A 144,179-nucleotide genomic window follows, 5' to 3' on the forward strand; every position below is an offset into this window, starting at 1 on the left:
ACCTAAATGGCCATAACTCCGGAACGGCTGGACCGATCTGAACCATTTTCAATAGGAAACAATGGGACTATATACCGCATCGAATGAACCATCGGTCGTTGAAATCGGTTGATATTTACTATCTAAAAATGAGGTGACCTTTTTGTACACATACACACACACACACGCACATACGCACACACATACATACACACACACATACACACACAGACATCACCTCAACTCGTCGAGCTGAGTCGATTGGTGTATAAGACTTGACCCCTCCGAGGGCTCTGTAAAATTTTCGTTTTTGGAGTAAACATATAGCCTTTCGGTACACCTTGGTGTACGAGAAAGGCAAAAAACACAAGCTATCATCTTTCGGACCAAACGTACAATTCTCTCAGAAGTTCCATTGATAAGAGTAGGAAATGATCAAATTGAGTTCAAGGGTGTTGTCAAAAACCTGGGTCTACTAATGGACTCACACTTAAATTGGTCTGCTCAAGTCAACGCAGTCTGCACTAAAGTTAACGGTGCCCTACATTCTCTTGTTATACTGAGACATTGTACTCCTCAGCATATTCGGGTTCAATTAGCAAGATCACTCCCAGTACCCCTGTTTGATTACGGTGATATTCTATTTGGCCTAGTCTCAAAAAAGAACTTGAAGAAACTTAACCTTGTTTTCAATGCTGTCACTAGATATGCATACAACCTTAAGAAATATGATCACATATCAAATTACAGAAGTGCTTTGCTGGGGCGTAATCTAACGAATCATCTGAAACTGCGATTGAGTATTCAAACCTATAAAATAATAAATAACCCTCCACCATATCTTCTGAACTTTTTTAATTACGCTCGGTCTACTCGTGCATCCTTACTTGTTGTTCCTAGATGTCTCTCAAATAACTTAAAAGAATCTTTCCGCCATCGTGCGATTAAAATTTGGAATGATTTACCTAGATCTTGCAGGAATGAACTGACATACATTTCATTTAGAAATAGTGTTTATAGTTTCTTTAATTCATGAAATATTCTTTGGCATTAGTATTTAATAGTAACACATGCTTTGAAAATCATTAGGTGATTATTTGTGTTGTTATACTTAAATAAATAAAATAAATAAATAAATAAACAGTTAAACTAGAAAGAATAGCCTATGTTTTTAAGAAGAAAAAATCTCCGAAGAAAAATTCAATAGCTGTAATGCTCTTTTCTATTCTTAGTCACTTAAGCTAATTTAAAGCTCTTTTGTCCACTAGGTCACTACGTAAGCGATTGTAATTTTCAGCTGCACTTACACTTTGTACAGCACCCAACTGTATACTTTTCTACTATATCGAACTAGTTACCTTTGTGCTGCTTTCACTTTTCCACACTGCTCATGGTAGTGCAGAAAGGGAACGATGCTGTTGATGCTTTTAGGCTAGGTAAATAGCAATGTTTCTGCATTGCATACTGTAGTGAAGAAATACGTGCATTTGCAGATACTGTATCTTTTATTCTAGAATAATTTGCAAGTTATATAAATCACAGCCTGCTACAGTTCTGCCATTTTGACGTAAAACATCCGCCTCGATGTGATTCACCAGCTAATGTTCGTTTCCTTATTGCTTTTCATAAAATTCTAACTTGGTGGCATATATATCCCGATGTTGTAATGCTGTCTTTTCCATGAAAGCACGCTTGAGTTGCTTATTGGCACCACAGCATTAACTCCTCTCCTAGACATTGAAGCTCGTGAGTAATGAGCGGTAATGGCAACTCTTCTAGAGTTCCTGTCCGAACATCAGTTTTTGTCGTCGACAATCAGTTTAGTTTTTGTATATATTGGTCCTTCAACAATCCTCTTCAAGTTGGAACTTTATTTTGCGGTTATCTCCTCGCACGACTTCTTTTATTGACTCCGTAACTCCTCTTATATGATGATTAGTTTGAGAGTAATGTACTACCTCCAGATCGCTACGAGGTGTTCTTGTCGACTATTCGGCCTAACGACCCTTTCGGCCTAATGACATTTTCGGCCTAACGGCCTGCTCCCGTTTGGCTCTTATCACTTCAAAGCTTAAATACGGAATCGGATTAGTGAGCAGAGGAGGACCGGAAACTCTACAGACACTCGCACCTGTATATGATACGGTTAGCTTCCGGTTCTTTTCCGAGAAGCCCATTTAAATAGACCATGTTCCAGCTTCCGCCATGGTCTATTTAAATGGGCTTCTCGGAAAAGAACCGGAAGCTAACCGTATCATATACAGGTGCGAGTGTCTGTAGAGTTTCCGGTCCTCCTCTGCTCACTAATCCGATTCCGTATTTAAGCTTTGAAGTGATAAGAGCCGAACGGGAGCAGGCCATACCATTTGAACTCCTAGCACTGCAATCAACAGCTCAGGTAGCCATTCTACTATTGGCAAAAACGCGTCCATCTTATCCGACCAGTATCGAATCGCTTAGTTGAACTAACATAAACAGCACTCCCCTCAGTTGCCCAGATTATCCGGCATGGTGATTACATGTTGCGTGCAAGAAAACCATAGATTGTATGAGACGTGAAGAAAATCATACGTCTTGTTATTCGAAAACTGATGTCAACATGTTTCTACCAATCTACCGTTTGCTATACTGATGTTGGCTAAATTTTACTCTAGAAAATATTTATACTCTCTAGATTATCTTGCAGCCATCAAACCACACACTTGACGTGGTTAGCTTATGATGAAATTTTGAATAACGACATTTCCAACGTCTCATTACCCTCGCTAGGACCCGCGTCAGCGAAAAAGTAGCTTTCTAAAAGCATTCCAAGAAGTCTGTCGCATATCCATGTCAGCACCCATGAGAGAGAGAAAATTTCACTTAACCACCCGTGGAGAGTCGCCCGCTGAGTGAGGATAATAAGTCATATGATGTTTATGATGCGCTTTCACGATGCTGTTACCGCTTTTTATCGCCCGGATTATCACTCAAGAGATATCCCTCATCATAGTGTCGTGGATGCCACTGTATTATTGGCTGTAAGTTTCATTTATTTTCCACTGAGTGCTGAGAAAGAAGAACGTTGTGACATATATTTCATTAGGGTTGGGCTCACCCATGTTCCATTAAAAATTGACAGAGTAGTTCAAATATCAAGTTTTCCGTAGGGTTTGAATATCTAGATGTTCTTCACTGACACAGCACTACTTCCATTATTTCTTCCGCGGCTAACTCATAAGTGAAAATTTGCAGAATTGCGGTTCCGCATGTTAACTCTCGCACACCCATCATCGCATCCACCAGAAATGGAACTTCCTTGAGACATGAGAAGAAAAGCCATCCACGGCACGACTACGACTATGACGGCACAGAACACCGGAAGCATGAGAAAGCTATTAAATTTCTTCTTTATCATCGTCATCATGCCCGACCATCATCATACCACACGGCGGGCGCGCCGGGTCCCTCAAGTCATTCCGGGAGAGATTGCCACGTCGTGACGGCCCCACCGTGCACCAACTCCGAAAAACTGGACGTTGGGAAGGTAGGTACATGTGGCCTTGGGGCTTGAATCCTCTTCCCGAGATGAGCCATTTCAGACTCGGAGCGTATTCAAGGCAGGGTGCCATAAACCACTCCGCACTATTCGCCACAACGTTAATAATCATATCCCTGACGGGTGGTGGTGGTTGGCCACTATTTTCCTCTCTTATGTCAGACTTGATGGAATGGAGAAATGTGGTTCTGGATGGTTACGAAAGTGCACGGAAGTAGCATTAAAAAGACGAGCTTCGGGCATATTTATTCTTTCATTGAGTTTATGGAACTCTAACTCTCTTTCAAGCTGGCGATTCTAGAATTTCACCGGGTTTGTTTAAGAAATCCATCATGACCCACCTGATGTTAAAACTACTAAGAATTTTTAGAATTCGTGAGATAAAAATACCCGTAAATTGAAGTGCATTACAAAGGACGAATAAAGTATTCATGAATTTAAAGATTAAAAGGTTTGATAGCTAGAATCACGGGTAGGTATATGAAGATAAGCCAGTTATCACAAGACGTGTAATGCATCGCTTCTCCCTAGAGTAAACCCTATAATTACATGCTCTGCACCATCAACCCATCATGAAAACCATGAAAATCTGTAAGTAAACATTCAACAAGAATCTAATTGTCACCGGGAATTAGCTCCATTACATGAGATTTCCACCCCTTCCGAATAAGTTGGCCACAAAAACGAATTCCATTCAGCTTGCGGGGATGTGGTAGCAAAAAAAGGGTTGACATTTCCCTTTCCTTCTCAGCAGCAACTAGCATGATTCCGCCGTCATCGTCGTCGCCGGCAGCATCAGCTAGAGGCGTCTCATAGAACACATCCCATTAGGGAGCAATAAATTATAACTGCCCAGTAAGTCCTCTCGGAATCGTAGCAGCATGTGTACAGACCGACCGACTGCCCCCTACGCCCCGTTTCGGTCCGTTCTGCTCACCCTGGCATCCAAGGCATTACAATTTCATCATTTGCGTTATTAATTTTATTCACCCTTCTCCTAGAGATGGTATGGGTGTCTCGATTTCGGTCCCACCAGAAGGTGGCGTCCCTCGTTGTTGACGCAGGGCGGATTGTGACAACAGCTCCAGCAAACACATGTCCTTCTGTCGAAAAGCGAAAAATGTGGACTCACACACCACAAATATTCGCCCACCGCAGCGCCTCCACCGGTTTGTGTTCCACCAACAGAGATTTGGAAATTACTCATTTTGCTTTCATCATCATTATTGTCATCGTCGTCGTCGTCGTCGTCGTCATCATTTTCAAAGTTGCACGCGGTGGGCAAACAAGGCAATGAGTTGAGTTTGTACACGATATATTTCAGATATTGACCAAGCAGGACTTTCAACTGGATTTTTATCTAAAACTCCATCAGAAATTCTACCAGAAACTTTTGATTTTTTTTAAGGAATTTCACCTCGAGTCATCATTCCACTGAGCTCCATTAGGGACTTTACGAAGAATTCGTATAGGTATTCCTATTAGAACTACTGGCGGAACTACTGGTGGGATTCCTCCACGAATTCCTCCAGAAATTCCCAATTAACATTTTTGCTGGATAAGAGCTTAACAGAGCTTTCTTGCGAATACGTTTGTTCCATTAGCTTTTATGCAGCTACTTTGGTCAGTAGGGTTGCTCAAGGAATTCGTCCAGCAATTTCTCCAGAAAATACTCTGGAAAATTATACAGGATTCATTTCAGGATTCCTCTAAGGATTCCTCCAGGAATTCATTCTCTGGGAATTCATTCAAAGAAAAATTTCAGCTGGGAAATACTTCAAAAATTTCGATGGCAATTCTTCTGAGAATTTCTTCAAATATTTTAGTGGGAATTATTCTAGCAATCCCACTGAAGATTCTTCCAGGAATTCCATTGGAGTTTTCTCCAGGAATTCCTGAGTAAAATCCTCTGGGAATTCGTCCAGAAAACCGACAGGGAATTCCACAGGACATTTCACCGGAAATTCCTCAGGATATTTCTCCCGGAATTTCACTGGAAATTCCTCCACGAATCCCAAAGGAATTCCTCCAGAAATTCCTCTGAGAATTCCTCCAGGAATTCCTGTGGAAATCCTTCTGGAGATTTCGTTAGGAATTACTCTGGAAGTTCCATTGAAAATTACTCTGGAAATTCTTCCAGAAACTACTCTGGAAAACCATCCAGGGATTTCTCAGAAATTTTATCCACAGAAATGAGAAATTTCAGATGGGAATTTTTTCAAGAATTTCTCACGCAATTTCTCAGGGTATTTCTTCAGGATCTCCACAGAATATTTCTCCAGTAATTCCCCTGGGAAATGCTCCATGAATTCTGCTGGAAATTCTGGAATTCTACATTGGAAAATCTTCCTGGGATTCCAATAAGAATTTCTCTAGAAATTCCACTAGGAATTCCGCTCTAAATTTATCCTGGACTTTCACTGAGGATTACTCCAGCGAATCACTGGAAATTCTACCAGGAAATCCTATAGGAATTTGTCCAGGAATTCTTCTGTGAATTTCTCCAAGATTTTTCTGAGAATTCTTTTAGAAATTCCTCTTCAAATTCCTTCAGAAATTGCATTGGAAATTCCTCCTGGAATTCCATTAGAAATACTCCAGGAATTCTACTGCAAATTTCTCCAGAAATTCCTCCAGGAATTCCAGTGGAAATTCCTCCAGAAATTGCACTCTAAATTCCTCCAGGATTCCATTGGGAATTCCACCATGAATTTCATTGTGATTTTTTCCAGGAATTCCTCCAGGAATTTCACTAGAACTTTTTTCAGGAATTTCCCAGGAATTCCTCCAGAAATCCCACTGGAAATTATTTCATGAATTCCTCTAAGAGTTTCTCAAACAAAAATCTCTAGAAATTCACCCAGGAATTCCACTGGCAATTCCTCCAAGAATTCCATTGGGAATTTTTGCAGAGTCCCCCAGGAATTCCCCTGGAAAAATTTCACTGAAAATCCCTCTTCGAATTCCTCTAGGATTCAACAGGACATTCCACTGAAACTTACTTCAGCAGTACCACGGAAAGTTCTTCAAGGAAAACCACAGGAACTTCCTTAACGAATTCCACACATTCTTTTCCAGAAATTCCAATAAGAATTACTCTTGGCCAGAGTTTAAAATTGTCATTTTCAATTAGTGAAATCAACGTGGATTTTGAACATTTTTAACTGACGGATCAAAATAAAATTCATTTTGATGAATGATTTTTTTTTCACTTATTCATTCGTTTTTTGTCACTGACAATTTACCACTGAGAAACAAAGCAAGACCGTAACTCCCGATTAAATTTCCAATCACCACAAAACTTGGAATAGTAATTAATTGGAATACTGGCCATCATTACGTCGAATTTTGTGTTTGTTAACAGAAATTGGTTATTTTACGATGTGCAAGAAAATACTCATAACAAAGAAATGAATGAAAAAAGAGAGGCAGTCAGCTGAAAATGACTGTGGCAAAACAAGAATGAAAAAATGTGAATGTCAATTTTCATTTTGATTCTTCGAATTTTTTACACTCTGCTCTTGTTAATCAACTGGGAATTTCTCAAGGAATTGTAATGAAAATTCCTCTAGCAATTTCACTAGGGCTATCACCAAGATATTCATTGGAAATATTATTTTACTGAAATTGGTTCCAGAATTTTTTGCTGGGAATTCCTACAAGAAATTCACAGAGATTTCCTCCAGGAATTAAACTCAGAATTTATTCAGGACCTTCACTGAGAATCTCTCAACGAATTCCATTTTGGAATTCCTCTAGTTATTTCACTGGAAATTCCTCTAAGATTTTTTCTATAAATTCATTCAGGAATTCCTTTGGTAGTTTATTTAGAAATTCAACTGAACGAACCTATTGAAAAAAAAAACTGAATACCTTGAGGGAATCCGATGGGAATTGTATCAAAAATTCCTCTGGATATTCCACTAAAAAATCCTCTAGGAATCCCTTCGGGAACTTCCTTTAGGAAATCCTCCGCAAATTCTTCCGGGAATTTCTAAAGGGATTCTTTCGGGAATCACTACAGGAATTTCTCTGAGAATTCTTCCAGGAATTCCATCAGGAATTCCTCTGAGAATCCCATCAGCACTTGCCCTGGAAATTCGTCCAGAAACTTCTACAGTAATTTCGCTGGGGATTGCTCCTGGAATTCCTCTGGGAACAACTCCTGGAAGTTCTCCTGAAATTTCTCTGGAAATTCCTCCTGGAACTCGTTTGGGAATTTATTCTGGAATTTCTCCTGGAATCCACCTAAACCTGGATTTCCTCTGAGAATTCCTTTTGGAATATCTTTAGGGATTCCTCCTGGAATTTCTCGTGGTAATTTTTCCTGTAATTTTTCTGGGAATTCCTCTATAAATTCCTCCTGGAATTCTTCTGGGAATTGCTCTGGAATTTCCACCGAGAATTCCTCCCGGAATTTCTCTGGAAATACGTCCAGGATTTCCTCTGGGAATTCACCGGGGATTCCTTCCGGAATACCTCTGGAAATTCTTCTGGCAATTCGTCTGGAAAGTCTTCCAGGAATTTCTCTAGGTATTCTTCCAATAATTGATCTGAGAATTACTTTAAGGATTCCTTTAGGAATTATTTTGAGAATTCCTCCAGGAATTTGTTTGGGAATTCCACCACAGATTCTTTTTCGAATTCCTCCAGGAGTACCTCTGGACATTTCTCCAGGAAATCCTCTGGGAAGTCTTCCAGGAATACCTCTGGGAATTCTCCCTGGAAATCCTTTGCAACTTGCCCTGGAAATTCGTCCAGGAATTCATACAGAAATTTCTCTGGGAATTCCTCTGGAAATTGTTTGAAAATTTATTCTGAATTTCTGGGAATTCCTCCTGGGTTTCCTTGGGGAATTCCTTTTGGAATTTCTCCTGGAATTCCTCTGGGATTTTTCCTGGAATACTTCTGGGAATTCCTCTAGAAATTCCTCCAGGAATTCATCTGGGATTTCTACCTAGAATTCTTCTGGGAATTGCTCTGGAATTCCCTCTGGGAATTCCTCCCGGAACTTCCTTGCAAATTGGCCCTGGAATTCTTCTGGAAATTCTTCAAGGAATTCTTCCTGGAATTCCTCCTGGGTTTGCTCTGGGAATTCCTTTTGAAATTTCTTTGGGATTTGCTCCTGGTATTCCTCGTGGACATTTTTCGTGGATTTTTTTTTTTTGGGAATTTCTCAAGGATTTTCTTCTGAAATTTTTCCGGGAATTTTACCTGGAAGGTTTTTGGGAATTGCTCTGAAATTTTCTCTGGGAATTTCTCCCGGAGTTTCTCTGGAAATGCTTCCAGGAATTCCTCTGGAAATTCTTCAAGGAATTTGTCTGGAAATTCTTTTATGAATTTCTCTTGGAATTTTTCCAATAATTATTTTGAAAATTCCTTTAGGAATTCTTTCGAGAATTCCTCCAGAAGTTCTTTTGGAAATTTCTCCAGGAAATCATCTGGGAATTCTTTCTGGAATTACTTTGGAATTCCTCCAGGAATTACCTGTGATTTTTTCCAGAAATTTCACTGAGGATTCTTCTATAACTTCAACTGGGACTCCCTGCATTAATACCACTTGGAATTCCTCCAGGAATTCTGCTAGGAATTTCACTGGGAATTCCTTCTGGAATTCCACTGGAATTTTCTCTAGAAATTGTACTGGGGATTTCTTCAACAATTCCTCCGGGAATTCCTCCAGGAATTTCTACAGAAATTTCTCCTGGAATTGCTACGAGAATTCCTCTGGGAATTCCTCCACTGAGAAGGCCTCCAGAAATGCATCTGGAAATCCCGCAAGTATATTTACTGGGAAATTTGGAGGGATTGTGTGTGCTGTTTACTTGAACTTTTTTTAAGGTATTTAACTGATAATTGTTTCAAAAATTTCACCCAGATCTCCGCCATCTGTCCAAAATGTGACATGTCTAATTTATCCGAGTTCCACATCGCTCACGCGTTACTTCCACCATCATCATCGTTGCTGTTCCGCCGAAACGCCCATTTTTAATACATATTTAATAAAAGTACGGAATCATTGCCGCTCCACCAAGCTTCAGGCGCTGCGCTGCTATCGTTCTCCCCGTTCATTTCTTCATCGTCGCGTAGCTTCCTCTTCCTAACCCCGGTGGTGTTGGTAGAAGCAAAGCTTTCCCAGCTCGTTTCAGATCGTGATCGCATCATCATCCCTGCCCCAACCGAACAGCAAGCAGAATCAGCTTGGGAAAATTGTCTGTGTTTTCCTTTTGAGCGAATTCCCGTATCGGCTCTGTTGTTGGATCCTGGAGTGGAGGAACCCCGCGAAGTAATGCGTGTTATCTCCAACCAAGCGTCTCCTTCATATTTTTGATTGGCATAGCTCTTGGATCGCGTGATTTGCGCTTCATCAGCATCCGCCAGCAGCATCCATCTCCTCGCGAAGGAATGAACGAATGAACGAACGAGCGATGGACTTATCCACCGATGAACCGAATTCATCGCGGTCCGAGAATTTTGACACTAGAGCGGGGCCGTTCCAATCAGAATTGGACGATTCTGATTGGAACAGACCCCGCTCTAGTGTCAAAATTCTCGGACCGCGATGAATTTGGTTCATCGGTGGATAAGTCCATAGACGAATGCACCGATGAACTGAATTCATCGCGGTCCGAGAATTTTGACACTAGAGCGGGGTCGCTTCCAATCAGAAGTGAAAGATTTCCAATCAGAATTGAAGAATTCTGATTGGGAACGACCCCGCTGTAGTGTCAAAATTCTCGGACCGCGATGAATTCAGTTCATCGGTGCACTCGTCTATGAGGGAATTGATTTAGAAAATTTCCTTCCCAGAAAAAGATGCGTGCCGGGGCGAAAATATGTTGCCGCCACACGATGCACGATTACTGCTGCTCCCTGTTTGCATGGGAGAGATGACGACGGACGATGATAACGGTTTCAATCGAGATGCGTGCGTAGCGTATGTTGGCGGTGGTGGCTCGATTGAGCGAAATGTTGTGCTTATGGGTTGATGGGTGCAAACGAGACCGTTTTATCGCCAGAGGAATGTGTCATTCCGATGGGATTCGAATTTTCGTTGATGATTAATCATCGTTCCAGAAAGTATTAGCAGGATGAGATTATTTGGCATTTATGGATAAAAATGGAGAGGAAATTGGCTACTGTATGGAATATTACCATACATACTATAGCATACTTCTATTCATGTATGAGAAGCCAACGCACATAATACGCAACCAAAACCTTCCGAGATTCATTTGAAAATTGTTTGACAGATTTCTTTCGTATTTTGTTATATATGTACCGGGATTGTTTAGGGAATTTCTCTTCTTCTCGAAAATTACTTTAGGAAGTTACTCCAGAATATCCTGAGTGGAGTTAAAAGAATTTCTCTGGAGATAATGTATGAAATTTCTGCAGATTCTTCTGGAAATTACTCCAGATAATATGCTGGAATCGGATATAATTTTTAACGTTCGTTGACAGATTATTTCAAGAATTTTTATACAAATTACTTCCTCCAGAGATTCTTTCGGAAAATCCTCCAAAGATCCTTACAAAACCCTAATTAATCCACCTAGCGGTGATGGTGCCTTTCTCGTGCTTTAAAATATCCTTTCAACAAAACTCGAGCGACATGTTGATGACATTGACATAAATACAAAATGAAGCAAGCAGTTGCTAAATCTACTCAATATGGATACATTTTATATTAGCATAACATCCAATATTCAGAAAATATAAGACAACAATCCAAAACTCAAACCAAACAAGTGTCATGAAGCCGCAAAATTTTGAAACGTCATTTTAGATTTTCCGGTCATCATTTTATGACTCCGGATATCTACCTCAACTAAATTAATCGTCATCTTGAACATTGAGACACCATCTTGGATGTTCTGGTATTCATTTTTGGACTCTGCACCTAAAATTACATAAAATAGTCGCCGTAATAAATTTTGGCATGTCGTTTATGATTTCTGGTTACCAGTTTTGGACGAAGACCGGTATTCTTCCCCATTCAAACTATAGTCATATTGCAGACCTTGTGAAACAGTGCACAGCTTGGGTTTTCTGATTACAAATTTTGAATTCTGGACATATTTTCATACAAAATTTGCCCATAATGCAAGAATTAAAAATCCTATAAAATAGGCACTAACTTAATTACTGGGCCATTATCTCGGACTTTGGACCGCTATCTTGGATACTCTGGTGGACTCCGAACATATTTCCCATACCAAATACACTTATTTTACATAGTTTTATAGCTCAAAATTCCTTAAAACAGCCACCATCTTCTGTTGACGCGATCAAATTCTTATTTTTCCATTCAACGTTGACCCATCCTGCTATAAATTTACACCTTAGGAATATGAAATGGTACGATTTGATGAGATCGCTTTAGTTTTGTCTATATTTTGTTCTCATATATGAGAACTTAGACCTATTCGTCACTGTTGTTCATACCTAATGTTTATCAGGCCATTAAACAAAGCCACGATTTAATTTTTCACATGAACGTTGGTTCTGCTACACAACAGCTAGTCTCTAATGTGATCTAAGGCTATTTTCTTGCTAACCGTTCATTAGATTATCAAAAAATCTGCGATCTGATGTGTCGTATGTATGGGTTTGATTCATTTTTATATTTGGTAATTTCCGGTGGGATAGCCGGATCTGATTCCATGAGTCATGGACCATGACACTACCGGTTGTCCCAATTATGGTCTGAGATTATTTTATTGCTATTTATTCGCCTTTACCTAATCACTGCGATTTGATATATCGCATGAATGGGTTTGCTTCACTTTTACTTCTAACCACTTTCGAAGCCACAGCTGAACCCGCAACACTACCGAGGATCTAATGTGGTCTGACCCTATTTTTCCATCAGGTTGTCGATAAGTCGTGATCAGTCTTGTTAGAGATCACAGTCATTAGAACCTTTTCGTCGATATTCGGCCTCCTTTGTCTCCGACATTCGCAACACAAGCAATCAAACTACTGTTTGACACAAAAATGTCAAACGAATGCACTTCACCACGATAGCGGCTTCGGGAGCCGGTTCGGCTTTTGTTATTCCTGTCTTCTTCCATAATAAGAGCTATGTTGCCCATCTGTGTGCCGTATTCAATGCAGCATGCAAGAATAAACTCATATTAACATTCATAATCGGAATTGGCTGAGAATCTATGCGTAATGCTAGAATTAGACACATGTCATCGTGTCAGATGACATTGATTTGACCCTTTCTTATGTTAATTGATCTTCGTTATACTGCTCGTGTTGTTTGTAGGTAAGAGGTAACGATAGCGCACGACTGTAACAAAGCCGACTGACACCCGACTGCGGCAACGAAATGAAGGTAGTAAGAAGTGTCGAATGTTTACAGGACTGGTCGTGATTTGATGTACCGCATCCATGGGTTTGGTTAAATTTTACATTTTACTACCCGGATCTGATTCCGGGTAACTACCGGCTGAACCAAATATGGTCTAACATTATTGTCTTTTTAACTGCTCATCGGTTAACCAAAAACGCTGCAAATTGAAGGTGTCACATGTAGGGTTTGACAATTTCGACGGGACTCTCGGAACCAATTCCGGAACATTACCAGTTGTTTTTAGTGTGACGTAAGGCTATTTTCTAGCTAACTGTTCATCAGGTTATCGCAAAAGCCACGATTTGATGTGTCACATGCCTGGATTTGGTTTACTTTTACATTTGGCCTCTTCCGGCCACTCAAAATCGATTCCGAAACACTTGCTGGCCGTTCATTAGGTAATCTAAAAAGCCGCTATTTGATGTGACGCATGTACGAATTTGTTTCTTTTTCAGATTTAACCACTTCGGCGGGAACCCCGGAACCGGTTCCGGAACACTACTGGTTCAGATATGGTCTGAAATGATTTTCCTGCTCATTATCCATCAGGTCATCGAAAATGCCGTGGTTTGATGTGCCCCATGCATGGGTTTGGTTCAATTGTATATTTGGCCACTTCCAGCGGGACGCCTAGAACCGGTTTCGGAACACTACCGGTTCAGATATGGTCTGAGACTATTTTCCTGCTTACCGCTCATCAGGATATTGAAAATGCCGTGGTTTGATGTGCACAGCAAAAAAATCTTAAATGTAATGGTCACGTAAACCATAAAGTAATGTAAACTATATTCATGTAATTAAGAATCTAATGTAACATTTCATCATATTTGATGCACATGAATGGGAAAATATGCAATGATTAACATTCTGGTATGTTAAAACGAAATCTATGATGAAGTAGTATCTTTTATGACAGTGAACATAGTATATTGCGAGCCAACTTCATATTCACATAAAATAACTGCGAACATTACATGATCGTAATGTAAAGATATGCCCGTCCAGCTGTACCCGTGACGAGCGAAACAAAACAAACATGGCTCCCGTGTGTGAACCGTTTGCTGCGATGAAGTTTTAGTTTCACAAGATTTTATTAGGAATTTCATCCAAAGGTGAGTTTTTCGGTAGTGAAATGTTCGTAACTGTTTGCAGTAAGTATCATTTCATTCATTTGCAGCCATCAGGAGCCTGGAAGAACAATGTTAAATGTAATGTATCCTACCTTTCAAGAAGATTCAACTCGACGGTGTTTTCACATTTCGGGGTACCGCTGGTGCTGCTGTAGAACGGAACATCATGAAAAATAGTATGTGCATTAACAATTGTAATCTATATATATAAAAATGCAGTGGTATACGTGGGACCGCGCATAACTTGCGAACGGAAGGACCGATTTTCGTCGTCTTAGTTTTGTTCTGTTAATTTTCACCCAAGGAAGGTTTATGAGACCTAAAACATGGACAAATTGAGAGTTTTCGAAAATCGATTTTGTATACCTCTTTCACCGGGGACTTGGGCTTGGCTAGAAACTTGAAACGTCAAACGCAGTAGGCAAGACAAAGTTTGCCGGGTACAGCTAGTTAGTTATGAAAATAAAAACATCGATGTTCAATTTGATCACCCGCCAATTGTTGTTTTTTTTTTCATAATAATAGTGACATTTGTTTTCCTCCTGCAGTGCCAGTACAAAAGTTTACGTTGTTGGATACGAATTTTACATGACATAAAAAAATATAATGTCATGTAAAAGCACATCATTTATCACGCTCCAATTATGTGCATGATATATAATGTAATAGTACATTTATTTTTCGAACTGTGTGTCGAATGCATGGGTTTGGTTTACTTGTATATTTGGCCACTTCCAGTGGGACGCCTAGAACCGGTTCAGATATGGTTTGAGATGATTTTCCTGCTCATTATCCATCAGGTCATCGAAAATGCCGTGGTTTGATGTGCCCCATGCATGGGTTTGGTTCAATTGTATATTTGGCCACTTCCAGCGGGACGACTAAAACCGGTTCCGGAACACTACCGGTTCAGATATGGTCTGAGATGGTTTTCCTGCTCATTGCCCATCACGTCATCAAAAATGCCGTGGTTTGATGTGACGCATGCATGGGTTTGGTTCAATTGTATTTTTGACCACTTCCAGTGAAACGCCTTGAACCGGTTCCGGAACACTACCGGTTCAGAAATGGTCTGAGATGATTTTCCTGCTTACTGCTCATCAGGTTTTCCAAAATACCGTGGTTTGATGTGTCTCATGCATGGGTTTGGTTTACTTTAATATTTGCCACTTCCGGCGGGACACCCGGAACCGGTTCCGGACCACTACCAGTTCAGATATGGTCTTAGACTATTTTTCTGCTTACCGCTCATCAAGTTATCGAAAAACCGTGGTTTGATGTGTCGCATGCATAGGTTTGATGCATTTTCATATCTGGTCCCTTCCTGGGGTACCGTTCCGGAACACCTAAATGGCCATATCTCCGGAACGGCTGAACCGATCCGAGCCATTTTCAATAGGAAAGAATGGGACCAGATTCCGCGTCGAATGAACCGTCGGTCATTGAAATCGGATGAGGTTTACTGCCAAAAAGTGATGTGACCTTTTTGTACACATACACACATACACACGCACACACATACATACACACACACATACATACACACAGACATCATCTCAACTCGTCGAGCTGAGTCGATTGGTATATAAGACTTGGCCCTCCGGGGGTTCTATCAAGATTTCTTTTTTGGAGTGAACATATAGCCTTTCGGTACACCTTTGTGTACGAGAAAGGCAAAACTGATCCACACATTTTTTCCGGAATTTTGCCTCAAATTTCTTAGTTAATTCCTCCAGAGATTATGTTGAGAATTCCTTCCTATATTCCAACTAAAGTTAACTAAGAGACTCATTTGGGATTTCTTTGAAGGATTTTTCTGAAAATGCAAAAAATATTTGAACGTTGCTCTAAAAATGTCTTCGTTCATGCCTTAAGAGATTCTATCAGAGACTAATTTAAGAATTGATCCAAGAACTTCTTCTAGAGCTTGAAAGAGATATTGTTCTGTTTCTCCGGAAATTCCTTCAGAAATGTAGCCACAGATTAATGGAAGATTTACTCCATAGATTCCTTCGTTCGTTTTTCTAGATAATTTTCAAGGATTTTTCCTGGTCTTCCTATGCAAACTTTCCTATGATTATTTCGATACTTCGTCCACAACTTCCTTCGGGATCTTTCCCACTAATTCCTTCGTTTATTTCTTCAAAGATTTTTTAAAGAATTATTACAAATAATCAACCGACATTTTACTCAAGGATTTCTTGGAATTTCCTCCAATAGTTTTTGGGAATTCTTCTAGATTTTTTTTTGAGAATTTCTCAACTGATTTCTTTAAAATTGTATCAACATAATTATTCTGCGCACCACCGTACCACCACCATAGCAGACGGAATCACAAATCCCACGCCCTGATTGGCGGACGGTGAAAAAGCGCCAAAAACTATCTGTAATCAACAACGTATGGTATCGACGGCCGCCTCGGTATAATCTGGAGCGACTGAAGCAACCGGATGTCACCACTGCGTACGCGCAGAAATTCGAGGAAGCGTTACCGGACGAGGACGAGCTCAATGAAGCTCCTATCGTGGACTGCTGGAATACGAAAAAGGCAGCCATCAACAACACAGCGGAGACCAACATTGGGTATGTGGAACGGAGCCGATGGAATGATTGGTTCGACGATGAGTGTAGATAGATTTTGGAAGTAAAGAACGCAGCGAGGGCGGTGATGCTACAACACGGGATCCGCCAGAACGTGGAGCGATATAAAAGAACGCGGAGACAGCAGACTCGTCTCTTCCGGGAGAAAAAGCGCCGCTTGGAAGAAGCGAATGTGAACAAATGGAATTGCTGTGCCGGTCACAAGAAACACGAAACTTCTACCAGAAGCTCAACGCATCCCGCAAAGGCTTCGTGCCGCGAGCCGAAATGTGTAGAGATAAGGACGGGATCATCTTGACTGGCCGAACAGCTACCGCAGAAGTGAAGGTAAGGGATCATTTGCGCCATCTACAAGAAAGATGACAAGTTGAAGTGCGAGAGCTTCCGAGCGATTACAATTATGAATGCCGCCTACCAAGTGTTATCCCAGATCATCTTCCGTCGTCCAAATTGAAGATTTCTTCGTTAATATCTCAAGGGATTCTTATGAAAATTTCTCCAGATATTCTTAAGGAAATTCCACCAGAGATTTTTCGGGAATTACTTCAGAAATTCATTTGAGAATCGCTGTATAGCTTTCTTAAATAGTTTTCCAAATAATTTCTTTGATAATTTCTTCAGAAATGTTTCCGACAATTTATTGAAAGATTTATAGTAGAATTTCTCTTGGAATTTTTTCCAGAAATTGTTTTGTAAACTCTACAAAAGATTATTTCGGGAATTATTTTGAAGGTTATTTCAAAAATAAATGCACTCGTGTTCAGGGGCGTTTAGAGGCGATTCAGAAAGATTTTGGAGGGATTTCATAAAATATTTAAGAGCATTAGAATGCCCCTAAAACACACTCAACTCCCCAATAAACTTTCTGAGACCACCTGAAACATCACTGAAAACACTCCGAATCCCCTTGGGACCATTAAAATGTCTCTAAGGTCTTCCGAGACCCTTGAAGCACCCAATGTACTTATAATGTTTCCCTGAAATGCCTCTAAACTCAAACGCGAGTGCTTTAAATGTACCTGAAAACCATCTGAAACCCTTCGAAACTCCGGTAACACCCCAAAGACCTCATGAAACGCCTTTGAAAACTCCTTGAAATTCCCTTAAATGCTCTTGAAACCCTGAAACGTCATCTGATAGCCTCAAAAACGCCTCTGAAATCTCATTGAGACCCCATAGAACTTCCACGTGACAGCTTCTGGGTCTCTTGAGACCTCCTGGACACCTCCTTAAATCCTCTGAAACTTCCAGAAATGACCCTGAAATGCCTCTGAAGCTTCTTGTGCCTCCTGAGTTTTCCTGAAACGACCCTTAAACCACATATCAATCGTATACGATATATGCTGGTGATAAGTTAGCTGAGAGTCCATTTCAGCGCCTAGATCTTTAATATGGTTCACTCGCTCTATAGTGAAGCCAAGCATGCTGTAGATAGAGGGCCCATATAGCCGAGGCGGTAAACGCACGGGTATTCAGCATGACAATGCTGAGGGTGACGGGTTCGATTCCCGGTCGGTCCAGGATCTTTTCGTAAAGGAAATTACCTTGACTTCCTTGAGCATAGAGTATCTTCGTGCCTGATCCACACGATATACACATGCAAAATAGTCATTGCCAGAGGAAGCTCTCAGTTAAAAACTGTGGAAGTGCTCATTCAACACTAAGCTGAGAAGCAGGCTTTGTCCCAATGAGGACGTTACGCCAAGAAGAGAGAGAGAGCTGTAGTCGAGGATAATCGGCGTTTTAAGTTGAGAAAACGTGATGACGGAGCATTTTGAAGGATTGACAATCATTCGGTTCAACGAGCACCAATTGGTGAAAAGTTCAATCTGCTGCTGAAGAGACCCCGGGAATGTCCCTGAAACCTCCTGAAGCTTCATAAAACACCCTCATGATACTCCCTTGAAGACCTTATGATACTCCTTCCCTGAAGTGGTCTTGAAATATCTTTGAAAACCCCAAAAAACTCCTGAAAATCCCCGAAGTGCTCTAAAACACCCGTTTCAGTGTGTTTTTAAAAGTTTCAGGAGGGGGGAGGGGGGTTCAGAGGGTTTTTAGGTCAGTTTCATGGGGTATTAGAGGAGTTACAGAAGCGTTCAAAGTTTTTCAAGGCGTTTCAAGAGTTTTTCAAGCCATTCAGTGGGTTTCAGAGTTGTTATAGCAAGCTCAAGGGACTTCCATGTTGATTTCATGTAGGTCTCAAAGAGTTTCTAGAAGCAGATCGATTCCATAAAGAGTTAAGGGGTTTTCAGAAGTTTTTCAAGACGTTTCAAGGCTTTTCAGTTCATTTCAAGGCGTTTCAAAAGGATTTCGGGCGGTTTTAGGGATCTTCTTTGGCTCACAGGTCAATCCCATTGAGATCTCAAGGACTTCATAAGTATTTAAAGGAATTTCCTAGCGTGCACTCTTAGAAAAAATCATGTAAATTTAAGTTCACTTGGATGCACATAAAAGGAGCGGCCCGTTTGACACAAATTTACGCCTTCTATCACAAATAAAGTCGAGCTAGCAATCGCTAGAGCCGAAGCGAGAGATAAAACATATGTAAGTAAAATAATAAACTGGATTCGAACTCTGGTCCGATAGTTGGTACTGTACCTCTCGGCTGTATCACCGAGTTGCGAAACAAATGATAAATGTTAAATTGTTTCTACCTATCTGGTCAGATAGATTTGTATTTGATTAATGTACTTGATAGACGATGAAAAATCGAGATTTTTTCACTATCCAACTGGTTTTATCTGAAACAAAAAAAAAAACACATTCAGCCAAACTGAACTATAAACCATTTTCTAATGTTTTTGATCACCCAGAGTGAACTGAGTGCGAAGTACCAAGAAATAAAATGTGATTATATCAGTGATTCCAAATAATTTACATGTATTCTTCATTTCTGATGGTTAATGAAGGCTTGTAAGTTAAATGTGTGCGGAAAGTTTCAAATAATCTCCGCTGTTATTTATTTGTGAGTAGTTGAACTTTAAGCTTAATTATCTCGGAAATATCTTATTGGCGCTTAGTTCGGTTTAGCAGAACCCCGGCCATATCTTCTTCTTTTTTATAGCTCTACGTCCCAACTGGGACTTGGCCTGCTTCTCTTCAGCTTAGTGTTCTTTGAGCACTTCCACAGTTTAATTGAAGGGCTTCCTTTGCCTGCCATTGCATGAATTTGTTTATTGGGAGGCAAGTACAATGATACACTATGCCCAGGGAGTCGAGAATTTTTTCCGACCGGAACGGGAATCGAACCCACCTTCTCCGGATTGGCGATCCAACGCCTTAAACACTAGGCTAACTGGAGACAGCATTGGTTAATATATCTAACGAATGTTTTATATTGTTTCTTTTCTTCTTGTGATTACATTTTATCTGAGCCTGTTCTTTAGCTTAGTGCCTTACAAGCACTTCCACAGTTATTAACTGAGAGCTTACGTTGTCGCATTCAACAAACGTTCCATGTACCGCTTCGTTGTCAAAATATCCTCATCGATTGAAGTCCATTGACCATATTGTCAAATTTTCACCCACCGCCAACTGCAAGCAACACGCCACCACCCACCCCTAATGCGTCACGCTACCCCTCCCCTTTCAAGATAACAGCATTTGACTTTCCGTCAAAATTTCTCCCGTCGCGTCGTTGCTCTGCCATCAGATTTCATCACCCGCGAGGGTTGAAACTAAGTGCAGAAATCAATTCTGAATAGAAAAACATAAATAAATTGCTTTGCACTCATTTTGCACCCTCCATCCCTTGGTCCATCCACCCGCGCCCGTCGCCAGTACAGCAGCATCCCATTTACGGTGAAAGTCTTCTCTGCCTGGAGCAGCAGATTGCTTCGGGCTCGCGACGCGACGTGCGAACAAGGAGGGTGCGTTTTTGACAGTCCATTAAGCACGTGCATTCATTCCCAGGCCAGTGCATTTAATTGAAAAGAATGAACGGGACCCATCATCGGGAAAGCTGGGACCATCGGCTGGGCTGTATCTGAGAAGTTGTCGACGGCGTTTCAGGGTCTCAGTAGAATAAATGCAGCCGTGTCAACGGCAAATGTTTGGCTAATTCACAAGATCGTAGAGGTTACTCAACATATCAGAGCGTTATTGAGAAAAGGAAAGCTACATTCTTAGCCAATCGAATTACCACTGCAAAACGTGGTTCTGTTCAAAACCAACCAGGATCTTGTCGATTACGAGGTGTAACAGTAGCGGCGATAGTATATATCTTTGTATCATTTAATACAGCGACGACCTGGATGAAATCGGATAAGACACCGTTGTGCAGTCCGGCACAGAATCCTGCTTGAAAACCAAAGTTTGTACGGGGAACTATAGGGGTCTTCGATTTACGGTCGGACCAGAAACTTTTCGTGAAGGAAATTTGCCTAACTTCCAAAAGCTTAGAGTTTCTTCGTGCCGTGCCATGTAAAATGGTCATTGACAGAGGAAGCTCTCAGTTGATAACTGGAAAGTACTCATAAAACATTAGGCTGAGAAGCAAGCTTTATCCCAGTTGGGACGTTACGCCAAGAATCGGTGTAATCTGGAGTGACAGAATCAACCCGATGTTGCCATCGCATACGCGTAGAGGCAGCGTTGCCCGACTAGGGCGAGTTCAGCCAAGTCCCTCTCGAGCATTGCTGGAGTGCCATAAAAGCATCAATAACGCAGCTTAGACCAACTTTGAGTAAAATGAACGGAGTTGAAGAAACTATTGATTCAACGTTGAGTGTAGAGAGATATTAGAAGAGAAAAATGCAGCGAGGGCGCTCATACTGCAGCACGGGCCTCGGCAGAACGTGGAACGATACAAAAGAACGCGGAAATAGCAGACCCGCTACATCCGGGAGAAAAACCGCCGCCTGGAAGAAGCAAAGTGAAAACACATGGATTTGCATTGCCGTTCGCAAGAAATTTTTAGATTCTTCTACAAATCATGCCTGGATTTCCTTCTAGAATCCTTCCGGGAATTCCTTCTGTGAGTTGTCTAGGAAGTTTCTCAGAATCTCTTCTGGAATTCCTTTAGGAATTGCTTTTGAAATTCATCAAATAATTTCAAACAAGATCTTTTTAGATATTTTTTTCAGTATATTTTCAAATGAATTGTTTCTGGAATTTTATGTATTTCACGCCAGGATTTGTGTCGGAGTTTTTCCAATAATGGCATCTTGGATTTCGGCAACATTATTTTCCTGGGGTTCCTGCACGAATTTGATGTGGGATTATACTATTATATTGTTTAAGTATTTTTTTCTGATTATGAAACATTAAATAATAAAATGAAAAAAAAAATATTGATAAACTCAAAACGAGCAACGATATGCATGTAATGGATATTGTGTAAAATGCACAGCAGGCAACAACGATCATTAATCATCCAATTTTTCGGCAAACACACAATACCCACCACAGGAAAACTTGTCCCCATTGTTATCCTCACAAACGTTGCTACAATTATAATGATAAATGATCGGCAATAGAAACCCCCCCGCTTCCCGGCGCTGTGAGTTCAAAACCAATAATTTAATTGATTGTGATCGGTCACAGTTTGCTGGATAAAACTGCACTGCTAGCTGTTCTGCTCTTTTCAGCAAAATGGTATCATCACAATGGACGGCGATAAAAGCAGTGAACCGTTTCAGAGACAACAATCACGATGACTCGCAATAACAATTGACTGCTGGGTGTTGCTGCTACCACTACCGCTACTAGCAACTACAACCACACAAGGCACCCCCTATACTGACTGCCACGCTGGCTCAATAGCGGCACGTTTACTTTGCACTTCCAACCAACATCGGACGGACGATCAACATCCAGAAGCAGAAGCATGTTACTACACTGTCTATTAGTTGTACAACGGTTACAGGCCACCAACGAACGAACGCCAGCTAGCTAGGTAGGTAGCACCAAATCCTCGAAAGGTGCCAAAAAGGCGACGAACTAGACGGTGGTGGCGGTCATGATGTAGCAAATTGTTGCACCCTCGCATTTTGCTGCACCACCATCGACCGTGGAGCGATATGGAATGGATGCCAGTCAGTCAGTAGCCGGAAGATGTTTAATCCCAAATGGTGGCTTTCTTTTTGAGAAACCTGGAGATTCCGGACGACGGTAGTACCTACAGCAGGGGTCGTTGGTGGGAAATTGCGAAATGCAGTGCACGTTTCGCTAGCAATTCGACGTAGATTCGCCTGGCATCATTGTGTCATTGCTGGGAAATGACATTAGTGTCATCGTTGATATTGTCATGAGCTCCTCGAGCTTTGCTGAAAGCAGTCAGTCAACTGAGTCGCTGGACACATCGCTATATGAATTTAACGATAACAGATGAAGAGTTATTTGATAAAGGGCGAACACGATGAAATTGCCACACAGAAAATATTGTATAACTTTTGATTGCGTTCGTCAAAATAGCTAATTTTTTGACCATGAATAGTATATTATGTGTAGCTAATACCATAAAATTTTCATAAAAATCGGTTGAGTATTAGCGCATATATTGTCGATATCATAAAATGAGATTTTAGAAAATTTGTGCACCCATTTAACAAAAATTACTTAGGCTATAACTTTTTTGTTACCTCATTAAAACGTTTGAAAATTTCACTCGATATTCTTAACATAGTATCAATTAAGTGGTAAAAATTTGATCGAAATCGGTTCAGTACTTTTTCTAGTAAATATCCAAAGCTCAAATCGCTTCAAGGTAAATTTTAGGTACTTTTTGACCATTTTTAGTTCCGCGTGCAATATTTTGACTGTAGAACTGATAACACTGTCCCGATTTTTATAAAACTTTGACAGTGTAAAATTGTTGTGTTAAGCTGTTTACAGTGAAAATTTCAGCCATTTTTGTTGAGTACTTTCAAAGTAAGAGCAGTTTGAATTTCACTATACCAAAAACCACATCTGCTTATTGTGACATAGTGCGACATATATGGCTATAACTTTTTAACGGTATGATCAAATTGAATGAAATTTTGACAAATTTCTTCTACATACGTACTTTACGTACATTAAAACTTTCATTGAAATCGGTTCAGTATTTTTGGCGCCATCGTTGATACGGCAAAAAAGTGATATTTTCCAAAATGTTTGTTTGCTCAAGATTCTCAAGTGGCAATTTCCTTGTTTCAACGATATCTCCGCCAATACTCAACCGATTTTAATGAAAATTTTATGGTATTAGCTACACATAATATTCATGGTTAAAAAATTTTGGTGAACGCAATCAAAAGTTATACAATATTTTCTGTGTGGCAATTTCATCGTGTTCGCCCTTTAACCTTCCTTAGTCCCTAAAAAAAAGTTATTGCTGTGTGCATTCGAAATGCAAATATCAAATGCGGGAACACCAAATGCGGTAAGATTTTCTAACAAGTAACCCGATGTCAGCGGGAGCTTTTGAATCCTTGGTTGGCGTTGGTTTTGGCTATGGTTGCTAAGTTGCCTTTGGTACCACTGTGTTACCGCGTTTGAAGCGCATTTGGGCACCGTTTGCATCCTGAATGCACATAGCAATACAAATAAGACCCTGGGGTCATTTTTGACCCCAAACTTTGAACGGCTCTCAAAAATCAGTGGCTGGGCCGATTTTGATTTTCTTTGGCCCAAATGAAAGCCACACATGTCTAGTTTTCAAAACCCCCGGAGAGTTCCGGATTTGGTCACTGTGGCCACCGGGAACCTGCTTCAACTGAAAAATGCCGCTTTAGAGACCCTAACTTTGGCAAGCTATAACTTTGCAACCGAACAAGTAATCAGGACCGTTCAAAAATCGTTGGAAAGGTATTCACGTGGACTTTGATTGGAGACATTAATATTGACTAATTCTTAAGAACCGGTTCCGGAAATCCGGAACATCCGGAAAGTAATGTTTTTCACGATAATGTGCTAGAAACCACATTCATATTATTTACAGGATAGAAGTTTTTGCATCAAACTTCTTTAGGCCATAATACAATCTGTCGAGAACTATTTCTGTATGTTCCTGGTTATGTCCCGTCCTTCTGGAACCGGTTCCAGGGATCCCACAAGATGGCCAACGAGTTGACTGTAACGAAATTGAACGGTTTTCCGCGCTAAACACATCTGCGTTGGTTAAGTCATGATGAAATCTCAATAATTTTACATGCTCCATATTGTTGTGATATGTAAAAATATTGTTGGACATTGTGGTCTTATGTGGCCACCGGAGTGACCACCGGAGAAACCCGTATTGAGGGACTTCCATGTTTTTGCAACAAAGATAGGCATTCGACGGCTCTAACTTCATGATTTTTCATGGCCATGTGGCTTCTAGCATTGAAAAGAAGAATTAACTATTCTGGTCTGTTTTGGCCACCGGAGTGACCACCGGAGAAACCCGTATTGAGGGAGTTTCATGTTTTTGCAACAAAGATAGGCATTCGACGGTTCTAACTTCATAATTTTTCATGGCCATGTGGGTTCTGGCATTGAAAAGAAAAATTGACCATTCTGGCCTGTTTTGGCCACCGGAGTGACCACCGGAGAAACCCGTATTGAAGGAGTTTCATGTTTTTGCAACAAAGGTAGGCATTCGACGGTTCTTACTTCATGATTTTCCATGGCCATGTGGCTTCTGGCATTGAAAAGAAGAATTGACCACAATGGTCTGTTTTGGCCACCGGAGTGACCACCGGAGAAACTCGTATTGAGGGAGTTTCATGTTTTTGCAACAAAGATAGGCATTCGAAGGCTCTAACTTCATGATTTTTCATGGACATGTTGCTTCTGGTATTAAATAGAACAATTGAATATTCTGGTTCGCTTTGGCCACCGGAGTGACCACCGGTGAAATTCGTATTGATGGAGTTTCATGTTTTTGCAACAAATATAGGCATTCGACGGCTCTAACTTCATGATTTTTCATGGCCATGTGGCTTCTGGCATTAAAAAGAAGAATTGGCCATTCTGGTCCGTTTTGGCACTGGCTCGATCCACGGCGACGGCGACGACGACGACGACGAAGTGATGATGAAGAATAAATTAACGACAGTTTGGTTTGAGGGAGATCACGCAAAGTAGTTGGAACGAAACTAGGATAATGATCGAGCATATGATGATGAGGATCAACAACGGGGCGCAAGACATTTTTAGGGGTTACAATCGTGATGTTGTCAGAGGCGTAGCTGGATGTTCATCATACGTTATTTATTTATCGGCGCAAATATTGTGTATACGACAGTTGTGCAAATTTTACTATACTGTTGTTGAAAGCTTTATTGAATTAAGGCTCTGATTCATTTGATGGACTTTGTGGTTTAATGTTTAATGTTCCTGATTACTCCTGGGCACTGGGTTTTATCCCTGGCCCTGGCCAGTCTGTTTCAACTTATTTTATAACTTTGTATATACAGTCGAGACTCTTATAAGATCACATGTCGGGGGGCGCAATAGGAATCCGCTTAATAGGAGACTAAGAGCTTATGAGTTTTCGGCCTTTTGGGGGTATGGCCTATTATCTCGGGTGTGTTAAGAGTTAGCACAATGCAGGGGATACTCAAAATAACTGGGACAGGTGAAATTTTCACTTTTCAAAAAATGTTCAACTCGCAGTAACTTTTTGGAAAGGGCATCAAATATTCTCAAATTTTTACTGTAAGTTTATCAACTAGTTGTGTATCAGTGTTTCAAATTTGGAAAAGATCGGGCTTTTCTTCACGAAGATATAAAGATTCTTGAAAAGGGTATAATTATTCGATAGCCAACTTTGAGCTTTTATATCTCCGGATTCAATGTACTGGTTGCAATGAAATTTTGACCATTCATGACTTATATGATGAACTCTTAAAAACGTTTAACTTAACTTTAAATTTTTAACAAGAGAAAAAGTTATAACGATTTCATTCATTTCACGATTTTTTAGTAAATTCACCAATTTCTAATATGCATCCCATTACTTTCTCAATTTATTAGCGGCTATGTTGTAACTTTCCTTCAAAACACATTTATATGTAAGTCATTTAGAGGGAAATTAATTGAACTATAATTTACATCTTGAATTTTAAAACGATGTTGAAGTTTTGGATAATTTGGTGTTTTATTAGAAAAATAATCTAATCGTTATAATTTTCTTCCGTGTTAAAAATTTTAAGTTAAGTCAAAGGTTTTTCATAGCTCATTATAGAAGTCACGAATGGTCAAAATTTCATTGCATTCGGTTCATTGAATCCGGAGATATAAAAGCTCAAAGTTGGCTATCGGATAATTTTACCTTTTTCTAGAATCTTTATAACTCCGTGGAAAATGGTCCGATGTTCTCCAAAATTGGACTACTGATACACAACTAGTTGATGAACTTACAGTAAAAAATTGAGAATATTTGATGCACTTTTCGAAAAGTTACAGCGAGTTGAACATTTTTTGAAAAGTGAAAATTTTACCTGTCTCAGTTATTTTGAGTAACCCCTGTACTTTCTTCGGCAAAGTTTTAGGGCTTGATAAGATCTACTATTTAGAACTTTGGTTCATAGGATTAGTTGGCAACTTGGCCGCTAGAGGGACCATCAACAGTTTGATGCTAAATTACACTACAGAAACCATGTCAAGCAAACGTTACGATATGCGACAGCTCAAGACCCTGATAATTTGGAAGGATAGTGTCTTCGGAAAAGTTGTTGGGTACGCCAATAACTTACTGACGATGAGTTGCGAAGTTCAAAATTCCTCCACTGGGTGGCGCTAGTGAATATGCAAATTTTAGAAATTTCATAGCTCAGATTCCTGATAACTTACGAAGTTGGTGTCTTCAGCAAAGTTGATCAGAATGAAATAAACTTACATAAAAATAAACACATGTTTCACAATTCTTCCACTAGGCGGCGCTAGTGAACATGCAAATTTGAGAGCACTTATAGCTCAGAATCCCGATAACTTAGAAAGTTGATGTCTTCGGCAAAGTTGAGCAGTATGACATAAACTTACATAAAAATAAACACATGTTTCAAAATTCTGCCACTAGGTGGCGTTTACCGGTTTTTTCGTCTTTTTCCGACTTTTTTGGAGTTTTTCGGCTTGGCAAAACTAGTGTCGCTCCCCCCGATAACTTATTAAGTTGGTGTCTTTGGAAAAGTTTATCAGTATGACATAAACTTTCATAACAATAAACACTTGTTTCGCAATTCTGCCACTAGGCGGCGCTAGTGAACATGCAAATTTTAGAAAACGCATAGCTCAGAATCCTGATAACTTAGAAAGATGGTGTTTTCGGCAAAGTTGATCAGTATGACATAAACTTACATAAAAATAAACACTTGTTTCAAAATTCTGCCACTAGGCGGCCTTAACCGGTTTTTTTCGACTTTTTTTGAAGTTTTTCGGCTCAGCAAAACTAGTGTCGCTCCCCCCGATAACTAAGAAGTTGGTGTCTTCAGCAAAATTGACCAGTATGACATAGACTTACATAAAAGGGAAACCTTGTTTCGCAATTCTGCCATTAGGTGGCGCTAGTGAACTTGCAAATTTTAGAAATTGTATAGCTGAGAATCCTAATAACTTAGGAAGATGGTGTCTTCGGCAAAGTTGATCAGTATGACATAGACTTGCACAAAATGGGACACTTGTGTCCGAATTCTGCCTCTACGTGGCACCAGTAAACACGCAAATTTTAAAAATCTCATAGCTCAGAATTCTGCAATCTTGGAGAGACTGTATTCTTCATTGATGAGATACTTGATTTGAAATTCTGCCCCTGGGCAGCATGCACATTTTATTAAGTGTATACCTTGATGTCAGTCGGACTCGAAAGGAATTCTCCGTGGAACTTTTAAGAGTATGCCAGTAAACTACTAGACGAATTAATTTAATTAAATAAATTAAAGAATTGCGAAATGTTCATAAAACTCACTAAATGGATAATACATATTTGTGACTGAATTCCACGATTGCAGAACTTGATAATTCCCTAATTCAAGTGAAACATTGTTTGTCTTCCTCAAGAAAGCCCTTCTCCTACCAACTAAGACAACTTTTCATTCTGAAAAAGCTGACTTCACGTAAGTATAAGAAAATAGAGCCAGCAAGAAAGGAGAAAGCATATCAAGTACTAACAAATAATGTGGACATATCTAAAAAGATAATGAAAAGAAACGATGTGATTTTCAAGAACAGTGAACATAGACGACCAAAACGTTAAGTGGTGTTAACCAAAATATACGATGAAAGGTTTGTTTGTGAACCGAAGTAAAACTATCCTCAATTCTTGAACTAACTATATTACCATTGACAGTGCAGTATCAGACTACAAGCATCGCAGTATATTTTAACATGAATTGCCTCTACTACAGAATAACCTTGTTGAACAATAAGAATAACAACTGAGCATAAAGATAATATGTCGCGTATCGAAGCATGAAAATTGAGCCGTCGAAAGACTGCTTCTGGTGATAAATCTAGATAATATGAGCGTTTAAAAATAAACATAGGAGTTCCCTAGTATGTGTTTCTCCAGGTGGTCACTCCGATGGCCAAAGCAGACCAGAATAGTCAAAATAGTACACAATCGTGAAGTTATAGCCGTCGAATGTCCATCTTTGTTGCAAAAACATGGAAGCAGTGCCTAAAAAATTCAGCCTAATGAAGTTCACTCAGTGCGAAAACGAACACAAATAAATGAATGCGGTCTCCCACCAACATGACGCCGAGAATGACTTTGAATGTCAGTGGGTGGTTGAAATTCAGCAGACCCCGAGGTAATGAATTTTTCATCGCTTGAACTTCACAGAGTGGTACACGGGTTGTCGATACGATAATCAAAACAAAAACAAATCTACGACGCAGGAGCCACTGGGCGTCGATAAGGATGACTGTAATTTGACAAATTAAGACACTACATGGAAGTCCCTCAATGCGATTTTTTCCGGTGGTCACTCCGGTGGCCAAAACAGACTATTGTGGTCAATTCTTCTTTTCAATGCCAGAAGCCACATGGCCATGAAAAATCATGAAGTTAGAGCCGTCGAATGCCTATCTTTGTTGCAAAAACATGAAACTCCCTCAATACGGATTTCTCCGGTGGTCACTCCGGTAGCCAAAACAGACCAGAATGGTCAATTCTTCAATTTAATGCCAGAAGCCACATGGCTATGGAAAAACATGAAGTTAGAGCCGTCGAATGCCTATCTTTGTTGCAAAAACATGGAAGTCCCTCAATACGAATTTCTCCGGTGGTCACACCGGTGGCCAAAACAGACTATTGTGGTCAATTCTTCTTTTCAATGCCAGAAGCCACATGGCCATGAAAAATCGTGAAGTTAGAGCCGTCGAATGCCTACCTTTGATGCAAAAACATAAAACTCCCTCAATACGGGTTTCTCCGGTGGACACTCCGGTGGCCAAAACAGACCAGAATGGTCAATTCTTCTATTTAATGCCAGAAGCCACATGGCCATGAAAAATCATGAAGTTAGAGCCGTCGAATGCCTATCTTTGTTGCAAAAACATGGAAGTCCCTCAATACGGGTTTCTCCGGTGGTCACTCCGGTTGCCACATAAGACCACAATGTCCAGCAATATTTTTAAATATCACAACAATATGGAGCATGTAAAATTATTGAGATTTCATCATGACTTAACCAACGCAGATGTGTTTAGCGCGGAAAACCGTTCAATTTCGTTACAGTCAACTCGTTGGCCATCTTGTGGGATCCCTGGAACCGGTTCCAGAAGGACGGGACATAACCAGAAACATACAGAAATAGTTCTCGACAGATTGTGTTATGGCCTAAAGAAGTTTGATGCAAAAACTTCTATCCTGTAAATAATATGAATGTGCTTTCTAGCACATTATCGTGAAAAACATTACTTTCCGGATATTCCGGATTTCCGGAACCGGTTCTTAAGAATTAGTCAATATTAATGTCTTTAATCAAAGTCCACGTGAATACCTTTCCAACGATTCTTGAACAGTCCTGATTACTTGTTCGGTTGCAAAGTTATAGCTTGCCAAAGTTAGGGTCTCTAAAGCGGCATTTTTCAGTTGAAGCAGGTTCCCGGTGGCCACAGTGACCAAATCCGGAACTCTCCGGGGGTTTTGAAAACTAGACATGTGTGGCTTTCATTTGGGCCAAAGAAAATCAAAATCGGCCCAGCCACTGATTTTTGAGAGCCGTTCAAAGTTTGGGGTCAAAAATGACCCCAGGGTCTTATTTGTAACTTTTTTTATGGGAGCTCCCCTAGGGGTCGTCAAATGTTTTGGATGAATGGAAATGAAAGTTTTCCACAAAAAAATAATTGTCTGAAAATTTCAGATTGCTAGGCCTTCCTAAACAAAAGCTATAGCGAATTGAAATTCGGAAAAGGTCAAAAAAGACCCCAAGACCTTACTAAGGTTAATATCTACCTTCCCAATGCATTACGTCCGAAAAAGCTCGCTGACGTAGTGTATGTATGGGGTCAAAAATTACCCTACCCGAGCAGGAGAAAACAGCTGAAGAATAATTAACTCAGGTATGGAAAACCGAATACCTACAACCTGAATGAGGTATTAAGTAGCCCTGCATAAGAGGTAAAATACCTAAAATAATAACTGGTGTGTATTCTGTGCATAACACGTGAATAATGACATCAGGTATGGCAATACCTAAATAATAATCGGAGATTTTTCCATACAAATATCGATCTTCCATAATTGAATAATACCTCAAGCAGTCCTCAACACCAAACCAATAACTCGTTGAGGTTTTTCATCAATACCTACAAAATACCAAAATAAGTTATTTTCAATACCTGGATAACCGACCAATACCTTGTCTTGGTATGATACCTGACTTTGGTATGCTCCAGTTATGTGGCAGTTATTCATTCCTGCTCGGGTAATGCACAAGGAGGGTTAATGTATGCAAACTTCAGATACTGTATAAGATATAAACAATAATGTCACTACTCAGACAACCAGGAATCGCATAAGGATGCACGCTGTACATCGTAGTCAATATCGGATATATGTACGGCTGAGGGACAATTTTCATCGCATATGATGTTATTTTGTGAACTTACTGCGATGTATCTGGTAAAATCATATAAGAGTGCAAATTAACTTCAATAATGCATGACTACATCGTAGTAGACGACATTCCGATGTTTTGTTGCGACGAACTTTGCTGATTCGCAAAAGCGTTCGAGTGAACTCACAAAGTGTCAATTGAATTCGCATAATTGCGTACTGCGATGTTTATACGACTTCGCTTGGTGCTTCTCTTATTATGTCAGTTTAACTCGCATTGGTGTACAAACTAAATTGCGTAAAAGTGAAAATAAACTCGTTCAAATGTACATACAAACTCGCATAAGCTAGAATCGTTAACGTTGGCATATTGCGATGTAATATGTGATAACAATGAAAGAGGTGCTGTTGGAGTGCCAAAAAGCTAAAAGAAAGTGAAGTCATCATTATGGTTACACAATAAGTTACAAAGTCATCATTTTTGTTTTGTTGACCTTATAATTAACAATGGGTGCTAACAAGAGAGGAGTAGTGGTAACTGTGCGGGAAATCATGCTACATCATTTTGATTTCAAAAGAGCCTGCCGAACACGTACAGCAAAGTCCAAATTAAGTCGTAGCACTCGCGCTCAGACTGGGTACCAACTCTAGTACTGCATTTGGTTCCCGGTACCCAAGTTTGACATTTGGATGAATACCTCATTTTTATAGAACTTGTTCTTCAGTAAACTATGACAACCAAAGTAGATATCAACACTGAATGCAACATGTCAAACTCTTGCGTTGTCTGAACTCTCTAAAGACTCTCATGCTGTAATCTGAGCTCCCTGGTGCTGTTTACAAGGGACAACTAGTTTGAGCTTCAGAGGATCAGCTCTCGAGGTCCAGCTCCCAATACGGTTTTCGTCCACGAATAAGAAATGCAAACGCGCGGGATTACTTTTTCTCATTAATTTATTAATAAACATACTTAAAGTGTGTTCGTGTAGTTTTTTTTTTCTAATTAACATATTACATATTAACTTTTGCTAATTCTACACTATTGTGTAGAGTGTTTGGCCGGCCGGCAACGCTTGGATCAAGCAAGATCGGGGCCCCGTCCGGACGATGGGGTCTATAGTGAGGTCTGGCGACGTTGGAGATCGGAGCGGTGGTATCGTCAGGCTGGTGAATGGAGCGACGGGGTGGTAGGTCGGTGAAGCATATCTCATTGGTTTCGCAGCGAGCGATATGATACACTCGTTACATTTTTTGGCCTAGGGGTTCGAATTGGACGACGAACTTTTCGACTGAGGACGCTCTCATAATTGACGACGACGAGAACTCGTTACCAAAGTTACACAACGAGGGCTGATGAAGGATGCTTCCAATTTTTAAACAATTACTTCCGTTTCCTAAAATAAAATTGGTAAATATTGAATTGATTGCAGAAAATTATCACTCAAAACGTTACCCACCAGAATCTGATTTTTTCTTGTTTATATTTGTTTAAACAGTAGTTACTCATAGCAACGATTTGCAGAAGAGCGCAAGGTAACATTATACGCAGGAATTATATTTTTTTGATCTAGTACTTCATGAACCCCAAAATTTCACACCAATGTATGGGAGTTGAACAACTTTATTTGGACTTTGCGTACAGCGCACGGAAACCAAGTGCATTCCAACAAGCACTGAGGTGAGTTAGAATGTCATAACATTTAATCAGTGTGTTTCATAAGTAGTGTTTGGTGCTAAGTGTGAAGTGCGGCTCGATAATCCAAAGATTATTAGTTCGATACTTAGGTGTCAAGATTTTTTTATTTTGAATATTTTAAGTCACATAAGGTGCTTTATTACGTCGCAATAGACGAAGTGGCTTAAATTCCCCAACAGGGGAGAAAAAAAAAGGTGAAACGAGACGCCGTGTTATTTTGCCTATCTTGCCTCTCTTTCTAACAATTTGCCTCGCGATTTTGAAGATGGTAATCTCGAGCTCTATCGCACTGAAGATGCTGAAAAACAATCAGCATATGCACTGCAAGGGAGCATACACAATGATAGGTTTTTGTTGTAAAATATAAAGTAGAACCTGAGATTACCATCTTAGTAGCAACAGAGCAATGGCAGATATTTCCTTGACCGTCCTGTTCGCCCTTAAAGACTAGCCTTGATAGCTGTGACGGCATCATAACTCTACACACTAACTTACTCAGCCATTTTTTTTTACGGAATTAAAACAGCTGCACGTTCGGCGATCGGTTCGGTAATCAAAACGAATGCTGAACACTCGGTAGTCAAGAAATTTTCTCGAACTGTCAAAAAGTACCGAGTAGTTTGTAAACGTGTGACGACCGTTCAGTACTTCTTTGAGGTTCATTCAGCAACGACGTAGCTTGATATTCCAGTAATGCTTTAACAGAATTTCTCATGAAAAACATGTTTTAAACACTTTTATATCGTTATTTTATTCATTTTTCTGTTTTTGAGACAAAATTTCAAAATGTTACCGGTTGTTTTTGTGCCGTTCAAGAATAGTTAGTTCACTATTGATGGATCCTGTTGATGTTGACGCTACAATGATCATCGTTGAGAAATCTGTGCAAAAGAAGATAAGCAATACCTATATAATTTCCAGACAATTATTGAAAACTTCAAAAACAAAACCAACTCACCTTTTAACTTCCTTTTTGATAGTATTAAAACCTGCGGAGAAACTTAATCGGCAGTTTCGACGACGTTCCGAGCTCAAGATCACTCGATGATAACAAATGGCGGACTATCAATGGAATCATTTTACTAGTGACAGATGATTTACAATTTGCTCAGTAAAACCTAGCGGAACGTTTGGCAGAAAATTGATGAACGTTCAGCATGAAAAAGCATGAATGCCGACTGTTCAGCAATATTTCACCGAAAATTTTGGCAGTTCTTCTTCACTGAACACTTCGGTATGTCGGTAATATCTGAATACAGTAAATTAATTTGAAAAAATGTGGCAGTTCCTCAAATAATGTTGCTGCACACTTACCGTGTTCGGTAAATTTTGACGAAAATGGAACAGCTGAATACAGCAATAATGGATTGTTTACCTTTTGCACCTGTTTTTGACAGTTGGTGTACTAAAGTTCAGTAAAATTGATTACCGAAACTACCGAAATAGTTCTGCTGTTCTATTTTCGTCAAAAAAGTACCGAACAGGCAATTCTGGATTGAGTGTGTGTTGTCGTCAAAAGTAAGGTTTGCACAGCAACTTAATATCATTGACGAAGTTATCTGCAACAAAAAGTACCGAACATCGAGTATGGGATTGGGTGTGCAGACACTTTAAAAAGAACAATGGGTGAAGACGGGAAACGAATCGAGAATTAACCAGATATTTGGTAATAAACATTTCATCAGTGTTACGTCTATTTCTCTCTGACATGACAGATATCACAGACAACAAGATGTAGCACTTGCAATTTCCATGCCGTATACCTTAACACCATGATTACTTAGATAGTTGATGCATTTGGCAAAGCTGTTAGGCTAGCCAAGGTCTTTCTGGTGATGGGCTGTTTGATTCAAAATTCCACCGCTAGGTAGCGTTGACGATAAAACATATTTTATATTCCATGTATTTCAAGATTCTGATCACTTAGAAAGTTGGTTTCGTCGGCAATGTTGTTTGGTTTAATAAGGATTTCCACTTGACTAGCCGATTGGTTCGAGATTTTGCCAGGAGACGGTGCTTGTTGCAAATTACCAGAAGCATGCAACTTTAACTTGTTATCTCGAAAATATTCAGTAAACTGTAACTTTTTATAGTGTTGGGAAATTTCTCAAATTTCAACGGATAGTTGCACAACTAGTTAGCTGTAAGAAGAAGATCATCGTCGTGAGTGCGTTGTACGATAATGGTCTTCTATTAATTTCACTTTTTATTCAATTTCTGTCGTTGTTTACTTGGAATTCTATCCTATTCACCGTTTCTGTCGTCACTTTCGTGACTTTCTGCTACTTTGAGTAAGTCAGTGCACCGAAAAATGTCAAAATAAGTTAATTAGGATAAAGTCATTCGGTGATTATAGGATTCGACTGTTGGTTTTTGCTAGAGAATTTCGGCTTGCAGTCTGATAAATTGCGTTGATTAATTGTTCATAATTGCCGACGTTTCGGTCTGGCTATTGGACCATCTTCAGGGCCTAAATATTTTATTAAAATTGACACAAATTAACATTAAACACATAAAATTACATTACACAAACTCACACGATATGCTAATCAACAAGTTACACAATTTTGTACAAGTTTAAAACTGTCGGGTTGAAACGGGTCACCATACGGCGTATGCATAAAAGAGATTCAGCAAAGAGGATGCTTTGGAATTTTTTTGCAAAGTAATTGTTGAGAAACTTCCAATGAAATGAATTTGAGGAGAATTTCCCGTTCACATTAATAAAAACTAAAAAAAAAGAATTTCCCGTTGATTTTCTGAAAGGATTTACGAAAGAATGGCTGGGAGAAACTGCCGTCTGGATTCTTAGAGGAATTCCCATGAGAACACCTGTAGTCCTTTCTTTACGAATATATAAATATGCATATAGATTGTTGTAAATATTTTGGGGAACCTGACTGTATTTGTAAAATAGTTTGTAGAAGAATTCTCCAATAAAAAGCTGCAAGGACTCCTGGAAGATTTTTTCAAAGAAACTCCTAGAAGTTCCAGAAAAAATTGAGCATGAGCATGAGCATTGGTGACCGTACACTTCGTAGTTGCTACTCCGTGATTGACCAAAGCTTGCGGAATTGTACAGAGACCCAACAGAAGCGGCTTGGGATTTGCACAAACTTCTCAATGTACACGTTCCGAGAGCTCTAATTTAATTGGGTCAATAACAACGCCGGCCACGTCCTTACGGCCAATTACGGTCAACCGGGGAAGGGAAGGAATGTTTGGTTTGACAACCGTTGCTACTAGATATTGTATATACTACTGTGCCCTCCACAGTTGTCACGGGAAGCAGTTTTTGTTGGTAGGATGGGATGGATAGTTACATAGATCAGGATTCACTTTGGTAAGCGATGTGATCCACGCAACTGTGAGAATAAACAAAACACATATACAAGCGATTGCGGCACCTCGCAATTTAGAAGAATGGTGAGACCCTGAAGATTCAGAATAGAAATTTGGAGGAAGTGTTATGTAACGAGAGAGATCTTGCGTTATCTCGCAATTTGGAGAAATGGTGAATCATTGTGCATTGTTACTTGCTTCTATTATCACGAAATCGAGATATCCAACCAAAATTTTGAGCACGACGGACCGTACCAAACTAAAAGAAAAATATTGAAACATAATATAGGAACAAGAGGTATGTTGAACCGTGGTACTTCTAGGCTACTCTATCAGCTACAACTTTGCCGAAGACTTCATTCAAATCGCATGCTTCATTAATTATCTACCGATTTTTAGGCAGGATCATAATCTTTACTCATGATGGTTAAACTATTCGATGGGCATCACTGCATGTTGCAGTGGAACATAGTAGCCATTATTTTAGTGTGCTATCTTTGGCGCCATATGCAGCAATGTTGCCTGGGAAGCTGGAGAATTAATTTTAAAGTTTCTCCGGTTGGATAAAAATCGATATCTAATAAATGAGGCGTCCGATTTGAATGCGGTCTTCGGTGAAGAAGTAAGTTCGGTGAAGTTGCAGATTATAGACCAGCCTAGGAGTATCCGGGATCCTCTAACGCTCAAGGGTACTTGGGTACTTGAAATGCTATAGTCGATTGAATGAAAAACAACATTTTCCCATAGTACATCCCATAGAAACTTCGAAGGGCTTGTGCAGTCCCAATTGTCAACTAAATGAGCTCAAATTTTGGGAGAATGCATAGAAACTGGATACGAATCGAATAAGCGGTGTGGAGTAAAAACTTTTTTTTAACCACCTTTGTGAGCATGCATGATAACAAAAAGAACGGAAACAATTGGAGCTTAAATCGGAATAGGATGAACATGGGGACATAGGGCACTGCATGAAATTGTCTCCTTCTCGTTCACTCTTACAGAAATTTTGTGAACAACAAGGCCAAGAAACTTCAAAATCCCATACAAAATTATAACAATGCAGTGCCCTATAAGCTGACGAAGGGTGCACATTCCCTAAATATCTGCTTCAACATACCATAGTGTTCAATAAGTGTAGTGTGTGCCGTTGTTTTTGTTCTACGATATGTTTCAATGAAAATTTCTTCCTGAATGAATCTCTAAGTTCAAGCTCCGTAAACGTCCCATAAAAACCATTGAAGCCATTAAACCGATTGATCCACTCAAGCCGGCAATGCACATTAGTATGGGATACGCTTGTATGGGAAAAATGAATCCTCGCTCCAGTCGACTTTTTAGATCCCATTTAGGTCCCATATGAACTATACAAAATTTCAGCGCAATCGGTGAAACTATAATTTAGCGCAAGCGGTTCAAAGTTTTCATAGGATTTACTATGGGAAAAGTTAAACTTTCAAACAAAAAATCCTAGAGGTCACCCTTTGTCTCCTTAATTCAAATCGATCAATGCTTCTTGTAGAAAAATCATTTTTGAAACTTTCCTTCGAAGACCGCAAAACGATTGGATGCTTGCGGAAAAAGTTATTGATTTATTACCGATTAGTGATACAACGAACGGCTTTTTGTTTTGTTTTATCAGCAGCACTGCTGCTGCCGTTGTTGCATGGGGTGGCGGGAGGCATCACCACCCCCAGAAACAACAGCAGCCAAGGCGGCAGCTACAGTGCTGCTAATAAAACAAAATAAAAAGCCGTTCGTTGGATCACTAATCGGTAATAAACCAATAACTTTTTCCACAGACATCCAATCGTTTTGCGGTCTTCGAAGGAAAGTTTCATAAATGATTTTTCTACATGAAACATTGATCGATTTGAATTAAGAAGACAAGGGACGACCTCTGGGATTTTTTATCTGAAAGTGTAACTTTTCCCATGGTAAATCCTATGAAAACTTTGAACCGCTTGCGCTAAATTATAGTTTCACCGATTGCGCTGAAATTTTGCACAGTTCATATGGGACCTAAATGGAATCAAAAAAGTCGACTGGAGCGAGAATTTGATATTTGTCCCATACTAATGCACATTTCGAGTTTAAAACAAGCAAATATCCACTTCATCCCGAGCCACTCAATCTTGGTCAGGTCAGCAGACGTCTTTAAACCAGTGCATCGTCGGGATGATTGTGATGAATACCTTTGGTCATGGCATGAGTGTGTGTGTTTGTGCGAGTGTTTCTGCCATGCCATACACCGTTCAGTTCGGTCCATTGAAATGAGAGTGTTTGACAAACAGCATCAGTTGCAGCGAAAGCAGGCAGCAGCAGGATCATCATCCAGTAGCCCTTCCAAGGGTGCAAAAGCACTAGTTAACGTTCTCTTGTTTGCATATCATCATCGGCATACACTCTTCGGCATGTAGAGCAACATCGCATCGTCCATTCATCCATCCATCCATCTTTCGTAACCCCTGAAGACTCGACCAGCTAGCCGTCTCGAGCCTGGCTGAGTACCTCCATCACTTGAGTTTGCGAGATAGATGGCGGGAGAGAACGAGCAGGCGGCCTCAAGAATGTCCCCATAATGCGCCCCGACCATTGCTTAGCTGGATATGTGGCATGGGAACGCTTTCATGTTCCGGTCTTTCTCGCATCCATCCAGTCTGTGTCTCACTCCGAGATGAATGTGCGGTGGATGGTTGACATAAAGACCTCGTCACGATACGCTCGCTTGAGTAAGCCATCGTCGCCAAAGTCATCAAACCGCTCTCCCCGCCGCCATCCGAGCCGCGTGGCGCAACCTCGTTTCGACGTCGCGTCGGCCCAGCCCAGTGTGATAGATACCGCCGCCACCGCCATCATCGTCATAACCGACAACGTCATATCATCATCATGACCCGACCCCCAAAGCGACACACTCCGAGCTGCCCCGAGCGAAGGGGTATAACTACGAACAGCTCAGATAAAACCATCGATAATTAAACTCGCACATGGTTTTTCAGGAGCGTCTTTATATGACTTTAGCGGGTTTCAGGGGATACTCCCGGGGTCTCATGGTAATTTAGGAGATTATCAGAGAAATTTGAGTGATCTAAATGGTTTGAAAAAATTATTGGGATCTCAGGAGAATTTTGGAGGGCCTAGAAGGTTTCGAGGTTTCGGAGAGATTTGAGAGGATTTTGAGATGCGTTTCAGGGGGTCTCAGCAAGTTCAATGAGGTTTCAGTGGCCTCCAAGAAGTTCCGGGGAATATCATAACGTCTTAAGTGATTTCAGGGTATCTCAGAAGTTTTTCAGGAATTCCAGGGCCTCTTCCGGGATTTCATGGGTCTCTAAAGGGTTTAGAGACCCATGAAACCCCGGAATGTTTCAGGAAGTCTTTTGGGGTTTTAAAGGTGTGTAAGGATGTGTCACGAGGCCTTAAGAAGTCCTAGAGAGAAATAAAAAGTTTTCAAACTGTTTCAGGTGGCTTCAAGGGGTTTCAAGGGGTTTCCGAGGGTTCAAAAGGTTCCAATGTATTTCAGGAGATCTCCAGGAATTTAATGGGGTCTCAGAAGTTTCAATCTGTTTCAAGGAGTCTTACTAGGCTTCAGGGGGTCTCAAAGTTTCAATGGGTATTCAGAAAAATATCAGGAAGTCTCAAGGGCTTCATGTGGCTTCATGGTGTTTCCAGGGGTCTCAACAGGGTTCATGGAGTCATTGAGGCTTTGGTAGGTTTTCTTATGACGCTCTGGAGATCCCTATTCGCTTTGAATCTCTCTGTTCAGAAAACTACTTTTCGGAACGAAACGGAGGCTAAAACACTAGGCAAGTTTCTTTTTCACTATGCTTTATTTCACTTTACACTTTGCACTGTACGATTTTATACGCGCGACGGTTGAAAATAAACTAAACTTGGAATGCGCACTCGGCGCATATTTATAGTGCGCCGCACGTTCTAGAAAAGTCGCGCGCAGCGCTTTCTAGAATGGTCGCGAACTCGCAGTACCTTTCTGGAGCGATGATGATGATGATGACAATAATGACGATCTACCTAATTCACTCTCGGATAGTCGGGCGCAGTCGGGTTGGTCACTCATTCGAGGTGTGGTGAGCTCCGTCGCTCACTGGAACTCACTCTGTCAGGCATGGCACTCACATAACTGCTGCTGGTGCGCGATGCGGCTGCTGTTGCTGATGTTATTGCTGTTACTGCTGCTGCTGTTATGACCCACTCTGAGTGGGCAACTCGAATGTTTTGAGCCATTCAATCGTGCATTGCATGTGCTGTGCGGGTTTTCTGCACGGAAGTGAAATCCCTCTGTTTCTTTCTGAACATACCGCCGGCCTTGAAGGCTCGCCTTCAAAAATCCGTGTTTATGCTGAAGATGGTTCCCTATAAGCGGCCTTTTGGTACGCTGATTAGTCTGCACCTCTGCATGTTTCGAATTATCACCGTTGTTTCTCTGTGGAGGCTTCGACGACACTGAATCCAAAATTAATCGACGATCGAGTTGACGATGTTGCTTTTTTCCATTTCGAACGTTTGTGCAGATCACAGCTGTAGCCGAAATAGCTTGCAGGCGCCCATCGTGCTGCAAGCTTGGGCGATGCAGAAGTGTGTTGTGCTTCTCACCGCAGAACTTACATCCTCCAGAATGACATCCAACAGCTTGATGTTTGGAGGACAGACAGTTGAAACATAACTTCATTTTTCTAACTTCCCTTTTCCTGGCTGCAGGACTCATAGTGATGAATTCATTACACTTCCACAAGGGATGGTACCTACTACTGTGACAAATTCGACAACCTGTTGATATCGTTGCAGCAAATGACTGTTGTGTGTAATGAACGGACTTGCTGGGTCTTCCTTTTTCTGCCTCTAATGCTTCCAATGTGTGACACCTTTTGTTGATAAACGTAACTATCTCTTCGAAAGTTGGCGTCTCGTTTTCTTGAGTCTGGTTTTCCCTATCGCGACGTGACGACTCATCAAGTTTACTGGCAAACAGGTACACAAGAACTGTATTCCATTGATCGGTGGGTTCACCCATCTGCTTCAGCAGATTGACATTTCTTTGGCACTCAGTCAGTAATCGACGCAACTCTTTAGGGGACTCTCCTGTAATCTGTCTCATGTTGAACAACTCGCGCAATTGTTTCTGCTTGGTTGCTCGCCGATTTTCGAATTGCTCTTTCAACAAATCCCACGCAATACGATAGTTAGCATCAGTAATATCCATCGCATCCAGTACACATGCTGCACTCTCTTTGAGAGATGATTTTAGATACAGCAGCTTCTGTACATTGGATAGTTGCGTGTTCCTATCGATGAGTGCCTCGAACGCATCACGAAACGAAGGCCAGTTCGTATAATCTCCACTGAATGAAGGCAACTCCAACGTCGGCAGTTGCACAGCTATTGATTATTGAGGAATGGGCAGCTGGTTTTGAAGCTGAACAGGTAGCAGCGGTTACTCGATGTTACGACAAGCAAATGATGCTCCTTGTCTCTGCATTTTTCTGAGGACTGAACGCAGAGCAACCCTTGCGTTGATGCATCGCTCCTCAAATGCAGCTCGCTTTTCTTCCTCCTCTTCAGCGTCGATGTCTTCACTTGAGTCGATGTTGTTCTGCACAGTGCTGTACTCTGCCCAACACTGGTCGATGATCTCTAGCCGCGCTTGAATATGGTCTTCAGTCAGGCCGGACTTGGAAGCGATATCTCGGATGAATACCTCGATCCGTGTCAATCGTCCCAGAATCACTCCACGCATTCGCTTAAGGTCTGATGCCATGCCGAAAGTTGTGATGAACCGTCGTTCAAACTGAAATTGATCCTGTATAAACACTGCTGTGCCGCCGGTCGGTGACGTCGTTGAATTCCTCAGCTGCTTGTGTCTGACTGGAACATCGGACGACTGATACGCACCGAATGCACTGACTCACACTGTAGCTGCGATGCTACCGAAATACTCGATGGACGATGAAATAGTCGACTGATCGAGGCCAACAGTACCGCTGACTGCGACGGATACTGCTACCGTGGTCTTGCGACTATTACTTTCGCGCACACTAACACGACCCGCGACGTGACTACTTACTTCGACCGTACACGAACACGAGACGCAAAACTTGCCGGTAGCCTTCGGATTTACTAGATCTGCAGGATCCGGTTCGAAGGACCAAATGTTCAGAAAACTACTTTTCGGAACGAAACGGAGGCTAAAACACTAGGCAAGTTTCTTTTTCACTATGCTTTATTTCACTTTACACTTTGCACTGTACAATTTTATACGCGCGACGGTTGAAAATAAACTGAACTCGGAATGCGCACTCGGCGCATATTTATAGTGCGCCGCACGTTCTAGAAAAGTCGCGCGCAGCGCTTTCTAGAATGGTCGCGAACTCGCAGTACCTTTCTGGAGCGATGATGATAATGATGACAATGATGACGGTCTACCTAATTCACTCTCGGATAGTCGGGCGCAGTCGGGTTGGTCACTCATTCGAGGTGTGGTGAGCTCCGTCGCTCACTGGAACTCACTCTGTCAGGCATGGCACTCACATAACTGCTGCTGGTGCGCGATGCGGCTGCTGTTGCTGATGTTATTGCTGTTACTGCTGCTGCTGTTATGACCCACTCTGAGTGGGCAACTCGAATGTTTTGAGCCATTCAATCGTGCATTGCATGTGCTGTGCGGGTTTTCTGCACGGAAGTGAAATCCCTCTGTTTCTTTCTGAACACTCTCCTTAGGAGTCTTTACTATCGTGTGCAGCATAGTTATTCCAAGTTCTATGGAAAATCCCTGGTAACATGGGACAACGAGTTTCTATTTTTTTTCTTGGTTCTGGATAATTCCATTCAGATAAAATCTGACCTCAGTTCAGCAATGTGTTGATTTGGACCGTTCACTATTTTATAGAACTACGATCGCATCCCTGGCTTCGGGTCCACCGAACGTGTATGGGGCGCCTCGAACATCGGGTGCATGCGTTTTTGAGTAGCTCCGTTTCATACATAATAAATCCATTCTCATTAAAAGATGACTGTACACAATTTTTCCGACTCATTCCCCGCCCGACGCGCTCAGAGGAAGGAATTTCCATACCATCAGCACCTCCTGCCATCCACCGCCAGCCCAACAACTTGGCTTTTGTTTGATAAATGTACGTTCCTTGTATATTTTCCACCCTACTCGCGTGAGCTTGGGCCCGAGTGAAAAGTGGGTTCGGAGAGGTCGGAGGAACTTTCTAACGACACTTGGTGACACCGACGACGACGACGATGGCGGGTTCCAGAGGGAATCAATTGAAATGTTCTAAGCATGACGGACGGACGGGACGAACCCCTCTTACACACGCGCTAGTTAGCAGTATTATGATTATGAAAATGATGGAAAAGATGGTTTGGAAGCACGTGGTGACAGTGCCGGTGCAGCGATGACAAAATTTCATGTAGCCGCCAGCTATGAGTAGGAACGAAAATGTGTCAGGCAATATGTATATATAAAGTAACCGGCCGAAGCCGAAGAGTGCCGCACAATGATTGTCACTTGTGATAAAGCTATTATTAATAACCTTCAGCGATGGGAAATTCCCTTTGAGAAAATAGCTTATTGCCTCTGTTCCGGGGGATTAATCAAAGTTGGGTCTGGGAAGTACAACACAGTGAGGCATGGGTGGTATACAGGGTGTTAGGTTCGTGAGTGCAAACTTTTTAAAGAATGACAGAGGACCATAAGGGGGCATCCATTTAGTACGTCACGCAAAATTTGGGAATTTTAGACCCCGCCCCTCCCCCCTTCGTACAGGTTTTTCGTATAGCTAATGCATTACTTGTCACACTTTCCTGAAACCCCCCTCCCCCCTAAGAGTGTGGCGTACTTAATGGATGCCCCCTAAATGGTTAATAAAATTGTTCTACGCATATGTTCAAATCTCAACCGTTACGTAGTTATTGAACTTCCCATGTTTTTGACTCTTATTGCCTTTACTGGCTATAACTTGAAAATGGTCAAACTTATCGCAATTTTTTTACCCTTATTCGAAAGATTATTGAATTTTCTATCAAATGGCATCTTTGAATCGATTGGTTTTGTTAAATAACTAAGTTTTCTCAAGCAAATAGCTCAAAATAGTGTGTTTTAATTTGTTTTTGTCAAATATCATTGAAAAATGCGTGATTAATTAAAATTCTTTCTTAGGCAAAGTTGTGGCCCCTGTTCCACTCTACAATTCGTTCCTTGACACCAAACTTCTAGCTCTTATCGTTTTCTTGCAATTTCGATTTAAACCATTAGAAACCTGAGAGTCGAAACTTTTCAAAACACTAAATTAGGTGTACATTGACCATAACAATGACATATCGATTAAAACGTTAAGTAAGCGACCGGAATAATTACTAATTAAAAAATCCAACTAAATTGTCATTAAATACTACATTAACACAACTTGAAAGAATAACCTAGAAATAAAAGAAGGAAAAATTTCCTAGAGAAATGTTAGTGGCTGAAATCTATAACATCACTTTAATGTTTCTCTCAATGAGCGACAACAGAAGCTTATCAAATAGGTTTGCCTCATAAGTGAGACACACCAGCTGGTAACTTGGTCTACTAAAACTATTGATCATTCGACCATTTGTCCCATGCGACCTTTTGTCCTAAAACCGGTGGTACTGCCCTGGATCGCTGTTATAAGGGTTGCATCCTTCCTGTCCGTCCGTTACCAAAGCACAAAGATTTGGGACTAATTTCTGACTCTTAGACAAGATTGACGCAATCCTCCACTGGTCGAAAGCTGTCCTCTCCACGTCTTTGTGGCAGTTGAGGCATGGAAAAGGAAGATACTTTATGGATCAAAAGGTCTGAGCCAGTAAAAAGAGAGAAAGGAAGATTAGTTGGACACCTATGAAAATACATAGGGACCTCTACATTCTTTCAGGCCAGGGCGTCACGGGTATTTGGGTGTTAGGTGTTCGATTTCAAATCTGAAATAGAAAAGGAAAATTGTAGATTTATCTGAATATGAAATGGTACACACTTATTTCTGAATTGCCTGTTCGGTACTTTTTTGACGAGGTTATAACAGCAGTACGATCTCGGTAGTTTCGGTAATCGATTTTACTGAGGTTCAGTAAAACAACTGTCAAAATCGTATGGAAAAGGAAAACAATGCATTTTTGCTGAACGAGCTCGGTGCTCAGCAGTTTTAATCTCGTCAAAAAATTACCGAACTCGGTAATAAAAATTAAGTGTGTAGATTTACCTGATTTCTCCTGAAATAAAACGTTTATAAGTAGTAAGTAAACAATAAAACAGAACGCAAAAATAGAGCCAATGAAATACGCAATCACATCGTTAGGCCAAAAATGTTGTTTGGTTGAAATGGTCACCGTTCCGGCATATGTTTGGTCGTAAGAAGGTCGAGTGGCCGAAAAATATTATTACAGTTTCTTACCGATTTTGGCAACACCCGATTTTGGCAACAAAAAATTTTGACCAAAAATTTTTACCGAAAAATCGTTTGTATTTGTAAATGTATTTATATTTTAGCCTTATTCTTCATCAAAAAATCAAAATGCATTAAATTTTTCAAAATCAATAATTTTACAAATCATGACGCAATTTATGAACGCCACCTACAGGGATCGATTTATATCTTGTGAGTAGTCCAAATTTAAAATATAAGCCAAATTAACGCATAAAAGTTGAAAATAATCCACAAAAAATTACCGATTTTGGCAACACCCCAATTTGGCAACATAAAATTCACCTCGTGTTGCCAAAATCGGTAAGAAACTGTATATCAAATTGTTTATTTGACCGAATAGGTCATTACGCGGAATATGTAATATGGCCGACTAAGTCATTAGGTTGAACAAGCAGTTAGGCCGAAGAGCTCGTTACATCTTAATTGGTCATTACGCCAAATTGGTCATTAGGCCGAATAAGGCATTGAACCGTAAAGATCATTAGGACGCAAAGACCACACAAAGGTCATTAAGTATGCGGAATGGTTTATTAGGCTGAACAGGTCATAAGGCCAAACAGGTTACCTTTTCTGCCTAATGATCTATTCGGGCTAACGGCCTATTTGGCCTTATGACTTATTCGGCCTTATGACCTATTCGGCCTTATTACTTTTTTGGCCAAATGACCTTTTCGGCCTAACGACTTTTTTGGTTTAAGGACCTTATCGGCCTATTGCATCATAACTGCACTCTACATTGTCGAATAGAGCTCTTCATAACAACCCCACCCTACCCGGGAAGACGAAAATATCTTAATCATATATCAAATCGAAGACTTTTTGCTGTCATAGCTCGATGTGATTTTGATGAATTTCAAAATTCTAATGAATATCGCACGAATAGCTCAAAGCGATATGATATCTGTTTTTGTTCTTGTCGAAAAAAGCTGAAAATTTCTACATAAGAACAAGTTCAGCTCTTCTGCACGAAACGAAACACATACGCGAATTCCGAAAAAGCTACCGATCGATAGAATTTGTGATGAAAACAGAACAATACATAGGCAGTCGGATGCCTGAAACATTTGCCAGTCTTGGTAAGGTGGTATGAACTACCAACCAAGCCGATCTGTTTAAAAGCACAGGTCGCACGGCAGAAGTTTCACGCATTCGGTGTATTCGTTCAATACATGGCCTACTTGCCTAATTTCACCTTCTATAAAATTTTCACATTTGTTCGCTACCTAGCGAATTCTATCATATCTATCATTTCATTATACACTTTGATCTCTACTCCCTTATACTATGAATAGAAAAAGACCGATATAGCCACAACATCATCAAGTTAATTATAGAATACGGTCGATAAATCAGAATATGATACACCCATAGAGATGGCTCAATGTTAGTGAAATGCCTTGTGCCCCTTTCTGTGGAAATGAAGAACCGCATGCTCTTATTCCCATGTTATTTACAACAGCGAGCGACAGTTGAGTGGTAAGCATCGCCGCCTGTGAATCCTAATGTCGTAGGTTCAATGCTGGATGCTGCCATTTTTTTTATTTTTTTTTCTAGAAAAAATGACAAATCTTGTTTGCTATTGTTTTGATCTTGCAATATCTTAACGAGCTATTATTGAGTAGTTCACTATATTAGATTTTGCTATTATTTCTGTTCTTTTACTTCTTATATCAATCAAACCAATATCAGTTTTTGCTCTTCAATAATTCAATCAATCATAACTGAATATGCTAATCATCAGATTTTTCACCTACTCGGGTACTAAGCCAAATAGCTTTTCCTTAACGTCTATGGGGATAGTTTGGGTGCCCTGTATCTTCTCAAGTAGACGTTAAACTAACATGCCTACCCTTTCGTAACGATTGTAAGGACGTGGTCAGGTATACAATGTGATGCTTGATTCGATCAACTCTAACACGTAGAAAAAATGTTAATCTCAAACGTTTCTTAGCGACACTATATGTTAGATTTTTCAAAACATATGAAGCTGAGCATTGTAAAGCCACCCACGATATGTACAATCGCCTAAGTATGCTACACACTTAGAAAATATAACCGAATTCGGTTCAATTTTCAACCGAGTGTTATTGGTTTTTCACAAGAAACCGAGAAACTCAGTTCAAAACATGTTTTCTGGCGCGATGTTTTGAAAATGAACCGAATTTTCGGTAAAAGTAGAACAACATTGATCGATTGTCATGGTTTTTGAACCGATGAGTACGGTAAAGCAATCATATTTTCGAGTTCGGTAAACGAAAACCGAGAAAACTCGGTAATATGCTCAGATTTGTCAAACGTCAGTGGGGTGAACTTCACGCCGGATTTTTTAACCGAAAACTCGGTTCTGTACTACAAACAGTCGGACATATTTTTTCTGAGCTAACGTGCGTAAGGTGACTTTTTCCATTCAGAAGAGTAAGTTTACTGGTGAGTAGCTAAATAAAAATAACTTGTAAAGAAATTTTATGAAAACAATATTCATTAAATATACTTTCAGCCTGCGGCTGATCAGCCGAAAACCTATGGAGGACTGATCAACTGTCGTTGGGATTGTCATGTAGCGGTCAAATTTTGCTCCTGCTGCTTCACCCTGTGGAATTTTATACGGTATCTTGCGACACAACAAAATAGAACAGCGAAGTTTTAAACTTCGAAGATTCCCTCCAAAAAGTTATTGACATTGTTTAAAGTGAATTTTTGATAATGTAATAAAGCACACAATTACTTAATCTGGTGGTATTTTTAATTTTATTCCCAAACATTTTTAAAACGGTTGAAATGCTGATATGTAGTAGTAAAAAGAAGAAGAAACCATTTATTTAACATTTCAGTCGGTTTGTTTGACAGCTTTCGGTTACATTATTTTAAACCGTATTTCGGTATATCGTCTTTGGACTACCGAGTTTTATCGGTATGTTTAACAGATCTATGTCAAATGAAGTCAACCGGATGCTCGGTTGTTATTGTTTGAACCGAGCGGGTAACCGAGCGTTCAGCAGATAAAAACTCGGTTAAAATTCAACCGAGTTCGGTACAATTTTTTAAGTGTGTATGTTTTGCTATGCTATGCCAATGACCTATTCGGCCTAACGCACATTTCGGCACAATGACCTATTCGGCCCAACGACCTGTTGGACCTAATTAACTATTCGGTTGAATGACGTTTGCGACTTAACAACCTTTGCGGCCTAATGACTTGTTCGGCCAATTGACCTATCCGACTTAATGACCTTTAGGACGATGTCCGGTCATTTGGCCGAATGCCGTTTGGTCGAATGCCGTTGGGCGAACGCCATTTGGCCGAATGCCATCTGACCGAAAGGGTCGTTTGGCCGAATGCCGTTTGGCCGAATCATGATCAAAAGAATTCAGAGGAAGTTTTTGACATTCTAACTGCCAATATGATTATCAGAAGTATTTCCTTCTTTGAATCATTGGCTGTTCTTTCGAGTTATACTGAGACGGGGAGCAGTGGTATGGTCCCTTGATTTCATCATTCATTTTTCGGCCAAACGACATTCGGCCTAATGGCATTCGGCCAAATGGCATTCGGCCAAATGACATTCGGCCAAATGGCATTTGGCAAAATGGCGTTCGGCCAAATGACCCGGAACCATGCTGTGAGTTTACTTAAATGGATTCAACTTGAATGGAGGATTGAGTGTACTTCCAAGGGTAACGGCTAACCTTCCCATCGCCAACATTAACATCGGGTTCTTCGAGTAGAATCGTTTGTCGTCTTCGGTAACAATACGTCGCATTTATGGATGAATATTTGCAATTGCGTCACATGCGGACAGTCATCCTTGGGTCGTATCTGATCCGAAAACGATCCCCATTGATTTGCTGAAATTACGGAAGGCAGAGTATGCGCTGATGCAGGGATGGGAACACTCACTTGCAAAGATTTACACTCACTTGCTGTTTTCTCAGCTCAGAAGCGTGCAATCAAGAAACGATCTATGGACGACTTTTGTCATATGGTTTTGTCTCAAACTTTGTCGAATAGAGTAGGGGTCGCTCACGAATCCCAAAGTCGTGACAAAGCTGTGAAAGCGACTCTCCACGAGGTGAGTGTAAATTACATTCACCTCGTGGAGAGTTGCTTTCACGGCTCACTCACGAATTCGGTATGCGTGTGCGACCCCTACTCTATTCGGAAAACTTTTAGACAAAATCACAAGGCAAATTCAATACATCGTTTCTTGATTGCACGCTTCTGAGCTGAGAAAACTGCAAGTGAGTGTAACTCTTTGCAAGTGAGTGTTCCCATCCTTGACGGACGGTGCATTAATAGGTAATTCCGGAGGAAATTCGAGCCGTCCGGCAGAAGGAACCAGTCAATACAAGGTATCATCCCTACATTTGTGAAAATGGCAACCTTAGAGTCGGCGGGCGAGGACGAGCCAGAAGACACCAAGCACCATATGATTCTCCCATCTAGGCACCCTTTAACCAGGATGGTTTTCGAGCATCACCATCTTCGTTTACTCCACGCCGGTCCACAGCTTCTGTTGGGAACATTTCGGCAACGTAACTGGCCTCTAGGAGGAAGGAATGTTGCAAGGCAGGTCGTGCATCAATGCTTCACGTGTTTCAGGTCGAAACCAAGGTAAATACGACAGCTCATGAAAGAGCTACCATCATCTCGGCTTTCGATCTCCCGTCTGTTTTCCAAAGCCGGCGTTTATTACTTTGGCCCAGTCCATCTACGATCAGCACTACGTAGAGCTGCTGTGAAACTGGAACGGTACGAATTGGTCGTTGAAACTCGAAATCAACTGCAGGAGCTGCTCCATCTTTGAAGGAGTTCTGAGCATCAGCAAGACCTCGCTATATTATGTGCCACTGAGGATATTACTTGGCATTTCAACCCTCCCGGCTCCCCGCATTCCGGAGCATTGTGGGAAGCTGCAGTGCGTTCAGCAAAACACCATATACTCCGCGTTGTTGGTGCAAACCCGGTGAATCAGTAGGATGTCTTCACGTTAATAGTTCAAGTAGAAGGCTGTTTAAACTCCAGGCCGCTGATTCAAATGTCAAAGGACCCCAATGACCTTGAACCGCTTACCCCCGCATACTTCGTGGTTGGCAGTTCTTCACGATCATTCCCAGAATGGGACCTGTGAATGACACCTACAAATCGTTTGAATTAGAGCCTACAAAATCCTACAAAATCGTTGGAGAATTGAAACAAGCGGTCAAGAATGTTCGCCTGTTATCTATTCCATAATTGAAGACCAGTGAAGCAATGCTTTCTGGCTAGATCAGTGGTGCTCAGGCTGGAGGATACCGTGGGCCAAATTTGCAATTCGGGATCGACCTGCGGGCCGCATAAAACATCGATGCACAAAAACAACAAATAGAACAATTCTAAAGTATATTTATTAAAAATCTGAACTGTTTAAAACTTGTGTAAGGGTCAAACTTTATAATCTATTGCCCTTCTTGGAGTTCAATTTAGATTCATAGGTTTGGTTGTAAAAAAAAGTTTGAGCTTTAATTTGAAATTCAAACAAACAATTTAGAAGTTGCCCTTAGAATTGCCTTGAAGCCACTTCAAGAACTTGTCAAACAGCTTTTACAAGAATTTCTTTTGAATCGCTCCAAAAAGGTTTGCTGAATTTTCTCCTGAAATTTCTTGTGGAGTTGCTCCAGAAGGTTTTCGAGAAATTTCTTGAAGATTCTTTTAGTTTTTCTAGCATGTTCTTGGAACACCTCCAAGAACTCCTCTCAGATTTGCCTTTGGAACTGTCCTGAAGTTACTTCAGGAATTCCTCATTAATCGTTTCTAAGAATTTCTCCTAGGATATCTTCCGGATTTTTCCGAAAATTTTCCAGGAATTTCTTGAAGATTTTAGTAAATTCTTTCCATAAGTCTCTTTTAAAGTTTATGAAATACTTCATCATTAAATTTCTTCAAAAATTATATTTGAAGCTAAGTTGCTTCAAATTTCCTCAGGCGATCTAGGCATCTTTTGTGTCTTGATGCAACTTTCATTTGATTCGTGCCACTTATAAATAACTGTAAGCTGGCTTCGTGACTTAGCTGAAATGCTGAAATATTTCGGAGTTGCGATTGCGGATCTTACCAGAACGGATTGTTCTTTTTGTTTATTTATCATTTAATTTGTGTTCAACACTGTGAAAATTGATCAGCAATTTTTTTGTGTTTGATTTCTTGATAAATTTAACAAGTTATTTCAAATAATCGTTCAAAAAATTCGATTCGTCTTAAAGTACTTGAAGGGCCGCATGTGGCCCGCGGACCGCAGGATGAGCACCACTGGGCTAGATCATCTTAGAAGGACATTTGGCTTGGCGGTTGAAGACGGTCCCCAATCCTACACTACCCTAGCCTCCCGTTCATGTGTATGGCTGATGAGCAGATTTCTCCTAACGTTGTATAGGGAACAAAAAATAAGAAATTATAGATAGTCTTTTCTGAATACATTTCAACACTATATTTAGTCAGGTGTGATGTCGAAAATTATACTGCATTGAAATGAACTCAATCATATCATATCAAATAAACTTAGACGAACGATGGCTATCATTCGCGGCTCAAATATGTCAGCTATAGGAACAAGCTGCTTCCGTACCAAATATATTTTTCATCCGTAAGTTAATCTACACTGGATCCGCCCGAGAGACGTGTTCTGAAAATGAATTGTTGATGACAAGTCTCGACTCCGGACGTCAAAAGCACCGATCACTATACTATAGATAGCGTACCAGGGAAAGCTTTTAAAAATATTATATTAAAGATTCATATTCCGTAGAGTAAGAGCGCACTGCTGAACTGGCTGGGCTCTGTTATTCGCTGAATTGCAGAAGCGCAACGGATGATTTTCGAACAAAACAAACAATACGGCGTGAATTATTTTTTTATGTTCCACACTCATATGCCATTATCAACGGTTGCTTTCCGCGAACTGGCATATTAGATTTCGCAACGAAATAGTCTTCGTTGGAATGCTTCAGTCAGTTCCGGTTGCCGTCCAAGCCATCTCCAAATTTTAAAGTATTTAGATTTGTATCATATCTATGTATATGTGTTTTAACCGGCGAAAAACTCAATGCAGCATGGCGCACGCTTCCAAATTTGACACTGCCCAGCAAGTGTACCAAGTCATGCCCAGCAAGCAACATCAACGAATCCTCCCGTGCATCCTCAGTGTACCTGAAACACAACCCCATCACGGTGTGTTTCGCGTGTCACCACCGAAGCTAAATTTCCATTCACTCGCTCGGAAACCCGTTAGAGCTAATAAAATTTAATTAGTACTTAATCCCGACTAATGCCAAACAAACAATTGCTCTCGCGGCTTCATGCTGTTGCTTGGCTGTCTGTAACGACGACGACGCCGCAGCCGCCGGGACTATTCGAGCTTTGGCTGTGTGAGCTTTTGGAGTCGGCAAGTTGGGGAAAGTGCCATCCCCCGGAGCGAGCACTCTCGGTCTGCAGATTATAGGACGGACGTTGTTGAAAGGGATTTCAATATTCATGGCAGGTGCGCACCACGTGTTTTCTCTGTATAGCTGTGATGAGTCGAAAATGCTGAAAACTGGCAATTCTCCGAATGGTGGAAAGTGACCTTTCGCGCTACTATCACTGATGGTCTGAAAGCAATTTGTGCTTTTTGGAGTCCATTCAGTGGAAGCGGGAATGTCTTATCTCCTCCTAGTAGCCATTAGAGTGCGCGTGTTGACATTTTACCAGTCAGCGTAAATCGATGCCAACACTTACCTACCTATCTAGTTCGAACCATGACTGGAATCTTGGTCTGGAGATTGCGTTTTAGGTCCTTTGGGATTTACAGCGATTGCGTGTGTCGGAGCTTGATTCCAATGGGGCTCGTCGTCGTAGAACTGTAACAGATATATTATTTTGATTCGACGCATGAGTCATTAAAATACAGAAAGTTCAGAAAATTCTCATCAGTAGTCTAGTTACTGGTTACTATTCTATTCTGTGCTTAAGTTGCTATGAGGATCAACCCTTTTATCAGTATAATTGATGTTATTTCCATGAGATTGTTCACTTAATTTTCTGATAAGAGATTGAGACAAATATAATCTATCTTATTTGATTTGATAAAACGAAATATTTTGCATTTTTCAACAGCTTAGAAATTGATTGACAAATTGATTTCTTCAAAAAGCCATTCTCATGCTTAATGTTTTGCAGTTATTAGTAGTAATGCATCTTTTGCTGCATTTATGCAGGGCTTTGATGTGGTGGAAAACCTTCAAGGCCGCATGGATTCGTCTTAAAATCTACCAAGATCACTTTCAAAAAACTCCTTCAGCGGTTTCTTTAGGAATACTTCCAGGATTTCTTTCTGAAAAACTTTTCCAGCGCTTACTTCAAATCTGCCTTAACTTATTTCTAAGAAATTTTCTTTAAAATGTCTTTGGAAAGTTTTGGTTTCTTTAAAATTCCACCGGGAATTACTTCAGAAATTCTTCTTGGGATTTGTTAAAAAAGTCTTCGAAAATTTCTCCAGGAAATCTTTTAAATAAAATCTTTCAGAGACTTCTTCAGGAGTTCGTACAAGTATTTCTATAGGAAGTCCACCAGTGATTTGTTCAAAAATTACTTAACAGATTTTAATGAAAATTTCTGCAGGAATTTGTCCCGAAATTTCTTTGTGCAATCATCCATAAAATACTGCAAGGCTTTCACCAGAGATTCTTGCATTATTACTTTTGGTGATTCCAACCGGAATTCCTTCAGGATTCCCTCTAGATATTCCTCCATGCATTTCCCCAGAAATTTCTCCGACATTTCTTCTAAGGATAACTCTATGAATTCCTCCACGAATTCTTCGAGAAATGTATTCCTTTGCATTTCGTCACCAACAAGATGTTTCACCACAAAGTGCTAGAGATATTCCTCCAGGGATTCCTTCAAAAATTTACCTGGAATTTCTTCAAATACTTCACCAGAGATTCATTCAAATGTACTTCGTGATATATTTACTTGTATTCTCAAGAAAATTTTTACAGAAATTCATTCAGAGCTTTTCTTTTCAGAAATGCCTGTTTAAACTCGGATTTTTTTTCCGAATTTTAGGAATTTCTTCACATTTATTCAAAAGTATTTCCATTGAGTTTTTTTTTTCAAAAATATCTCTAACGTTAAAAAAAATCAGCAGGGGTTCCCACTTCGTGGCTCTTCCAAGACTTCCTACGGATTTTTTTTTGAAAGTGTTTCTTCGGTTTCGTCAGAAAAAAATTCTGCGATTTCATCAGGGGCTCCCGCAAGCATTGTTTCAGATATTCCTCCAGCATTTATTTTGCGTTAACATTCCAAAAAATGTACAAACAATTGCTGAAACGATACTTGAAAGAATTCTTCCGGGAGGAATCCATCAAAACTATGCCTTCTGGAGAGGTTTTTGGACAAAAAATCCTAGAAAATATTTGAAGTTAGCTCTGTATCAATTTTGGGATAGAGTATCTCTGAAGGTATTTTATTTATTCCAAGGAAAATTTTTTGAGAAATTTCTGAAGACATCCCTAAGTGATTCCTGAAGATATCTGCAGATGAATTGCATAACTGCAGATATCATTTAAAAAATGTGTACAGAAATTGCGGGCGAATTCCTAAGGAAATTCATCAAAAAAAATTCTGATAGTTTTTTGAATTCATGGAGATTCTTCTGAAGGATTCTCAATAGCAAAATCTAAAAAAAAAAAAAATGAGAGAAGTAGTACACAAAAAGCTTCAAAATACTACCTGGAGAAATTGCTGTAGGAAATCCAGCAGAAACTAAACATAAATCCTGGAGGAATTTTTCGGAAAACCACCGAAACGAATTCTGGAAAAAAATACTTTTAAAGGGATTTTCGGATAATACCAAGAAGAGCTGAAAAACCATTTGCAAATATTCATAGAAGAATTTATTGACGATTTTTATGAAAGCATCAGAAAATGAGTTCCTATTTCTGGCACGAATTTTGAAAACAATCTGTAGAGAAATCTTCAAAGCATTATCGAAAAAAATCTGAAAGGATCCTGTTGTATCTCGCATCGTGCGTGGAGCAAACGCTGACTATTGTCACATCCAACAGCGTTCCATTCAACCGCGCTGCGCATTGTTAGGTTCAACTCGTCAGCCCGACGACGCGGTGGGCACCGTATGTGCAACATCCAGCGCACAGCAGTGCGCGCGGTATCAATAGATTGAATTGTAATTTGTTCTTTCCGTACTGTGTGTTGCCTATAAAAGGCAACCGTGTGTAATGTAGATAGGTATAAGTTCCATCAGTCAAGCCAATCATCGTTATGAGGATCCAAACACCATCCAACTCAATCGCAGTAAAATCAATCCATCCATCCACACGACGACGACGACGATCAACCTCTGCACGCACATCCAACCAACCGAGTGATCGTGTGTGCTTTCCTACCTACTTGCGAGCGCATCAACGCAACTGAAGCCAACCCGATCGTACCTGAAAGAACGAGTGCGTATCGATCGTACAGCAGCAGCCGACTCCGAGCAATGCGAATATAAAAACATTCGTTTTGGCCGGGAGTATGTTGGATCTCGCTCCAACGTCGTCGGCCGGCGTCATCACAGGCAGCTTCCAACCGACCCAAGCTGCGAAGCGTGTGAGGAACAGCCCATTCATCCAGTTCAGTTGTTCTTCGTCGTCGCCTGGAGTCCCCCCCCCTTCCTACCACACAACGTAGCCCTGACCCTAGACGAAACAGATACCTTAAGAAAGGTCTGAATAAATCGTAAACAATCCCTGCTGGAGGAACTTCTGCAGCCTTAACCCTAAAATGGATACCTTCATGGCCTCAGTATCGTCACCTCGCTGAGTGTGTTCCATCAAAGACGAGCTCTGAAAGGCGCCTGGGGTCCAATGGACCCCAGGTATCCCTTTTAGGGTTAAATGAGGTCCAAAAGAATTTATTGAGAATTTCATGTGTGTATTGCGGAATGAATACTTGAGTAAATATCTGATGTAGGACGAATCTCTGAAGAAATTCCAACAATCATTTCTACAATAGTTTCTTGAAAAATTTCTGAATTTTCATTAGGAAACCTAATAGGAATTTCTCAAAAAAAAAAACTTATATTTATCTATATGTACCAATAAAAAAATCTCCTAGAATGGCATCGTTTGATGAAATCTTTGGAGAAATTCATAGACGAAGTGCTTTAGAAATTTCTAGAAAAAAAAACTCTTGAAGGAAATTCTGATTTGGGAGAAATGTCATCAAAATGTTTGAATCGCACAAGTTTTTATAGTGAACCTTGAAGTGATTTCCTAAAGAATCAGTGATGGAACCTCCAGAGGATTCCCTTTAGGACCCGCGGACCAGATTTAGAATGAATATGTTGAGAAATTTGTTGATTTTCCGGTGCTAGTCATTTTTACGGCTGGCTCGCAGGGCCTGACACCAACTCACTAACCCAGGGAGCTGGGCTTACCTTCCCGGAAGCTACGGGTTCTGCATTGGCATTTCCTCCAACTACAGTGCTTAATAGCTAGGCTCAAGCGTCAGTCTTCGCACCAACGCACCACCTGTTCATCGACTTCAAAGCGGCATACGACAGTATGGACCGCACAGAGCTATGGAAAATCATGGACGAGAACAGCTTTCCCGGGAAGCTTACCAGACTGATAAGAGCAACGATGGACGGTGTGCAGAACAGCGTAAGGATTTCGGGTGAACTATCCAGTTCATTCGAATCTCGACGGGTACTACGACAAGGTGATGGACTTTCCTGCCTACTATTCAACATCGCCCTGGAAGGTGTTATGCGACGAGCCGGGCTCAACAGCCGGGGTACGATCTTCACGAAATCCAGCCAATTTGTCTGTTTTGCGGATGACATGGATATTATTGCTAGAACATTTGGAACGGTGGCAGAGCTGTACACCAGCCTGAAACGTGAAGCAGCAAAGGTCGGACTGGTGGTGAATGCGGCTAAGACAAAGTACATGCTGGTAGGTGGGACTGAGCGAGACAGGACAAGCCTTGGTAGCAATGTTACGATAGACGGGGATACTTTCGAGGTGGTAGAAGAATTCGTCTACCTCGGTTCCTTGCTAACGGCTAACAATAACGTGAGCCGTGAAATACGAAAGCGCATCATCAGTGGAAGTTGTGCCTACTTTGGGCTCCAGAAGAAACTGCGGTCAAAAAAGATTCACCCCGCACCAAAAGCACCATGTACAAGACGCTAATAAGACCAGTGGTTCTCTACGGACACGAGACATGGACGATGCTCGAGGAGGACCTGCAAGCACTCGGAGTTTTCGAGCGACGGGTGCTAAGGACGATCTTCGGCGGCGTACAGGAGAACGGTGTGTGGCGGAGAAGGATGAACCACGAGCTCGCTGCACTCTACGGCGAACCCAGCATCCAGAAAGTGGCCAAAGCCGGAAGGATACGATGGGCAGGGCATGTTGCAAGAATACCGGACAACAACCCTGCAAAGCTGGTGTTTGCTAACCATCCGGTTGGTACAAGAAGGCGTGGAGCGCAGAGAGCACGATGGGCGGACCAGGTGGAGCGTGATCTGGCGAATGTTGGGCGTGACCGACGTTGGAGAGCTGCAGCTGCAAATCGAGTATTATGGCGGCGAATTGTTGATTCAGTATTATCATGAATTTGATGTTAACTAAATAAATGAAATGATGTTGAGAAATTTCTTCAGAAACTCCTTAAGAACACTCAAGCATTCAAGCAACATTTCTGGAGGATTTCTCCAAAGAATTTCTGGATTCCTTTACAAGTTTTCAAAGAAGTACATAGGTGAGAATGCATTCTAAAGGGATACCTGGAGGAATTTCTCGCTGAAATCATTCTAGAAAATCGCCCCTGGAAAAAAAGTGGATAAACCCTGGAAAACAATCCTTAAGGAATCTCTAGTGGTGTCCCAGGGGGCGTCCATAAATAGCTTTTTAAAGTGATTTTTAATACCCCCTCGCCCCTCGTAGCATTTCGTCACAAATTTCGATACCTCCCCCCTCTAAATGACGTAGCTTGTTAAACAACACCCCCCCCCCCCCCCAAAATATCATTTCAAAAAGCAAGTTACGAAAGAAAACCAGAAACTTAGTTCTGATTTCAATTATTTGTAACTTGTATGTTTAACGAATATTATAAAAAAAAACAACAATTGTAAGAAAACATTGCCGACTGTGGAGCGGATCTGGTGTGATAGTTAAAGCACGTAACTATCACGCCGAGAACCTGGGATCGATGCTCCCAATACAGTTCAATACCATATTAGCCTAGGAGCTCTTTCGAAGATATTAGTTTGCTCACTAATAAATCTGTTCAGACTATAAATTTGGTTTCATTTGAATAAAATTCGATATGACATTTGAAGGACCCTGTAGGAGTTTCTTCTAAAATTTTTTCAGCAGTTCATTCTGGAATTCCTCAAGGAGTTTCTTTTCCGGATTCCCATTTTTTGAGAATCCCTCCCTTTTTAATTCCTTCAACACTTCCTTCTAGGATTTCTCCAAGAATTTCCTTTAGGATTCCATCTGAGATTTCCTCCTTTTTGTATTCCTTCAGGGGCTCCTTCAGAGATCCCTCCAACAACTCCTTCCGGAGTCCTTCTTAGATTCCACCAAAAGTTCCTTTTGGGATTTCTCCGGGAGTTTTTTTTTTTCGAGATTTTCTTAAAGTTTATCCATGGTTTGCTTCGGGAGTTCTTCAAGGTTTTCTACCCCTCTGTTCCACCATTAGTTTCTTCGGAAATCTCTTCAGGAATTTTAACCATAATTCATTTTGAGATTCCATCAGAACTTCTTTCTGGGTTTCCTAAAGAAGTCCCTTTCGGGATTCTACCAGGAGTTCCTTCTTGGTTTCCATCAGGAATTCACTCAGATATTCATTCCGAGATCTCTGCAGGAAACCCCCATACATTCTTTCAAAATTTCTCCAGGATTTGCTTCTGGGATTCCTCCAGGAGTTCTTTTTCAGATTCCTTCAGGAATTCCTTCCAAGATTCATCTGGGACTTTCTTCTGGGATTCCTCGAGGATTTCCTTCTAGGATTTATCCAGGTTTTTTTTTTCAAAACTCCTCCAGGAACTTTTTTCGGCATCCATCCATTCACTCCTTCTGGAATTCCTCCAGGATTGTCTTTCTTAGATTTAACTAGGAGTTCTATCTGGATATCTTCCGGGATTCCCCAAAAGTTATTTTCGAGATTCCTTCAGAAATTCCTTCCGGGATTCCTTCAATAATTTCTTCCGTGTTTTCTTCAGAAATTGACCCAGGAGCTTCTTATGAGACTCTGCAATTAGCTGCTTCTGAGATTCTTCCAGGAGTTAATTCAAGATTTCTCCAAAAAATCCATCTAGAATTGCTCCAGGAACTCCTCAGGGGATTTCTTTTGGAATTTCTCTATTGTTTCCTTTGAAGATTCCTCCAGGAGTTTTTTCTGAAATTCTTCTGGAAGTTCCTTGGGGTATTCCATTTGAGATTCCTTCAAATCCTTTTAGGATGTTTTAGAAGCTTTTTCTGGGATTCCTAGTAGAAATTCCTATGAAAATGTTATCCTTCTCCTGTTGGGGAAACCTATGAAGAACACCATAAGAAATTCTTTATAAAGCTGCTAGAGAAGCTCCTTAAGAAATTGTTGGAGAAATTCTTCAAGAAAGCCAAGTAGAAACTATATAAGGAACTCCTAGAATAATGCCATAATGCCAAAAACAACCCCCTCCTTAGATTGGAACCCAGCAGGACATCGCAGCAGAGGCAGACCCAAAGGCTGATGCTGGCGCAGCCTCAACAACGAAATCGCCAATTCTTCGCCACCATTCTCCTGCAATCAACCGAAGATAGTCCACAATATGGCAATTGAACTAAAAAGCATAGATATGTATTTCCAGGATATTTCTGATAGATCACCCCATGGCATACATTTTTTTAATTGCTACTACTCATTGACAAGACAAAATTTACAAACAGTGAGCTGAGCTATGATATTAAGATTGTTATGCACCAAAACAATTTATACTGCATTGAAATCACAGCACATGAACGTATATAATTCGCATGACACCAGAGTCTTGTTCGCTCCAAGATCTGAATCGGAAATCTCAAGCACTTCCTTTCCGCACTCAAACCACAAAACGATCCTCATTTTTTTCATCTCGGTACGTAGTTTCCAACCAAACAAAAGGTGGATCTGTTTTGGTTCGCTTGATTGCCAATGTGAGCAGCAAAGTAGATGTTTTCATCCTGAGCTAGCAAACAATTCAATCTCGTTCCCGTTTTCGTCGACCAACAACAACAGACCAGTACCTACCGTCTGTCCTGGATTACGCTATATCTTGAGGTTGTATTTTACAATTTTTTACGACAACCCGACTTAAGTCTCCGGTGTCAAACAAAAACTTTAATTATTGGGAGAATCATTGCTTTCTGGTGCGCTGTGCAAACCAATCGAAATCGGATAACCCACCAGGAGAACAAGCCCATCAGGTAGGACCGAGCCGAGACCATGTGTTCATCTTGTGTTGTCCCTGCTCCTGCTGCCGCGCCGTGTGGCTGCTGCTGTGGGAGCTGATGGCCATTGTTTGAGCTTGTGGGACTTGTGTGTTTATGCCAAACAAAAACACCTCTTTGTGGCCCCTTTTCTGTCCGTGCCGGGATGTTCTTCGGAAAAAGGATTAATCCTGATGACAATCGGGACTCTTGTTTGCTTGCTACCCCTTTTTTTGTCGTCGCTCTCCGTGTGTAGGATCCTCGTGTGTCGTCGTCTTGAGAACCCGAATCGGTTAGTAAACTAGGGAAAGGTGCGCCGGAACGGCTCTTCGTATTGTCATTGGTTTGGTTGCTTTGCTCAACGGATTCCCCGAAGGAAGAAGCTACTACTTAGAACAATACGATTGATGACCAGAGGCGTAACTAGATACCAGAGGGGCAGGATTAACTATTAAGCAAGACGACGCTGATGGTGTCTAGGTTTGATTCCCGGTCGGACCTCTACTATATCCCAGAGGAAAAAAAGAAGTGCCACCTTTTAACCTGCCCACACTGCTTACACCACCGATGGAAAACGCAAAAAAGATTGGATTGGAACTAAATTCTTTTTCAATAAATGACTACCCGAACCATCCACACCCGGTGTCCTCCCTGCTCCCTGAATCACTCGGATGGGTTCAACTTTCGAAACAATGAATTCTGCCGACTTGGGTAGGAACGGATTAGGACCCCTAGTTGAACTGTTGTTGTGTGTCACTGTCATCTCCGGTTCGGTCCGAATCTAACTAGGTCGCCTTAACTTTAATGGAAAATTCAATCCTGGCCCAGAATTACCGGCGATGATTACATTCGGGGAAGGACTGTTTTCGACACGCACACACACACACAAACGCCCATACCCAAGGAAAGGATACACCTGGATCAACGAACGAGAATTGCAATTTTGTTCGACATGTTCTCGATTGGTTTCCATTGTGTTAGGGTTCATTCACAAATGTCATAACGCCAAAATTGGCCTTTATTGACACCCACCCACCCCCTCGTTACACTGTTTGTATGGAGAAAAAATATTTTTGTTCGAGCTGTAACACCATGAAGGACACCCACCCACCCCCTCCAGCGTTATGACATTTGTGAACAAGCCCTTATCGATTGTGGTGCTGATGGTGGTGGTGGTGATGATGCTGCTGCCTTCTGTGTTTGCCGTAAAAGTCTGTAATAACAACTTTGTTCGGTAGAAACTTGTCAAAGTATGTTGGTTCATCGAATTAAGTTGTACCATCAACTCGGATGGTTCTGTATCATGGCTCTGAAGGTAGGTGAAAGCCATTGACAAGGTACGCAGTTGGATTATGATTATGAGCTCGGATTTGGGCTTCTGGGCTAGATTGGAAACTGGATTACCGGGCTTTCGAAGTAGGTGAAGTGTGATAACCGTGCTGTGAAGGTGAAACTCTAATCAGATGACTCGATTAGTGCAGTTTGCGTGCAGTACAAAGATGGAATTTGGATAAAATTTCCCGGAAATTTATTCAATTAAATTAGGATTAAAATTATTTTTGATTGAAATACTGATATAGTTACTCTGAGGAGCCATTTTTTTCCTTCTAAACCATAGGTGGATAATCTGCAAACAGACACTCTAACATCAAGGATAGGATAGTGTGGGGCTGACGCCGTCTTGTACTACAATAGAAAAAGCCAGGACTACTCTCTCCTCGTACCCACTAAAACACATTCCTATGGTCGGCAAACCCTACGTCTCTCCGCAACCACCAAGAAGGTGTTGCTTCTGAGAGGAGCTAGTGCACATCGCACCCTCAAGGTTAGCTGCGTAGCCTGCAGCAACGAACATCGATGACTCGCTCGGAAGAGTCCATCACGATAACATGCTGGCGCTTAGCCAGTTTCCCGAGTGGTCCTCACCACTCCCTTTGTCCTTGGAAGGCGGGCAGGGTCAACCCCGCCCACGCACAACTGCTTGGCAGACATCAACAACTGATGCACACGTGCAACCCGATCTAACCTGCCCGTAAGGAAGGGTATCACTACCCTTCAGGGCTTATCAGATGCCCCCGTAGGTTGCAGACAGCAGGATCTCCACCTACCCCGGCCCTTACTGGGGACCCCGTTCCAACCGCGGGCTCGGATCCAACTCAGTAGACCGATGCCACGACAGTACTGCTACCGGGACTTCCTCTCCGCGGCCACTTAATCGTTGTAAGGGTCATTCTCGACCGCAGGGCACCGGTATGACCTACGAAGCTGACTTCGAACCCATGGACCTCTTGTACCACATCTGAACTAGCCATTCTCCGAGTCCACGCGCCACCTCTTCTGTAGCTCCCAGACAATATGGATGATAGCCGTTGAAACGGCGTTCCAGCCCAACTCATCCCTACACGTCCTCTGGACCAAATTGTCCGGAGTTGTGTCCTCCCCGCATGTGGCAAGCATGCGGTCACGCATTGTGCGAAAACTTGGGCACACGAACAAAACGTGTTCCGCCGTTTCCTCTAAACCATTGCGCACTGGGCATTCGGGAGAATCCGCATGCCCGAAACGGTGAAGATACTGTCGGAAGCAACCAGGTGGAATGTAACTTCCCCATGGCACCTATTAATCCAACTATCTACCCTCGGTATCAACCTATGGGTCCACTTTCCTTTGATGGAACTGTCCCACGCGCGCTGCCAATTGACCATAGCAGCCATTGTGGTGAGCCAGCTCCAGTTTCCTGGACCGCATCCACGCCTCCATAAGTCCACAACCTTGATCGAGTGGTCGGTTCACCTCCTCGATCGTTTCACCGTAGACTTCGAGCGACATGTCGTCGGCAAATCCGACAATCTCCCCCCCCCCCCCACTGGTTACTCTAACCTCAACACCTCGTCGTACATGACATTCCATAACACCGGACCCAGGATGGAACTTTGCGGGACTCCTGAGGTTATGTGAAAGCACTTCCGACCCACCTCTGTATCGTAAACTAGTACTCGATTCTGAAAGTAGCTTTCGAGAATCTTGTACAGGTACCCCGGTATCACCAGACGCAAGAGCGCATCGGCAACAGCAGACCAGCTGGCGCTATTAAACACATTCCTTACATCCAGAGTCACTACCGCACAGAAACGAATTCCCCTCCTCTTAGGCTCGAGTGCTTTCTCGGCGGTTTTTGTAACCGACAAGATAGCGTCTACGGTGAACGTCCCCTTTCGGAAGCCGTACTGGATATTCGAAAGACCATTTTCGCCCTCGGTGAAGCTCAACTTTCTATTGAGGATGATATTTTCGAGCACCTTCCCCGCCGTGTCTATCAAGCATATTGGCACAGACAAACAGACGTAATACCTTGAACGATTTTCATGGAAATCCATCGCCCAGTTCACACTATCATCACCTGGTGGAAAAGTTGCACGAATCACTGTGTTGTGCAATATCGCCAACAGAAGACGCTCGTGTGAAACGTCAAACGCATAGAAAAACGATGCGCGCGCCTCTGGTTGTGAAAGCCACAACTACCCAAGCAACACACATGTTATATAAGAGTAACGACAGCGCATGTTTTGGTTTTATAGAAGTAAATTCGATGTTATTTCAACATTGTGTTAGAATTACGTAAAATAAACTCCTATACAACCAGAACTTGCGCTGTCGTAACTGTTATATAACATGTGTGTTGCTTGGGCATGAAAATTAAAAATGTTCTTTGAAAGCGTAGTCGATGGAAATTTCGCAAATATTACGTCTGTTTGTCTGTGATATTGGTCTATATGCCGACGGGTCTCTGGGTGATTTCCCCGCCTTTGGCAATAGTACCAGGCTCTGCCTCTTCCAAGCTTCTGGGAAAACTCCCTCGTCCAGGCATTTCTGCATAGCAGACCTGAACATCTCGGGAGGCTCTGCAATAGCTACTTTTAAAGCTATAGGTTCGGAACTCCGTCGGGACCTGGGACCTTACCTACGCTAATGGACTTTGCAAGTTGACCCTCTCCTCATCGCCAGCCCCAGTCCCCGGCTGTCCTACGAAAGGAGGCCAAGGACTAGGATCATGACGCGGAAAAAGCCCCTCGATGATCCCCTCCAACATCTCTGGAGCAGAGTTGCTCTCTGTCACTATCAATGGTACATAGGTTAACCGCCGATTTTATAGGCTGACTGCGATCCAAGTCAGCGTGTGCTGTGTTGAGTCACCGTCACTTTTCTTTTCCCATCACAACTGGACTGATTGCGATGGCGGGTAGATATCACTGATAGGCCATCTACGAAAAACGCTTAAAAATCAAAATAAACACTTAAAGTGATTAAATTTGAATATATGGTACAGAATAATAAATTTTGTATGTTGGTCATTAAACGTTTTGAGTTTTGGATAAAATCGCAAAAATATCAGTTCAGTTGCTATGATAGTGCTCTGGAGTATGGGTCAGTATCAAGTCGTTGCCGGTCACTATCGTTTTGATATTGATCGGCCCACAGTGATAGTGACGATGGTGCAAAATCAGTAGTCAACTGACATGACTGATATTTGTCAGCTCTGGTCGGTCCACCAGTAAGCCGGTGGCCTCCCATTTCTAGGGTGGACTCGCCTAGGCACGTGAGAGCACCGCTGCCAGCTCGTCGCCAGGAGGAGCCGTGAGGAGCCAAACTTATATGAAACGATAAGAACACCTTTGAAATATTTACCACATAAGCATTGAATCGAAATATTAAACATAAATACACTGACTGTACATGTGAGAAATGATTGACTATCAGATTTTTAATCAATGCCGTTGAGACATTTTTAAAGAACTAAAAAGAGTTGCTTCGGCTAACATCTTCTTTTTCTTGGCGTTACGTCCCAACTGGGAACGTCCGGGACTACCTAGAAGACATTGTTTCGGAAAGGGGCTATCGCACATCGCGCCCTCTAAATTAGCTGCGTAGCCTTCCAGCAATGAACATTATGACGCAATCATTGGCGTAGCTAGGGGGGTTCCAGGAGTACCTGGCACCCCCTAGAACAAATTTGCCACCCCTAGATTTTTTTCTTGGCCGACACCCAAAATTTAAAACTTAGCACAATAATTCTAACATTTATTAATTACACATTTCAACAAAACTTAAGCACACCCAGAATTACTTGTATACTTGTTGTACGATTTGGCGTTTGGGATATTGGTAAGAACAATCAACAGACTTCTCTATGGATTTCTCCAGAAAAACCTCTATCTATTCATACAGTGATTTCTCTAGGCTTCCTTATGGATTCCTACCAATTTGTCTTTCAATAAACTTCCCTTAGGTAGGATCCAGTCCTGATGGGGTTTTACATACTAGAAATTTCTGCAGAGATTGGTCCAAAAATTTCTCCTAGGATTTCGTTGGAAATTCTTACTTTGATACTTCTAGGAATTCTTTTAGGTTTTCCTCTAAAAATTTCAATTGGGATTCCTTCAGGAATTCCTGGCGGGATTATTCAAGACAATCTTCCTGGGAACCCTTCAAAAGTTTCTCCGGTGATTCTTTCAGGAATTCCTTCAGAGATTTTATTCAGAGATTCTTCCAGAAATTTCTTATGGAATTCCTCCAGGAGCTTATACAGGGGATGGCCAAAATGTTTGGGATAGGCAGCTTTTTTTCTCCCACAAAAAAATTCAACATGCTGTAACTTTTCATAGAGTGCATAAAAAAATCTCAAATTTGGGCTCCAGAAATTTCTCCTGCGATTCCATCAGTGATTTCTCTAGTATACTTCAACCGACTCTTTCAAGGAGAACTGTAGGTAATCCTCCAGGCATTTGTTAGAGGAACTACTTTTAGGATACCCCCGGCATTCCTGATTCTAGGATTTCTCTAAGAGCTTTCTCCTGGCTTTTTTGCTGGGATCTTTCCAGGCAAACTTCCTAGAATTCTTGCAGAAATTCCTTTGATTGTTATAACACGGATTTCTCCAAGGACTCATCCAGGACTCGTTCAGAGATTTTATCCAAAGATTCTTCCTGAGATTCCTTCTGAAATTCCTCCTGCGATTCATTCAGGGCCTTCGTTATAAAATCTTCCAAAATACCTTTACCGGTTCTTGGAGGGACTTCACTAGGTATACCAAGGATGATTTTATTTTATTGGATTCTCCCAGGCATTTTCTGTATAGTTTCCTCCAGCAATTCCTCCTAGGATTTATGCTGAGATTTCTACAATGATACATCACAGAATCCTTCTAATAATACCTTCTGAGATTTTTCCTGTGATTTCTTCAGAAGCTCTCCAGTGATTCCTCCATGAATTTTTATTCAAGATATTATATCCAAGAATTCTCTCATAAGCTACTCATGCTCTTACTCCTGGAATTTCAGCTGGATTTTTCAAGCTGTTCCTGCTGTGGTTATTCCATCAATTCCTCCTAGGACTCCTCCAAAAATTCTTACTGAAATACCTACCGGAATTCTTCTAGAGATTCTTCTAAGAATTTCTCCAGAAATTCTTCCAAAACCTTACTGGGATTATTCAAGACCATCTTTATAGGAGCCTTGCCTTCAGTGTTTCCTTCTGGAAATCCTAAAGGATTTATTTCCTGGGATTTCTCCAAATATTTATCATTAGACTTCTCCAGGAAGCCCTCTTGACATTCATCCAGGAACTCCTCCTGGGATTCCAGTAGCGATTCCTGGTGCCTCTAATGTTTCAGCAATGCTTCCTAGGTCTCCTCCAGAAATTCTGATTGTGATATCTGCAGGAACTTCTCTAGGGATTTCTTCTGGCATTCTTGCTGGGATTCTTCTAGGCAATTTTAATTGGATACTTTCAGAAACGCCTTTGATTCGTCCAGGGTTTTTTCTAAGACTCATCCAGGAGATCCTCTAAAGTGTTTATTCATGAATTACTCTAGAAATTTATCATGATATTACTCCTGGAGCTCCTCTAGGCCTTCTTCAAGGAATTTCAGCTGAAGAAATCCCAATATAAATCTTTAGAGGATTCCTTAAACGAATTTCGGGAATAGCTGGAATTTCCAGAGAAATCCTAGGAGGTATTACTAGAAAAATCTCTAGTGAAATTCAACAGGAATGTACGGGAAAAACTTGTAATTAATTAGAAGGCACAGAATATTGCTAATTGACAAATTTAGAGATGGGTGGGATTCGAACCCACGATTCCGTGTTCGCTAGACCGCAGTATGGCAATTTCTTTGCGAGTTCCTTCAGCGTGATTTTTTTTTAATTTCTGCGGTAGTTTCATTGGAATTTAATTTATTTAATTTCTTTGGATTTTTTTATATTTTCAATGGCTATTCTTCTAAAATTATTTTATCAATTTTTTTCAGTTGTTTTTTTTTTAATTTCTCTGGCAATTTTATCGTGATTACTTTTGCAATTCTTTATGATTTGATTCTATTTATATCTATTGCTTCCGAAAATTGCTGAAGTGGAAATTCAGAAATTCTAAACTGGACTTGCTTGAAGAAATCCTATGAAATTCACGGAAAACTTCCTGACAAATTCCCAAAGAAATTACTGAAAAAAATTCCATCAAAATTACCTTAGAACATTCAAAGTAGTTTCAAAGGAATTCATATTAGAATTACCAGTAAAATTCCTGAAGTAAATATTTAGGCTTTTTGTTTTAATTGGCTAAATCCAATCTCAAAATAAATTGCCTAAATATATTCTATAAAAAAATTTCACAAACATTAACGAAAATAATTTCGAAAAAATTTTCAAAAAAAAATCCGAAATCATCAAAGGAATTCTTGAATAAAATTTTGAAATAATTCTAAAAGTAATTGTCGTAGTATCACCGTGACATAATTTTGAAAGAACCACCAAAGATTTTTTAAAATAAATTCTCGAAGGAAATCTTTATGAAATTTGCCAAATCAATTTCCAAAGGAATAACCAAGTTCCCAAAGTAATAATCGAGGTTTTCCAATATTGCTGATAAAATTCCCAAATAAATTTTCAATGCAAGTAATATCGGAATTGCCGAAGGTTCTAAAACTATCTGCAGCAGGAATTTCTTAAACTTAAATATTTTTTTATCTGTATAACGAGATTTTTAGCCGTAGGCTAGTTCATCTCAGGACCCACGCTTTACTTCCCTTCCTACTCACATTTTGCGAGTTTGTCGGGAGTGGGATTCGATCCCAGGTCCTCGGCGTGATAGTCAAGTGTTCTAACCATCACACCAGGTCCGCTTTACTTCTTAAATAATTACTGAAGAAATCTAGAACAATTGTTCTAAAGAATGTTCATTAAAATTATAGATGCGGTTTATAGAAGAATTTCTTTGTTTTCGAAGGAATTGGCGAAGGCATACCGAATAGTATACATAATTAAAGTCCAAAAATCGAGGAAAATTCTAAAAAAAGTAAAATGATTTGCCGAAGACATTTCAAAAAAAAAAAATTGTGAGGAAGTTCTCAGAGTCATTGTCGAATGAAATACCAAAGGCTTTACTAAAAGAACTTTAAAAATTAAATATCAATGGAGTGGCTGACATTAACAAAACAATGCTTGAAAGAATACTAATTGGCGAAAGAACTCCCGAGAAAACATTTCAGGAGATTTGCCAATGAAATAAAACCCAAATAAACTCGTAATGGAATTTATGAAGAAATTTTCGAAGATGTTGCCGATAAAATTTTCAAAAGATCCGTGAAAGGTGTTTAGTATCAATTTCTAAACATATAATCAAATAAATTCTTAAAGAAATTGCCAAAGGGGATCCAATGATATTACCGAAGAAATTTGCCAAATCCAAAGGAATTACTACAGAACAAGTCTTAATTGAAATAGTTTGCAAAACAATTTCCAAAATACAAATTACATGTATTACACGCAATCAAGTTATCAATTTTCCAAACCTCACATCAGTACAACGGTTTGGATTTTCGAAAAAAAAACTGTTCTTTAAAATATAGCGCGTTTAAATTTCCGTTGTATTTTTTTTTTCTGAGACGCAGTACATCATTATACTAAGAAATTGAGGGTGAATCGGTGTTTCCTTTTACAAAAAGAAGCAAAATAACCCAGAAGCCACTGAAACTGGCACTCTCTAGGAAAAAATCCTAGATACGCCAATGGACGTAATCCTTTAGTAGGACACCAAGGTATTGTGCTGGCGCATTGCCAGCTTCTCGGGTTGCTTTACTGCTTTCCTTGTTCTCGGACAAGGACTGATACCCCGTGCACCATGATTTGATCTTCTAAAGACTATGGCCCAGTCATCTAGCAGAGAAGTACTTGTCGAAATGTGAGCTTCACCTGCTCCGGACCTTGGACTCGGATCTAACCCAGATTACCAACGCCTCGACCGCAACACTACCAGGATGTTCTGCGCGCGGCCACTTTTTCACTATAAGGGCCGAGTTTGATCTGCGTAGCCTACTTCGAACCCTTGGACCGTCTCTCGATTAACACCTGAACTAGCCACTGCTCGAGTCCACGCGCCACTTCCTCTGTAGCTCGTTTTTAACCCTTCAGCGCGGGCGCTGTTGTAAAAAGTACAACACTGCCAAAAAACCTCGCTTTTCGTATACAGCGCGAGCGCGGTGCAGTTTCGGTTGTTTGATGGCGCGCGTCCTGGAAGGTTAAACTTACCTCACCGGTCAGACTTAAGCCTGAGTGTATCGGGGCAGCAGGGATTACAGTCACAGGGTACGACACCCCCCCCCACCCCTCACTTGCGAGTCAGTCACGTAGTCGCTGGCTGAGAATATGACTACTAACCCCAATTCAAGGTGTCATGTGACCCGTGCCGATGAATTTGTGATCGAGGGGGTGAAAAAGATGCTCGATCTTTAACGGAGCCTGTGGGGTATTTGGGCACCCCCCACAGTATTTCGTCTCTTACCGCGTTAATGCAGGGCTCTGACATGGTGGGTCTCTTTTCCCGTGCTACTCGTGGGATTAAGCATGAAAAACTCAAGTAAAAACAAAATCAACTAGGAGGAAGTGGTAGTGGCGAGACTAACCCTTCCGCAAGAAGTGGGTCGACGAGGTCTCCGTTGAGGAGAAGCGAGGAGGTAAGAGCGGGAAGCTGCGCACGCAACTTCAGCGTGGGATCTCCGATCCATTTCCCGGCTAGCCTGCCAGTGCCAGTGGAGGTATTGGATGGAGCGTGGTTGATGAGGGTCATCAACCAAAAAAGAGAAGGACTACCTGCGATCGAGGTGGCTAAGCCAGCAGCTTGGCAAGATCATCAACTTTGAGTTCACGAAGTTTATCATAAGTAAGGACCTGAAAACGGGCCTGTTGTGAGTCGATGGACGATGCCAAGCAGAATCACGTGAAACTCTTGAAGACTGCAGCAGCGGCGGAACCTGTGAATGTAAAGGTTACGGACTGTATCGGAAATTAACTATAAACGTTCACAATTGCCTGAAAAATAATCTGTTCGAAATAAGCATAACTTTATTTTTGGAGATACTATATAAATCTCTTAAATAAAGAATGGCAGTTCTGATTTTCAAAAAATAATCATTTAACTTGGACTTCTATCTCAAAGATTGCGCAAATGTTTTTAAAATTTTGGACACCTCCTAAAAATTTAAAATTGCCAAAACTGTGGGAAAATATTCTTTTTTTTTCTCTTATTTTTGGGCAAATATATTCTTTTCCAGAATGCTCATGATATAGGAAAATTATTTTTATCAAGAAAAATTCCCTCCGCAGTTTAGGGCAATTCTTAAAAATGAAAAAAAGGCCATTTTTCGAGGAACACTTTTTTATGCGTCTTCAAAGAACGATTACGCAAATAAAAAAAAAATTAGGTTGAAAATTTGTATTTTTTTTCGATTGGGTATGTATTTAAATCTATTGAAGAGGTAGTTCTACCAGAGAACGGAATTTTATAACCTCTAAAGATATTTAAAACAGAGCGTCAAAGTTCGACCAAAAAGTAGGTGTTCCTTTGGGATAGACCATATTCTTAATGTTGGAGGTTTTTCTATCCAAAATAAGAATTTTAAAAGTCGGTTTTGAGTGATATATTATGTGTACATAACTGCTAGTAATAATCATTATTTTCCAGATTTTTCCCCGTACAAATTTTTTTCGCTACAAATGTTTGAAACTTTGAAAAAAATTAAAATAAAAACTGTTTGTACAGATTGTTATTTTGTGTGGTATACTCATAGACCCATATTTTCAATAATACTAAACATTTTCCAAATTTCTTCAAGCTATTCTAAACTTAACTATATTGTGAAGATTTCATAGAAGAACCGGAATGAAAAGACCAACCGTGCGTCGAGATAGAGCATTTTGAATGTTTATAGTTAATTTCCGATACAGTCCTTACGAAGTCTACCCCGACGGAGGCCTTCGCTTTCGCAGGAAGTCCAAAAGGTGTGACGGAAGCGACAACTCGTGATAAGCACTCGCAGAACCGGGTGAAGCAACCGTCAGATGAGGAGCTGTCTGGTGGTGCCCGCAAGGCTAGGAAGTTACAAGTCCCGAAGGTCGGCAGTAATGCCGGCAAGTCGGACCCCAGCCAGGCGTCCCGGAAAGCTGGGAAGTGTGGGCCTGAAGTGGCGCGCCCTTCCCGGGAGGAAGGGAACAGGGGGTTGCAAGCGTTGTTAGGCCCTCAGCAACCACAGAGTAGGGTGAACGAAGGGAAGGACCCCCTTGAACGAAAGTCGAGCGGAAGAGGAAGAAGATAAAGTCACAGGTCGAGGAGAACAGGGAAGCCAAACCAAGATGGCGTAAAAGAGTAGGTGTCAAGCTCGAGAAAGGCGACGCGCTCGTCATGAAGACCGAATAGTTTAAGTACTTGGACGTCTTGAAGGCGATGCGGGGCGACGCCAAGCTCGTGAATATGGGAGCCAACGTGCGCAGTATCAAACGTACTCGTACGGATGAGGTGATCCTGGAGCTGAAGCATGGAGCGCAAGGGTGCCGCCTACAAAAGTTTGGCGGAAGAGGTCCTTGGCGAAGGGGTAGAGGTGAGGGCTTTTACTCAAGAGGCAAATCTGAAGGTGAAAAGCTTAGACGATGTCATCGAAGTGGAAGAGCTCGTCGCAGCACTGCGGCAACAGTGAGACGTGCAGGTGGCCACCGCAGTCGTTAGGCTACGGAAGAGGATGGCAGGGACACATGTAGTCTTGGTTCAACTACCTGTGACGGACGTAAAAAAGTCCGTTAAAGTAGGGAGGATCAAGGTAGACTAGTGCATATGTCATCTGTTATTCCACGAGCCACCGGAGGTTTATTTGAGGTGTCTGGAACCTGACAAGAGCAAGTTGTATGAGAGATGCACCGAAGGCCAAGAAGGCCAGTAAGAACTCTGAATAAGCTCGCTGGACGTGTTAGGCTCCTGGGTGAACTGTAGAATGTCGGCGTGAATTGGGCACGTGAGTTGTGAACTGTCAATATCAGACAATGGCTAAATGTAAAACCGCTGTGATGATAACATTTGCATTCAGCCTATATGTATCATTATCATTAAGGCACAAAGCTGCACGAGCCCATCCATTTGTCTGATCTGTACCGGGAGATCCGTGAACAACAGGTACCCAACGGGTATTCCAAAATGCCCGGTCTTCAAGAAAGCCGCAGTGAACAAATCACAGTGCAGGTAACGCAGTTGAATCTGAATCACTGTGACGCAACTCAGCAACTGCTTTGCGAGGCGGTTTCTGAGTGGGGGACGGATATGGCCATCATAGCATAGCCATACCGAGTATCCGGCGGCAACAGCAATTGGGTCGCGGATGGGTCCAGGAAAATGGCTGCGAAATGGGCGACAGGTTAATACTCCGTCCAGGAGTTATTTTATACCACCTATGAGGGCTTCGTGGTCGCCAAAGTAAACAAGGTTTTCTTCTGTAGCTGTTATGCGCCTGGTTGCCGATCGAGCAGTTCACGCTGATGCTGGACTGTTTGGTGGTAACAGCAGGGGACTTTAATGCCCGGGCCGTGAAATGGGGAAACCGTTTCACGAACTAGCGGGTCAGATCCTGCTAGAGACACTGGCCATACTGGACGTCGACCTGATTAATGTCGGTACCAAGAGTACCTTTAAGCGGAACGGTGCGGTGTCGATTATTGACCTTACTTTTTGTAGTCCTGGCCTTACAAGTAGTTCGAACTGCAGAGTAGACGATAGGTAAATTCACAGCGATCACCTGGCGGCTCGCTACAGTATCGACCACAACAACAGCAGGTAACGGGTAGAGGAAGAGACGGCTAGGCCAAGGCCAATCCCTCGCAGGTTGAAGACATCACACTTCAACGAAGGGTATCTGGGGAGGCGCTTCGCCGTGAGCGAAACCTACCTGATTTAGACGGCGACGGGCTGGTAGCGGTGCTCTCGCGTGCGTGCGTTGCGACCTTGCCTAAGCGGGTCCACCCTAGAAATGGGAGGCCATCGGCTTACAGGTGAACTCAAGGGATTGCGCACCTGCGCCGCGCCTGCCTACGGGCTAGACGGCAGATGCAGTGAGCACGATCTGAAGAAGAGCGAATTGAACGCCGCGCTGAAGACCGAGCTAAGGGCAAGCAAAAAGACTTGCTTTGAGGTTCTCGGTCAGAGCTCAAATGCGATGAGGTGGATCGATGCCTACAGGGTCGTGATGGCCAAAACGAGAGATGTAATGGCTCCTATAGAGCAAACTCTAGAGATGTTGGAAGGGATCAGCGAGGGACTTTTTTTCAGGACAGTCGGGCAAAAATATGATTCCATCCAAAAAAACCTGTTGTTCTATTGTGTTAACTCAAACAACCATTTCAAAAATATCTCATCATGTTGGTTTCGTCAAAAGTGTACCATTCTACTGGTTCCCAGCACTGTTTATGCAAGCCGACAGGGTACATCCGTGTGAACTGTGATTTATTCTTGTTGCTTGCTGTATTTCACTTAAAATTCGTCACCCAAACGAGTACACCCCCATGGCTGGCCGTGTTTTAAAACAGCAAACATACATATCTTAACTAGTTAGGGTAAATGCTTCGGTTTCGAGATTCATCTGTATTTCCCAAAACCACGACTTCTCGTTAATACTTTTTATTGTTGTGAACAAGGTTGTGAATAAATTTCGTCGAGCTAAAATGAGCAAGTTTATCTCAATAATTTGGCAATTTTTACTTTGTATCTGCTACAGGTCAACAGAAGGTACATTTCCTCTAAAAGCTACGACATAACCAAACCCAATGCACTGTTTGTTCATTGTTGGAGAATCAACTTTCCTCACCCCGCTTCATGCATACTTTGGCCACCTTGCCCAACCCCCCAAACCCCAATTGAAGCAATAGATTTATGCGCCAGAAAATGTGTGCGAGCATGTTATGTAGGATGTAGTTTTATTGTTGTTGTCGTTACTCACCACCACGCTGGCTGGCTGTTTCCGCTTCTAGCACGATGATGACTTTCCAACAACATGCCCTTTTCCGAAAACCGCGGCGGGTGGTGCCTACTTCTGTTGGTTTATATTCGGGTTGCATCAAGCAAATGCAGATTATTTTCGGTGCTTCGTTCCTTTTGTTTATGTCGGCAGTAGTGCGGTAAAATTTCGAATCAGAGCGTGAAGGTTTATGAAATTAAAATATTCTAGTTTAAAAACTGAATAAAATATGGCACATGCAAATGACAGTTTTGCCCTAACCGGCTTTACCTTAAAAGCAGCAAAAATGTGGAGAAGAAAGTGGTTAGCATAAATCAATACAAAATAAACATTTGTCGCTTGACACACAGTGTAAGAAGATATTGTGAACTGAGATATTGTGTACACGAGTATGAGTCGACAACCTCGGAAGAGCGTCCAAAAAGCTCTGCTTTTCTTAAGTTCCTACCTCATACTTGTCGTCGATGACATTGACCACCTGCTGAAAGTTACATGCTGTTATTACTGTTGTTCTACTTACGTGAATTTTTTTGAAGAGGTGCCTTCCGAGCTTCTGTTCACCAAGGAGTCATAAACTACGTTTTGCCAAACGTAGCTCCCAGGTTGATGATTTTGGTCGAAGTGTACTTGTACACATAAATTCTCGCCTCTTTCCACGAAGGGCACACCAAATTTTGCATTCTTGTCCAAGCCGGGAAACTCAACGGATGGTTGTTACATGTTGGAAGCTGATTGGTGTCGAGCAGTATGCGTTCTCTGATGGATTCCACGTTAAACTTACCAGTACGACATCTTTTCGCCTCTGGTTCTCCTTCTTCTGGTCCACTTTCGCTGGTGGTCAATAGTTCCAGTCGATCAGCTACTGGACGGTGATGGGTTATTACGTGGCGCTTGAAGTTTCCGGCGTTGAAGATGTCTTGGAATGCTGGCACTTCCTTTCGGAATCCGGATCGGCATTGCAGAGGTATTTTTTGGGTTTCCCTGCTGCATCGTTTGTTATCACTACAATATTTAAAACTCTATCACTAGCGCGGCACCGCGACACACTTCGATCCTTCTCACTACAATATTTGAAACTCTATCTTTGATGAAACCCTTAGTTTTCCGATTCATGTCGCACAGTTTATTTCACAACATTCGCACTAGTGGTTATGTTTGACTCAGATGTAAACATTTTTGACAGCGATGAACCCTGCGAATGATAAAGGTGAATGAACAAAGGGAGTCGATGGGATGGAATGAACATCTAACCCCTGTGTAATGTTTTCACTCACTTTCTTGCACCAGTGACATCAACTATGAGTTGTAGCACTGGAACCTAAAGAGTTGATGGATTTTGATAGCCGATAAGCAGATATTGAGCGCTCATCACGATAAAGTTTTGCATCCCTGCTATTTAGTATGCGCCGGGAGCACCATTTGGTCGCACAATCAAGCAATTAACTACGCCGATGGAACGCAACTAGGGTATACATAGTACATATCCATGTTGCCCTTTACAGACATGTAACGGACTGTCAGATTACATTACGGCTTACTACAGAAATGTTTAGCATTAGCATTAAGCAAGTCGCACAAATTCGTAGGTGGTACAGTCCTAGACCGCTGTTTTGAGTTGCCTTCTTCCCGTCCGAACCAAAGCATAAAGATGGCATGGCAAATTTTAGACACCTGCTTCGTCGTCACTCGCCCAGGAATGTCGAAGTGTGAAGTTAGAGTGTATCCTGGTAGCTTTCGCTTGCTCGCAATAAATCCAAAGCACACGGAATACACTATCAGGATAAATGCCCAGAGAAATACCGGAAGGAGTCCTAGCAGGAATGTCGAGGTTATTTTCAGAAGAAAGTCCCAGAGAAATCCCACAAAGGATCCAGAGGAAACCTCGGGAACAGACCCTGAAAGAGTCTCAAGAGGAGTCTCTTAGGTAGTCCTGAAGGGATTTCTTAAACAATCCCAAAGGAATCCCTAGAGAAACCTAGGAGGGAATTGCTAGAGGGCTACATAAAGAAACGGAAGGATTGCTTAACGACTGGATATTGTAGCTAGAGAAACGTTATGTTTTCCGGCCTTGGCAGTCTTTCAGAGCAGCAAGAACAATATTGCTTCAATTTCCGACGGTTTCGGTAATGTATTTTACCATTTTCAAGGAATCTATAAGAATGATCGAATAATTTCTCGTTACCTTTTTTTTCAGCCCACCCTGTTACTTACAGAAGTTTTATTCTCTTGTACGGAACGGTAGTGCTCTACATTGGGTTGTCCATTCAATTTGAAATGGCGCTCGCTTCGGCTATGGATATAGTGTGATATTTTTTTTTTTTTTTTACTTATTCGTTTATTTGGAAGGCTCGGGCGCCACTTGGGCATAACAGAGCCGAAATCATCTTTACATTTTTTTTATGTTGATTTTACATGTTGTTTTTTAAATTTATACTGACTTAATACTAGGTTAGTTTTGGGAGCCGAAGTACTCGCGGCTGTTTCGAGGTTAGGGATAACAAATATATAAAGTTGGAAAGGAGGGAATTAAGGGACTTATACTAAATTACTTGCTATCTTATACTAAAAACCTTGATGGGACCGACTGTCCTAATCTGTAACGGGACTAAACAGAAAGGGCTTTATCGGAAGACAACGACAAGAAGAGGACAAACGGAAAGGGGGGCAACGAAAGACAGGGAGCGAACAACAAAACCAAATTTCGGGCAACGAAAACAAGGAACGTACGAGATCAAATTCTGACATCAACACGTTTCAAAAACTGGTAAATAAGATCCATGTACTCCAAATCAAGGCCTGCCAACACTTCTCTAACGGGTTTCTGTTGTTTTCCTCGGACCCGGAGAGTTTCATACAGCTCAGATCTGACTTCACGATGCTCATCGCATCCCCACACGACATGTTCGATATCCTGGTAAGCCACGCCGCAGACACAGAGATTGCTTTCCGAGAGCCCAATACGGAAGGTATGTGCGTTTAACCAAGCCCGTGCACAAGGGGGTGGTTTTGGGGGTTAAACCCCCTCCATTACCGACGCTTCATACACTAGGCGCCCCTCCGCCTTTTGCCGAAATTGGGAAAAACCCCTCCCTTGGCGCCACTTCTGTGCACGGGCCTGCGTTTAACAAATAGTGGTTGGACATCAGCCGACACATTACACGAATGAAATCGCGGCCTAAATCCAACCCTTTGAACCATGGCTTCTTCGATACCTGCGGAATGATGGAGTGCAACCATCTACCCATCTCTCCATCTCTCCATTTGTGTTGCCAGCTGATCAAGGTCTCCTGACGGGCTAATGCAAAAAATTCGTCGAAGGCAATTTGACGCTCGTAAATATCGCCTTCGCTAGCGCCTACCTTAGCCAGAGAGTCCGCTTTCTCATTACCCGGAATTGATCAATGTGAAGGGACCCAAGCTATGGTGATGGTGTATGAGCGTTTGGACAAAGCACTCAAGACTTGGCGAATTCCATTCAGGAAGTACGCTGAGTGCTTCATCAGTTTCATTGACCGAACAGCCTCCAGAGAACTTAGACTGTCGGTAAAAATGAAGTAGTGCTCAGGTGGGAGAGTGCGAATGTACTCTAAGGTGTAGTATATAGCCGCTAGCTCAGCAATGTATACCGAGCATGGCTTTTGAAGCATGAAGGTGGCGCTATGAAATTCGTTGTAGACACCGAAACCAGTCGAATCATCGGTTTTCGAACCATCTGTGAAGAACTGTCTGTCCCCGCTAACATGCCCGAACTTACTTGCAAAAATTTGTGGAATACACACGGAACGAAAAGATTCTGGTATTCCGGTGATCTCATCCTTCATGGACAGATCAAAATCCACAGAGGAACTGTCGAAGTCTGAGAAGTTATCACGATTGGTGTTAACCGGAGATGGGCTTACCTCCAACGTCATGTACCAGTAGTACACACTCATAAAACGAGTTTGAGGGTTCTGTGCAAGCAGCTTTTCGAAGTTTTCAATGACCAATGGATTCACAACCTCGCATCGGATGAGGAACCGGAACGATAACTCCGCAAAGCGGTCTGTCAGAGGCTGTACACCAGCGAGTACCTCTAAACTCATAGTGTGAGTTGAGTTCATGCAACCTAACGCGATCCGAAGACAACGGTACTGAACCCGTTGAAGCTTCAGCAAGTGTGTTTTCGCCGCGGATTGAAAACAGAAGCTACCGTATTCTAAAACCGACAGAATGGTTGTTTGGTACAGCCTGATCAGATCTTCCGGGTGTGCTCCCCACCATGTTCCGGTAATAGTTCGCATAAAATTGATTCGCTTTTGGCATTTTTGTATCAGATACACAATGTGCTTCCCCCAGGTGCATTTAGAGTCGAACCAGAGACCAAGATATTGAGAAGACATGCTATGAGTGATTGTCTTACCCATCAGAACGAGCGGAAGCTTAGCCGGTTTGTGTTTTTTAGAAAAGACAACCATCTCAGTTTTCTCCGGAGAGAACTCGATACCCAGCTTGAGAGCCCAAGTGGACAAATTGTCCAAAGTATCCTGTAATGGTCCTTGCAGATCAACTGCTATTGATCCCGTCACAGAAACAACACAGTCATCCGCAAGCTGTCTTAACGTGCAATTTTCCATGAGACAATCATCTATGTCTCTGACATAAAAATTGTAAAGAAGGGGGCTTAGACATGAACCCTGGGGGAGACCCATGTAACTAATTCGTGAAACTGTCAAGTCACCATGAGCAAACCTCATCTGCTTCTCAAACAGCAAATTATACAAAAAGTTGTTTAAAATTGGTGAAAGGCCACTTTCGTGGAGTTTGTCGGAAAGAACATCGACACAAACTGAATCAAAAGCCCCCTTAATATCCAAAAACACTGAGCCCATTTGCTGTTTTTGAGCAAAGGCAAGCTGAATTTCTGAAGAAAGTAACGCAAGACAGTCGTTCGTTCCTTTGCCTCTGCGGAAACCAAATTGTGTATCTGACAACATGCCCTTCGATTCAACCCATTTGTCCAGTCGAAAGAGAATCATCTTCTCCAACAACTTCCGTAGGCAAGACAACATCGCGATTGGACGGTACGAGTTATGATCCGACGCGGGCTTCCCTGGTTTTTGAATAGCTATCACTCTCACTTGCCTCCAATCATCCGGAACGATGTTGTTATCCAGGAACTGATTGAACAAGTTCAACAAGCGCCTCTTAGCGACGTCGGGGAGGTTTTTAAGCAAGTTGAACTTGATGCGATCCATCCCTGGAGCAGAATTGTTACATGAAAGGAGAGCAAGTGAGAATTCCACCATCGAAAACGGTCTATCCATGTCATCCCTATCTTCGGAAACGTTACGAATTATTCGCTCCACGGGTACGGAATCTGGACAAACTTTTTTTGCGAACTTGAGAATCCACCGGGGAGAGCTTTCCCTATCCTCGTTAACCGACGACGCGTTACGCATTCTTCTCCCGACGTTCCAAAGAGTTTTCATCGAAGTCTCGCGCGACAAGCCCTCGACGAAGCGACGCCAATAACCGCTTTTCTTCGCCTTGATCAAGTTCTTAAACTTGCGTTCAAGGGAAGCGTACCGCTCAAAGTTTTCGACCGTACCGCGTTTACGAAACTCTTTAAACGCCGCGGATTTCTCGCGATAGATTTCTGTACACTCACTGTCCCACCATGGATTGGGGGGTTTCCTACGAACCGACGGACCTGGTACTGGCCGACGTTGTGCCTGAAGCGCGCTACCGATGATCAGTTCTGAGAGAAACTGATACTCTTCCCGCGGTGGAAGGACTTCTACAGATTGCACACCGTCGATGATTGCTTCCGCGTACTTCCCCCAGTCAATGTGTTTCGTGAGGTCATAGGTGATGTCAATAGATGGAGGCTGCTGTGGGCCATTGGAAATAGAAACAACGATCGGCAGATGATCACTACCATGGGGATCCTGGATAACCCTCCATGTGCACTCCAGCGATAGTGAGCTCGAACAGATTGAGAGGTCTAATCGGCTGTCTCTGGGACTGCCATCTTTAGCTGGAGGTGCCACTCGCGTAACTTCCCCAGTGTTCAAAATTGTCATGTTGAAGTCGTCGCAGAGGTCATATATCAAAGATGAACGGCTATCATCGTACAGTTCCCCCCAGCCTGTACCATGGGAGTTAAAATCTCCCATCAGCAGCCGTGGCTCAGGCATAACCGAGCAGATGTGAGCGAGATCTCTGCGAGATATCGCAGTTCTCGGTGGAAGATAAATGGAGGCGAAACTTAGGCTTCTTCCCCGGATAGTCACTGCACATGCGACGGCTTCAATGCCTGTCATCGGGTGTATATCGACTCTATAAAATGAGTGCTGCTTTTTGATCCCTAAAAGCACCCCTCCATATGAGTCGGATCGATCAAGGCGGATGATATTGAAATCGGTAAAAGGTAGGGTCACATCAGGTGTCAGCCATGTTTCGGAGAGCGCAAAAACATCGCATTGTAAATTGCTAAGTAAAAATTTAAAAACGCCTAATTTCGGTACTACACTACGACAGTTCCAGTGTAGCACAGAAATCATATCTTCGACCTCGGTGGTTAAATTAGCCATCGAAAGATACGATTGTCGCAAGAAGAGGCATTTTAGAAGCCAGCTGCTTCAAAAGAGGGGACACACAAGGAAGAAGTCCTTTAATAATGTTCTTCACTGAGTCGGGAGCATTGAAGAAGTTCAGAATGATGTCTACGATGCCAGACAGCGTAAACATCGGAGCACCAAGGGGTTGTTCCTGGTTCTCTGAATGCTGTCCCTCTGGCTGAGAAGTCGAAAAAATTGGAACATCTGGGATTTTTGATGTTCCTGGGAGCGAAGGAAAGTCCCGTTCATCTTGGATTTTGAATCCAGGAGGTGAACGTTTGGTGCCTTTCTTAACACTCCTAGAATTTGTCACGGTGGGTTGGGGGTCACTGCTAGGCAGATTCCGAGGTTTTTTGGTTGGTCTCTGGAGCCTCATCCGTTTCCTCGTTTCACCTTTGAAAACAAAGGGAACCCCGTCTCCAACCTCAGAGTCAGAGCCCTGATCATCGAGAGACAAAGACGAGTAGATGTTGCGTGATTCAACGACCGGAGCAGCTTTCTTCAGCATCTCGGCGTAGCTTCGCCTTGAACGCTGCTGCAACGACCGTTTTTGATGTTGCTTTTGCTGTATGTACTTCGGGCAGACATTGAGATCATGTGGACGGTCACTGCCACAATAAACACACTTGGGCGGCGTTTTACACGCACCGTCCACATGTCTCTCCCCGCATGTTGCACAGCGAGGTTTGTTGCCGCAGTACTGGGCAGTGTGGCCCAGCTGCTTGCAATTGGTGCAGTTCATAACCTTTGGTACATACAGCCGCACAGGTAGCCGAAGTTTGCCAATCACCAGCAGGTCTGGTAATGCTGATCCGGAGAAGGTCACACAAAACTCATCCGATGGTGTGTAAACCTTTTTCTCGCCCTCCTGGCAGACCGAATGCAGTTGCCGGCAGTCCAGTATCTGGACAGGAGGAAGAGAAGGGTTCTTGAAGCGACCACAGCCTTGCATGATCGTTTCGCAGGTCAAAGATCCCTCGGCGACCTTCCCCGAGATCTCGACCTGATGACTTGGAATGTAAACGAAATATTCAAGTGTGAAGAGCTCATAGGCCACAATCTCATTAGCCTGCTTTCGGTCACCAACCGAAACCCGAAGCTTTCCTGTACCAACCATGTCAATGGCGATAACAGAAGAAAACCGCTTTGTCAAGTCCTTGCTAATCTGAACGATGTTCAAACGTTTGCCTTTGGGTCGGAAGAAAACAACATATGGCCCGCCAAAGTCGGGAGGGTAGGCCTTGAGGCGGGGGGACGTCGAAACAGATTTACTGTTGGTGTCCATTGCAGAAGCGTCAGGGTGAAGGGAGACAAAGGGATTAGCATTTACATCGCCATGTTGGCTCGAGCAATCCGATGCCAATAATGTAGCTTCGTTAATGCGGTACGACGTACCCCCGCCATCTTCATCATCGCCCATTGTGGTAGCTAACTACCACCACGGGGCACTCAAAAATTAACACTATCACGGGGGCGAGGAATAATCGAAAAACAAGGGACAAAAATAACGCTACAGGAAAAGTGAGAAAAAAATGCTTATATACCAAATTAAATCTAATCAAAGAGTCAGTGGAGAGGGGGAACAACGAAGGGTAACTTTATGTACTTATCTTTGTGCACTCTGTATAGCCACAGGCTCGACGACGACAGCGATCGGATCGCCCGCACTGGGAAGAGGCGAGCTGCTGCTGAGCGCCCGTCACGCTCTCTGCTCTTCTCTCGGTGGGCTGCTGCTGTCGACGACGATGAGCTTGGGTACTCACTGGAAGAACCCGATCACGGCCGCGCGAGCGGCGTGGTATGCGGGGGGTGCTGCACTGCTGTGCTCGATAATCGGTCAATCCGCCACGTGATACAATAAAAACGTGAAATTTTCTCAAACTAACTGAACTTTTGCGGCAAAAATAGTGGCCTAGCCAACCGCACTCGTCCCACTAGGGATAACCACTTAAACACTTGATCACTCGGAAAACTAGCGCTTTGGAAATTAGCTACCGAACTGGGAATATCTGAAGACAAACCGGACGAACGAAAAGTTGCGACTGTCTCACACGAACGCTCGCCAAAGAGTCAACAGTGTGATATTTCTATCTTACATTTTTAGTTACATTTGTTTACTCACTCGTTTTCGTGTTTTGTTGACATTCCTTACTTCTTGTAATATCCCTGCGTAAATCGCATGTGGCCCTTCTGTGTCTGTCCTTCTATTTATACATTACCGAAACCGTCGGAAATTGAAGCAATATTGTTCTTGCTGCTTTGAAAGACTGCCAAGGCCGGAAAACATAACGTTTCTCTAGTTACATAAAGAAAGTTCGAAAGAATTAATGAAGAAATCATTAAAACCATTAGTAAGGGCGATGGCGCAGGATGGCACTGGTTTCCCAAATGGAAGAGAATGTGCCTTTGGAGCCAGCCTACTGATACATGAACCCCTAAAACGGTCTTATAACAGTTCCCCGAAAACCATCTCCCCGAAAACCAATACCCCGGTACCGGTACCCCGAATTTCAACACCCCGAATGACATCACCCCAAATAGCCCATTCCCCCGAATAGCCAATTTCCCCGAATAGATGATTAGCCCGAAAAAATATTTTCCAATAGTGTTCTTAAAAAACTGATAGGGTAAGTGTACCAATTATGGCTATAGTACCAATTATTCGCCATAGTTGATTTTCACTTTTTAACGATGTAAATCTGCAATAAAAAAAATGTCAACAACAGATCACGTTCCCAAAAGATGGTTGCACTCATTTAAACTCCACATTTTGCTCAAATTATGGTAGAAATAAATCCATTTCCCTAAAGTTTCGGCTTCCTTGCACCCTTTTTCGCCATAGTGTACCAATTATGGCTAATCCCATAAGAAATACATGCAAATAGTGCGAAGAAGAACCGAAGTTAAAAAATGTAGCCATAACTGGTACAAGGTTCCTATCATTGGCACACGCTGTAATAAATATTAAAAGTAGTTTTGGCTCCGTTTCTATATTTTTCCTGTAAAGTATGAAAACTAAGCTATCTTTTAACATATTGATGACATTCGTTGGTCTTCTCGTTATTATTGTACAAATGGTTTTCCTTAGGTAGTGCTATAATTGGTACAGGTGTCCTATCTGTAAAAAAATCAACCTAATTTTTATCAGAAATTTTGCCTTCTTTTGTTGATCGGCTATTCTTTCTAGACTTAGGCGTTAATAATGAGATTATGATGTGGAGCAAATGCATTTAATAAAGATTTTTCCTTCTTTTATCGTAGGTTTTTCTTTTGTCTTATACTGTTACAGTGATTAGTAGTTTAGCTCATCAGTTTTAGGGCGAGTTGTACACAGTTCATCAGTCCTTGGAACAAAGTGGAAAGATTTGTCATAGACAGTTTGAATTGGATAGTGGCGATAGAGGAGCAGTACTCTATATAACTCGCCTAATCATTTCACAGTACTGCTTTTTCTATTTTTTCAAGATGAGCTATTTCTTTATACCCTCATTATTCCCAGACAAAAGAATAGCAGTTGAACAAAAGAAGGAAAAATATCTGACTATCGTACCCCGATGAAATTAATGCGCCTTATATATCAGTATTTTTGAAGAATTTTGCATCAAAATAAATAAATAGTATTCATCTTATTTGCCCACAAAAACTTAAACATGCTTTATTTTTCTCAAGAATTTATCAAGTTTATACATACATATCACAAATTATTGAAACATAATAGAATATTTGATAAATATTTAATAATTTAGAAATAAAATTAAATGGCACTCTGTGACATGGCATGATGCATGTTTTGAGATATGATTAAGAAATGGCTTGATATTGTTTTTGTGGATAATTTTGTTGTGGTTGTTGTTGGTTCTCATGTTTGGTTTGGTATTTGAACGGTTTGATATCTGTCACGATTTGGAAAGACAACAAATATCAAGTATCAAATAATTATCACAGTTTATACATTGAAGCAGCTCAAAGAGCATTATGCCCGGTAAATATAGATATCATATAGATAATCATATATTTTGTGGTAAGGCGCCATCCACAAATTACGTAACGCTCTAGGGGGAGGTGGGGGGAGTATGGCCAAACGTTACGGCCCATACAAAAATTTTCGGGTTTTCATACAAAAAAGCGTTACGGAGGGGGGTCGAAAAATTTCGATTTTACCGTTACGTAATATATGGATGCTGCCTAACATATATTTCTGTAATTTTTTTTTATAAAGGTATTCATAAATAAGATTCTGTTTCGAGTATATTTTTTACGTAGGTAATAAAAACCGATTCTACATTTCTATGATCGGTAGTGTATCATGTCCCTGTTCAAAAAAATGAATTAGGTTTATGCAGTGCTGAAAAATTCATTTCGTCATATCTAAATTCAATCACCTACAGCTCATTTTAGAAGCTGAACCTGAGAATATGGTATATGAAAAACTTATTCGGCTAGACCAGTTCTGCAAGAAAGTCACGGAAAAACCGCTATTTTTCGAATATTTAAGGTAAATGTCACGGACTACCTTCGAAAAATGCCAATGATATTCACGGTGAATATCATTTGGCATTTTTCAAAGGTAGTCCCTGACATTTACCCTAAATATTCGAAAAATAGCGGGTTTTCCGTGACTTTCTTGCAGAACTGGTCTAGCCGCACAAGTTTTTCATATACCATATTCTCAGGTTCAGCTTCTAAAATGAGCTGTAGGTGGTTGAATTTAGATATGACGAAACGAATTTTTCAGCACTGGGTTTATGTTACACATGTTTTCTATCATACTGCAAAAAAAACAAAATTCGACTAATTATAAACATACGAAACATACTATGTTTTGTCTAAACATGATTGAAACAAGTCTTAAACAAGAAACTGCAAATGTTACTCTAATATGACATATAGAACATACTGAACTTCTAAATAGAAGATCACTGTGCATAAGTTTTAGGTATCACGAAAACGACATATCCATGGCATAAAATGTTTCGAGAAACTTCATAACAATTGCTTTAGGACAAAGGACAAAGCAAAATATTTTGCTATTTCGGATTATGTTTTCGGTGTTACTTAGGCGGTCTAGCTAATACGGAGTCGCGGGTTCGAATCCCACCAGATCGCAATTTTTTTCACCAATTTCATATCTCAATTTGTCAATTACCAATATTTCGTGCCTTCCAATTACAAGTTTTTCCAGTACCTAAAGGAAGACCGTCAGAAATACCCGAAGAAATCACGAAAGAAATACTAAAGGAATCCCGGGAGAAATTTCGGAAGAATCCTGGAGGAATTTCTGATGGAATATCGGTAATATTGCATGAAAGAACTCTTATGGAATCCCGGGACCAGCCAATGAAAATCCCCTAAAGGTTTCTCGGAAGTAATCAATAAAGGAGCCAAAAAGAATCCTCGAAAAAAAACCTGAATGAATATCTGAAGGTATCTTCAAAGAAAACTTGGGAGAAATCAATAGAAATCGCGAGAAGAAACCCTGAAAAAAGTCCAGGATTAGTACCTAGCAAAATCCCGGGAGAAAAGCCAGAAAGAATTTCAGATGCAGCCTCGGGAATGATCCATAAAGTAATCCTGGAAGAAATCCCTAAATAGACCACAGAAATAACCGGCGAAGGATTCCTAGGGAGACATATCTGTTAGACAGCCGAAAATTTCCCTCAAGGAGTCCCAAGAGGATTCAATGAATGAATTTTGGGAGGAATTTCCAACAAAATTTCAGAAAAACTCCTAAAGTAATCCCTAAAGAAATCGCAGGAGAAATTCCTAAACGAAACTCGGAAACAATCAATGAAAAAAAAACGGGAAGAATGCCAAGGAAAAACATTGTAAAATACCAAATAGGAAAGAATACCTGAAAGAATGCCAGAAGGAATCCAAGGAGAAATCAATGAAGGAATCTCACAAGGATTTCAATAATAAATTCCTAAAGGAATCCCGGTAAGCATCATTAATAAAATCCTTTATAAATATCGACAACATTTTTTAGAGAAAATCTAGAAAAGTCGAAGAAGGAATCCCATGGAAATGCCTGAAGGAATTCTTGGAGGAACCCCTGAAAAAAAATCTGAAGAACCTCTAAAAGAATAACGTGAGAAATTCCTGGAGGATTGCTTAGATGAATTCTTGAAGGCATTTCATGACGAATTCTGAGTGGAATACCGGGAGGAATTCCACGGAATTCAAGGAAAAATAATGGGATTAATCCCAACAGGATTCTGTGGAGAAATTACAAAATGGAACCTGGTAGGGATCCTAGAAGGAGTCCGCGGAGAATTATAGGGAGAAATGGCTGAACATTTCAATAGATAAATCCGTGTAGGTGGCCTTGTATGTACACCAAGATATCCGTGATATAGGTTACATCATATACGGAAATTTATAAGAAATCAATAAATGAAAACCTTTCCAAAACATAAACTTTGATCATTTCATAGGACCTCTACAGCCCTAGCTGTAAAAGCGTAGGTATTCAGCTTAAAATCAAATCAATTATACTACCTACTTCGTTGAATACACCAACTTCAAACTTTAAACCATAATTAGAACATTTTAACTTTTGAAGTGTGACTCATAAACCACGGCCGTTCCTCGGCGAATATAGGTTAACGAAAAACTGCAGAGATCATGTCACTGTTCTTTGTGACGTTCCCAAAATGTGATACAATTTTTATCTCAGCTTATCATCTACAACGTTTATCGCTTCTGCAATTTGGACATTAAACATTGAACCCCCACAAACAAAACTTTTCCCTCGCCAGTTCAAGCACAGATGATGAAGCAAACAGCTTGTCCGAACCTTCACTCGAAAAACAACCACCGCGGGCGCATCCTGCACACAAAAATAAACTCCTCCCCGGGGTGCAAAGAGATGGTCGCCTGACTGATTGCACAAAAGTTCATCCATTGCATTGCACCACCTCGCACGGTAGCGGCCAACAAGAGGAGGGTGTCGACGAATGAATGACCACCACCACCGCCCGCCCGTGCCACAGACATACCCTATCCGTGTTTTCGCGCGAACTCGAGCGAGCGCGTCAGCAGGGTCCTAATGATTCAAACGCGAATTTGATCAGCCAACCATTTCGCAATAAACGAGTTTGTTATATTTTTTCCTCCTCTATTCGCTATCAGGACAAAGGAGCTTTCACGCGGCGAAAACCGACGAATAAAACTGTAGTTCGCTCCTTGTTTAATGTGCAGTCAGTCACGACGCGACGCTGCGCAACGAGAAAAGTGCAGTTCTAACAAGGAAACTTTCAATGCTTTCGCAACTAAATTAATTTAAAGTTTAAATCTCAAGTGTTTCAAGCTGGATGCATTTGTCAACTGCGAAGTACAAAATGGTTTCATTATTTGCACTGGAAGATGTGGTTGCCTTCAATGCAATAGGAGCAATTGGAGGAACATCGGTTAAGAGTCCACTTGTTTTCTGTGTGAGATTTGATCTGGTAGTTGATCGTCCGACCGAGCGCACACAGGTCGGTACACACACGACGAGTTTCCCTCAGATTAATTGCAATTATTTATCATCCCCCAAGCTCATCTACAGACAGAGCGATAAGAGACACACCGAAAGCAATTTCAAACTCTGCCCGCCTGCAATGAACTGTGGCTGTAGTCAACTGACGGGCCACTAGTGCCACTCGATTACTCGCTCCGTACGAGTAAATTTGCGCTTGATTCACCCGAAACTGACTTTCTGCCATTAGATGACATACTGGATTTTCATAAATAAATTGCTATGAAATATGAAGCGAGTTTGTACGAGATAGGGACCCATCCGAGAAGGACGGATAAACCGTTTATTTTTGGGCTCCGCTCCGACAGCTAACTCGTACCAGATTCTTCCACGCTGGTGGGCGTCATGTTGTTTTGGAGTTTTTGACTTTCGATGTAAACTAGAACAAACCTTGTTTTAGGAGCAATCGTCTATGTGTATATTAGGGTACTGGTTCCCTTATTAAGCATGTGGCTCCCATTTTCATCCTACTAAAAACAAAGGAATGAAGCGCTGTTTGTTTTGTTTCTTATTTTTGTATTTTTTGTTAGAAGTGAGCACGCATAAACACAAAAGAACGGAATAAATCGCTTGTTCTCGGATAGGATGAAAATGGGAGCGTGAGATTACTCATGGCACTCGTACCCTATTTTGATTTTGATGCACAGGCGTGGGTATTCTAATTTGAAGTTAAATTTTTGCGACTAAATGGTCGTTTTGTATTTCTCGGTCAACAAAGTTGTGGGCTGCAAAATGACGAGTCGATAAGGAACGTCTAACAAAGCTCTGGTCCTCACAAGTTCCTACCTCACGCTTCCATGGGTCTATCGATGACAAAGACCGCCAGCTAAGAATTGTGTGCTTAGCTGGTGGTGTAGCCTAGGTACTCTGTTGTCCTTCTGACTTCAACCTGATTGAGGAGTCCATTCGCTAAGAAACTGTGGATCAAACAGCGTCCTTCTCGTTCATTTATTATGAAAAAGCTTTCAATCGCCTCAATCGCGAAAAGATGTAGGCAGCCTTTAGGTGCAAGGTTGTTTCTGAAAAAATCATCGGCCTTGTTGAATCACGACACGAAGCATTTTTGTGCAGAGTTCTGCATAACGGTTTCTTGTACGATCCCATCCAGGTCGTTGCTGGAGTAAGGCAAGGATATCACCGCTACTGTTCCTCATCGTAATCGACGAGATACTAGTAGGTGCGATTGACCATGTGCGGTGCAGGCCGCAACAGATTACCGGAAAGTTCTTATCATGGAGCGGATCGATGGAGCACTGAAAATTCCTTGGTGCTCCAACAACGACTGTTCGGTGAGCACATTCTGGAACACAAGACTGTCCGTGTGCAGTCAAATCGGTATCCACAATCGATTACCACTGGTGAGGTCGAGTTGTGGAGCAGCATGAATGAACGGCGATAATGCTCGCGATTTGCTCGGTAGAGCGGTAGACAGTATCAGCAGGCAGGCAAGCAGCATCACTTACTTATATACTACAAAATGCAGTAATGAGAACAGAATTCATCAATCCTTCCCTTGGATCGATCGGCTCTGCACATCAACAACAGTTCATGGAGGACCGATTTTGCACCTGCGAAATTTGTGCCATGATCGGAATGCATTTCTTCAACTAAGCCTCTGCGGTGGAGAGCAGCTAGTTCCTCCAGGAATTCCTCAGGGATTCCTCCAGGGATTCCTCAGGGATTCCTCCAGGAATTCCTCCAGGAATTCCTCATGGATTCCTATAGGGATTCTTCCAGGGATTCCTCCAGGAATTCCTCCAGGAATTCCTCAGCAATTCCACCAGGAATTTCTAGAGCATTCCTCCGGGAACTCCTCAGGGATTCCTCCAGGAATTCCTCAGGGATTCCTCCAGGAATTCCTGCGGGATTCCTCTAGGATTACCTCCGGGATTCCTCCAGGAATTCCTCAGTGATTATTCCAGGAACTCTTAAGGGATTCGTCCAGGAATTCTTCAGGGATTTCTATGGAAATTTCTATAGGAATTCCTCCAGAAATGTTTATAGGAATACCTCCAAGAATATCTATAGATGTTCCTCCAGGAAGTTATATAAGAGTTCCTCCAGGAACTTATATGGGGATTCCTCCAGGAATATCCAAACGGAAGTCCTCCATTGATTCCTCTGGGCTTCCCTCCGGAATTCCTCAGAGATTCCTCCAGAAATTTTTCTAAGAAGTACTCCAGGAATTTCTCAGGGATTGGTCAGGGAATTCCTCAGGGACTCCTTAAGGAATTCCTTAGGCATTTATCCAAAAGATTTCCTCAGGGATTCCTCAGGGATTCCTTAAGAAATTTCTATAGGAATTCCTCCAGAAATTTTTATAGAAGTTCATCGTGGAATTTCTATAAGAATTCCTCCAGTGATGCCTCTAGAAATATGAAAACGAAGGTCCTCCAAGAATTCCTCAGCGATTTCTGGAGGAATCCCTGACGGAATTCCTGGAGAAATTCGTGGAAGAATTCCTGGAAAAATTTCTGGATAAATCTATGGAGGAATTCCTGAAGGTCTCTTCGGAGGAGTTCTTGGAGGAATCTCTGAAAGAATTTTTGGCGGAATTCCTGGAGAAATCCCTGTGGGAATCCCAGCAGCAATTCCTAGAGGAATTTCTTGAGGAAGAAATGGACGTCCCTAGAGAAATCTGGAGGAACTCCTGGAGAAATCCATGAAGAATTGCTGGAAGAATCCATGGAGAAATCTCTGGGATATCCGGGAGGGCTTCCTTTTGGACATTCTTGGAGAAATCCCTGGAACAATCCCTATTAAAATTCCTTGAGTAATTCATATAGCAATCCCAGAAGGAATTCCTATTGAAGTCCCTGAGGAATTCCTGGAGGAATATTTTAATAATTCATGGTGGAATTTCTGGTGGAATTCCTGGAGGATTTTTTGGAAGCATCCCTGGAGAAATTCTTATAGGATTCTGAAGAAACCTCTGGAGGAATGCTTGGATTACGTCCGTACAGATATTGCTGTAGGAATGCCAAGACAAATGGACGAATCCCTGGAGGAATTCCTGGAGAAATCTCTAGGGAAATCCCTGGTGAAATTCCTGGAGGAATTCCTTGAGAAAATAATGGAGATTTCAGATGGTGAAAATCCTGAAGGAATTCCTGGTGGAACCCCTGGAGAAATCTCTGACGGAATTCCTAGAGGAATTTCTTGAGAAAACAATTTTGGTTCCTGGAGAAAGCTCTGAAAAGTTCCTGGAGGAATTCCTGGAGGAGTTTCTAGAGGCAAGTATAGAATTAGCCTAAGTTAAAATACACGTAAATAAAAATTAAAAAAAAAAAGTTCTTGCAGGAATTTCTGAAGATGTTGGATATTCCTCGAGGAACTCCTACATAAATTTCAGGAGGAATTCCTGTAAAAGTTACTGGAGGAATCCCTGAGGAATTCCTGGAAGAATCTCTGAGGTATTCCTGGAGAAATCTCTTGAAGAATTTCTGGAGGAATCTCTGGTGAAATTCCTGGAGAAATCTCTAGGGAAATCCCTTGTGAAATTCCTGGAGGAATTCCTTGAGAAACCAATGGGGAAGCCAGAAGAAATTCCTGGAAGAATCCCTGAAGGAATTCCTGGAGGTATCCCTGGAAAAATCTCTGACGGCATTCCTGGAGAAATTTCTTGAGAAACCAATGGAGGTTCCTGGAGAAAGCTCTGAAAAGTTCCTGGAGGAATTCATGGAGGAGTTTCTTTAGGCAAGTGTAGAATTAGTCTTAGTAAAATACACGTAAATAAAAATTAAAAAAAAAAAAGTTCATGCAGGTATTGCTGAAGATGTTGGATGTTCCTGGAGGAATTCCTGTGAAAATTCCTGGAGGAAACCCTGAGGAATTCCTGGAGGAATCCCTGAGGAATTCCTGGAGGAATCTCTGAGGAACTCCTGGAGGAATCCCTGAGGAACTCCTGGAGGAATTTTTGGTGGGGTTCATTGAAGAACCAATGGAGAAATCTCTGCAGACCACTAAGAAACCAATGCGGGCATCTCTGGAGGAATTTCTGGTGGATTTTCTGGAAGAATCCCAGGAGGAACTTATGGAGGAATTCTTTAAGTAACCAATGGAGGTTCTTGGGTCAATGGAGGAATTCCTGGAGAAACTTCTAGATGAATCTCTAGATGAATTCTCCTAGATAAATCTCTGGAAGAATTTCAGGAGGTATTCTTGGAGGAATCCCTGGAGAAATTCCTGCAGGAATCACTAGAGGAATCCCTGGAGGAATTGTAGGAGAAATCCTTGGAGAAATCTAGAGGAATTCTTGGTGGATTATCCAAGAGGAATCCCTGGAGGATATCTTGGAGAAATTTCTGAAGAAATCCCAGGAGGAATTTTTGAAGAAATCTCTGGAAGAGTTCCTGACGGAACTCTTGAAGGAATTCCTAGTGAAATTTCTGGATAAATTCATGTAAAATTCCAGTCGGAATCTCTGGAGGAATTCCTTGAGGAACCGATGGAAGTTCTTGGATAAATCTCTGGAGGAATTCCTGGAGGAACTCCTAGAGGGTTTCCTGGTATAATTCCTGGAGAAAATCCTAGAGGAACTATTGGAGAAATTCTTGAATGAATTTCAGGAGGAAGAAATTCCTGGAGGAAGGAATTCCTGGAGAAATTCATGGAGGAATTCCTGAAGAAACTCCTGGAGGAATTCTTGATGGAATTCCTGGAGATGTTCGTGGTGGAATTACTGGAGACATTCCTGAAGTTATTCTTGGAGAAATCCCTGAAGTTATTCCTGGAGGAATTTCTAGACGAATTGCTGGAGTAATCCTGGGAGGAGTTCTCGAAAGAATCCCCGGATAATCCCAGAGAATTTCGTGAGGACTTGTTCTAAGAGTTCCTGCAAAAAAATCATCAGTAGTTCCTTCGGAAATTTGATCTAAGAATCCCTCCGAAATTCCTGTAGGAGTACCTCCAGGAATTCCTCTAGGAGTTCCTCCGGGTATTCTTCTATGGAATTTCCTGTGACATTCGCAGAGCTAACCACAGGTATTTCCAGAGGAACTTCTGGGTTAACTTCCAATACAACTCTACAGACATTTCTGAACGCACTATTTCCTGAGGAACTGTTCGAAGAATTCTTTAAAGAATTCCTAGAAGAAAATCCCAGAGGAACTCTTACAGAGATTCTTGAAGAAACTCCTGGAAGAACTCAAGAAAGTCACGTATTAGTTCCTACAAGAATTCCCGGAGGAACTCATAGCCGAGTTCTTGGATGAACTCCTAGAGGAATTCCTTGGAGAATTTCTTCCCGCAGAAAACTACTGGAGAAAAATTCCCACAGGAACTGCTAGAAGAATTCCAGGAGAAACTCAAAAAAAAATTCCCAGAGGAACTTCTAGACAAAATTCTTGAAGAATCTCTTTGAACAATTATCGGTAGAACTTCTAGAGGATTTTTTTGGAATAACTCTTAGTGGAATTCCTGGAGAATTTCCTATCGAAATTTCAGCCTGAACCCGTAAAGGAGTTTGCTGAGGAACTACTTGAGAAATTTCCGAAGGAACTACTTGATAAATTTCCGGAGAAACTATTTGAGAAATTTCCGGAGGAACTCCTGGAGGATTTCCTGAGACATCTCCCAGAGGCATTCCCGAGGAAACCCCAAGAAGAATTCCCGGAGAATCCCCGAGATGATTTCCCGAAGGAACTCCTAGAGGAACTCCTGAAGGAACTACTGGAGGAATTCTTGCACGAACACTTATAAGAATTCCGGAATGAACTCCTACAGGAATTCGTGGAAAAAAATCCTATAAAATTCCTGAAAGAGTTCATTAAGGAGTTCTTGGAGAAACTCTTAAATAAATTCCTGGAGGGACTTCTACAGGATTTCTTAAAGCTAATAATTGAGGAATTCCTGGAAGGACTCATGGAGCAATTTCCGGATGAAGTTCTAGAGGAATTCTAGCACGAACTCCTAGAGGAATTTTTTGAATAACTCCTGGTTGAATTCCCGATAAACACCTGGGGAACTCCGAAAAGAATTCAAGGAGAAATCTTGGAGGCATTCTAGTGGAAATTCTGGAGAAATTCTAGGAAAATCCGGGGGGAATTCCAGGGCAAGTCCAGGAGGAGTTCCAAGGGAAATCCTGCAGGAATTCTAGGTGAACTGCTAGAGGAATTCTCGGGAACTTCCTGAGAGATTTCCCAGGATTTCCTCGAAAAATTCTCGGGGACTCTTGGAGGAATTCCAGGGGAAATCCTGGAGGAAGTCCTGGACAACATCTGGAACAAATCCTGGGGAACTCCCGAAGAATTCCAGGGGAATTTCTGGAGGAATTCCATTGGATCTCCGTGACGAATTCCTGAGAACGTTCTAGAGAAATGTCCGGGGAACTCCAGAAGAAATTCTATGGAGAACTCCTGGAGGGAAATTTCTGGAGGAATTTCCGGGAGATCCTGAAGGAAATCCTGGGAAACTTTTGGGAAAATTTTCGATAAACTTCTGGTGGAATTTCCGGCAAGCTCCTAGAAAAAGTCTAGGGGAAATCCTGGGGGAATTTCCGGAGAACTCATGCGGAACTTTCGAGAAACTCCAGTAATTTCAGGGGGTACCCTAGACAAATTCCTGGAAAAAATCCTGGAGGAATTCCAGGGGAAACTCTCGAGGGATTCCAGGAGAAATCTTGGGGGAATTCCAGGAGAAATTTTGTAGGAATTCCAGGGGAAATCTTGTAGTAATTCCAGGGAAAATCATGGAGAAATTTCTGGGAAAATCTTGGAGAAATTCCAGGGGAAACTCTGGAAGAATTCCAGAGAAACTCCTGGAAGAATTCCAGGAGAACTCCTGAAGGAATTCCAAGGAAAATCCTGGAGGAATTGCAAGGGAAATCCTGGAGGAACTCCAAGGGAAATCATGGAGGAATCCCGAGCAGAAGAAAATAACAAGTGAATAACATATCAAGGTATTTATCTTAAATACTACCATACTGTTAGCTGATATCGCATCAGTGCGCCGTACGTCTAGACCTTAATCCACGATGAGTGAAACGCTAGAAAAGAGGCTCTCGCTACCACGCGATGAGTACCATAACAGATGAAAATATTAGTTGATAAGAAGATAAGATCGAGGAAAAGCCAACTGGATTCTATTAAAGGCAGTACCTTTGTTGCTTGATATCAATAATTTAATAGTAAAATTCTACTGCAAATTACGTTAAGTTTAGTTGTTTAAATTTCATACAGTGCAAGTGCATGAGATTCATTTGAGGTAAGCGTAAACTTCTAAAACTTATCCACTTAAACTAAATTACCGTTCTTATAAATAGGCAATCATTTACGTGCAAAACAAACGGGAGCTATTCTTTCTTCCATATCACCGGTAAGAAGACACATTATAAAGTAAATAGAATATATTCTGATTGTTGATATTCCCGAGCAGGAGAAAATAGCTGAAGAATAACAAACTCAGGTATGGAAAACCGAATACCTACAACCTGAATGAGGTATTAAGAAGCCCTGCATAAGAGGTAAAATACCTAAAATAATAACTGATGTGTTTCCTGTGCATAACACGCGAATAATTACTTCAGGTATGGTAATACCTAAATAATAATCGGTGATTTTTCCATACAAATAGTGATTTTTCCATAATTGAATAATACCTCAATCAGTCCTCAAAACCAAAATAATGACTCGTTGAGGTATTCTATCAATACCTACAAAATACCAAAATAAGTTATTTTCAATACCTGGACAACCGAACAATACCTGGTTTTGGTATGATACCTGACTTTGGTATGCTCCAGTTGTGTGTCAGTTATTCATTCCTGCTCGGGTTGTGATAGACTGTATCCTATGCCAAAACGGTCTTAGAACGGCGAATATCGGCGCGCTACCATAACTGAACTTAAGAACCGGTGAGAAAATATGAAATGTAGTTTCTTTATATGTTCATTTATCTACCTCCTAAACTATATCATAGCTACGACTACCAGGCCAAACATCCGCTCATCGCTTGCCTACGAATTGCACGAAAGGAACTAAACGTGAGTAGAAGTGATAGTATTCAGCCATAATCAATGAACTTCTTTGAGCAAACACACTACGGTCCTATGAATTTGTACAGGGGTTTCCAAAACCATCTACACGTTGCATGAAAAACAACAATGTAAATTGTAGGATATATTACTAATTGATGCAACATGTATTCAATGTTATTTTTAGGAAAATTATATTCTCCCTGTTATCATCGGATCACGAGTATTCATTCATTCCGTGTCGGAGAATCACAATTTCGGAAGTTCCGTTGAATAAAAATTCAACACATACCTTGACATGCCCTTCATTAGGTGGTAATGAGAGGCAAAATAACAAAAATGAATACCAAAGTTTTGTATAAGTAACACCTAGAAAATAACAAGTCTTGATATTTCAATAATAAGTGCATACCTAAAATTTCAAGTGCTCTATTTGTTATTCCAAAGTTATTGAATAACAAACTAATAACATTTCTTATTATTAAATGTTTCATTTGTTCGATGACTTCATGATGTAATAGCATATCTTGTTCTTCGGTTATGTTCACTGGTAAAACAACAAATACTACATCAATACCAAACTCTGCTCTGTTATTGTGATGTTCTCATAACATTTCGTAGAATAACGCAGCAACAACCATTTTAGGTATTAGAGCACATGTTGCTCTTCGCAAGGTATTTGTAAGGTATGCCCTTCTGCTCGGGATTCTAGGTGAACTCCAACAGGAATTCTCGGGAATTTCTTGTAAGAATTCTCAGGAATTTTCTGGAAAAATTCCCAGGATTTTCCTGGAAGAATTCTCCGGGAACTCCTGGGGGAATTTCCGGGGAACTTGTTCAGGGATTACCGAGAAACTCCTAGAGGAATTCCAGGGAAATCCTGGAGGGGTTCCAGAGGAAAACCTGGATGAATTCCCGGAAAACTCTTGGAATATTTCCCGTGGAAGTCTTACCTTAATGCCCGGGGAACTCCAGAAGGAATTTCATGGGAAACTCCTGGAGGAATGCCCGAGGAACTCTTGGAGGTATTCTCGGGTAGTTTCTGAACGAATTTCCGGGATATCCTAGGGAACTTCTGGGGGAATTCCCGACAATCTCCTGGTGAAGTTCAGGGGAAATCCTCAAATAATTCCTAGGGAACTTCTCGAGGAATTCTCCATCAGCTCCTTAAGGAATTCCCAAGAAACTCCCAGCGGAATTCCTGGGGAACTTCAAGGTGAAATCCCGATAAACTCCTGGGGATTCCCAGAGAAACTTCGATAGGAATTCTAGGGGAAATCCTGGAGACATTCCCGGAGAACTCCTGCAAGAATTGGAGGACCCCTTGAGGGATTCTCCATCAACTCCATGAAGAACTCCTACAAGAATTCCATGGGAAACTCCTGAGGAACTTCGGAATTCTCCCTGGAGGATTCTCGGGAAATTCCAAAAGGAATTCCTGGGGAACTCCTGGAAGAATACCGTAGAGAACACCTGGATGAATTCCATGGGGAACTCCTGAAAGAATTTCATGGGAAACTCCAAGTGCTATTCCCGTGGAACTACTGGAGAAATTGATAAAAAGAAACTTCCTTCCAGAGAAAATTCCAAAGATATCTCGATAAAATCATAAAAAAAAACTATAGAAACAAACCACGCTGGCGTGGAAACTCTTGCAGATATTTTCGTGCTACCTTTGAAGAAATTTCGGGAGTATATCAGGCTGCTCCGCCATTGGTCACCGTCGAGTTTTCGACCGGAAAGTGTTGCATTGCGACTTCGAGAAGGTGAATGTACCACGAGCTGCACGTGTGCAATAGGTCAATCATGTAGAGGACTATTTGCGGACCGGACCCTTTGGGGGGATTTTCCAGGGGGATTCCCGAAGGACAACTTGGATGGTTGCTTGCAAGAATTTTTTAATTTATCTAGAAATTTCTACACGAATATGTTTATTCATTATAAAAACAATCACGATTCACCTAAAATGTACCATGGTTTTCACCAGCAGGTTCTGCGCTTACCGTATCGGCTATATGGGACCATTCGTACACGCTACAACTATTCAGCACTTAAATGTGTAAGACCTACTCATAAGTGCATAATTTCCAGACCACACAAAAATGTGTAGCAGTTACACATTCTCAAAAAAACAGCTCGTACACTCTTCTAGATGCGAAATGTTGATTTTTTTTTGTTTTCCAAGGTCACTAGTAATCCTACCTAGATTGGCGTACAAAAATTTTTGCGATTTTAACAATTTTGTGGACACTGGAGCTGATTTTGTAAATGTGCAAGGGTTACACATTTTTGGTGTAGTCTGGAAATTATGCACTTTAGTGCTGAGCGGCGTTAGCGTGTATACGTAAGCACATCCATCATTAAATTGTCCTGGACAGTATGAAACGGGGCATTGCATCCAGGATCCTTCAGCTTTTTAGTTGCTCAAAATAGTTGAGGGTGGCAATTCTACGCCAAGGCAGGCCCCAGGTAACGATCCTGTGGATTGCCTGTCGCCAGATGGTTGACTTGTTACTTGGGACATGTAGTGCACTTGCACAACAACTATATAATACATACCAGCCAACTCAATACGCCAAGATAATAAATCCGCTCCTTTGCATGCCGTTCGGGAACCGGGAAAGCATGTATTGCCTGACGACAGAAGCAGAGCAGAGTGGGGGTGTAGATGTGCGTTCCGGCTCCCAAGTGACCGAACCAGCTGAAGTTTCCAAGCTATTGAGCACCACAATCAGTTTTTTTTTATTATGTCGCGTTCAAGAACGCGAATCTTTTAAATATGCTCCACTTCTCACTCCGAATAAATTAAAATCGCGGGCATTTTCTTCACCGGAACAACCGACGACCGAGCAAACAACGACAAAAAACAACAACAAAACACAAACGTCAAAAAATAGAACGGGCTGATTCTATTCTCGTTCCAAATCGTGTGCGAAATGGAACAAGGCGTAGAACAGCTCCCTTTTATTTAGACCGGGACTGTTCGAAAAGTGAATTTGGAACGCCCCGGTGGAGATCTAAAGTATCGATTTGGTCTATTCAAATGTCAGAATTTGGAATAGAACCCGACCGCTGAAAACGACCTTAGTGAGGTATTAGCACCAGCACAGAAAAAGTTGATAAATAAATGACACTCAATGTTGACCTGCAATCACTAGCCGATGATAAATCATACTGCGGTCATCAATTTGCAACGCAAAAATATTATCCAAATTTATCAAATAAATGTTATTCCAATTAATGATGGCCACAAATTTGTTCTATCGTACATATAGGCACAGATTTATCACTCTCCCCCAACAAACCGTATCCCCCCGGATTCCAGTCCAACTAGTCCAATTCCCTGGTGGCCGATTTTTCCGCAACCGCCGAGATTGCAATGAAAAATATCGTCCAATTCCTGTCGGCAAATATTTGCCCCTGTATGGGTGTGTGACTGCGTGCAATCAAGTTTTGGATGGCCTGAATTGCGCAGATAGCGAGCCAAACTAATGTTTGCGCCCTCGTTGGGAAGCGATCATTCGGCAACCAACCATCTAAAACCTTCCCCGAAAACAGCCAGCAACAATCAAAACGAGCGTGAAAGATGGATTAGTTTCATTTCGCAAAGCACGGCAACGGAAACTGCACAAGCCTCACTAGATAACAACACCCCCTTTCACGCGAAGCACATTCGGCCGGAACTAGCATCAGGAGTTCATGCGTTCGTCATCGTCGTTCGTTCGTTGTTGGGTGTAAAATGTTGACAACATCTCTTCAAATTGTCTTCACATTCGTCATCGTCAGTTTTATTATCTTTGCGATAGAATATTTTTTCCCTGATTCCCGGCGGCAACGATTCCGTTGTCATGATTTTTTCCACGGCGGATGTTGTCGCCTGCCGCCCGGGCCCGAGATGAGATTTATTTTATATTTCCAGGCTCATCCCGTCAAATGTACATGGGTACACAGCAGCAGCAGCAGCAGCAGCAGCAGCTCAGCTAGAACAATAAGGCGTCGGTTGTTACGACATGCATGGAATCGAGCACGTTTTCTTTATTTCGCAATGTCACTTGCCTCTGGGCTGGCTGTCGGTTGGGCGGAAGACAACCGAAGGTTTGAGGATGCATGAAGCAGGGCTGGACTTAAATTTTGCTCAATTTTGGTACTGATGTGACATGGGATACAAAGGGATTTAAAGTCTTAATTCCAAAGGAGTTTCACCAGAGATCTTCTGCAGATTTTTCCTCCATTTCGCGAACTTCGCTGAAGATTGGTTCAATAATTCTAATTGAAATTATTCAAACTATTTCTGCAAAAAAATCTTCCAGTTATCCATATGGGAAATTTACTAGAGATTCCTTCAACATGCTCAACAAAACTCCTATAGGAGTTCATCCATTCCCCGATATCCCTATATGTAATAGTTTCCCTTATTATTGTCTGTCTGTCTGTCTGTCTGTCTGTCTGTCTGTCTGTCTGTCTGTCTGTCTGTCTGTCTGTCTGTCTGTCTGTCTGTCTGTCTGTCTGTCTGTCTGTCTGTCTGTCTGTCTGTCTGTCTGTCTGTCTGTCTGTCTGTCTGTCTGTCTGTCTGTCTGTCTGTCTGTCTGTCTGTCTGTCTGTCTGTCTGTCTGTCTGTCTGTCTGTCTGTCTGTCTGTCTGTCTGTCTGTCTGTCTGTCTGTCTGTCTGTCTGTCTGTCTGTCTGTCTGTCTGTCTGTCTGTCTGTCTGTCTGTCTGTCTGTCTGTCTGTCTGTCTGTCTGTCTGTCTGTCTGTCTGTCTGTCTGTCTGTCTGTCTGTCTGTCTGTCTGTCTGTCTGTCTGTCTGTCTGTCTGTCTGTCTGTCTGTCTGTCTGTCTGTCTGTCTGTCTGTCTGTCTGTCTGTCTGTCTGTCTGTCTGTCTGTCTGTCTGTCTGTCTGTCTGTCTGTCTGTCTGTCTGTCTGTCTGTCTGTCTGTCTGTCTGTCTGTCTGTCTGTCTGTCTGTCTGTCTGTCTGTCTGTCTGTCTGTCTGTCTGTCTGTCTGTCTGTCTGTCTGTCTGTCTGTCTGTCTGTCTGTCTGTCTGTCTGTCTGTCTGTCTGTCTGTCTGTCTGTCTGTCTGTCTGTCTGTCTGTCTGTCTGTCTGTCTGTCTGTCTGTCTGTCTGTCTGTCTGTCTGTCTGTCTGTCTGTCTGTCTGTCTGTCTGTCTGTCTGTCTGTCTGTCTGTCTGTCTGTCTGTCTGTCTGTCTGTCTGTCTGTCTGTCTGTCTGTCTGTCTGTCTGTCTGTCTGTCTGTCTGTCTGTCTGTCTGTCTGTCTGTCTGTCTGTCTGTCTGTCTGTCTGTCTGTCTGTCTGTCTGTCTGTCTGTCTGTCTGTCTGTCTGTCTGTCTGTCTGTCTGTCTGTCTGTCTGTCTGTCTGTCTGTCTGTCTGTCTGTCTGTCTGTCTGTCTGTCTGTCTGTCTGTCTGTCTGTCTGTCTGTCTGTCTGTCTGTCTGTCTGTCTGTCTGTCTGTCTGTCTGTCTGTCTGTCTGTCTGTCTGTCTGTCTGTCTGTCTGTCTGTCTGTCTGTCTGTCTGTCTGTCTGTCTGTCTGTCTGTCTGTCTGTCTGTCTGTCTGTCTGTCTGTCTGTCTGTCTGTCTGTCTGTCTGTCTGTCTGTCTGTCTGTCTGTCTGTCTGTCTGTCTGTCTGTCTGTCTGTCTGTCTGTCTGTCTGTCTGTCTGTCTGTCTGTCTGTCTGTCTGTCTGTCTGTCTGTCTGTCTGTCTGTCTGTCTGTCTGTCTGTCTGTCTGTCTGTCTGTCTGTCTGTCTGTCTGTCTGTCTGTCTGTCTGTCTGTCTGTCTGTCTGTCTGTCTGTCTGTCTGTCTGTCTGTCTGTCTGTCTGTCTGTCTGTCTGTCTGTCTGTCTGTCTGTCTGTCTGTCTGTCTGTCTGTCTGTCTGTCTGTCTGTCTGTCTGTCTGTCTGTCTGTCTGTCTGTCTGTCTGTCTGTCTGTCTGTCTGTCTGTCTGTCTGTCTGTCTGTCTGTCTGTCTGTCTGTCTGTCTGTCTGTCTGTCTGTCTGTCTGTCTGTCTGTCTGTCTGTCTGTCTGTCTGTCTGTCTGTCTGTCTGTCTGTCTGTCTGTCTGTCTGTCTGTCTGTCTGTCTGTCTGTCTGTCTGTCTGTCTGTCTGTCTGTCTGTCTGTCTGTCTGTCTGTCTGTCTGTCTGTCTGTCTGTCTGTCTGTCTGTCTGTCTGTCTGTCTGTCTGTCTGTCTGTCTGTCTGTCTGTCTGTCTGTCTGTCTGTCTGTCTGTCTGTCTGTCTGTCTGTCTGTCTGTCTGTCTGTCTGTCTGTCTGTCTGTCTGTCTGTCTGTCTGTCTGTCTGTCTGTCTGTCTGTCTGTCTGTCTGTCTGTCTGTCTGTCTGTCTGTCTGTCTGTCTGTCTGTCTGTCTGTCTGTCTGTCTGTCTGTCTGTCTGTCTGTCTGTCTGTCTGTCTGTCTGTCTGTCTGTCTGTCTGTCTGTCTGTCTGTCTGTCTGTCTGTCTGTCTGTCTGTCTGTCTGTCTGTCTGTCTGTCTGTCTGTCTGTCTGTCTGTCTGTCTGTCTGTCTGTCTGTCTGTCTGTCTGTCTGTCTGTCTGTCTGTCTGTCTGTCTGTCTGTCTGTCTGTCTGTCTGTCTGTCTGTCTGTCTGTCTGTCTGTCTGTCTGTCTGTCTGTCTGTCTGTCTGTCTGTCTGTCTGTCTGTCTGTCTGTCTGTCTGTCTGTCTGTCTGTCTGTCTGTCTGTCTGTCTGTCTGTCTGTCTGTCTGTCTGTCTGTCTGTCTGTCTGTCTGTCTGTCTGTCTGTCTGTCTGTCTGTCTGTCTGTCTGTCTGTCTGTCTGTCTGTCTGTCTGTCTGTCTGTCTGTCTGTCTGTCTGTCTGTCTGTCTGTCTGTCTGTCTGTCTGTCTGTCTGTCTGTCTGTCTGTCTGTCTGTCTGTCTGTCTGTCTGTCTGTCTGTCTGTCTGTCTGTCTGTCTGTCTGTCTGTCTGTCTGTCTGTCTGTCTGTCTGTCTGTCTGTCTGTCTGTCTGTCTGTCTGTCTGTCTGTCAGTCTGGAGAAATATTGTTGATTCAGTTTATTCTTTAATTTGATGTAATACTAAATAAATGAAAATCGGATTTGGGGATTTTTCAGGATTTCCTCAAGAACTTTTTCAGCAATTTCTTCAGTACATCCTCTTGCATTTGTTCTTAGAAACTCCATCGGGGACTTCTTCACGATTTTTTCATGGGATTCCTCTATGGATTCTCCTGGGAATTCTTCAAGGGTTTCCTCTGAGAATTCTCTCAGGGATTTCTTCGAGAATTCCTGTAGGTAATCCTCCTGGAATTCGCCTACAGATTTTTGCAGGAATTTTCTGAAGATTCCTCCAGTAATTTATCCAAGGAGAATTCCTCTAAATTTTATAGGGATTCATCACAGAATTTATGAAGGAGTTAAAGCAGAAATTCCTCTTCCCTGCATTCCTTCACGCATTCCTACAGGAATTACTCCAGGGATATCTTAAGAGAATCCTCTTGGAATTTCCCCAAGCATTCGTCCAGGAATTATTTCAGGCACTTTTCTAGGAATTCCTCCAGGATGTTATACGGGAATTCTTCTTGTAATTCCTTCAGGAGTTCCTCCAGAAATTAGGCCAGAAATTCCACCAGGAGTTCTTCCAGGAATTCCTCTTGAAAGTCCTCCTGAATTTCCTCCAGCAAATCTTTCAGGAATTTCTCCAGGAGTTCCTCCAGAGATTCCCCCAGGAATTCCGCTAGGCATTCCTCCATGAATTTGAAATTCCTCCAGGAATTTCTATTCTAGGCATTCCTTTACGCATTCTTCCGAGATTTCCTTCAGGCATTTCTTAAGCCTGGAGCACATAGCGTCCGTTCCGTCGAGGTTTGCGTTTTTTTGAAAGTTTTCCCATAGGAAATGTGTCAAACTACTGTCACGCACACGCAAACGTATGCATTGTGTGGGGCACTTTAATTCTCGGGAAATATCTCCAAGCATTTGTCCAAAAGTTATTCCTGATATTTCTCCAGGAATTCCTCCAGGAATTTTTCCAGAAATTCGGCTATAATTCCTCCAAGAATTCTTCCAGGAATCCCCCCTGCAATTCCTCTAGAAAGTCCTCCTGAATTACCTCCAGCAACTCTTCCAGAGATTCCATCAGCAAGTCCTCTAGGCGTTCCTTCAAGTATTCCACTAGGAATCAGAAATTTCTTCAGGATTTCTTCGGAGAATTTTTCAGGAATTTCTCATCCAGGCATTTCTTCACGCATTCCTCTTGGATTTCCTCCAGGCATTTCTTAAAATCTTCCATAAATATCTTCAAGCATTCGTCCAGGAATTATTCCAAGTATTTCACCAGGAATTGCTCCAGGATTTTGTCCAGGACTTTGGCCAGAAATTCCTTCAGGAATTCTTATAGGGATCACTTCAAGAATTCCTCCAGAAAGTCCTCCTGAATTTCATCCAGGAACTTTTCCAGGGATTACTCCGAAAATTTCCCTAGAAATTCCTCCAGGAATTTCTCCAGGAATTACTGCAAGAATAACGTCAGAAATTCTGCCCGAATTTTCTTCATGAATTTCGGGACAAATTTCAAAATCAATACTGTCAAAATTGTCAGCTTTGCCAACGATCATATATATCAAAGGTATAACACATATATCTCTAATTTTGACGAAGATGCCACATACATTTTTCAGCAGCGCACAGCTGGGCGGCTCAGATTGTGCAATGAATCCTGAATACCACCCTCACCGGATTCTTTCTTCTATTAGTTGCCGAGGGTGACGAGTTGCTACTTCCGTTTTGTTCATTCCTCACTCTCCTCCCTTTATTCCATCTTTATCTAGTCGGTCCACGATGAATCACCGAGTGCTTCCTGTGCCACGATGCTATGCTTGATTTTTTGCCTTTCTCGTACAACAAAGTTGTACCGAAAGGCTATCATTTCGATTGTGCGATATTTGCCAGAAAACCATTCGCCAGAATGCCATTGGCCAGAAAGACATTTGCCAGAAAATACCATTTCCCAGAAAACCGTTTGCCAGAAAGAACCATTTCCCAGAAAACCATTTGCCAGAATGTACCATTCCCCAGAAAGTACCATTTCCCAGAAATTTTCCATAGTTCTCAATCCAGAAGTGTTCCCAATCTAATGATAATTTAAAAAATTCTTATTGAAAAATAAATCGTGTATTTTATTTGTTTGGGATCGATTAGCCCACAATAACGATTGTAAAAATGTAATTTTTTTTTTCAAATTTATTATATGCGAAAGTTAAATAAATTACCGGAACTGATGTAAGAGCAAACAAGAAATGATTTTAGAGTAACTTTTAAAGAAAAGCCTATAGTTTGAAGAAGGGCAAATCACTGTGAAACAAAACAATGATGTGAACTTAGACCTTTCAAACTTCACAATACATTAAATCATCGATGTTATTCAAATATTTCATTGCGCACAACAGCTTATTTTTTCAATTAGAACATTTCCACAAATTTGTCTTGTGGACAAGTTGATCATGATGTGGATCCAATTGATCAAATTTTATTTTGGCGGAATTTGAGCAGTACTCATTAAAGATTTTCCTTTCTTCAACACATAGAATGTTCTTCCCAGCTTTTACTGATATGAAATATTTGGTTTTACTTATATTTTTCAAAGATTCCCTGCTTTCAATTGAAAGTAATTTTTTAAGCTTATTTTTGACAATAACAATAACATTAAAGAGATCATGTTTGTGCCAAACTGCAAAATTACCCGGAATTGTTGATCACTTCTTTTAAATATAGGAACAATAAACGGGTTTAAGATCTGTTATTTTTTTTTTCAATAATTAAACTATTAGTCCCGCAATACCAATATTGCTTTATGGTTCTAACATAATCAACAATTTATGCCAAAAACTAGTCTTACAATGAAATTAGAAAGAACATCCTGTGTTTAGAAGAAGGAAAAATTCACTATTTGAACTAGCCAAGTAACCACGGTGCTGAAGCCTTATTGCATGCAGATATACGGTGTATTTAGAACAATCATTACTTTACATGAACATTTAAGGTTGATTTAAAGTGGAAATGGCAATTATGCGACTGAACTAAGATTATAACAGTGTTATATTAATTTGATTCTATAATTGACCATATCCACTTCAAATCAACCTTAAGGTTGCTTGTAAAGTAATGATTGCTCTAAATACATCGTATATCTGCACGTAAAAAGGCCATGGTTACTTGGGGAGAGAATAGTTTAATTGTAGAAAAATAGTGTTTTGCTTCGAAACCGTTGATGTTCAACTAGTGAATTTTGCTTTCTTTTAAACATAGGCTGTTCTTCTTAGTTAGTAAGACTAGATTTTGACATTATTTGTTGATTGTGGTAAAACAATACTGAAATAATAATATTGTAGAAGTATCAGCTAGTTATTGGAAAACCGAACAAATTTAAGAAACCGTCCCGATTCCTGTTCCATAATCACTGAATAGCGATTCGTGATCATTATTCTATCCATTGACCAATCGGCCTAATGTACTTCGGTCAGCTGTATTTTCACCATACCAGATGTTTGTAGACCTATGCACTTATAGTCTGTTTTACGGAACGACAACAGTGTTGATATTGATATTCACACTCACGGGCTTGGACGCGACCTCCTATCAAATTTTCATTCATGAAATGAGTGATCAGCTGATCCAAAACGTCTCGTAATATGGCTCATAGCCTAGTTACATCGAAGTCTCGCGCTTAGTATTATACAGGCGTATCTGTAATGATCGATTTCTCTTCATCGATTTTCTCTTTGCTTAAAAACTATCGGTGAATCATTTCCAGTAGTTTTTGTTGTTCTAGCCCTAGTCGTCCTTTATCGAAACAAACCAAGAGATCATCCTAGCAGTGAACATATCAAATTATTGTAAAAGATTGAAACTGACGATATTTTTTATGTTAATGGACTGAAATTAATTCTTAGAAAATAGAGAAAATTTCTATTTGCCCGAAAGTACCATTTGCCAGAATGTACAATCCCCAGAATTTAATATTTAATATTAAATTCTGGGGATTGGTACATTCTGGCAAATGGTACTTTCGGGCAAATAGTATTCTGGCAAATGGTACACTCTGGCAAATGGTTTTCTGGCGTTTGTCATTCTGGCGAATGGTTTTCTGGCGAACGGTTTTCTGGCAAATATCGCACAATCATCATTTCACTCCAAAAATCAATTTTTGATAGAAAGCTCAGATTATCAAGTCTTATATATCAATCGACACAGCTCGACGAACTGAGCAAATGTCCGTCCGTATGTGTGTGTGTATGTGTGTGTGTATGTGTGTGTGTATGTGTGTGTGTATGTGTGTGTGTATGTGTGTGCTAATAATAGATCAAAGAAATGAGCCTAAGTTTTTCCTAGTAAATGTCAATTGATTGTGCCGCAACAAGTTTCATTCGATAGGCAATAGGTTGTAGTTGAACGCTATTGAATTTGGTTTGGATATTTCAAGCCATTTCAAAGATATTTAAAAAACTTTGCGAACTTCCACAAATAAATATTTTTAATTCCCACGTTCCCATTTTCGAAGCCTAGACACGAACGCTTCTTGGACACCCTAAAATAATTTACCTGAGTTGTGAATTTAACTCATATTATTTTTGATTGACAAAGTTGTAACAAAAACCATTTTCTGCTATAGCCCAACAGTAGATGTAGTAAATTTAAGTTGCATATTCAACGGAGTGGTTTTGAAGTTATATTTCAAGCTCGAAAAGTAGTGAATTGTACACCTTTTGATGTAGCATTTTTTAAGCGTGTGCGTTGTAAGGTAAGGTAAAGGAGCGACCATAAATTACGTGACATTTTGGGGGATATCTGCAAAATGTGATAATTCCGACACATGTTTTAGAGAAACAATGCAAAAAGTTTGACTGCAAAAAAAGGGGGTTGAAAATAGACAATTTTTAGTAACGTAATTTGAGGACGTCCCAAACATATTAGTATATTTCCTGGGTCTTGTGCTGCATACATCTCGGCGATTAACTTACCGCTTACCGGGTTCTAATTAGTACACGTTACACACGAATAAACAAATTACCAAAAAAATGTGCCAAAATCTTAAAAACAAACAACCTAGTAAGGTATGAAAGCCCTACTTGTTTTTGCGTTTTTTGGTATTTCTGCCTTTCTCGTACAACAAAGTTGTACCGAAAGGCTATCATTTCATTCCAAATATCATTTTTTGATTGAAAGCTCAGATTATCACGTCTCATATATCAATCGACACAGCTCGACGAACTGAGCAAATGTCCGTCCGCATGTGTGTATAAGTGTGCTAATAATGCTAAGTAAAGAAATGAGCTTATGTTTTTCCTAGTAAATGTCAATCGATTGAGCCGCAACATGTTTTATTTGATAGGGAATAGGTTGTAGTTGAACGCTATTGAATTTGGTTTGGATATTTCAAGCCATTCCAGAGATATTTGAAAAAGTTTGTGAGGTACCACAAAATAAATGCTTCTCATTCCCACGTTCCCATTATCCAAGTCTAGACACGAACGCTTATCGAGGACCCTAAAATAATTCATCTGAGCTGTGAATTTAACTTGATTGTTTTAGGTTGACAAAGTTGTAGCGAAAACCATTTTCTACTGTAGCCCAACAGTAGATGTAGTAAATTTAAGTTGCATATTCAACGGAGTGGTTTTGAAGATCTATTTTAAGCTCGAAAAGTAGTGAATTATTGTACACCTTTTGATGTAGCATTTTTTAAGCGTGTGCGTTGTAACAGGTAAAGGAGCGATCATAAATCACGTCAGTATGTGCAAAATGTGATAATCCCGATACATGTTTTGGAGATACAATGCAAAAAGTTTGATTGCAAGGGAAAAAGGGGTTGAAATAGGACAATTTTTATGTAACGTAATTTGAGAACGTCCCAAACACATTAGTACATTCAATGGGTCGTGTGCTGCATACATCTCGGCGACTAACTTACCGCTTACCTGGTTCTAGTTAGTACACCAAGAAAAAGATCTACTCAGTGGCTGAGATAATTTTACTCAGAAATCGAAAAATCGATTATTTTTCTTACTCGTTTCAGCTGAAAGTGGGACAACCCGTTGCCAATGAGTTGTCCCACCATTAATGGAAACTGAGCAAGAAAACAAAGGATTTTTCGATTTCTGAGTGAGACCAACTCAGAAACTGAGTAAAATTTTTGGCAAGTTTACACGTTACGTATAGTACACATATTAATGTAACATTTTTAAGCGTGTGCTTCGCTAAGGCAAGGGAACAATCGTGAATCACGACACGCTTTAAGAGGTACTCACAAAGTGTAATAATCCATGCACACATTTTGGAGATGAAAATGTTAAAATGTTGACGTAGAGGGAGAAAAGTGATTTAAAATGGAAAATTTCAATGTGACGTAATCTATAAACGTCTCGAACATATTAATATATTTAATGGTTCGTGTGTTGCATACATCTTGGCGATTAACTTACCTACCACTTAACGAATAAATGTACATTTGTCAGGTTCTAATTATCACCTACCGAGGAAAATTTCTACTCAGTCACTGGGTTGAACTTACTCAGAAATAGTTTTGTTTTCCTACACTGAATAACGGCTTGCGGTTGAAATTACTATGAGCCATTTTACGAAGTGACAACAATGTTGATGTTGATATCGATTTTCACGGGTTTGGACGCTATCTCCTGCCAAAATTTCATTCATAAAAACGGCTCGTGAAATGGACTATTCTGCAGGATCATTTTAAATATATACATCGCCACTAAATTTGTGCAGACTGAGTTTCGCTTCAATTCAACAGATAAATACTGTCAATTTTATAATTGACCCAATTTACAACTAACCCTTTACACTGAAATTAGTTTTGTTGTGAAAACTAACTGAAAGACGGCTTGCGGTAATGACCAGCATAAAAATGATTCCAATTTACCATGGCAAAAAAGTTGATCATCGTCCAACAAACGCTTGTTGTCTGCGTTTTGTTCCCTCTCATATGAACCCAGTTGCCAACAGATTTTTTGATTAGCGGGGTAACATTGATTGGCTTGACCGACCTCATGAAATGTTCATGGATCATTTCCAGTATGCTTCATTTTAAGTTTTTTACACTTTTCATAAGTCTTATTTTATGAAGTTTGTCATAATCAACACAATGAATTTTCATGAGGTACCGTAAACTGGGGTCAAATTGATCAGCGGAATGAAATTGATCATTCGGGTACTACATTATAATTTCATACTAGGAACTGTTAAGCGTCGTAATGATCTTAAACTTTTTACGTCATCTGGTTCGTAGATGTCTAGAGATGAGTGTAAACTTTTATTTTTTTAGAAAAAAGTTTGTTTTGCCTTATTTTTTTTAGGAATTTGCAATGTATTTCTCATTTGGCTGTGGTCATTGCTACTAAACAATCGATTGCCAATAGAACTTTTCGTAAATTCTATGTTTTAACATTTTTGTGGAGCCTTGGTTGGGAAGTTATGTAGCTAATCAGAACATTAAATAATTAAAAAAAAGTTTGTTTTATGATGAAATAGTCATTTATTGTTATAGAAATCACTTACTTCAAATTAAATTGCCTACCTTTAGGCGTTAAAGGGTAAATTTCAAAATTTAATTTTGCATTTAAGTATTAAATTAATTAGTTGTAAGATTTTAAACGCGTTATTCGGTTTTAGAAGAGCAAAATTAAGCGAAGAAGGATATTTTCCTTTCCAACCGATGCTTAATTGTATACTGATCAATTTCGCCCCAAAGTGGCATTTCAATTTTTTTGATTTTTAGAGCTATTTAACTTAAAGTTTAAATTTTTGAACAAAATTCTGTCACATGGTTCCATGGAGATCCACTAGGTACTGGTTTTACAGAAATTCTTTGAATTGTGAAATATTTGAATTGTCACTGATGCTATCCGCAAAAGTTGTTTTAAGGTGATCAATTTGACCCCGGATTACTATTCTTATGGCTTCCATAATATTTAGATATAACAAAAGTTCATAAGGTGTTTTGATGAATTTCGTTAGTTTATTCGCTGGGTGTACTAAATCGATATCCCTGATTTCGACTATGCTGTCCAAAGTCATACAAATTATGTGCTTTTTTGTCACTGTAGTATTAAAACCGTCTAAACTAATAACGCCTTAAGGTAGGCAAACTTTTAGGGAATTGAAAACCTTCTTTTAATAAATCGTATATTTCATCATTCCCAGTTACGGACTACGGTCGCGTCGTGTACTGAGTACACGCACCATGAAAAAAAAAACACATTTGTGGTACACAGCGTGAGCGTGGTGTCGCTGAGGGTGACTGAAGACGCGACTGTTCGAGGGTTAAGAAGGATCACTTTCGTAGTGTGCCGCGCTTGTTGATGAGAGTGAAAATTTTCGCTCCCGTCATTTATTTTTAGGTTAATTTTTCATCAAATTTTTCATTTTCCTCAATATTGAATGTTTTTGATTACTGTATAAAAAGGACCAAAAATTTTGTTTTGGGACTGAATCACCTTCCTCAGCGTCATGCTCAAACTACTATTCTTATATAAGATGATGGTAACGATTTTCGAGCTTTCGAATATGGATGGGATAGTTCATTTTTTCAAAATTGATTCATTAAGTTACGCTCATAGCACAATTATGGGTTAGGTACCTACTCAAGAAGCAATCTTTTCATAATCGATTTTCATACAGAAACAACACTAACTTTATTTTACATTCTTATCATTGAAACTCCTTTTTATTGTTTTATATAAAAATCTGCTTGTAAAACTCACTTTAAGTGATGAAAATTACTAAAAAGTTGATGAATAATGAAAACTACATTAATGGGCCAAAATTGGCTGTGTAACAATTATGGGTCAACTTGTTGTCTATTATTTATTTAGTTACTCAAGTTTTGTCTATTTTGTTAATGAATGATCACTTATTCTCGTTAGATCAACTATAGTAGAATCTAAAGCTGGTTTAAAATCTCTTAACGAAGCGTGTTTTCATGATTTGAAATCAATTTTTCAAAATTGGGACCAAATCTTCATCCACCCACACCACCGATAAACGCCTAAAAGTATGCAATGTCTATGACGCAGAACTTTCAATTACACTGGGGACTACGAAGGTTGATGAGCCGGGAAACACTCTTTGTTCCTACGGGGTTTCTTATGGGAGTATGAGTGAAAAAAAAGCAAAAAATCTTCCCTCCTTCACTTTCTCACAGAAAACCGCAAACAAAATCATCACCTTCGTAGTCCCCAATATACAGTGACCCCACACCGATGAATAAACTTAATTGTGTACACTATTTATAAATCACCATGTTGATCAAATGAGTGATCCATAAACTGTGGTCATTTTTGCCGATTCATAAATTGTGGGGTTTCTGTATGCTACACAAACAGTCACCCATAATTGCGTGATTTTCACGCAACAATAATGAGTTACTTAAATTTTGTCTGAAATTAGCTTTAATTAGCTGCAATCACATTAGTTTCCACATTAGGAACGCAAATTTTACCTTTGTTCTGGTGGCGATACCATTTCGAACCATTTTCAAACTAAAGATCACTTTTACAGAGCTTACGAAAGCAGCGCACGCACTTTCCTTTATTAACAATCGAAGCGTTACTTTGACAGATGGTTTTGCACCGAACAAAAGTTTTTGAAAATATGTATGTTATTATTGAAAATACTGTCACATGGGAAAATATTAGGAAAATTTGCTGAAAAACTATCAAAGATACCCCATTTTATTGTAAATTTTTGGTACACCCTTAAAAAATCTAATTGCTATAACTATTACAAGTTCAAGCTTCTATGTTGCAGGAGCTAGAGAACGTATTCTACGAGAAAGGCACTATCACCGCTAGGTGGATTAATCTGGGTTTTTCATACACATTTCAGTTTATCTATTGAAACGCATGCAATAAAATTCCAAACAACTGAGATGGCACTTGTCATTTTCCTATCAAAATAAATTGTAATAAATTTCCTCCTCCTCATCCCGCGGAACCACCCCGTGTCGCTCTCCCACCCGTTTCCAGCTGTGATTGTTGAATAAGGCGTCTCCGCACTCACGGCAAAAAGACAACTATCCGAGCGAGAAATCACAGTAGGACGCCACACTTTCCGAAGCCCATCCACGAGGCGACAACGACGACGACGACATCAGCCAGTTTACTTCCAGCAGCAATGAGTGAGGTACACGTGTGGCTGCTGAGGGGCAGAGGAAAACGATTTCCTCGAAGGAAACAAGACAGACACTTTTCCTCTCGTTGGAACATTTTTCTGTGGCGTTGAAATCTTTCAGGTCTGCCACACTGGAAGAAAATCTCTTCGTGTTTTTGCAAAAAAAAACATATGAAGCTCATAGCCAAAGTTCAATATTGTAAAACCCTCTGCATCTCGATGAGTGTCACAGGAAAACAGTGAAACCTTCCCTCAAATTTCAGTTGAACCGATTGACCATATCTAAAAATATCTACTCAATACTTACCGAAACATCTTAATGAATAATTTCTCCGTGTACGCAACCGTTAGGGTGGTATCCAACCGAAGGGGGCATGTATTTGACTTAATCTATCAAAAACATATAAACATGAAGAACGAAAAGAAAGTTGGTTTCATCCGTCCAAGGGCGTCGTCGTCATCCTTTCCACAGAGTAATCGGAGCTTGATTGAGGTTGGTGTGTTTGCGTGTCATGTGGCGTAGCGCGCGCAAGCAGCAGCAGCAGCACTACATGCACTTGGACTGTGGACGCCTGACTGTTGTGTGGGGTTGCCTGTGATATGGGAGAAATTTCGGTGAAATTGAAGGAATGTTGGCAATTTTCGAAGCTACCGGAGTTGAGCTGGATGGATGTTCGTGACGGGTGGCGGACAGACACAAGGGGATTTCTGCACGGTAACCGATTCCGGAACGGATGGATGTCACTTTTTGATGGATTCATAAAGGTTTAGAATAATAGGGTTATTTTTTCCATCTGTCTCGGTATGGAATTTATTTATGAGACTGGTTAGATAAGAAGATTGATTGGTGTTATCGGGGTGCTTTTCGGAGGGAAAAATAAGGAGGATAGCTATGAATCTCGTTCTTTGGATGGAATGACAACCGTAGATTTGATTGCATTTTTGTGGTGATAGGTGTGATTGCGAAGAAATGTGAGAACGTTTTCTCTCAAGCCGTTGAATCCGAATCGCGATAATGATGTACATTAAGAATAATACGTGTGTGCTAAGTGTACCAGTATAACAAAGCCGCTGGAGTAGATCAACTACCAAGCGAGCTTTTGAAATACGGTGGAGAACCACTGGTGAGAGCACTACACTGGGTCATTAGGGGCTGTCCATAAACCACGTGGTCATTTTTTTTGGACTTTTCAACCCCCCCCCCCCCCCCCCGCGTGGTCATTGGTCCATACAAAAATTTTTATTTGTCCATACAAAATGGTCATTGGCCGAACCCCCCCCCCCCCCCCCCCCTCTCATGACCACGTGGTTTATGGACAGCCCCTTACCCAGACATGGGGGAGGAAGTATTACCGGAGGAATGGATGGAAGGTATCAAAAAGGGATGACAAAAAGTTGGATTGCGGGAGCTATCGCGCGATCACACTACTGAGCGCTGCCTACAAGATACTCTCTCAAACTTTATGCCGCCGTCTATCACCGATTGCAAGGGAGTTCGTGGGACAATATCAGGCTGGAGTTATGGGTGAACGCGCTACAACGGGCCAGTTGTTCGCCATCCGCCAGGTGTTGCAGAAATGCCGCGAATACAACGTGCCCACACATCACTAGTTCATCGACTTCAAATCTGCCTGTGATACAATCGATCGAGAATAGCTATGGCAGATTATGCACGAATACGGATTCCCAGATAAACTGATACGATTGATCAAGGCAACGATGGATCGAGTGTTGTGCGTAGTCCGAGTATCAGGAACACTCTCGAGTCACTTCGAATCCCGAATAGGGTTACGGCAAGGTGTTAGTCTTTCGTGCTTGCTTTTCAACTTTGCTTTAAAGGGTGTAATTTGGAGAACGGGGATAAACACGAGTAGGACGATTTTCACGAATTCCGTTCAGCTCCTTGGTTTCGCTGATGATATTGATATTACCGCTCGCAAATTTGAGACGATGGCGGAAACGTACATCCGACTAAAGAATGAAACCAGGCGAATCGAATTAGTCTTTAATGTGTCGAAGCCAAAGTACGTGATGGCAAAGGGCTCTAGGGAGGAATCACCGCACCCGCCACCCCGAATTTAAATCAACGGTGATGAAATCGAGGCGTTTGAAGAATTCGTGTGCTTGGGCTCACTGGTGACCGACGACAACGACACCAGCAGATAAATTCAGAGGCGCATTGTGGCAGGAAATCGTGCTTACTTTGGACTCCGCAGAACTCCACGATCGAATAAAGTTCGCCGATCACGAAGTTAACTATCTACAAAGCGCTGATTGGACCGGTAGTTCTCTATGTGCACGAAGCATGGACCCTACGTGCAGTGGACCAACGCTCCCTTGGAGTTTTCGAACCGAAGGTGTTGCGTACCATCTACGGCGGAGTACAGATAGAAGACGGGACTTGGAGAAGGCGAATGAACCACGAGCTGCATTAGCTGCTGAGAGAACTAACCATCGTCCATACCGCGAAAATCGGGAGGTTACGGTGGGAGGGTCACGTCATTAGAATGTCGGATAGCAACCCAACTAAAATGGTTCTCGAGAGTCATCCGACCGGTACAAGAAGATGTGGAGCGCGGCGAGCTAGATGGCTCGGCCAAGTGGTGGACGATCTGCGGACCCTACGCAGAGTGCGGAGCTGGAGACAAACAGCCATCAGGTATCAGGTATCAGTAGGTCGGCTCAAGAGGCACGTTCTCCTCCATTCGGGAAATTTGTGCCATCGCCATGAACACGAGCCTATTCATCATTTACCTGACGGAGAAGGGAAGGAAAAAGGATAGGACATGGGAAAGGACAGGTAAGGGAATAGGATCGTCATACTCGCAAAAGCGTACCACAATGGGTTCACATAGCGTCCTGAAAAGGACACTGTAATAACGCATAAGCGTGCCACAATGGGTTCGAACAGCGCCCTGAGAAGGGCACTGTGATAATGCATAAAGCGTAAAGAGAGCCTATAGCTCTTTACTACAGCGGGTCAAGAACAACAGAACGTCCTGAAGATTCAGGTTTCTGAAGTCAGTTTCACTTAATAAGTGTTTCCCGAGTACTCGGAAAGGCAGTTGCGCAAAAACTGGACAGTTACATATTAAATGATACGAAGTTCCATAATCGGATTCACAGCTATCACATGCAAATGAATCAGCTTGCTGAATATTCGCCATGTGATAACTGAGTCGGCAGTGGCCAGTCAATGCTTTGACCAGCATGCTGCAATTCTGCTTAGACAGATTAGTTAGATACTTCGCCACCCGTAGAGATGGCTCAGCACTATACAATTTGGTTTGACGACATGACTCCAAACTATTCCAGTATTGTTTGTGCTGAGTGGCAGCCCAGGTATCAATCCGAAGCTTCACCCAACACTTGGATACCGAAATAGCTGGCTCAGGGCCAATGAAGTCATGTGATGCTCCAGTGCGAGCTAACTCATCAGCCAATTCATTTCCAGCGATGGAAGAATGGCCAGGTACCCATACAAGGTGAACAGCGTTTGCTGAATTCAGCTCCTCAATTTGAATTCGACAAGCGATAACTATCTTCGACCTGGAGTTGGCCGAAGCAAGTGCTTTAATAGCCATTACGTGCTGCTGAAGTGCAGATTGCACTCCGCACATAAGAGCAAAGATTTCGGCCTGAAAAACGGTGCAGTGTCTGCCAAGTGAATAAGACTGATACAGCCTTAGCTCACGAGAATAAACACCAGCACCTGCTCGACCTTCGAGGAGGGAGCCATCAGTGTAACATACGATGCCGTCTGAAATACTTCTCTCCAGATAACCAGATGTCCACTCTTCCCGGGAAGGGAATTTCGTGGAAAATGTCCTATATGGAAAATTACAAGCAATTGTAAGATCACTTGGAGCAAGGACAACTTTGTCCCAATTCACCAAAAGTGGAAACAACGAGGTGTGTGTTGAACTGCGGTTCACAGGAGTTTTCTCTAGTAAACCGAGTACCCATAGGCGGAAAGTGCAAGAAAGTGCTTCTTGTTTGAGATGAATGTGTAGTGGGGCAACGTCAAAGAGAACTTCGAGCGCAGCCGTGGGAGTTGAAGAGAACGCTCCAGACATCACCATTAAGCACATCCTTTGGAGATGGCCTAACTTTGATTGGACCGTTCTCACTTCGCCCTTTTGCCACCACACAAGACATCCATAGGCCAATATTGGCCGAACAACAGTTGTGTAGATCCATTTGATATACTTGGGTTTTAGACCCCAAGTTGTACCAAAGGTTCGCCGGCATTGCCCGAAGGCCGCTTGACGCAATGTCGAGAAGAGATGTCGGTTTTTGAGCATTTGGTGAATCCAATTGGAAATCATTGGAGATATACCATGACCCCGTGCGGCTTCCAATATGGCATCGAAAGGCACGTTGTCAAAGGCACCCTCGATATCTAAGAAAACACCCAAGCAGGATTGCTTTTGAGCGAATGCCTTCTCGATATCGTAAACAACTTTGTGTAAAAGAGTCACAGTGGACTTTCCAGATTGGTAAGCATGTTGGTTCACATGAAGAGGCACGTTGGCCAGATGAACATCACGGATGTGATGATCGACTATGCGTTCTAAGCATTTCAGAAGAAAAGAGATCAAACTGATAGGTCTGAAGCTCTTTGCTTCTTCATACGACGCGCGACCCACTTTCGGAATAAACTTCACAGTAATATCCCGCCAGGATTTGGGAATATACCCTGTAGCAAAACTGCAAACAAGTAGTTGTTTCAAAACATGTTTGAAATGATCAAATCCCTTCTGAAGCAAAATAGGATAAATCTCATCTGCCCCAGGAGATTTGAAAGGAGCAAAGCTATTAAGTGCCCATTCAATCGATTCTAAAGTTATGATACTCCGAGCCGAAGCTAAAGAATCATAACTACAAGAAAAGACATCAGGTTCATCCGAAGATGTAATATCCACACATCCGGGGAAGTGTGTACTGAATAAACATTCTAAAACTTCCTCATCAGAGGAAGTGAAATCACCATTTGGCAAACAAAGTTCGTTCACTTGAAAATCCTTAGATTTTGCAAGGATTTTGTTCAATCGACTGGCTTCACTCAGACTGGAAACATTTGTACAAAGGTTTTTCCAGCCAGATCGTTCAGTAGACCGAAGAGCTTTCTGGTAGGCCTTGCGAGCCGACCTGAAAGCCTCCGATCCAGCCGAACGTCGTTTGTTCCAACTCTTTCTACATTGTTTCCTGAGCTTCGACAGATCGGAGTTCCACCAAGGGGTTCCTCTTGTGGTCTTCACAGACCGCAGAGGGCAGGCTTCTTCAAAAGCTTCCATGATGAAGGCCGTTGTAGTATCAACGGCATCATCTAAATCACTTGGAGTGTCAATTGATGGTGAGTATCCATGAAATTTGGCTGCAACCAAATCGGTAAAGAGATCCCAGTTGGTTGACCGGGGATTCCTGAAACGCAAAGTTTGCGAAGTAACATTCACATGTTCAAACAAGATGTAACGATGGTCAGATAAAGATTCTTCATCTGACACATGCCAATTGGTCAGCTCATGACTAATTCTGCTAGAGCAAAGCGTTATGTCTAACACTTCCTCTCTACCAGATACCATGAAGGTTGGGCGGTTGCCTATGTTAAGTAATCCAAGATCTGTACTACTTAAGTATTCCATCAAACTGGAGCCTCTCAAATTGATGTCTGAGCTGCCCCAGATTATATGGTGAGCATTAGCATCACTACCAACAATTAGCGGAAGGCCTTTTGAAGTGCAGTATGAAATGACTTGCTTGAAAGCATCCGTAGGGGATGGTTCATCATGCGGTAAATAAACCGAACAATAAACGTATTTCCTGTTGAGGTTTCCAACAGATACATCAATTGTGATAGCACATACATCTCTGGTAGTTAGTTCAGAGATGAGTGTAGCAACGATTGCGTTGTTGACAAGCACACATGCTCGAGGCATGACGCATAATGCGAAACCATATAGGTGAAAATCTAAACTAATTAATAACATCTTCATAATCCCGCCCTTATTCAGCCTCAAGTATGAGATTGAAGAAGGGCAGCTGATTGTCTCGGAGAAACACAAGGTCCACCGCGCTATTGCTCCGGTTAGCACAGTAAGGGCAAATACTGTGGAGGGTGCCCTGGTACTCCACAGGCTCCGTTTGCGATTGCGATTGGTCGGCCAAGTGGTGGACGATCTGCGGACCCTACGCAGAGTGCGGAGCTGGAGACAAACATCCATGGACCGAGTGGAATGGAGACGGCTACTATGTGCAGCAGAGGCCATCCCAGCCTTAGCCTGATCGGTAAGGTAAATCATGACCTTGGAAATGGATTTGTTTCTCTGATGAGGTAGGAACTTGTGAGGAACACAGCTATGTTGGACGTTCTTCTTATCGATTCACCATATTACAGCCTGTTCAAGAAAGGACGTCGACTGGAGTGCGCGAATCACAGAGGAATAACACTTCTCAATTCAGCGTACAAAATTATGTCCAGAATTCTGTTTCACAGGCGAATGCCGATTTAGGAGTCCTTCGTCGGCGAATACCAGGCGGGTTTTCATGAGGGCCGATCAAGGACGGATCAAATGCTCGCTCACCCTGCGGCAAATTTTCGATAAATTTCATCTGTTTATTGATTTCAAGGTGGCGTTCGATTCAGTGAAGAGAAACGAGTTATGGCAGGTAATGATCGAACATGATTTTCCAGCGAAGCTGATTAGACTGTTTCGTACGACGCTTGACGGATCAAAATTAAATGTACGGGTTGCGGATGAAGTTTCGTCGACGTTCGTAACCTTGCTTAGATGGACTGAAGCAGGGCGATGCACTTTCGAACTTATTGCACTGGAAGATGCAATAAGGAGAGCTGGTATGCAACCATTTTCATGCGGTCACACATGCTCCTGGGCTTTGCGGACGATATCGACATCATCGGGATCGATCATCGGACCGTTGAAGAGGCGTTCATACCTTTTAAGAGGTAGACTGCGAGGATTGAACTAATGTATAACAGCACAAAGACCAAGTATTTGATTGCTGGTGGTCAACGTCGGTGCGGCCGTAGAAGTGGTGGCGAAGTGGCGCTAGATGGTGAAAAGTTTGATGTTGTGGACGAATTTGTTTATAATTCTAGTGACGTACGATAATGATGTTCCCCGCGAGGTGAAAAGACGAATTGCGGCTGCAAATCGAGTCTTTTTCGGTCTGTGAAACACGGCAGGCTGCGGTGGGATGGGCGCGAAGCTCGTATGCCGGAGTAACGACAAGCTAAAATCATATTCAGCAGGGAACCAGGAAGAAGTCTTCGGTTTCGCGGAAGGCCGCGCACACGTTGGCGTTTTGCAGATGAGGAGGACTCAGGGACTCTAAGCGTTCAAAGGTGGCTGGACGCGATTGGCTCAGGACCGAGACCAGTGAAGGCGGATACTTCATTCGGCGTAGATTCACCGCTACGAGTTGTAGTCCATCAAGTAAGTACTTTGAGGCCGTGCAGAACCTCAAGGATTTAGTTAGTTCGTTATGTTGCTGAAATTGTGAAGCCCACAGAACTCCGAGATCTCACAGAAGCCAACATTTCGGAAATCTTCGACACCCATGTACAGCGGTTCACGCTATGTCTGAACCAGCAGATTATAAAAATTGAATGTACATCGGGTTTCTTTCCATAAAACATCAGTACTCAAGCTATATTTTCATTTGCAGAAGGTTTCAAAATATTATATCGGTGAAAATTTTTCCATACATTTTGTATGGGAGAGGAATTGACCGAAAATAAGGATTTCAAGCAAATTTGTATGAAAAACGATCTAAAAGACGAAAAAATCAAAATTTCCCCGATAGAATATTTTGAAACCTTCTGCAAATGAAAATATAGCTTGAATACTGATGTTTTATGGAAAGAAACCCGATGTACATTCAATTTTTATAATCTGCTGGTTCAGACATAGCGTGCGGTTGAGTGCTCTTGCGAAACGATTGCAGTGTTATAAAAAATGTTCGAAGCGGAATAACAATACCGGATGTTCTACATTAACGAAAGGGAGTTCTACAACTGCATCCAAGACGATAAGCCTGATTATGGGTAAGGCCTTGGATAAGGCCTTCCGGAGATTGGCGACGTCACACAGCTCTGGGCCACTCTATGTGAGAACCCTGCCCAGCACATCGACGATGGGATGTGGTTGGCAGAAGAAAAGCTATATAATATGTAATAGAGTTGGAGGTATGACAGTGAAGGTAGTAACCGGCCAGGATATATATGAGGCTTCCCGGTATACCAAAAATTGCGTTGTACCAGAACCCGATTTCGTGCACAATTTGTGGTATAAAAAACTCACGACGATTCACGGGCAGATGGCGGAATGCTTTAACATGGTGCTAAATGACCCCACGCAGTTTCCAGAGTTCATTGCCAGGGGTATCGCTCATCTTCTGCCAAAAGACCAAAATACAGCTGAGCAAGCAAAGTACAGACCAATAACATGCCTTTCGAGTCTGTACAATGTGCTGTCATTGTTGAAAGTGAGGAGGATATAAGTCCCTGCAATGACAACAACGTGATGAACAAAAAGGGCGCCCCAAATACACGCAAGGCTGTAAAGATCAGATAATCATAGCAGTCATTGTGGCTCAAGCCACCGAAAAGCAGAAAAACCTGAGCATGGAACACATCGACTACAAAAAGGCGTACGACTGAGCACCGCACTCGTACCTTGTTAAGGTACAGCAGTGTACAAGGTAGACGGAAACGTACCGAACGGTAACTTTGCGCTAATGGTGGGCAGTGTAGGGCAACTTTTATACCTATAGCTACTCCAACAGTCTTTTTAAAGTGTGGGCGTCGTGCGTGTTGACTCAATGCGCGTCAGTGTTCGGAGCAGTAAATCGCTACTGGTGCTTGAGGGAAGAGGTGACAAGTGTTCCAGGTCGGAGGTTCCACGTTTGGACCTCCGATCGGTGTAATTGTGGAACCCTCGTTGACAATTAAGTGCCATTTGTGCTGTGGACGGGCTGCCCAAGCACCCGCTAGCCCGAAACCACACGCCGGTCCCAGACATCCTGCGAAGCCAACGAATCCAAGCTCATGATCGAAATTAGTAGGATCGCACCGCTAAAGACAACCACGCGCTGCTGCTCGGCCTACCGTTTAGCGTCTTCCCAAAACACCGGATCTACTCCGGAGCACGACCAATCGCACGATCACCCGGCAGCCCCGCCCGATTCAAGAAGAAGGTTTTATCCGGCTGCCTTCGGGCAAACCTAAGGAAGACATCCTCCCCTCCCTTGGCGTTCACCTCGTCGCCTTCGGGGCTTAAGAACGGCCCTATTCACGTCGGCTCTCTGGACGCCGAAGAACGGCGCAGCCCCGTCGTCTACCCTGTACTGCTCTACGGGAAACCTGCTGGTGACACGGCGCTTCACCACTAAGAACACGACCCATTCAGGAAGCAATAATTACGTAAGTTCATTCAAATCACGATTTAGGATAAACCCCACCGGAAACTTCCCCATCCAGAAAACGCCCTGGGACCCGGGAGTCAGAAGAGGCATTGTAAGCCCACCCCGGAGGCTGCCGTTGGCTGGCCAGCAGCTTGGGGCTTAGGCCGACCCGTACTGGGCCGGCGCGATCGACTCCCGGGGTCAAAAGTTGTTTCACTGTCAGCCAGCAAGATGGTGAAGGCGATCAACACGTTTGCTGTGCCTATGTTGACCTACAGCTTTGGGGTGGTAAAGTGGACCAAGACTGACCTCGAGGTGCTAAAACGAGCCGTACGAGTGGCATTCACCAAGTACCGCATGCGCCATCCAAAGTCATCCATTGAGAGAGCAACCCTGTCACGCGTAGTAGGAGGAGGAGGTGTCACCAATATCCTGGCACTATGTGTCTTTCAGATCCAACAGGTGCGGGCATATTTCATAGAAAGCCAGAACCATCATGAAATGTACCGCACTGTATGCAAGGCTTACAACGGTTACAGCATGGCATCTGGCGTAGGAGGATTATCAGCTGGCGTAGGAGGATTATCAGCTGAACTGCGACATCAAGACCATTTATGAGATGATCGTAGCGTGGAAGCAGAAGGGGTTGCATAGGATGCACCCCATCAACTGGAGCTCGAGCACATCGATAAGCCGGCGTCGAACGCGTGGCTGGTGCAGGGTGACCCTTGAGGGTGACCTCTTCTTGGAAACAGAAGGTTTCATGGCAGCCATCTAGGGCCGGGTAAATGCAAAGAAGAACTAAAGCCGGTACATATTGCACGAATTCGACCGCTGTTGGAAGTGCAATTCAGTACCTAGGGGAAACGATCAAACATGTCGTTGCAGGCTGTTTAGAGTTATGGGTAGTAAGATCGCAAGAAATTTTTTGGCCTATCTCGATGCGTGGAAAATTCAGGCAAGGAATCGCTCAATCGGCAATGTCAAATCAAATGGGGCTTGCTGTGTTAAATTTCTTGACCATTCCGGTCACGGAAAAATAATGCACTGAACGAAAATTTCTTGAGCGATTCCGTTTGAAGTCCATACCTCGCATTATCTGGAAAAGCCTGCCACGATCGTCACAACGAAGTTGCCAAGATTGTGTACCAACAGCTTGCTTTAAAGCTCAACTTGGTAGAAAGATTTGTATCCTACTAAAGCCTTTATCCGCAATAATCGGGACACAGAAACACAGCTGTAACTCTTCAATAGATACATTAAAGTTGCTCAAATTTGGTTAAATAACATCTTAAGATGTGTTCATTTCACCTACAAAATTTCATGTGAATCGGTGCCGTACTTTTTGTTATAGCAATGAAAGAGTATAATGCTCACCGCACCATTGAATTTTGTACAGCCCCTAGTTTTGCTTGTCAGTGCAGTAACTTTTGAATTTGGCGAAGAAAATGGCTGAAATTTTGAACACAAACCTCTCAATCTATGTTCGTTACATAGGAAAAATTTCAAAAAAATTGATGCACTATCAACAATTTTATAGTCGAAACATGTATTGGAACTGAACGTGATTTTAGCCCCTCAGACTGCAATAAGTCAGCACCCTTTTTTGTTTCGATTGTACTAATGAAAGTACTATACCAATAATCATCAAATTTTGCAGACATAATATTCACTACCTTCTGTGAAGGTTTCATGAAAATTGGCAGAGAAATTCAAAAGTTATGAATAGGCAAACATCGCACATGAAAAACACGAACAATTTTTACTATGTAACACTCACCCCTATCAACACCAGTAGCTTTCAAACCAATTGATAAAAGTTGATGAAATTTTGCAAGAAAGAGTCTCTATAAGTATCACAACTGCTAACAAAATTTCATAATTATCATCACAGAACTTTGAACTGTAGCGTAAAAGAAGCATCTACTATGCGAATGAAAATTGTTCATGATTGTACAGAATGCTAAAAACCGCGTCTATTTGTTTTGCACCTACAGTTAAAAGTAATGCATCGATTTTTATGAAATTTTGCACAAATAATAATCATACACCAAAGAGTTCTCAATCAATTATTTGGCCAATTTTATCGATTCATTACACAGCTACAGCCGTACTTCTGTGTCCCGATTATTGCGGATACAGGCTTTACACGGTACTAGAAAAAAGTTGCTGTATTAGGATTGCGATATAATTACGGACGTCCTCATTCGTGCCAACCGGATGAAGCGGGTAAACCTCATCCACATGGCTATCAACGTTCTCCAGCAAGATAACTAAGTACCATGACTAGCGGAGGAGTTGAAGCAGATGTGGCACCTGGAGAGAACGTCCGTTAGGTCCGGTTGTCCTCTTGGCAACAGAAATTGTCACTAATGTCTCCTAAGGTCCCTAGACGAGCTGGCACTGAAGAAGGACCTGAGCAGCATCCTGAAATTCTTGGAACCTGTAGTATAGAAACGCCTCCTGAATCATCACAACTGACAGTACATCCGAAGCAGATTCATTTGGATATAGGCAAACCAGCTAACGAGATCCACAGTGCCTAATCCCCTTTGGCATTCCAATTGTCCGGGGTAGGTGAAAGTTTCCAGCAATTTTTGCTGAGACGTGCCAAAACTCCATAATCATAATGTTTTATAACTGCAACACTATTGATTAAAGAATTCTGTATCATATTGCTAGTAAAAACTTAGCCTCGAAGGGTTAAATTCCATCGTTCAAGCAAAACAATAAAACAACCGCACTAATAAGGTTGTAAAACTGAAAGCTGTTTGATTAATGATACTGAAATTGATACGCGCTCCTCGTAACTTCGAACTAATCACAGAAAGAACCCGCGCAACGCAACGATTTAATAATTCATTTCAGCAGCTCGTTCCTAGCTTTGCGAAATCCTGCTTATTAACTCATTAGCCATGAAAATTTATTCCAATAGTCAAGTTAAATCAGTAAATCCTCCATCCATCTTTCCCGTGATCTCGCCACGATAGCCGCCCGACCGAGCAGCAACGGGCACCCGACCCGCGCGCATTGAGAAAGATGCAAAGATTGTTGCAACACAAACCTTCGGTGGCGGCGGCCACTTCTTGAACCAGGAAGGGGAAGCGCGCATTTTTTCGCCGAGCTTTACGCGCGCGCGCTTGTATACTCTGGATGTTGGGAGAAAATCATAAATTAATTTTCCTTCTGACAGCTTTTAATTAAAAAGTGAAATCATTTCTCTCCGGCGAAGAACGCGCGGCGTTTGTTCGCTCGTTCGTTCGTTCGTTACACATAGAATGGAAACATTCCAGCACCGCAAAGCGAAAGGAATGCGAGGAAGTAATTTACCTGAAGCGCGCGCGCGAATGGAAATCCTTGCTGTTGGTGCTGGTGCGTCCCTTTCGCTGCAGCTCACACAACTGCACTGACTGGATGGCGCCAGTTGAAACAGATTTTCACCGTCGACGACGACGAGGAAACCCCGGAAAACGGTAGCATGTTCCGTACACATTAGGTGGATGAAAGCAAAAGCTTCACTAATTGAATCATTGGTATCCTCGGTGGGGATATGATGAGGCTATATAAGAATGCTGTTAAGCGAAGCCTTAAAACTGATATTATCGTCAGGCAGTTTTTTTTTCTCATTCGTTACAGAGAATTAAGTTTGGCCAACTTTCACAAAGTAAGCAGATGTAGTTGCAAATTGAGATTTAATAGAAGCTTATACCTGGGATCATATAGCCGATGCGGTAAGTGCACCCACACACACTGAGGGTTACGGGTTCGATTACCGGTCGATCCAGCAACTCTTCGTTAAGGTACTAGTACTAGTACTAGTAGGATAGCTATCCTCAACTTTCATGAGCATAGAATATCTTCGTGCCTGTCACACGATATACGCATGCAAAATGGTAATTAGCAGAGGAAGCTTTCAGATATAAACTGCAAGGACTCATAGCGAGCTTTGCTTAGTGCTGAGATGCACACACCAAACGCTTTCAGCAATAGTTTGCTGAATTTTGCCGAGCTGAAGGGTCCAGCAAAAATTTTTGCTGAACTTTCAGCAAAATTTGCTGAATTTTTAGCAAAACGTTACTTATGATCAGCAGAGTTTACTGAACAAATCAGCAAAATTTTGCTGAATTTCAGCATTTTTTTTGCTAAAACATTCAGCTCGGCAAAATTAAGCAAAATTTAGCTGAAACCCCCAATCGGTTTTTGGTGTGCAGGTTTTGTCCCAGTCCCAAGTCTATTTTTATGCAAAAACGATGTCCGCTTCGACAGATTACAGGTCAATGTGGGGAAGGGGTAGGAGGTTGCAACCACTTGCTTACGGCAGACCGCTGAGTCCTTTGTGTATGTGCAGGACTGGTCTGTTGTTAGGAAAAGGGCTGTGTGACAATGGGTTCACATTGGTGCGTGGAGGTCAGGCGTAGATTGTATCCCAAGCAACACACATGTTATACAAAAGTTACGACAGCGCAAGTTTTAGTTATATAGAAGTTTATTTTACGTTATTTCAACACAATGTTAGAATTACGTAAAATAAACTTCTATATAACCAAAACTTGCGCTGTCGTAACTTTATTATAACATGTGTGTTGCTTGGGATGTTGATTATTCTGTGAATTGCTCAGCAAACTTCCGTCAGGATCAATGTGAGCCTTTCTTCAAGGACTCTTTCAGATTTTTTTCCGGCGATCCTTCTGAAGTTTCTACAGAGATTCTCTCAGAAATTCCTTCAAAAATTACTCCAAGATTTACTCCTTGACTCAGGGTAGTTTTCGAAAAAATCTGCTAGGTATACCTACACGCAACAGAGAATGGCAGATTCTAATACAATGCGGTGTGAAACATATACAAATATTGTATTAAGGCTTTGCAAATACAAAAATTGGTAGGTGGCAGTATACCAAAAATTGTATTGGCTTCCTAGAATCTGGAAAAGGAAAATTTCGCATGTGTGCGTGTGCTCTCTGTCGCACTGGTTTCTCATTATTTGTTCTATTTTTAGACTGGTCATGGCAGCAGCGGCGGCATCAATTACCAAAACATGTTTAAAAAGTAATACGAGCGGCGGCGGGAATCGAACCGACACACTATCATGGTGATACACAGTACCCTGCACTCTAACCAACACGGCTACAACTGCACATGGATAGTCGAGAGGCTGCAAGCTATCATTAACAACACAAACGTGGCTTGGTGATGGAAGTGATACAGACGCCACACTGCACAATGGGTCCAGAGACGTATTTACGAAGACAAAACTGTCTAAGCTTATACTTTATGTGTTTAGACACACATTGTGTTTTAGAAAGTTTCTTTTTAATTGTTGACCCTATTCCCCATTATTGTTATGTTAAGGTGGTTTATCTGGTTCAAAACTGTGCTTTCTAATAATTTTATTTACGATTTCATGATGGATGGTGATGGATCGTTAAATGTGAAATTCCAGAGGTCAAGCAAATTTTAAATTTCATATGCCTCACGACTCTCACCACTTAGAAAGTTGGTGTCTTCGGCAATGTTATTCAGTTAGTCAAAGGCATACAGTTAATGGTCCACTTGTTTCAAAATTTCGTCACTAGGCGGCGCTAGTTACACATTTGCAAAATCATTCAAATGATTGATTTTTTTCGTGAAGTAATCAACAAGCTGTAAATTTGTTTTCTTTGAACGTGTATTAGTCAAGTCAATGGTTTTTCAAAGAGCTATGTATTAGTCATAAATGTGCGACAATTCATTTCATTCAGTTCACTCAATCCAGAGATAGCAATTTTACGAAGAACACTCAAATATAAATTTGTACCGTTTTTAGCTAACTAGTTGTGCAACTGGCAGGTAAAATTTGAGAATATTTGGTGTAGTTTAAAAAAAGTTACAGCTTGCTGAATATATTCAAAATATTAAATAAAAGTTGCATGCTTCAATTAATTTGCAATTAGTGCCGTCTTCTGGCAGGACCTTGAATCAATCAGCTAATCAACTGAGAGGCCTTAACCAACCAAACAACATCACCGAAGACATCAACTTTCTAAGTGAACAGATTCCTGAATTATATGGAATATAAAATTTGTTTGCTCATTAGCGCCACCTAGTGTTGGAATTTTGAATCAAACGGCCCATCATTTGTTAGTTCTTGACCAGCCAAATAATATTGCCGAAGACACCAACTCTCTAAGTAATCATGATCATGAGATATTTGGTATAAACATTTCATCAGTGTTACGTCTGTTTGTCTCTGGCATGACAGATATCACAGACAGCAAGACGAAGCACTTGCCAAATGTCCATACCGTATATCTTAGCACCTTGATCACTTATATATTCGGTGTATTTGGCAAAGTTGTTAAGTCAGCCAAGGTCTTACTGGTGATGGGTCGTTTGGTTCAATATTCCACCACTGGGTAGCGCTGATGATAAATCAGTTTTTATTTTCCATATATCTCAGGACTCTGATCACTTAGAAAGTTGATTTCTTCGGCAATGTTGTTTGGTTCATTAACCCTCTAATACCCAAATTTTTGATTTTGATCTAAATATCATTTTTCGTCATCTAAAATCGATTTAAACATGCTTTGGAAGATGATTCTTTTTAATTCTCGATTTCGTGAATTTCAGTTTTTGATTTTTCTAATTTTTATTTTTGAACATCCCCACACTTTTATATTTTTCCTGGAAGCCAATTTGGGGAACGGATTTTTTGAGATGAAAACATTTTGAGATTTTATGATTATTGTTAAAATATTATTATTTTAATTTTTTTTCACAGAAAATTTTATTTTCCGTGTAATTTTAAGGAAAATAATTTTAGAGTGTATTCGATTCCCTTAAACTATAAAACAAGGATAGAATGATTTGGGAAAAATTTAAAATATGTTAATTGTAGCGATTCAATACAAAATAAACAATGACTTCTAAAAGGTGACTAAAACATCAATTTTTCAATGATTTTTAAAAAATGTAAATACGCTTTAAAATACACCAAAAATCATTTTGGGGTATACAGAACAGTCGTAAATATCAGCCAAAAATATATAAAAAATGATTTTCCACGAAACAAAAATTACAAAAATGCTCAAACTATACCCCGTCTAAAGGCGGGATTGGGTATTAGAGGGTTAAGGCCTTTCAGTTGATTAGCTGATTAGTTCAAGATTCTGCCAGTAGACGGCGCTACTTGCAAATTAGTTGAAGCATGCAACTTTTACTTATTATCTCGAAAATATTCAGCAAGCTGTAACTTTTTATAAAGTGTAGGGAAAATTCTCAAATTTTATCTGATAACTGCACAACTAATTAGCTATAAATGATACAAATTTGAGCTGGATTGGATAGTTTTACATGAAGTTAGAGCGACTCCGGTAAAATGTTTCATATTTGAGTGTTCTTCGTTAAACTGCTATATCTCATGATTAAGTGAATCAAATGAAATGAAATTTTGCAAATTTTTGACCAATACATTACTCTTTGAAAAACCTTTGACTTGACTTAAATACGCTGATTTACGAAAAAAATCATTCATTTGCATAATTTTGCAAATGCGTAACTAGCGCTTCCTAGTGGCAAAATTTTGAAAAAAGTGGACCATTAACTGTAAGCCCTTAACCTACCAAACAACATTGTCGAAGACACCTACTTTGTAAGTGATCAGAGTTCTGAGATATATGAAATTTAAAATTTGCTTGACATCTAGCGTTGCCTAGTGGTATATACAAAAGAAGCTAAGTTTTATAAATTGCCTAGAACATTTTTAGCAAGTTGTAACCTTTTATAAAGTCCACTAAAGCTATTCAAATATTGATTACTTGTTCCTCAACGAGTTAGATATAATTGGTACAAATTTGGGCTTGATTGATTAACACTACACGTAATTAGAGCTTTTTTTGTAGAATACCTATTTGACTTCCATTTATCAAATTACTGTACCTTGGGATTAAGCGAACCGAATTAAATTAAATTTTGAAAGTTTAGGACTAATGTACCGTTGAACTTGACTAAAATATGTCCAAAGGGAAATTACAATTTACAACTTACCGGATTACAATTAATTGCAAACTTTTCGAAAAGTTCTAATCATTTGAATGTTTTTTTTTTTGCAAATTTGTTACAACTTTGTAGAACATTTTGAAATTGTATAGAAAATAATTAATCAGCAGATTTTTGGATAAGCCACACTATAGTGACCGTACTCATTTCACAATAATACAAAAAAATATGTCGGAACTTAGCAGAAACATTTTTGATTTCGTAAATACGACTCTAGACCCATTGTGCACTGAAAAGCCCGCATCCAGCAGTGTGCTGTTTGCAATTCCTAGTAGACAATAGGACGCGAAGCTCAGCAGCGAAGCGAAAGTTATTTTAGACGCAACCCGGTTCAACTTATCGGGTTTGAATAGAGGTGTTTGTGTGTAGTGGTATGGAACCTGTGGAAACGTGTAGCGCATCTGAATACAACGAATGGATTATGATTTATCACATTTTCTGTACGTTTTTAATACATAAATTGGTAGAAGAGGCATATCTCAATTTTTGGTAGCTTTTCTTGTTTTGCGTGTACATAGAGTTCTCCAGTTCACACAGATATTCCTTTGGGGATTCCTTAAAAAAAAAAAACAAAAAAATAGTGAAGGATTTTTTTTAACAATTGCTCAGAAATAATGCCAGAAAATTTTAATAAAATAAAATCTCCAGAAGTATGTCCAGAAGTTCATCCATGGATTCCTTAAGAAAATCATTGTATTTCTGCAAATGAATTTCTGAAGAGATTTCTGCTGGAGTATCTGTACTCTGGAGATAAATCTCTTTACAACTTTCTAAAGGAGTTCTTGAAGAAATTGCCGCAAAATATTTCTGGAGAAATTTCTAAATGAATTCCTTGTATAAATCGTGGAGAAATTCCAAGAGAAATTGCTGGGCAAATGGATTGAGGAAAACAAGAAGATTTCTGAAGGAATCTTAGTGGGAAAGCCTACAGATATTTCTACAGGAATCATTGAAACTAATAATGCAAAAATATCTTTAGGAATTCTCGCAGCATTTTCTTACGGAAATCTCTGGACACAATTCTGAACAAATTCCCTATAGAGCTTGAAAAATTTAAAAAAATCAAAAAAAAAATTCGGGGAAAAAAATTGTTAAGAAATTTTTGAAAAAATATCGAGGAAAACAATTCTTGGAGAAATTCTGAAGAAACCGCTGGGGAAAAACTCCTTGTTAGACTTCCTGTTGAAGTTCCTGAAATTTTAAATGGGGCAATTTTGGAAGGAATCCAAAGATGATTACGTAAGTAATCATTTGAGAAATTCATAGCAAAATCTGTAATACAGTTTCTGAGGAAACCTCTGGAGTGATTTATTGATACGTTTTGTGAAGGAAACATTTTCTTGAAAATTTAGGTACTAGATTACCTTGAAGTTTTACAGGATTGTTTGCAGGAAATTTCGGAAAATATTCCGAAGAAAGTAAGGAAGATTTTCTAGAGAAACCTTCAAAAACATTCTTGGAGAAATCCTGGAAAAACCGTCAGATAAATTTCTGAAGAACACACTGGAGGAGTTTTTCAATTAATTCATTGAGATCTTTAAATCACTCTCTGCAAGATTTTATAACGGAACCCGGAGAGCAATATTTCCTTCTGATAGATTCCATAGATTCAAAAAAAAAATATCTGAGGGCTTATGTGGAGAAATTTTTGAAGATCACCGGAGGATTTTGTGAAGGACCCGTAAAGGAAATTTCAAAGAAATCTGAAGAAAAGAATTTCTGCTGGAACACCCATTGAACTAAAATGCTTAAGGCAATCCATGCACGATTTTCTAAAGTAATTCCTGGAAGAATTCCTTGAGAAGCTCTCACAGGAATCCCAGGAGGAATTACTGCAGGAATTTTAGGAAAAAAATATAGAGGACACCCTCATGGAATTTCTGAAGAAATCCTTGGAAGAATATAAAACAAAGACAATAACACCGTCTTCAACCTTGCGGCCTCTACATACTGAACATTACTAACATTCGGCAACGGACAACACATATAACACCCAGGGCCCCAGTAGAGAATTTTCCGTTTGACGAAAAGTTTCCCCGACTGGAGCGGGAATCTAACCCACATTCCGAGGCTTACACGACACCAAAACGACTGGCGCCATCGCTCGGCCACAATAAAGCTCAGATTCCTGAAGAATTCCTGGAGGATTTTCCGGAGGGATTCTCGGAGGAAATTCCTGGAGAAATTCCTAGAGGAATTTTTGGAAGAGTTTCTGGAGAAAGTCCAGCAAGAATTTCTGGATGAGTTCTTGGAAAAAGTCCTGGATGAATTCCTGGAATAATTCTAGAACCCCTGGAAATCCTAGAAAGTTTTTGGAGGATTTCTAGAGATATTCCTGAAGGTAATCCTTGAGCAATTCTTGGAAACATTCCTGGAGGAACTGTAGGAATATTTCCTGAAGGAATTGCTGGAGAAGGAGTTACTGAAGACAGTCTTAATGAATTCCTGAAATAATTCCCGACGGAATTCCTAGAGAAACTGGAAAAATTCCTGCATGTAATCTTGAAAATACTTCTGAAAGAATTTCTGGAATATTTTTTGGAGGTATTCCTAGAGGAATTCCTCGAGAAACTCCTGTATGAATTACTTGGCTAATTTCTAGAAAAAATCCTGGAGAAATTCCTGGAAGAATTCCTAGATAAATTCCTGTCGAAACTCCTGGAGGAATTCCAGAAGAAATCCCTGTTACAATAATTATTATTTTCCGGGAAAAAATCCGCACAAAACTAATGAAGGAATTCCTTGAAAAGTCCAGGAGGATGTCTAGAGAAATTCTTGGAGGAATCCTGAAAAAATCCTGGAGGAATTCTGGAAGAAATTCCTGGAGAAACTCCTAAAAAAATTCCTGGAGGAATTCCTAGAGAAAAACCTGGATGTATTTCTGGAGCAGTTCTTGGAGGAATTCCTGGAGGAAATCTTTGGGAACATTCCTGAATATTTTTTTTTAGGAATTCCTGGAGGAATTACTAGAGGAAGTCCTTAAGGCATTTATGGTAGAATAACTGTGGGAATTCTAAGAACAATCCCTGGAGGAATTCCCGGAGGAATTTGTGGAGGAGTTCCTGGATGAATTTCTGGAAGAATGCCTGGATGAATTCCTGGAGGATTCTTAAATTCCTTGAACATTGTAAAATTCCTGGATTAATCCCTTTAAAAATACGTGGATGAATTCTTGGAGGATGTTCTGGAGAAATCCGAGAGGAATTCCTAGAAATTCCATGGAGGAATCCTTGGTGTAATCCATGACGGAGCAGGAGTAAGAATTCTCTAAAAAATATCTGGAAGAATTCCTGCAGAATTTCAGGAAAACCCCTGGAAAAATCTCTGATGGGATTTCTGGAGGAATTTCTGGAGGAATTCCTGGAGGAATTCCCGAAGAAACTCCTAGAGAATTTCCTGGAGATTTACCTGGAGAAAATCCTGGAAGCTTTTCTGGAGAAATTTCGGAGGAATTCCAGAAAGAATTTCTGGACCAATTTCAGGAGGAATTCCTGGAGGAATACCTGGAAGCATTCATAAAGGAATGCTAGGAAGGATTCTGAGAGGAATTCTAAGAGGAATTGTTAGAGGAATTCATGGAGGAATTCCAGGAGAAATACCTGAAGAAATTTCTTCAGGAATTCCTAGAGAAACCCCTAGAAGAGTTCCTGAAGGAATTTCTGGAGAAATACCTGAATGAGTTCCTGGAGAAATTCCTGAGGAAATTCCTAAAGGAATTCCTGGAGGAATTCCCGGAGAAACTCCTGGAAGAATTCCTAGAAGAAATCCTTAGGCATTCCTAGACAAATTGTTGAAGGAATTGTTGAAGGAATTCCTGGAGGCATTCCAAAAGGAATTTCTGAAGGAATCCCAAGATGAATTCCTGCATAAACTCGTGTAGAAATTCCGGGAAAAAATCTGGAAAAATCCCTGCAGCAATTTCAGAAAACCCCCAGGAGAAATCTCGGGAGGAATTCCTTAATAAATTCCTGAAGGAATTCTTGGAAGAATTCCTGGAGAAATCCCAAGTGTAATTCCTGAAAAATCCCCGAAGGAATCCCTGATATAATCCATGCAGGAACTATTGAAAGAATCCCCGGAGGAACTGCTGTTAAAATTCCTGGATGAATTTCTGGAAGAATTCCTGGAATAATTCCTGCATGAATTTCAGAAAACCCGCTGAAAGTCTCTGTAATAAAGACAAATCAATCAAATCAATTAGAAAACCCGCTGGAAAAAGTCTCTGGAGGAATCTTGGGGAATACCTGTATAATTTCATGAAGGAATTCCAAGAGAAAATCCTCGAGGCATTTCCTGAGAATTTTTAGAAGAATTTCTGGAGCAGCTCCTGGATGATTTTCTGGAGCAATTTCTGGAGAAAATGCTGGAGGCATTCGTTAAGAAATATTTGGTGGAATTCCTGGAGTAATTCCTGAAGAAATTTCTGCAGAATGTCCTAGAGGAATTCTTGGAGGGGAATTTTTGGAGGAGTTTTTGGGCAAATTCCTGAATGACTTCTTCGAGCAATTTGTGGAGGAAATCTAGGATGAATTCTTGAAGACATCATTGAAGAAATTCCTGGTAGGATTCTCGGAGGGATTCCTGGAGGTAGTTCCTGTAATTCCTGGAAGTATGTTTGAAAGAATTCCTGCAGGTATTTTAGAAAACCCCCCGGAAAAATCTATAGAGGAATTTCCGGAGAAATTCCTAGAGAAACTACTAGAGGAATTCCTGGAGAAATTCCTGAAGAAATTCCTGGAGGAATTCCATGAGCAATTCTAGAAGAAAATCCTCAAAAAGCTAATAAAGTAATTCCTGGAAAAAATTTAGAGGTATTCTACAGAAATTCTTGCTGGTTTCCTGAACAAATTCCTTGAGGAATTCCTGGAGAGATTGCTAGAGGAGTTCCTGGAATAATTCTTGGAGAACTGAACTTCCTGGAGAAATTTTTGACGGAATTCCTGTGGGAAGTCCTGGAGGATTGTGAAATTTCTGGAACATTATGAAATTTGTAGAGGAATTCTTGTAAGAATTCGTAGATAAATTCCTGAAGGAGTCCTTGGAGGAATTCTTCTGGTGGAAGCTGGGAATCCGACAAAAAAGCTCCAATAAAAGTACAAGGAGGGTCGAACAATTCTCCACTCTTTATAATTTTCTTTTTTTTTCAATTTATAAAACTTTTATGGAATGCCAATCGCAAATTTTAAATACATTTTGAGGTCACCTTTTTTTTGTTCGTCTTGCAGGCAAATAACACTTCCAAAAACTTTTAACCTTGAAATCCCATTAAATACGTTTAGAAAGATAAAAATGATTTCGCACAAGGTTTCGTCCTCGAACCACCCACCTTCGCAAGAAAAATTCAAACCCTAATAACAGATTATCACTTTTCTAGCCAAACCGTAATCACCATCAGTCACAACCAAGCCAAAAAAAAAACATCCAAAATGTGCGATGATCGGCTCAACAGATAGCACCTCTCTCGGACATGAAGCCTTGCTGTTGTGTCCTTCCCATTATGGCTCATTGTTTTCATGTCCCATCACACCCGGTGAGCACAATGCAAATCAATTATTTCACACCCCTGACGAAGAGGACCGGGACCGAGACCGGACCACGAAATGCCACAAAGTAAAGATCCGTGCGAAAGTATAGTAAAGTAAGAAAAGATTCCTTGAAAATCACGACAGCAAACGAGCCAACCCAACCCTAATTCCTCAAGGGTAATAAATCAAAGTCTAAGAACAAAAGACGAAGGACACCAGAACTGAGCTCAGGAAAAAAAAGGACAAGATAAGAAGCCTCCGTCACGGGGTGGCGTCCGTCGCCCAGCAGAAGAAAAGAATCGCAATCAAATGAGCCTTGGGCGGGGAGAGACACGGGATCGACAGCGCAAAGCCAGAAGGGAAAGGTGTCAATTTTTCTATGGAATCATTAAAATATCTTTGGTTTTAATATTTCCCGGGTCCCTGCTGAGATGGGTGACGTGACGGCGACGCTGCTGTAACGAGACAACGATGCGATGGTATTTGGTCAAGGTGTCGGCTCTTGTTGCCGCTTCTGAAGAATCGGAGATATAGGAGGTGCTGCGTTGTGCTTTTCGTTTCTGATTCTGTGCTATTTTGTGAGCTATTTGATGAGGTCCCATGTCAGCGATGATTTATGAAGCGAGTGTAATTTTGGGGATTAGAGACCTTCAATTATATTTACTGTTAGGTTTTTCTAATAGCAAGTCTGAACAGAGCTTACTCAATAAGTGTCGAGAAATGTCAACAAACTTCAAAATTCTTCAAACTTGAAACTTGTTCTTACCTCAGCTGAGATATTACATTTAAAGTCAGTGCTGTCATTGTAAAATCGGAGCTAGTTACTCAAGGTTTCCAAATTTCAACGCCCCCATACTGGTACGTTTCAAAGGAAATGATTTCACTATTGCGCCTAATAAAGAATTATTCCGTAGAAACCCTTCCATGCTATTTCACGATTTTTTTTCCTGTGATAATTGCAGATAGGACATTCTAGCTGGAATCCCTGCACCCAAGTTACACACTTGTTACAGAAGAGTCACGGCGGTTTTTGTTGCGCAGAAGTATACTTACTTGCTAGAAGAAAGTCACTGTGACTTTTGCGCAATAAAAAAACTATGCCACCGTGACTCTTCTGTGTCAAGTGTGTTACTTGGGTAACAAGTTAAGCAAGAAGACTCCTTCAAATTTCTAGAAAACTGACAGCACCAAAAAATCCTTTGGGTATTCTTTTATGATTTATCAAAACTTCTCTGGAATGTTTGAAGAAAGCTGATTTTCGCAGAATTTCTTAAAACGCCTTCAGCAAAAATTCATTTATAAATACCTATTTATTAGGGTCCATAAATAACGTAGCATTTTGGGAGGAGTGGGAGTCTATGAAATTGCTACGAACCACGTATTAGAAAATAGAAAATAGGTCATTTGGGGATGCTCCTTTAGTATCCCTTTTTAAATGCATCCCAGTCCATGGATTTCTTTGAAAATTTCTTCCAGGCATTTCTCCAAGATTATCTACTAGAGCTTCTTCAGGAGTTTCTCATTAATTTCTTAAACGAATCGTATTGAAATTCCTTACGAAATTGCTTCTGCGATTCCTTAAGGGATTTTTATAAGAAATTCCTTAAAGGATTGCCAAATTTGTTCATGCATGTATTCCTTCATATATTTTTTCAAACATTTCTGAACGGATTGCTCCAAAAAATTTTTCCGAATTTTTTTTTGAAATTTCTTCAGAGGTTGCTCCAGGAATTCCTCTAAACTGTTCTTCAAAATATGCAATTTAAGAAAAAATGTTTCTTACAAAGATTCGGAGATTAATTCAGGAATTCCTCTGATGTTTTCAGAAAATAAAACTAACATTTCTCCAAAGGTTCCCTTAGTTATTTCTAGAAGTTCTCAAGAGATTCTTCTTGAAGTTCCCTCGGGGATTTCCTCAATAGTTCCTTCAGGAAATTTTGTCTAAGAATTCCGTCAAAAAAAATCAGCAGTTTCTTCTTAGCATTTCCAAAGGCATCTCCAGGAGCTTATTTACCGATTTCTTGAAACAACCCTCCAGCCCAAGTAACAAAATTAATTTTATAATGCTTTTGAAGTATTCTTCAACACCTGTTCTTTAAAACCATGCATAAACCAAACTGCTCTGCAACACGACATCAACTCAACCATAAACCCGCCATAAGACCAAAGAGGCCCATCCTAAGATGCTCTTGGAGAGTTGTTTTTAAATTTCTCTTAAAACTTGTTGTACTTCCCAAGTTGTCCTCAAGGCGAATTGCTCTCTCCTTGTAGAATTCTTCAAGTGCACGATAAAACGATAATAAATTTGTCAGTGTTGTTGCTGATGCAGCTTTTATGTCGACAGAAAAGTTTGGTGAATTAAATTGAAATTAAAAACACAATGAAAATGACACATTATTGTAATCGGGATTAATTTATTACACAAATTGGAAATATTTCCGTGGTGTAACAAGGATGCCAAATGCCAAGCGAAATTCATCGTATATATGTTGCAAGATACTTCCAAAAATTGCAACGCGCTTCCATTATAACGCACTAATAAAATATTTAAAAATATTATTCCTGGTCATGCAAACATTGCTCATAAGTTTTCTCAACATGGCTTCCATTGAAATCTAGGCCGGTGGTCGGTCCATCATCGATGGTTTTAATCAACATCACCATAAGATCGTCTTAAATTTCTTTCAACTCATGCCAGAGCTACAAGCGTAACTCAAGAATACTAGGATTTATAACGTTCTCAATGCAGCCTAGTTGGCCTCCATCCAGAACGCCTTAAATTTATTTCATCTTATGCAAGGGTAAGAAGTATTACTCAAGAGTACTCTGGTTTATAACGTTCTTGATATAGGTTTATGCAAACTCCGCCAAGAACATCATAAAACATGTACGCCAAATTGTAAACAAACAATAAATTATCGCACCGCGGTGGATTTTGTGAATCTCGTCCGATGAATTTATTTATCAGTCCGGTACCATTGCCAAACAGGCAGACCTTTTTCGATAACCGGCCTTGATGCGGTGCAGTGCCTCATTCCTCCGGTCAGCACTTTCAACAGGTAAGTAGTTGTTGATTTTGAAGATCGATGATCGATCGAAGATCGATGATTGGAACCCCGATTGCACGGGAAACGACGTCCTAGATGACCATACCCACCTCATTTCGAATGCTGCAACCGGAGGAACTTGGCACTGCACCGCGTTGCGGTTGGGTTTCCGGGTAGGTGTTCTTGATTGGCAGCAATAATGGAACGATGAGAATCAAAATCTGATGCTTGAGTTTTTTCTTGTATTTTTCATGTACCAAACTGTTCTTATGCGAGAACAGTTACTCTTGATCAAGAACGGATGATTGAAGATAACTACAAGAACCTTATAAAACTGAAAATAAGTTCAACAGTTCTTGTTGTGTTTATGGTTTTATGAACTGAACCTCAAGTATTCTTGGAGGTGTTTTTAAAACCACATATTCACGAAAAATAGTTGTGCTCAGCTGAGACTCCGATAAGATCAACTAGAATATGCAATGTTCCGATAAAACTATCATAAATACAAATAAAACCAAATAGAATTAAGATTGTTACTTGGGAGGGGTTTCTAAGAAATTCCCTCAGGAATTCCTTAGCAAATTCTTCAGTGATGTTTGTGCAATTTTTGGAAGAACTTCTGAAAACCCTCAGTTGAAATATCTAATCAAATTAAGCAGGTATCTGTGAAGACATCCCAGGAGATATTTCTGATGGACCCGCTAGAGAAATTTCTAAAAAATATTTGTGAGAATTTCTGCCAGAGTCACTGAAGGAAATTCTTGGAGAAACTCTTCCTGTAAGATTTGTGAAGAATTTTTTGAGACACATCTGAAAAACTCCATGGAAGAACTTCGAAAGAAACACCTTTTTGAAATTCCAGAAGAAATCCCAAAAATTTTGAAAATATCTCTGGAGATAAAAATACGTCCTCAAAGTTTTCTTCATAAGGAGCCCCAGCAGAAATTTCTGGAAGAAATCCTGAACGAGTTTTTGAAGAAATCCTTAGTAGAATCCCTGCAAAAAAAGTACTTTTGATTGAATCTCTGGAAGGATATCCGAGGAAGTGTCAGCGAAATAATTGAAGGAATCCTAGGAGGAATTTCTGAAGAATTTCCTGGAGAAACTTTTTGGAAAACCCTAGGTAGAATTCCTAGAAAAAAAATAATTGAGAGATTTATTCCTATAATTCCTGTAACTCGTAGAGAAAACTTTTTAAAAGTTATTGAAAGATTTCCCAAAAGTATTTCTGGAGAAATCAGTGAACTATTTTCTGAAAAAAAAAACTTGCAAAAATACCTGCAGAAACGAATAATGACTGGACTCGAAAAAAGTGAGACACACAAAATAATGCATAACTTTTGATTGCGTCCACATAAATATCTGGAATGTTTACCCAAAAATTGCAAAAATGCACTTGATCAGTTAACTTCATCAAAATCTGTTCAGTTTTGGCGCAGATATTGTTGACACAATGAAATGTGATTTTGGAAACTTTGAGCATCCATTTTAAAAATTATTTAGGCTATAACTTTGTTGTTAGCTCATCAAAACGTCTAAAAATTTGACTGTGAGTTCCCCAAATAAGTTCAACATAATCGGTTCAGTAATATTTTAGCAATTCAAACAAAAAAAAAACTTCTTTTTTAATTTTGGGCATTTTTAACATTCAAAAAATGGCAGTGTAAAATTGTTGCGTTGAACTGTTTTCAGTGAAAATTTCAGAAATGTTGGTTAAATACCTTCACAGTAAGAGCAGTTTAAATTTCACTATACCAAAAAACTTCATCTGCTTATTGTGACATCGTGCTACATACAGGGGATAGACAAAATGATCGGGCAAGGAACATATTCATTTTTTCAAAAAATGGTCGACTATCTGTAACTTTTCGAAAACTGCGTCATAAATTCTCAAATTGTTACTGTAAGTTGGTCAATTAGTTGTCTATCAATGGCCCAAATTTTGGAAAGATCGGACTATTTTGCATAAAATTAGAAATACCCAACTTTGGACCGTTATATCTCCGGATTCAATGAACCGATTGCAACGAAACTTTTAACGTTTATGACTCATATAATGTGCTTTGGAAAAAACTTTGAGTTAACTTAAAATTGCTAACCCGTACAAAAATAATAGCGATTAGAATACGTTTCTAATAAAACACCAACTAGCCAAAAATTCAACATCGATTTAAAATTTAAGATGGTAATTATAGTGCATTTGAATTCCCTCTAATTTACTTGAATATTAATATGTTTTGAAAGGAAGTATCAATAATATTCGGTAATAATTTGAAATATGTTATCGGATGCATGTTAAAAATAAACCAATTTACTAAACAATCATGTAAAAAAATGAACTGCTATCCCAAGTAACCATGACGCTGGATATAGAGCATTAATTTCGCTTTATAGTATATTAAATGACATGCGATATAAAGTTGTTTTGTCATATAGGTACCATTAAAGTACGTTTAAAGTCGAAAGTGGCGCTACTATTGTTGATTTAAAGCAAGCTTTACTGTGGCGATTGCTAAAGCATATAAAATGCTTGTATCATATAGCTAATGCAATGAAATAGTATGGAATGCATACTTAAGGCATCATGTAAACAAAAGAAAAAGTTTTTTTTTTTCATTTTTCTGTCTATTTTTATCTTCTCATATCTGTTCCGATACTCTTACACTGATGTTTTTTATTCTATTTCGGGAATTGAACCTAGACTGCTGAAACTGGGCCGCGATGAAACTCGGACGCGCTAACGCTGTGCTACGATTACCATGTATTTTGCACCTGGAAAAATGTGCAACATAAAGTAACGTATACTCAGCTCGTGCTTTATTGAGTTGTGTTTTCAGCAGCTCTAAAAAGTTGTGCTAGGGTCTGAATGCCATCAGTTATCTTACTCTTCCAAATCCATTCGAAAACAAGCGACTCCAAAACCGATTGATTCCACAAACGAAGATAATATAAAGATATAAATTAGTCTATGTTGATTCTGTTCTTATTGTTTTCATACGTGCTCACTTCTA

The 144,179-nt window shown here is 41.1% G+C and overlaps 1 long non-coding RNA gene across 1 annotated transcript; it reads right to left on the bottom strand.

The window, feature by feature from the left end:
- Window positions 1-32,840: 32,840 nt before the first annotated feature.
- Window positions 32,841-33,206, bottom strand: LOC134291587 (uncharacterized). The gene is made up of 2 exons (XR_009999171.1): window positions 33,035-33,206; window positions 32,841-32,971 (listed from the first exon to the last, which is right to left on the bottom strand). It is a non-coding gene; the product is annotated as an uncharacterized LOC134291587 (long non-coding RNA).
- Window positions 33,207-144,179: the final 110,973 nt, after the last annotated feature.

The sequence above is a fragment of the Aedes albopictus genome, chromosome 3 (genome assembly GCF_035046485.1).
Source record: "Aedes albopictus strain Foshan chromosome 3, AalbF5, whole genome shotgun sequence".
Classification (NCBI taxonomy): Eukaryota; Metazoa; Arthropoda; class Insecta; order Diptera; family Culicidae; genus Aedes; species Aedes albopictus.